General features: G+C 40.0%; 2 long non-coding RNA genes across 2 annotated transcripts; both read left to right on the forward strand.

Moving 5' to 3' along the window:
- The first annotated feature begins 18,646 nt into the window (after nucleotides 1–18,646).
- LOC131239783 (uncharacterized) lies at nucleotides 18,647–82,587 on the forward strand. The gene is made up of 4 exons (XR_009168378.1): nucleotides 18,647–19,358; nucleotides 23,891–24,012; nucleotides 81,132–81,339; nucleotides 81,913–82,587. It is a non-coding gene; the product is annotated as an uncharacterized LOC131239783 (long non-coding RNA).
- A 2,951-nt stretch (nucleotides 82,588–85,538) lies between these two features.
- Nucleotides 85,539–87,096, forward strand: LOC131239784 (uncharacterized). Its single transcript, XR_009168379.1, has 3 exons — nucleotides 85,539–85,840; nucleotides 86,369–86,461; nucleotides 86,694–87,096. It is a non-coding gene; the product is annotated as an uncharacterized LOC131239784 (long non-coding RNA).
- The last annotated feature ends 57,083 nt before the right edge of the window (nucleotides 87,097–144,179 follow it).

The following is a 144,179-nucleotide window of genomic DNA, read 5'->3' on the forward strand; positions in this document are numbered from 1 at the left end:
ATTATTTAGCCTGGTGACATGATCATACTCTGGGGTTCATATCCACTTATACACTTTATATATCTATCACAGTCTTCTGCTTGCTTACTTTAATCGCCTCTAGAGTATGATATGTTGATTTAGTATAATCCCATTCATGTTCAAATGCACTAATCCGGACGACATTTAATCATCATTATCTATGTTGCATAAGTGATGCGATGAATCTCGGGAGTTGGGCCTTTGCTTGACCCTCGAAATTCGGGGCGTTACAATTACAATGGTCCAGATTTTACTTGCATCCGTGGGTAAAGCAATAACTATATTTTGATAACAAAAATTATAAATAATATCCAATTAGCAGGCCCATTTGATAAATGGTCCATAACTTTAACATGTGTACCCATCTTTTTTAAGTAGGATATAGTATACACAATCTCTCCCGGAGATGTAACGTATTCACACCAAAAGTTTTTTTTCACCAATTTAATGCCGAGCTAGTCCAACTAGTTGTGTGTGAGCATTTCTCTCTCTCTCACACACACACATGTGTATATATATATATATATGGGAAATTGTACTATGAGGTCGACCTCATGGGAACTTCCCATGAGGTCGAGCTATGTGGGCCCACCGTGATGTATGTCTGACATCTACCCCATTAGTTAGATGCACCATTCCATGGTGGGCCATTGGCTTAAAAATTAAGTCAATCCATGACTTGGGTGGGCCACACCACATACAACAGTCAATAAGGGTCACCCTCCCATTAAGACATCACAAAGAATGTCCTTTGTGAGTGGGATTAACATTGTCTCTTATGGGTGGAGCCTTCCCACATTAATCAAGAATGAAGACCGACTAATTTATCTGATTTTACTAAATAGTTTGTCATAGCCTCACTAAGCTAGCTACATAGGAGGGAAACATTGACATTACTCATATTCCAAGTTACGAACCTAGTCACACCTAGTATGTGACAAGATTAATTATATTTTTAAATAGGATTGGTAAGCCATATGCACTTAAGGGAGCCCATTTACACACCATGCATGTGGCAAAGAGGTACACATGTTTGTAATCTACCATCTACCAGTTGGTATTGACCATGTAATTGTCCATATTCGACCTTGCAACTGGTAACCATGGTTGGAAGATCGGCGGTTACCTTAGTGGGCACCCACATGCAATCGAATCCAGGTCCAAGCCCTAAAAGAATGAAACTTCAAAGTAAAAGGGTAGAAGTACTCTACGACCCAACCTAATATGCCCATTCATAAGAATGGCGCTTTGTTAAAGTAAAATATGAACCATTGAAATAAGAATTATCAACAATCTTCTAGGACCCGACCTAATACGCCCATTCATAAGAATGACGCTTTGTTAAAGTAAAATATGAGCCACTCAAATAAGAATTACCAATAATCTACTCGGCTTGCGAGTATATCATTGGAGCTTCATATGACTTCGCCAAACTATTTACGAAAATTGAAAATGTTAAGACATTGCAATTTCATATAAGCAGTTTCAATATAAAATTGAAGAGAATTAATATTGAGACCACATTAAATTCAACAATGCTTACTGTATTCAATCTGCATGATGTCCTAAGATGTTGGTTAATACAATATGTTAGTCTACCATAGCTTAAGATTTTGACCAAGCGTAATTTATGCAAGTTTACTATAATCACATTAGCTAACATTTCAACCTCTTCACATGAGAAGGTGTCATAGCCAATTGGAAAACGCAATGAACTCCATGTGCTACATATCATCTTCGTGTGGTACAAAAAAGTCATTTCATTTGCAAAAATCGAAATATGTTGAACTTGATCAGGTTGAATGAAGTCAAGTTATACAATTAGGAGTGCTACTTCTTTGAGGGTTGAAGCTGAAAGCCAATCTATGGTTTAAACATGGCTTTAGGTTTAGTTAATTTAGGAGACCTTAAGGGCTGATTGGTGTTGGAATTTGTGGTTTGTTGGCATTCAAGAGATTTTTTTCTCGTATATAGTGTGGAATTGAATCTCTAGCTCAGCCAGTTTAAGTCCCAACAATTAATTGCATAGCTGCTAATGAAGAGGCATACTTCATGCTCCACAGCAAATGAGTCAAGTTTAGAAAAAATCCCATATCTATAAACAAAGGCGTCAAATAAACACATCAATAGTGAAATTAATATTTTATATTGGAAAGGAAATCGAGAATAGAAAGAAAAAAAAAGGAATTTATGGTAGAAAAAATATAAAACATCACATCTATAGTTGTGTCCATTTGTCTATATACCTCTAATTTGGGAGTAAAGATAGTCTAACACCTTCCAGCCCAGAATGCTTGGCCTCCTGCGCGTTGATCTTTTAGGCTTGGCTTCATCCTGGAAGCAAAGCTTCTACGACAAGCCGCTTCTCCACTCTCTCTGGCAGAGAAAGCTCTTCGAGCTTCCAGGTGAGTTTAGTATCCCTATTTAAGAAACATAGACTCAAGATCCCATGAAAGTTACACATGCTGGATCATCCAATTTTGGATTTTAGTTAAAATTGTTTCCTATATTAAGTTGTGGCCATTTGGTTTATATCTATCCTTTATTAAGGGTTAAGTTATGGAAAATCCTTACACAACATAGATTCCCCATGCTCATGTCTTGAGGATAGATTCCCCATGCTCATGTCGTGGCATGCTAGACATGGGAAACCCTAGATATTTGAAGGATCTGAATATGAAACATCTAGTTTTGAGTACTATGCATAGCCATATTAAAAATAAAGGAAAAAGATTTTGAATTTATGATAAACAACTGCATAAGACGTTGGTTGTGGAGTGGTGTTCAGAACATAGAGTTCAACTTGCATTTTCTCTTAGTATGAAGATTTTTGCCCATCTACACCACAGTGGATGTCACTGGCAGTGCTAGTTGTATGAAGACGTTTGCCATTCGGATGACCATACTTTCAAAAATTCTAACGAGACACTAAATTTGGGATTAAAGCTCCTAAGATTAGGGTGGAACGAAATAAAAATAAAATATGAACACAACGAACAAACCCCAACCCACTGCCCCTGTGCCTCCTGTTTAGCGTAATCCATTTGGTTAATCAAGCTCTACCTAAGGAATCATCTCTTCAACCAACTATTTTCTAACTAAATCCCAAACTTACAACTGCTTCTCACCTAAAAGCACAAGACTGTTGAATGAATCCACCCTATTGCACCTACCATTTACCTAAAGAATGCGGGCCAGACAACCAACATAACATCCCATGACACTTTTCATCATTATAACTTGGGCCTTCTTAGATTTACAAATAGTAGGAAATCAATTATGCTAGAGAAGAACCTTCAAACATTTGAAAATCTTCTGTTAGACAAGTGGAAGAAGGATAGAGAAGATTATAGATTTAAGGCAGGACTAAGGAACTAAGAATGACTAGAAAAGGAAAAGAGGAAAACCTAAAAGACTTCTTGCCATGTTTAAACCAATTTTGTCTGCCAAACATATGTCCCAATTCTTAAGGCTTGCTTTGCTTTTGAGTTCGTATGCTGGCCATAAGAGATTTCTCACAGTTTTCTCCATGGCGTTGATAATTAATGCCGAAATACGGATGACCATGAAATTATAAATGGGAATGCTAGCAAGAACAAGCTTGACAAGAATAAGCCTTTCAACAAAAGAAGTTTACCTTTCCTTTAAACAATTTTAGCTCTAAACAATTCTAAAAGAGATTAAAAAGAATCTTTTACATGGGGCACTAAATAACAGGGGCAAGGGAGAGAATGTGATGTTCTTATTTGAATATGCTAGTTGTGGGGAGAGTAAATCATTTGCTCATCAATCACTTCGTTATTCTCAATAACCTAGGCCGATATTACTGATTTTCTTCGTCATTCTCAGTAACCTAGGCCCATATTACAAAATTTATTTGAATAGTATTCCAACTTTATCATTTTTTATTGTGTCTATTTGATTCTTCTCTCTTTTCTTCTTTATTAGTCTTCTTCTATCAATTTTGTTGATCTTTTTAAAAAAAATAGGAAAATCCAATGAATTCTTTTTGAAAATTGGGCGTTTAACATTTTCTTCTTTGTTTTGACATTTTACAGTGATTATTGGAGTAAGCAATTTTTAGTGAAGGCAATGATGCTTTAAAACTTAAGAAACTTACATGGTATCATCAACCCTTGTGTAAAATTCTGATGTTAATGCTTATGCTACTAGCAAGGTTTGACTAAACATTTAATCCACGATTGATAGATACCTCAATCCTCTTAATCACCTACTCAACGAATTCTAATATTTTATTATTTAATTCCCCTAATCACTTTGAGTATAGAAGTTTAGATTGGAATATAAGGATCAAAGGATTTGATATATTGATTTTATTGATCGTCTTTTAGTAATCTTTTCTTATCAATTTATTTCTTAATTCTTCAAATTTCCCCAGTGATTCTAGAGCGGAATCCTTATGTAGATGATGCACAAATTTTGACTATTTTAAATGATACCCCAAAATTTTCAATGAGAAAAACTTTTTTGGGAGTAGCTTCTTATTCCACATGGTGTCCTTCTATTTGAGTCTAGCATCATCTTCAAGTTAGAGCCTTATCATTCTTATTTGTCTTAATCCTACTTAGGGAGCGACAGTTATAACTTTGATTTTGCGGCTAAATTACCCTTGTATAAAGTAGTGTGTGATTTTGCCTATTAGAAATAGTTTAATAGAAAGGAAGTCATGTGCCCACTCATGGGACCTTATCACATCCCCTTTGTCAATGAGAGAATGAAATTGAGGTTACAATTTCTATATTCTCTAAATGTGAGGATTAAAAAACTTTTCCGGAAACACTTAAGGTCTTTTAAGAGTAGTGCACTTTTATTTTCATTCTTTTCATTTCTTTACTTTTACACCCTTTAAAAAAAAATTCCATCACACTTTGCAATAGAGGAAGATCCAAGAGGCTCACTTCCCACTAAGGCTTAAAACTGCAATGGTAACAACATAGGGAATACCCCTAGCCCAGATTATGGTGAGCAAGCTCCAACTTATATATATATATATATATATATATATATATATTCTCAATGTATTTTTTTCCCTTCTTTCTTATCACCCCGGTCAATAGTTGAAGGTTCGAAAAGGCCCACTCCATACTAAAGACAAAATAGCAATGGTAACGGCATTAGACTATAAGCCTGCCCTAGATTACTCAATCTTCTTGTTCCTTTTTCAAGTCTTTTCTTTTCTCTCTTCTATACTCCTTGCCCTTCTAATTTTGCTACAATATGGCTAATACCTTACTCGTGTTTTTGCGAAGCGAAACCTCACATCTTTCGAATCCTTAGATCTAAGTAAAAGGAGAGGAAAAGACTAGGTAGGCTCATCCTTGCGTATGGATTTGGCTATCCTCTCTATATTGGAGGTGAATGATATTCAACATTTGGTGTAGTTGTGTACTTTGTGCTTAGGGTGTAATTACCTACATGTGTAAACTGTCAAACCTTACTAAGATCAACAGTATCATAAAACAGAAAAGACCCTTAGCATGAAGATTAGTTTGCCTCGAACACAAGCACCATTCGGGTTTTTAACAAAATATTTGGGGCATTATTTAGTTTTCACCTGCTTTGAAATTCTTGCTCAAGAACCATCTTTTGTTTACATTCTTCATTTTTATTTTTATTTTACTTTTCTTCTTCTTCTTCTTTTTCATTTTATTTTTATGTTCTTCTTATTTCTTGTTTTCATTTTGTATTTTTTGCCTAATTAAAACTTAAAACAAATGAAAGAATTTAGTTATATCTCATTTCAATTTGCATTCTTTCTTTCTTTCCTTTTTTTTTTTTTTTGGAGAGAGAGAGAGAGAGAGACAACTGAAATTTTATTAAAAATGGGCAAATGGAGTTAATATGAAAGGTTTTGATCATTGAAAACAAGAAGAAGAAGAAGAAGAAAAAGAAAGGAATGCTAACCCAAGTCATGAAGCCTAGCCTATGTTGCATCATCACATTACTTTGGCCAAGGTTCAGCAGCTGCTCTGTAACCCATGATTGTTCAGACTCTAGATGGACTTTCCCAATTTGATATCAAGTAAAAAAATCAATGCTAATTATCATGAATTATTCTGGTGAAGTTCCATGCATCATAAGTAAAAGAGAAGTTGAGTACCTTTGCATTTTCAACACAGACAATGACCTAATAAAAGGTGTATTAAGATCTCTTTTCTCTTGGATAAAACTTTTGCAGTGGCAATAATTCATTTGCAACCTGAAAATCAATTTCGTCATACAATCAATGTAGTCATATGAAAAAGCTATGCCTCAAAACTGAATAACTAAATTATAGAGAAAAACCACGACAAGATGACATAGAAAAGAAAGACAATACTCGGGAGCATACATTGATCTTCTCAATTTTGAATAAAGCAAAATCTCTAATACATAATGACTTCATGTTAACAGTAATTAAGTGCAAATGAATTATCGAACAAAAACAGCAGGGTACTGCACCTCTCGGTGATCTTTCCTATGCTTGCCAAGAAAACATTGATGATGGGATATTGGAAAAAGCTTCCCCTTGAATAATTAAGTGTATATGCTACAATTCAGAGTAACTTGGACAATTTAAAATAATTACATGCAACAAATTTGATGAAGGTCATCAATTTCCTTTTGAATCCACTTGTCTCGTGCACCTTTGCTGGAAAACTGAGCCGCACACCCTTGTTTTTGGTATAAGATACCAAGCTGCTTTTCACGATCCATTATTCTACATTTCCCTTATGAGCAAATAGATACAGTCAATTCCTAATGAAAACTCACCACTAGTTGTAGCTATAAGGACCCATGGTTATATTTCAGGGATTGCTATCAGAAAAAAGATTTTTGGCAGACTTACTCTTTTGTAATTTCCTCCTGAATCACTTGAGCCTCATGTGCAGTTCTGTTTTCATCCTTTCAATTCTCCACTTCTCCATTGCCTCTTTCTCTTTGTTCAAACCTTGTATATCTTTGGTCAAAGATTTAAACTCCACCAATTGCTTAAGCTTGTCATGGGCATCTAGCACACTATGACACATATTCTTTGACTTCTCAAAAACCTTGGTCCGAGCCTCTTCAAACTACAAAAACATGTTATGATTTAAGGTATTGAACTGATTCAGGACAAAAGGTAAAGAGTAAACAATCAAGAAATTTATAATGATACATTATTTCTAGTAAATTGGGAATCCCACAAACTAATATGAAACTGTGTGTATCTTTAAAAAAGAAAAGGATTTCCAAAATTTTATGTTTAATGGAAGTATGTCTTTTTATTTCAAGTCTCTTTCCAAAGACAATTCTCTTAAGAGTATGTTTGTATGCTCAGCTGGATTGAATTGCAATAATTCAATTAAATATAGAGTACATGATAAAAAGGGAGTAGTAGCATTTTAAAATGAAAGCCCAAATTGCAATTTCCCACATTTCGAGTCCTGAGTCCAACTTGAAATTATTTGAATCACAATTGAGCACCCAATCCCTCATTAGGAATGGAGTTGGCTGGTCCACTAATCAGGTGGATTGCAATCTTAAAAATAGATGGAACAGCTTAAAAAACATCAACTAGGTTTTCTTCAACTGTACACTTGTTCCACAAACTGTGGCTCCCTTAATTTAATGGACAAGTACCTTCCAGAGTACTTCTAATTAAGATCTCACTATAAGAAAACCGGGCAAAACTGGCGCATGTAGTTAACCTTTGCTGGCGCTAGCAAAAACCAGGCACTGGCAAAGGGGCCCTATAAATATGTTTTTAAAAAAAATGAAAACCTAAACATGCACCACTCCCTCTCTCTCTCTCTCTCTACCTCTCCCTCTCCCTCTCTCTCTCCACCTCTCCCTCTCCCTCTCCCTCTTGTTCTCGCTCTCACTCTCCCTCTCCCTCTTCTTCTCCCTCTCTGCATGCTCTCCCTCCCTCCCTCTCTCTCTCTCTCTCTCTCTCTCTCTGTAATGCAGGGACATGGATGACCTAATCCTAGATACATGTATAATCAGGTTAAAGAATGTTCAAATAAATACACGAATCAACTAACCGTTTCCAATCAAAGGGATTAGGTAAATTTCAACACAAAGATGAGGTCATTCTGCTAGGATCATGCCCCTTTAGCATAAAATCGCGAAACCAGTAAAAAGGGATGACCTAGGGATATGAGGATATCCCAGATCTAGTATAAGTCAGTCCACGGTCAAGTTTGGGTCTGATTCTACTGACTAACCATCCCTCTTTTCCGTTCAAACTAGAAAGAGGATATTCAGAGAGGAACGAAAGGGGTGAAGAATGAAGGGTTCGAGATGAAGAAAGTATAAGTCCTTTTGTCATTAAAAGAAAAGAATCTCCTTTTGTCATTAAAAGAAAAGAATGAGGATGATTCTTACCTTTTCCTATACCTCGAAGATCTAGAAAGAAGGAAACCTGAAATCAAAGTGGAATCCTTAACACCCAAGGGCCAATCCTGAAACCCTTATCTCTTGAATAACAAGGAAGAAAAATACGAATTCTATTCATTCAATAATAATGAAAATAGGGTTTCTCACAACGTATATATAAGCTATGGAAAAATTAAAAGTGCACTAAAGCCCCTGAAATCAAGAAAAATTAAAAAAAAATGAAAAATAAAGAAAGTGCAATAAAGTCCCTGAAATAAGAAAAAAAAGAATAAAAAAAATGCCTAAAACTAAAACACTCGTGTGATAGGGTGTGAAATCCGACCCATGGATCTATGGTCATGGTGCGGTCATGCCGCTCATGCACTCGTAGCGCGTTAGAAAATGGGTCTGATGGACCGAGTGTCCATTCACATCAACTCCTCCACTCCAGTACTCTGTCGGTGACGCCTCCTCCTCTAGTACACTCTAAAGGGTGGACCACTAATGTCCGCATCACTCTATCTCCCTCTCTCAAAACCCTAGCCCTCTATCGCGTGCTCTCACTCGCTTCCTCTCTCTCTCAAAACCCTAGTCCTCTCTCTCTCTCCCTATCTCCTCTGCTCTCTACTGCAGTTCGGCCTTCTTCTTCTCGTAAATCTTGGATTCTCAGGTTTGATGTAAGGTTTTTCCCTTCTCACTATTGCTTTCTACAATTTAGAATACCTGATTAGGGATATGCATTGTCGACTCCCTAATTAGTGATGTGTATTGTCAAATCTCTAGTTGGGGATTTGCATTGTCGAATCCCTTTTTAGTGATTTGTATTGTCGAATTCCTCATTAGGGATTTGTCTTGTCTAATCCCTAACAAATTCACTATTGAAGCAATAGACTTACTCTACCATAAATATTGGTTTTGACGCATTTCATCTCATCAGTGTTTTAAAACCTAGACTGGTTGATAAGTTTTACTTGGCAATTCAGTCCAATCAAACCCAATCTTGTTTGGAAATGTATTTAATGTGAAATGATTAAATTATTGAATAATCTGCCTAAAACACACTAGTTAGGGTGTTTACTTGAGAAGCAACGGGTGTGGGTTCCAAAGTTTGCTTGCAATGTAGCATTTTTTTAAGGAAACAATTGACCACCTAGAATTGGTTTCTGGCAACCCGGCCTGCTTTTGTGGTCAGTTATCGCCAAAACCAGTCCAAATGTCCGGTCTATTCTGGGTTTTGGAACACTGCATTTCATTACCCGCTGATACCAAGTTGATTCAACCAAGTCGACTCAGTCTCAAATAGTATTAAAAACCATGGAGCTCATTTGGTACTGGAGGTGTTCTCTAACAAGGACAAAGTTGGAGCAGGCATCTTTTTAAATTGATTTCTTAGTCGAGGCATAGATTCTTCGCGGGTGATTCCTTGCAACATCATGGGCATGATAAGAAGCCTGGGTCCATGCTGATTTAGCATGAACTGTAGATGAAATTTGTGTTTCCAGTGCTTAATTAAAACAAGGTTGGTTAGTTATTAGATGAGGCTAATCCTGTGGCAATATTCTTGTCAAGAAATGCTGATAAATCATCTGTATGTATTGGGAAATCTTTGCCCCTTGCTTAGTCAATTGTTGCCACTTCCTGCTTTGGCAATAACTTAATCACTTAGAAGACAAACTGCATATAGAGCTTTCATATCTATAAATATTATTCAGAAGTCAATTGCAGTGTTGTTTTATACTTTTACATCCATTAATACATCATAACATGTTACTTGAAATTCCATCTCATCTCCCTTTATCTGTACAATGAAACTAATAATCATTAAATGTGGCCATTCTTTTGCAAATGAATCACATGTTTCCTTTAGTCCTTTTGTCAGATATGATTCTAGTTGAATCTTGACTTGTTTTCAATGGAATGTGTAATACCGAACCCTATGACCAGATCATGATGATATGAAAAAAGGATAATATCTTTAGTAGGGATAGGATCTTTCCAAGTATTTGAAGAGGTTCACGTGCCTTGTCCATTGCCACGGTTTCAGAAGAAGAGAAAAACCTTGGTTCTCAAGATCGCTTGATTCATGTCTATCACTTCACAAAAGATGCATCTCAAAATCAGATGGTATGGGTCAGACATTTATTATACATGTTTATTATTTTCAGGTGCAACAGATATTTCTGGACTGGTTAAGGCCATCTTGTTGCCGACTAACCCTGCTTCAACTTTTTCAATCTGTTTGGTTTCAACAGCATGTTCAGAATTTTGGGGAACCATTTTTCTTAATCATCCACGAAGGTGAGACTTTAACCGAGGTTGAAGTCCGTATCTAGAAGAAGTTTCAGTTTCCAGACGAGGAATTCTCCAAGGTATTTGTTATTCTCAACTTGAGAATGTTTCATGAGCCTGCATGCTTCTGCATAATTTCTATATGACAAGGATCAAAGTGCTGGAGATGTGCCAACATTTACATTTATAGTAGGAAAATGCTTGCGTACCTTGCGCAGGTACCCACCAGGGTTACTCTCTCAAGTGGGGTAAACGGCTTAACGTGCATGAAATTGGAACTCCTCCTTGTAGAACCTTTCTTAATTGGAACTCCTCTCTTTCTTGTTTTTTAAAGCGTGTGAAATCTAGCTTTAGTAAATTTGGGACAAATGACTTCTCATGAGTTGTATGTTGTCTCTAAAAGCTTGTTTGGATTGATGGTAAACTAGATGCATATAAGAAAAAGAAGATAAACTTACAACAGTGCTAGAGAAAATAAACCCTTCGTATGCATTTGTTTCTTGAGAAAAAGTAATGGAAAATGTTTTCCTTTGCATTTCGACCATTTGGATTGTAATTCTACGAATTAAGGTAAGCAGGTTCTCTTCCCTTTTATGTAACTTTTTAAAAAGAGTAAAAATGTTCTTTTCCCATTTATGTAAGTTTTTAAAAAGAGTAAAAAATGGGGAAAAAAAAAGGAAGAAGAAGAAGAAGAAAAGAAAAGAAAAGAAAAATGTTGTACTCTCTTACTCATGAGGAAAAGCAAATGCATACACTTTATTGCAACATCCAATGCTTCCAAAACAGGGCACATGTCTTCTTTATGCAAGTTAGTTACATTTTTTAATTTGCATTTATCTGAAAATGCTGTAGAATTTTTGGTGGGCATATAGGGTCTATTGCAACCTACGCACTTCAGTTTTGGTGGTCAAAGTATGGTAGGTCAAAACCACTTGGAGTGCGTGCTGCCCATGTGACCAGCTCTAAGGTACAACTTAGCTTACTAATTAATAAGTTATGAAGTATAAATTCTGCAACATGTGGAACTCGTTATTAATTTAATCAGGATATTAGCTTCTGTCAGATAATTTCATTTAAATTCTACTGTAATGATTTTGAAGAACATCCCAACAGGCTACAAACAACACAGTTTGAATAAATCATCAATTATCCCATGGTTGATACATGTGCCGTAGAAATTGCATGTGCAGAGGGTGTATGTATAGCTAGCAGATTTATTTCCATATTGGCCTTTTCTTGTTTAACAGCAACCTTATACAGTAAGTATATGGACACTGCAAAAACTAATTGTTGTTGGTGGGATAGCAATCCTTTGATGCGATTAGTTGTTTGATGTTTACTGATTTTATAATGGTTTTTATTTAATGCAGGGAACTCTGAGGAAGGCAGAAAAGATATTGGGTGCAAACGACAAAGATCTTTACTTGTCATTTCAGAGGTTGCTTAGCGTCAGCATGCCTTACAACAATTCGAAATCAGGTAACAATCGCCTTCTCTTTTCCTCTTTCTTTGTCACTTTAACATCTTTCATGCTGGTCATCAGATAGGCCACTCTAGCACAATGAAAAGACCTTGACACATTTTAACCAGGCCAATTTGGATGTAAGGACAAGTACTTAATAGACGTTCAGTCCAATGATCAGAAACTATAGCAATGTGTTTCAAGGAAAACAAGGTGGCTTGTCCAACTAGGGTAGCATTAGGCAAGGCCACTACAAGAAATAAGGGACACATTTTTTTTCTTCATGTTCTTAATGAGCAATTTTGTGGTTTTATGTCAGAAATCTATCTTATTTGGCCATATCAGATTTCAACAGGAATTCCCTTCTCATAATGCATTGAATTAGATGGTTTTGTTCAATAATGAGAGGAAATGGCTTTGTGGGTTCATTCCAAATGTACAAAAAAAAAAAAAAAAAAAACCCAGATTAAGGAAAGATTTATTTTTTCTGACCATTTTTTTTTGGTTTAGGTTTCCATTTCTGCTTGTGGATAGGACCTGGGCAGAGATGTTCATATTGCCTTATCAGTCGCAATGGTATGTTCATGCAATTTTGTTGCTTCCACTTCAAGAACTAATTATTTCAATTCACTTCCTTAGTACATACTATGGCAGTTCTTAATCTTATAGCCTGCATTGTTGAGATCTTCGGTTAAATGTTAGTAATGGGAGTTCATTTTTTTATGTTCCATGAATATTACAACAAGAGCATTATTTAACAGCATAATCTATTATTATGCTTGTAATTGTTTCTTCCTCATCATTGCAGGTTCTTTTATACAGAGATTGGACGTCTTCAGAACATTTTCTTCCTTATCATTGCAGGTTCTTTTATATAGAGATTGGACGCCTTCAGAACATTCACAATAGCAAATTGATTGTTCTTTATTTTTCCTTTCAGGGACAAATTTTCCTGGCCAAGGAAAATACAAATGAGACCAAGCTGGAAATTGCATCTATAAACCACACAGATGCCATGTAACTCTTACCTTTTTTTAAAATTATTATCTTCATGGTCCTGTTAAATATATGAAGTTTTTAATTGTTTTCAGCACTCATGTTAGAGATTTTACCACTTGCTTATTTGTTGATACTGTACTATACTTTTTCCCACAATAGGTGGGGTCACATCGACAACTTTACTATTGTCATCATTGAGTGATGAGCCCCAACCAGAAGGAGATTTGCTGTCTACAATCGAAGCCACAGGTTCCATGGTGAGTGTCCAGAAGCGTCCTTAAAGAATGTCGATAACTGGAGTTAGTTTCTAACTATAGTAGTGAATTTCATTAATTAAAGGAAACTCTCATACCCAAGATTGTCACCAAGATGTCATCTTTTCTTTGATTTTACCTGATCCTTGTTTAATTTATGATCAAAGATATTATAGATAATGAAATCATCTTTTGTGGGTTATCCAACTTGACTGCGATTGCTTACATGTGTGTATCTTTCTTAGACATTTCAAGAGTCCATATTCATGGAGCCCTTCTAGATTTTGTCACCGCTACCTACTCCTCTTGGGCATCTTTATTGTCAATATGTTCCTGTTTTCTCCATTGGCGTAGTCCTTCTCTCCTTGTTAGTTCCCCTTGGACAGGCCTAGCCATGCAAGATCCAAACCATCTAGAATCACAAGCCACTTGATGTAGCATGGCTTGAAATTGATCTTAAAATCTAATTTATGGCCACCAATTTAGGCCATTTCTAGCAACTTAAGATAAGTTCATATTATTTTAGTTATGGGTTATCAAAGATTTTAATCATTTCAATCTCTAATACATGATTACTGTTAACAAAATGACATGAGCTCATTTCAAGTGGCAACCAAATAGGGCCTAAGGATTTTGTATTCAAAGTTGTGTTTGCATTGGATTGGCGACCTTCCCATAATAGCGCATTAGTCATGGATTGCCAACTTGTCAAAGTCGGATGCGACCCATCTGAGTTTACTCGTTCTCAGTCAAGAAGCCATGTTATTAGTTCAACAAAACTCTTTTGATCTCTAGTTTCTATTATGAATGTCTCAGGTAATGCGCCAACTCCAGCTTTTTCTGTTTTTTTCTTCTTATAACATCTCGGAAAAATCCATACAAGGACCCGAGTACCACCTCAGGCAAAAATTGCTAAGGATCAAATTATGTGGAAATTAAACGAAAATTCATTAAGTACTAAACTGAATTAATCGGTGAATTAGTTTGAATCGCTTTTTATACGAACTGTGAAACCCAAAACTAGTAGAATTGCAAACTCAACATTACCTGAAAACCTAGGATCAATCTCAAAACCCAGTTGCTCTCGAGAGCATCTTAAAACTCCTTATCGGACCTGGACCGCGCGTCGAAAGTCCGATTACTGCGAAACTATACGGTTATGACCGCCTTACTGGGCTTGACTACCATCGCGGGAATCGAACCCAAATAGTATCCAGAAATGCACAACTTGAGCCTGGAGCAAAGTGTGTGAGAAATGCGAATATCTTTAGAAAATGAACTCAGATTTAAGTGATTTGGGCCATTCACTTGCAGGCCAAATTTAAGGTTTCAGACCGTCAGATTCTGACCCAACTACACCCTTGGATCAGGGAAATTTCCCTACAGATGTCAGTGTACTTGTGGCCCTGATCGAGTAACGATGACCGTTGAACTGAAACAGGTCCACCGCGGTCGATCCGCAAATCTGATCAGACCAAAATCTTAGCCTGACATAGATCCATTGTTAGGGAACTTTCCCCAGACCGTATGTAGGCAATGGACCTCCAGATGAGCTCCGTTGGCCCGAAACAGACGTCTTTTGGCTATATCCTAAGTATACCATGGCCCTGGGGCCATTAACTTCACTTTTGGGCCTATATAAGACCCTAAACCCACCCCTCTCTCATTCCATAAGAATTTTCTAAACCCGAGGAGAGAGAAGAGAGAAAGGAGAATGAGAAAGTGAGGAGAAGAGGGAGAGAGTTGTGGTTTGTCACTGGGATTCATTCCCGCCACTCCACATGCTGAATCACCTCTCCCGTGTCGCTACGCCGTCGAATCCAAATCCGTTTTTGGGTAAGAAATCCTAACCCTAATATGTTTTAGGAATCCAGATAAGTAAAATGGTGAAATAGCTAACCTATTTCATGCTATAGGTTGCCGTTGTGCCATAGACAAAGGCGTAGGATTCAAACTGAGTTCGATATGAGTATACCGACGAAAAGTGCAGACTATAAACATTTAGGTTATGGTTTTCAAGGCTTTCAATGTCAGTTAATGGTTTATGACTGACTTGATTGCTATCACATGTATTTATATGCGATGTTTCTCGTATATTACGCATATATATGAACTATGTTGAATATAATGCATTCCATGTGTTTGTTGAACTGTTTGAGTGAATATGAAATCATGATTTGTGCTTGCCATGATTATTGATTAAGAATACATGATTGCTATATGTGTGGCAACTCCCTTGTGAAAGGATTTGCTATAATATACGTCATAACTAATTTATTACATGTATGTGATATGTGTAGTCTAAGTGTTTGATAAAATGTCTGAATGAGAAAATGCTTGTTGAAATGTATTCAATGAGGGTGTTGAGATAGGATTCTCAATTACCTTATCTATAGTTACAGTTTCCTTCATGTAACCTATCTTACTACTACGTGATTTATGGATGAAATGCCTGTATATGACAACATGTGTACTATTTGTTTGTTAAAATGCTCAAATGAGATTTATATTTGAATTGATTAACACATGTTGTTTTGACTATCATATATGAATGCCTATTGTGTTTGAGTATGATTGGAACTACTACGTAGTCCAGGCAATTGGTAATGGTTTCGATCAGTGGCCGAATTAGTTTCGCCACAACGGACACGTTCGATGAATCCGAGTCGTGCGGTGATTATCGACAGTGGTTAGGCCACAAGGAGTGCGTATGCGCTCCATGTTAATTAAGTTAGTGTGCGCTCATACCAATCGGACTTGTCAAGTAACCCGGTTGGCCTAATGTGTGTTTACCATGTATGGACGCAACTGCTTGAATCTAAGATACCACTTACCAGTGTAAGCCCGTTTAACCTTGGTACCACGATCCGCTAAAACTCATGAGCTGGGCATGGTGGTATGGGACACCGTGGTCGAGATGTCGGCCTACGCTGGAGTGACGAGCCTCCCCGTAGTGACCAGTGAGAAATATGGGACACCATATTCGAGCTGTCGGCTTACGCTAAGGTGATGAGCCTTCCCTCAGTGACCTCGAATATAAAATAGGCCTACGATCGGGTGACGAGCCTCTCGTAGTGACCTCGAGTGTGAATTAAGACTACGCTGAGGTGACGAGCCTCTCGTAGTGACCTATAGTGTGAATTCGCGAACTTGCCTATCGTATGTGATTAACTAGGATTGATGACCCTAGATGGATCATTGTTTGGGTTAATGATATAAAGGGAGGTACCGTAGCTTCCCAAACCTGTTGTATGAATAAGTCTACGTAAGAACTTGGCTAACACGACCATGCACCGTATTGCATGTGCCTTTGGCATAGGTGTTGAGCACAGTGGGAGTTTAGCATGCGCGACCGTGAGATGATGTCGCAGAGGGAGTGCAAGCGAGGGCATGCATCATTAATACATACCATTCTTACATTAACAAGAGTATTTAGGACACGATTGTTATACTGCTTTATCATTACTGCTTGATTGATTTGATAACATGTTAACCTTTGCCTTATAGCTCCACTGAGTTGATCACTCACTTACACTCTGGGACGGTGTTTTAAAATACCAACCAGACCCTGCTTTAGTTTCAGATGATGGCGTGGCTTATGAGTTGGAGCCGGTCTTCTACGACAACGAGGAGTTCTACCTGCAACTCTCTGGTGGGTCTATGTATACTTGGAGTTGTGTCACCGGGGCTACAGGGATATGGATTAGATGACAGTATCCTTTATCATTTTGTATATTTTGAAACTATACATGAAATTATTCAGCCTGGTGACATGATCATACTCTGGGGTTCATATCCACATATACACTTTATATATCTATCACAGTCTTTCGCTTGCTTAATTTAATCGCCTCTGGAGTATGATATGTTGATTTAGTATAATCCCATTCATGTTCAAATGCACTAACCCAGATAACATTTAATCATCATTATCTATGTTGCATAAGTGATGCGTTGGAACTCGGGAGCCGAGCTTCTGCTCGACCCCCGGTTTTCAGGGCGTTACACTTCTCCTCTTAGTGCCTGTTTGAATTGTAAGTTACTTAAGCTAAGCTACTTATTCCACAAGAAGCTTATCTTAGTTTCTACTTATTAAGAAGATAAGTATGTTTGGCAAACAATATATTTACCAACTTCTCCTCTCTTTCGTCTCTCCTAATGTCTCTCTTCAGCAACTTATGAAAAGTAGAAAAGCTAAAAAAATTAACTGAAGTGATCAAGTACTTTTAAGTAAAAAAGTTATTTATATAACTAATAATAAACTAAACTTATTTTTCTGAAATAAGTTACTTATTGTAAGTAGAAAAGTAACTTATTTGGTGGTATCCAAACGGATTAAATGCAAATACTCGCCTTTTGTCGTGGAGTGGGTGAATCTCCTTCTTGTGTATTGCCATTGCATTGTATGTTTAACTGCTGATTTATATTTGTTATGGATTTCATTACAATACTCCTGCTAGGCTGTTGTTGGGATTTCATTGCAGTACTCTTACTGGTGTGATCAGTAAGAGCAGTGGGAATGAGGATAAATGCCTTGAAGATCAACTACGTGATGCCAAGGCTGCTGCTGGAAAAGTTGAGACAACTGAAACAATTGGTAAAAAAAGAAAAGAAAAAGATAAGTCATTTAGTTTTGTTTTGTGTATAGAGATTCTCTTTGTATATAGACAATTGATGTTTCTTTTGCCCCTCTCTCTCTAGCTCTTTATTTTTATTTTTATGTAGGAGACTTCTAGATGATATGAACCAAGGGTAGCGTATTATCGTTCCTCTTGAAGGCAGGCCATTTATCCGTCTGACATTAGAGGCAATATAAGATAAACAATGATTAGATAGTGCATACAACTGAGGTATTTTTCCTACCTCAGGTCCTCCCGGAACCAAAGAATACTCAGCTCCATGACTCAATGGTAGGTGGACAAACTTTGTTTCAACATTGAGATCATTGGATCTAAGTGCCCATGTGGAAGGTGTGTGTGTGAGTTTGTGGTTTGGGAGGAAACGAAAAAAAAAAAAAAAAGATACAGCGGGACTTAGCATTTGAATATGAGCATCTAGGATTCAAACTAAAGATCTCAAATGGATTATTCCAACCCTTTGATAATTGACAATTACCACGACTTTTCCATAATCAAAGGGTTAGATATTTAATCTGAGAGTTTTACAAGAACAAACCAGCCAAGGAGAGCCTTATCGCATAAACAGTTTGGGCCATTGAAAAAAAAAAAAAAAAAAACCTCATTTCAATTTGTCGTGTCATCACGAATTTATTAGCAACATGTAATATTAGAGAGAGTGTGTGTGCGCGTTTATGATGATGATGATTTTGTAGTAGTTCTAGAGTATTTTAGTGAATTATAATATAATCTATGGAGGTCGGATCCACCATGAAGCTTTGAAGGGTAAGCCTATCCTACAAAACTTCAATACCAATGTAATAGTTTAATGCATGATCAAGGTTCTTGAGTTTTTTAACCTGCCAAAATTCTGTTGTTCTTTGATTAAAATTCATGCATAATATTTTATTGCTTGCAAATGCATATTTATTACCCTCTTGCATCTTGACAATTGGACACTATTATTGTTGAGACATGGATGCTAAGAAAAATGACTAAACTGCCCTGAGTACCAATGTATAGCTTACTGCATATCAAAGTAGTTAACAAATATTTCAAACAGTTGGTGTATGTTTCTTCTTAACTGTTGGATTCATGTCTACCTAATATAAATTCAATGACTTTTTAAGTTCACGTTGTGGTTGAAAATGAGCAATTCGTTTGGCTTCTAGGGTGTTCTAAACCTTGTTGGGTTATCTTGAAATTGGCTGAATCAAGTTGGCCAGATCTCGAGCCATTTGTTGCAGTTATTGCTACCATGAATTGCTGGATGTTTACTTGGTCTTTGGATGATGCAGATTTTGGGGAGTGGTCTATCTACACCAAATTTGTGTTACTAAGCCATGGATCCCACTCGTAAGAATTGAAAACCTAGGAATTGGTGTTACTGAGTTGTAATGTTAGTAACATTAGGAAATAAGGGGTGGCTAGTTAGTACACAGCTAAAGAGAATCTCTGTTTTACACCTCATAGCTTTTTCTTGTGTGATGCTCTTCTACATCTCCAAGATCTAGAATTGAACTTGAAAAGACCTGAACCCAGTTAGGCCAAATATGGGTATTATAGGACCTGACCCCTTGTCACTCCCCAAGCTTGGAGACCGGGTTCACGAAATTCCCAATCGCCGATTCTGGCGTTGATAGCCTCCGTAGTACCCCATTCTCGGCTCCCGGCATCTATACACCAGGTTCCGATCCTGGGATCCTACAAGGAGGATTTCAAGCGTGATTTTGATTTAGTATAAGCATAACCCACGAACAACCACAAGAACACCATCACAAAATCCACTATGATCAAAAACTTTGAGTACAATGCATATAAAGGAAAATACAAGATAGTGCAAATAACGGAAACTCCAAAAACTCAACTGCACACTCCAACTGCGACAAGGCTACGGCTGTGTCCTGGCGTCACCTGCACGCATCAATCGTGCATAAGCTTATAGAAAGCTTAGAGGGTGGTGTAAGTGTGTGCATAATATGAGCGTGCTCAGAATACAAGGTCAGAGTAATGCGGAGTCATGCTGATGGGTATATGAATGCAATCAGCCGTACCAAGGCTATGCGGTGCAGAACATGAATGCTATCGGCCATATCAAGGCCATGCGATGCATAATGCAAGTCAAGCATTCCAATCCTCATCATATATCAGTACAGTTCTCATTCTGGATATTCACCGGGGTTCAGTACACTCCAAATGGCACTGCCGCTCTCCTAGCCGCACAGTCCAAGTGAGCGTAAGAAACCTCACTATCCGCCTGGCCAATAGTCTGTCAATACCTATCCGGCACGTCGATAGTGGACCCATTCACGAGCTGGTCAAACTCAGCCTAGTATTGCCCCCTACTCTTGGGCGAGTAAGGCCACACCTCTTTCCAACCGACCACGACACAGTGGGAGACGCGGCCTCCTGGTATTCGACCCTCGTGCGCTCATATATCCACTCAGTCTCGATGTTGGAGTCATCCTCTGGTACCAGCGAGTTTAGGGATTTTCACCCAGAGACATCTATGGCGCCCCGATGCTTAGTAACAATATTTTCGGTATCCAATCCAGCCACCCACGATGTGTCTGTGAAGCTATGACCCTGATGTCGCTAGGGCATACAATAATCACAATCACACAAATGCAAGTACATGAATCATACTATCAGACATGCAACAATCCTGCGCGTACCGAGCGCTCATGTGGGGCAACTCCGCCTATCAAGGAGCCCATAAACAATCTGCCCGGAGGCATATGCTATAATCAGTCACTCCTCATATCAAGCATACATATGATGCGTATGATCATGAATCATGGATCTATACTAAACAAGTTATGTAGTGATGGGCTCTGTCATAATGAAGATGGGCCTAGATGGCCTACGTGCTACAAGTATGGGCCTATCAATGGGCCCTAGGGAGAGTCATAATGCGGACATTTAACCAACATTATCCTGACAATGTGGACATCAAACCATCATTGCTCCCAAGGCATAGCCCATTATAAGGGTCAACACATACACCATGGTGGAATCATACTACAATGGGCCTTACGTACGTCCTATTGGGCCTTGACCCATGGGCCTCCAGTACATCAAATGGCCTCATACATGGGTCTCGTATATATATCAAGGTGGGTCTCAATCGACGGCCACAAATACATCATATCGGTTCTAATCGAGTGGGTCCCTATTAAATGGACCATACCAATGGACCGTACCAACAACATACTTCCACCATTATTAGGGATTATTTTGGAGCATTAAAAAAAATATCGTATCCAGAGATCATATGGACCATACCACGAATGACAATGACGACAATGATTTCCACCCTTAAATTTTCTAGTGGGCCCACCATAGAATTTATTTTCCATCCATACTATTCATAAGGTCACAAGAACCATTTTCCACTATCAAATTCCAGTGAGCCCACCATAACATTTAATTTCCGTCTAGTCTGTTCATAAGGTCACAAAGACCTGACCTTGGAGGAAAACAAATATCATATTGGTCTAAAACTTGTGTAACCCAAAATGGGGTTTCAATGGTAGGCATTCATCACTACTATTTTCTACGGTGTGGTCCACCTGATATTGGATCTGTCTTATTTTTAGTTTCAAGCCTTAAAATGGGCTTCCAAAATGGTTGGAGGGCTTGGATGCAACACATGCATCATGGTAGGTTCCACCATCCAGGTGTGGACGGTGGGGATAAAATACATAAACCATGGTGGGTCCACCATCCACGGCTGTGGACGGTGTGAGTAAAACACATACATCACTATGGGTCCCACGTGGGGCCCACCATAATGCCTATTTGAAATCCAACCCGTTGGTAAGGTCACACGGACCTGAATGAATAGGAAAAACAAATTTCATGATAATCCAAAACTTCCGTGACACCCAGAAGGGTTTCAATGGCAGATGTTCAATCCACTGTTTCCTATGATGTGGGCCACCTGAGGGTGGTATACGGGTGATTTTTGGAGGGCCCACTGTCCCAAAGGGGACTCAACAAATGCACGGTGTTGATGTGCAGCGCACATCATGGTGGGGCCCACAATCTGGAACCGTGTCCCTGCCTACCAGCGTCCATGGACGTTGTGGCGTCCTTACGTCGGCGGCAGCAGCAGGCGCTGCTGCCTTGTTTGATGTTTTTTTTTTTTGAAAAATCTGTGGTTTTTCATAGATAGGGCCCACATCTGAAAAATTCAACCCGGCCATTGGATTCTACGGCCCATGATCGACCAAATGAGACCAATATGCAACGTGTTCTTGGCGAATAGAAGATTCATGGTGGGTTTTAACGGTATTAGCACTATTTCCTATGGTATGGCCCGCCCGAGAATCGGATTGGTCCCAAATTTTGGTTCAACGCCTAAAATGATTTGGGAAATAGGATGGACGGCTTGGATTATAGACATTCATCAAGGTGGGGCCTGCATGAGGGGTCTACACTTCACCGTCAGCCACCCACTCACGTTAGCTCACACCCATGGCAGTACACGCACTCCATGTTAGCCCCCGCATGTCCAGCGTCCAGGGACGCTGGATGGCATAAACACAGGCATCACGGTGGGTTCCACATGGACGTGGCCCACCTGCACTTATATACATATATAATATATATATATATATCTTATATTATATTTATGTATATATAATATTATATTATATATATCATACATATATTATATAATATATAATATATAACAAGAAGGGCATTGGATCCATTTCAACAGTGGATGGTGTGGATCATCACCTACAATGGGGTGGGCCACACTGTCTGATGTTGATGGACGGGGTAGATATAACACATATTGGTGGGATCCACACCATCACAATGGAGAGAGAGAGAGAGAGAGACAAGAGAGACGGTGATGGAGGGGAGGGACCCCGCCACTATGGGCCCTCCATGGATATGTTACATACATCAAAATGGGTCCCACCAAGAAGTGAGCCCTAGAATATGAATTTAACGGTGGATCACCCACCTCTAGGCCTTCTCCTTGCTCCCTTAGGCTTGTATGCACCTATGCTTAACGTCTAACGGTGGATGATGAAGCCTAGATGGTGGAGATGAGAGATGAGAGGGTGGGCCACACTTGTTGATCTTGGGAGAGTTGGGAAGGCTTGGGACATATAAAAATTTTAGGTTGCTTGGGAGATCTTTGAGAAATGAGGGAAAAGAATAATAAAAGGGATGGATGGAGTGGTGGGTGTAAGGAAAAGGGATGGGAAGTAAGGTGTTGTTTGATTTTTTGTAAAAAGAGGAGTGGTGAGGGAGAGAGAGGGTTGACTTATGGGCAAAGAGAGAGAGAGGCCACTTGTACTTGTTGTTGGGTAAGGTGGCATGGAGGTAAGGTGGTATACTTGACTTGATTTGATGTAACATGTCGTAGAGATTCCCTCGAAATTCGCAACGTGTGGCATTTCTTCGGAATGAACACAGGCCCACATCTCCTGGCCTGGGTATTGGATCGGTGCGCGAGTCACGGCGTTAGAACCGCGGCGACGGCGCGGTCGCTAAGGTACAAGTTTCGGTTCGAGCCGACTTCGACATGCAGGACTCGACTTAGGATCGCGCACAAATGTCGGATACAGGTCGATGATTGTCGGAATTCGACCGGAAGGACCGCGGAAGCCAACAGAACGGTACGGACTAGGATACGGGCCTTACACCCCTACCCGTTGATAGCCCTGGACTACGTTTTAGGTAGTTCCCCATCTTGAATTTTTTTTTTTGAAGTTCAAAAGAGCTTTGAAGGTGGTTTTTCATTCTATATTTTCAGTAGCAGGAAAAATCAACAATTGACTATTTTTATTATAAAGAGCATTGCTCTTGTTAGAAATGCTATTATGGATCCTCATTCAGAATTTCTGTTGGTTTGCTACTCTACATAGATGGGCTTGATATTGGAGAAGTGGACTCATTGTAATTTGATTTGGGTACAATTAGAGCTGCCACTAATAACTTCTCAGATGTAAATAAGCTTGGACAAGGTGGATTTGGTGCTGTTTATAAGGTAATAATAATATGTAATTAGATCATGTTTGGCTAACATATCATCTACCATGTATAGGCCATCAAAACCTTCACCAGACACGTGATCCAGATCAGTCAGCACAAAGGTCTAAATGGCCCTTCACTATCATGATACGTGCGTTTGACCATCAATGTGCATGGTGTTGTTAGACAGGAAACATGTCTCTTCCATGTATAAATAATTGATTCTGATTTTATCTTTTTCCTTGTATAGTTGATTCTGATTTTATATTTTTCAATGTATAGATGTTGTATATCTCTATATATTCAACCTTTTAGGGTTGTCTGAAATTCAGAAAACCAAAGGAGAATCATTTTCTCTTTGCTCTCATGGTATCAGAGCTATACTGATCTTGATCCGGCACCTCCTTCATCACCAACACCACCTGCTGATAGATTCGGCCTCTCCTACGTTGGAAAACCCTGTTTCGGCACCTCCTTTTGCTCTCTTACCGTGTCCAACTATCCCCAACCTCCGTCCGACCATCCCCAACCCTCGTCCGACCATCCCCAGGCTTGTCTGATCACACCCCTGATGTCCAATCATGCTCCTGTTGTCCGATCAAGTCCCTGCGCGCATCCTGTCACGTCCTGCTGCACGCCTTACTGCGCATGTCCCTGCCTCATCCAATCATGCCCCTGCCTCTGTATTACGCACAGTCCCTGCCTCTGGTGCTATTGCTGTTCTATTTCTGTCACTACAACCGGCTCTCCTGCTGCAAGGTACCTTCTTCCTTAGTGTGGTTTATCTCACTTCCTAACTTTGGACAGACTCCTGTACAGAGGCCCCACGATGTAGTTTCGATGGTACCAACTACAATCTATGGGCCATCCACTTTCAGATTTTTCTCAAGGGTCGTGGTTTGTGGGGATTAATTGATGGATCTGATACTGTCCCCACTTCCACAAATGCCGATAAAGTGGCTGAGTGGGAAATGAAAAATGGCCGAATTATTACTTGGATTCTCGATTCGGTCGATCGAACAATTGTTGTTGGTCTCATGCCACATTGCACTGCTAAGGCAATGTGGGAGCATCTCCAGACTATTTATCAATAGAGTACTGCGGCTCGGTTATACCGCCTGTAATAGGATCTGGTTCACCTTACTTAGGGTGAAAAAAGTATTCAAACATTCTACTCTACAATGGTTACAATTTGGACAGAGATGGCTATGATGGATCCAGAATTCCCTAATGACTTTAAGATATTCCAAACAATGCGCGATAGTGCGCGAGTTAGACAGTTTCTTATGAAGCTGCGTCCGGAATTTGAGCATTGTAGGGCTGCTCTCCTGAACCGTAGCCCAACTCCTTCAATGAATTCAGTTATTAATGATTTATTAGTTGAGGAACATTAACTACAATTTCTCTCTCAGGGACCATCTGATTTAGTACTTGCTGTATCCACCTCTACACCAAACCGTGGTTCCACTCCATTAACTTGTCGTGGCTATAACAAAGTGGGACATGTCGTCGCTCAGTGCAAAAATTGGTGCGCTTATTGTCGACGGACTGGTCATGGTATTCAGGACTACCATTCACATGCCTATGCATCCTCATTCAGTCGTGGTCGTGGTGGTCGAGGTCGTGGTCATTTTCATGCTCTTTATTCTACTTTTGCGACTAGTCTTCCAAGCTTTTTGTTAGTGATACTGCATCTACTATTTTTATTGAAGGTCTTTCCTCACTTTCGACTCCCACAATGCTTCAGCAGATCGTGCAGGCCCTTTTTGCTGCCGGTATGTCAGGTAGATCCTCATCTTCTACATGGTTCTTCGATTCGGGTGCTTCCAATCATATGACTGGTGACGTATCACATCTTCGCAACATTAGTCCCTAAAATAGAAATCAGGCTATTTCTACTGTGGATGGCATTAGACTACCCATTCAGTCCGTTAGTTCATTGACTTTCTCTCCTTCTGCCCATCGCCAGTTTACCCTTCGTGATGTATTTCATGTCCCTAAACTCTCCTCAAATTTAATTTTTGTTGGTCAACTTACATCCAATAACTGTTTAGTCATATTTCTTCCAAATTATTGTTTTGTGTAGGATCTGGCAACGAGGATGGTACTTGGGAAGGGTAGGCGGCATGGATGTCTGTACGTGCTGGACTTTGACCCATCCATCACTCCAGCTCGTTGTTTCTTTTCTCCATCTTCCTTGTATATTTCTTCGGTAAATAAAATGTGGAAACTATGACACTTTTGTCTAGGTCATCCACATTCCGATTGGTTGATTCAACTATTTTCTTCTGGCATGTTAGGGAATATTTCTCTTAATAAAAGTAATTTGGATTATTCTTGTTCTTCCTGTTGTTGTTCAAAAAGTGTATTCATTTTCTTTTAAGTACTACGAAATCATTATCTATGTCAGAGCTAGTGCATACGGATGTCTGGGGTCCTTCACTAATTATGTCACTATCTGGACTACGATATTATGTTATATTCATTGATGATTTCACACGTTACACCTGGATTTACTTTCTGCACTTTAAGCCACAGGTTTTTGAAAAATTCAAGATATTTCACTCTATGGTAGACACTCAATTTCGGATAAAAATTCAAACTCTCCTCTCTGACTCAGGGGGAGAGTATTTCTCCACAAATTTTTATACATATATTCAGGATCATGGGATTATTCATCAGACCACCTGTTCTAATACTCCCCAATAGAATGGGGTAGCTGAACGAAAAAAATCGCCATATTATTGAAACTGCCAATACCCTAATGACCACTATGAGTGTCCTCGTTCCTTCTGGGCGGAAGCTATGACGCATTCAGTCTACTTGATTAACCGAATGCCAACCATAGTTCTGAAAAGTAAATCTCCTTACTTTGTTCTCACCGGTTTACTTCCTACATATTCTATATTTCGCATTTTTGGTTGTGTATGTCATCTGACATCAGGTGAACGTAACAAACTTTCCCCAAAATTAGTCAAATGTATGTACCTGGGATTTGGAGAAACTCAGAAGGATTTTCGTTTCTATGATCCGGTCTCTCGTCGTGTTTGGGTATCATGACATGTTGTTTTGTAACGTCTTCGAAAAATCCGTACAAAGACCCAAGTAACCACCTTAGGCAGAAATCACTAAGGACCAAATTCTTTAGGAATTAAACGAAAATTAATTAAGTACTAAACTGAATTAATAAGCAGATTAGCTTGGACTGCTTTCTATATGAACTACAAGACCCAAAACTAGTAGAATTGCTAACGCTACCTTACCTAAAAACGTAGGACTAATCTCAAAACCCAATTGCTCTTGGGAGCACACTGAAACTCTATATCGGACCTGGACCGCGCGTCGAAAGTTCGATGACCGCGAAACTATACGCTTATGACCGCCTTGTTGGGCTTGACAACCATCTCGAAAATCAAGTCCTAATAGTATCCAAAAACGCACAACTTGAGCCCGGAGCGAAGTGTGTGAGAAACGCGAATATCTTTAGAAAATGAACTCAGAACTTAAGTGAATTGGGCCGTTTGCTTGCAGGCAAATTTTAAGGATTCAGACTGTCGGATTCTGACCTAACTACACCCTGGGATCAGGGAAAATTTTCAACACATGTCAGTACACTTGTGACCTTGATCGAGTACCGGTGACTGTTGAACTGAAATAGGTCCTCCACGGTCGATCTACTGATCCGATCGGACCAAAGTCTTAACCTGACCTAGATCCAACGTCAGGGGACTTTCCCCAGACCGTATGTAGGAAACGGGCCTCCAGATGAGCTCTGTTGGATCGAAACAACCACTCTTTGGCTATAACCTAAGTATACCATGGCCTTGGGGCCATTTTCATCAGTCCTGGGCCTATATAAGGACCTAAACCCACCATTCTCTCATTCCATACGAATTTTAAACCCTAGGAGAGAGAAGAGAGGAAAAAGAGAAGGAGAAAGTGAGGAGAAGTGAGAGAGAGTCGTAGATAGTTACTAGGATTCTTCCCTGCCGCTCCACGTACCGAATCATCCTTCTCGTATCGCTATTCCGGCGATTCTGATTCCGTTGTTGGGTAAAAATCCTAACCCTAATCTGTTCTAGGTATCCAAGTAGGTGAATTAACGGAATAGTTAACCTATTTTGTGATTTAGGTAGTCGTTGTACCATAGACAAAGGTGTATTGTTCAAACTGAGTTCCATATGAGTCTACCGGCGAAAGGTGCGGACTATAAATGTTTAGGTTATGATTTTTAAGGCTTTCAATGTCAGCAATGATTTATGTCTGACTTGATTGCTATCACATATGCTTAGATACGATGTTTTCCATATATTACACATATATGTAAACTATGCTGATTTTAAATGCATTCCATGTATTTGTTGAAATGTCTGAATGAGTATGGAATTATGATTTGTGCTTGTTATGATTTTTGATTAGGAATACATGATTGTTGTACGTGTGGCAACTCCTATGTGGAAGGATTTGCTATACTATGTGTTTTGACTAATATACATTGCATGTACGTTGATATGCATAGTCTAAGTGTGTGATAAAATGCCTGAATGAGAAAATGCTTATTGTAATGTATTTGATGAGGGCATTGAGATAGGATTCTTAATTTCCTTATCTATAGTTACAGTTTCCTTTATGTAACCTATCTTACTATTACGTAATTTATGGATGAAATGCCTATGTATGCTAACATGTACACTATGTGTTTGTTAAAATGCTTAAATGAGATTTATATTTAAATTGGTTGTCACATGATGTCTTTGACTATCGCATGTGAATACTATTGTTTTGGAGTGTGATTGGGGTTACGATATAGTCCAGGCAATCGGTAACGGTTTACGATCGGTGGTCGAACTGTTTTAGCCACGACGAATATTTTCGATGAATCCGATTCGTACAGTGATTATTGACAGTGGTTAGGCCACGAGGAGTGCTTACGCGCTCTATGTCAGTTAATTTAGCGTACGCTCGTACCAGTCGAGCTTGTCAAGTAACCCGATTGGCCTAATGTATGTACACCATGTATGGACGCTACTGCTTGAATCTAAGGTACCAACTTACCAATGTAAAGCCTGTTTAACCTTGGTACCTCGATCCGCTAAGACTCATGAGCTGGGTATGGTGGTATGGGACACTGTGGTTAAGCTGTCGGCCTACGCTGGGGCGACGAGCCTCCCCGTAGTGTCCAGTGAGCAAACCAAACTTGTGAGTCAAATACGATGGTATGGGATACTGTATTCGAGCTGTCAGCCTGCGATTAGGTGACGAGCCTCTCGTAGTGACCTCGAGTATACACTAGGACTACGCTAAGGCGACGAACCTTTCCATAGTTGCTTCGAGTATAAACTAGGCCCGCGCTAATGGTGACGAGCCTCCCCGTAGCGACCTAGAACTACTATCGTATGAGATTAACTAGGATTGATGACCCTAGATGGATCATTGTTTGGGTTAATGATATAATGGGAGGTGCCTTAGATTTCCAAACCTGCTGTATGAATAAGTCTAATTAAGAAATGGGCTAACACGATTATACATGCATTGCATGTGCTTTGGCAAGGAAGTGCACGTGTCCGGAGTGGTGCATGCCGTGATCATGAGATGATGCCGCTGAGGGAGTGTAGACGAGGGCATACATCATTATCGCATACCATTCCTACATTAATAAGAGTACTTAGGATATGATTGTTGTACTGCTTTATCATTACTGCTTGATTGAATTGATAACATGTTAACCTTTGCCTTAAAGCTCCACTGAGTTGATCACTCACTCCCACTCTGGGATGGTGTTTTAAAACACCAACCAGACCCTGTTGTAGTTTCAGATGATGACGAGGCTTACATGACGGAGCCTGACTTCGCTGATGATGAGGAGGAGTTCTCCTTTATGCAGTTATCAGGCGGGTCTATGTAGGCCATGTTCTGATCGACGGGGTTCCAGGGATGCTGACTAGATCCATTACAATTTGCCATTTTGCATTTTTGGGGACACACATGTATATTCATTTTGGATATTTTGATAATTGTACATGCATATGTTTAACTTGGTAACATGATCACACTCTTGAGACCTAGAACAGTTTATATGTTTTATATATCTATCACAGTCTTCCGCTTGCTTAAATTTAATCGTCTCTGGAGTATGATATGCTGATTTGGCTTAATCCCATTCATGTTTAAATGTACTAACACGGACAACATTAAACCATCATTTTCTATGTTGCATAAGTGATGTGTTGGAACTCGGGTGTTGAACTCCTGCTCGACCCCCGGTTTTCATGGCGTTACATGTTTTTCTTTAGCATATTGCCTTTCATTCATCTGTTCCTCCTTCGCCTGCACCAAACTCTCCTGGTCTTACTTATTTTTCTGATATTCCTGTTGCCTCGAGTACACTTCCCTGTCCTTTGTAGGTTTACTCACGATGACCATGTATAGATCCACCACCTACTACTCTACCTATTGTACTTTTTACCGATCGAGATCCTACCTTGGTACCTCATTCCACTCGTGTACATCGACAACCTGATCGCTTGATAGACTCTATGTCTACCATGAATGCTACTCTGAATACTGTATCTATTCCTACTTCATACTATCAGGCAGTCACTCATGATTGTTGGAAGAAGGCTATGGCAGAAGAACTGAAAGTATTGGATGATAACCATACGTGGGACATTGTCACTCGACCCACTGACCAACAATTAATTGGGAGTAAATGGATTTATTCTATAAAGCTCAAGTCTGACGGATCATTGGATCGATACAAAGCTCGGCTTGTCACTCAGGGATATAAACAAGAACATGAAATTGATTATGATGAGACATTCACTTCTGTAGCCAAGATGAAAACTGTTCGCACTCTTCTGTCAATATCATTTGTTTGTTCTTGGCCACTCACTCAGATGGATGTGAAAAATACTTTTTTTCATGACGACCTCCAAGAAACAGTATATTTGAAACCTCCTCCTGAGTCTTTAATCCCTGTTAATAAGGTCTATCACTTAAAGAAAGCTCTATACGGTCTCAAATAGGCCCCTCAGGCATGGTTCTAATGCTTTCATGATATTGTTAAAGGTGTTAGATTTACTCAAAGTGGTCATGATCCATCCTTATTCTTGCACACCAGTACTGATCGTGGAATTGTTATTGTTCTCGTATATGTTGATGACCTACTTCTGACTGGTAGCGATGTTACTGACATCCCGGCATTAAAGGAAGTTCTGAAATCATCCTTCAAGATGAAGGACCTTGGACATCTGAGATACTTTCTTGGACTTGAATTCTCATATTCTAAATGTGGGATCCTGGTCAACCAGCGTAAATATACCAAGGATCTTCTCGCCTTAACCTCATTGATGGATTAGAAGATAGTTCAGACTCTCTTAGAACTTAACGTTCAATATGGCCATGACGATGGTGATCTCCTTGCGGAGCCCACATTATATCATCATTTGGTTAGGAGTCTGGTTTACTTAACAATGACTCGCCCTGATATTGCCTACGCTGTCCATGTTATCAGCCATTTTGTTTCTACTCCTCGGACTCTTCATACGACTGCGGTGTTGCGCATCCTACGGTACCTACGTGGTACTCTGGATCGATCACCGTTCTTCTCCTCCACAGCTACTCTGGACCTTCGTGCTTATATGGATGTTGACTGGGCCGGTTGTACTCTCACATGCAGATCTACCACTAGCTACTGTGTTTTTCTTGACACTTCTCTCATCTCTTGGATGTCTAAGAAGCAGGCCACTGTTTCCAAATCAAGCACGGAAGCAGAGTATCGAGCGATGTCAGCTTCATGTAGTGAGCTTATCTGATTACGTGGACTTCTTTCCGACTTGGGCGTTCATGTACAGAATCCTACTCCAGTCCATGTAGATAATTTGAGTGCCATTTAGATTGCCTCTAACCCTGTTTTCCATGAACGGACAAAGCATATTGAAGTTGACTGTCACTTCATTCGAGAGAAGTTTCAGTCTCGGCTCCTTTCTCTTCCTTATGTCGCATCCCATGATCAGATTGCAGACATTCTCATGAAGTCTCTTACTTCTGCATGTCACTCATATCTCGTTGGCAAACTATTACTTATCGACAACTAGCATCAGTTTGAGGGGAGATGTTAGACATGAAACCTGTCTTGTTTCCATGTATAGATAATTGATTCTAATTTTATCTTTTTCCTTGTACAATTGATTCTAATTTTATCTTTTTCCTTATATAGATGTTATAAAATACAGAAAACCAAAGGAGAATCGTTTTCTCTTTGCTTTTAGGTGTATGCTGAGAGTTCGGTGCACATAAATCTCACACAGTTCAGAGATGGTGGGAATCCAGCAAACATTTCAAAACGCGAATTTTCAAAACTCCAATCTGAATAGCCCATTACGACTCCCTCCCACCACTGTTGAACAGCAAGAGATGTGCACGCAAAATGAACATCCAAAATTAAGAGGCTGAGGTTTTCAGTCATTTTAGACAAGATTAAAGGTCCCATAATCTCTTCTTTAAATTTCAGGGTAGGTTGGACGACCAAGAAATAGTAGTGAAAAGGCTGTTTAGGAGTACTAAAGAAGGATTAGAAGAGTTTAAGAATGAAGTAGTATTAGTAGCTAAGCTTCAACACATGAATCTTGTTAGGCTCTTGGACTATTGCTTGGATGGAGACGAACAGATTCTCATTTTTTAATACATGCCCAACAAAAGCCTCGATAAGTTTCTATATGGTAAGTTCTATTGTGTTTTCTATGATTCTATATTTATAGTGCTTGGTGGAACTTTTGTTTGGCCTAACAAATTATACATGTGGGGCCCACCTTCCTGGTTTCCCGGATTGTTTGTAAGGTGGGTTTCATGGTAGGATGTGAGATAACAGTCAAGATAGCTTTCTCAGATGATAAGGATTGCCTGGTAGTTGTAGTTTGCCCATTCTCATTGGATGGCTTCTTAGAGGAGAGATTTTTCTCTAAGGGTGGGTTTGGATTCCACATATTACTCAATCCAGAATTGGAAAAATCAATGCATTTCAAACTAATTTATTGCGCCAATCCAATTTCAAATGCACCATTGCTTAACCAATACAAGGAACCAAATGGAAGTTAAGTGCCGTTAGGATTTTTGTGTTGTCCAATTATAGAATAGCTTATCCAGGCATTCACTTCGAGTTCATTGTTTGGGCGATTCATGAACTAGAATCGATGAGTCCACCTACTACACTCTAATATCTAAAATAGGAATTAACATAGCTTCCTTAATAAAAGATGTCATTGTACAATTTAGGATTACTTTGATGAACTGCTTCATAAACCCATTTTTGTGCTAATTTTATCTTTCGTAATTGGGTTGTCTCATAGATCCAACTAAGCGGCATGTTTGGATTGGGAAAGGTGCTACAAACTTATAGGAGGGATTGCACGTAGGCTGCTTTATCTTCACAAAGATTCTCGGCTTAAGATTATTCATCGAGATCTCAAGGCAAGTAATATCTTGCTAGATGGGGAGATGAATGCAAAAATTTAGTGTTGTTTATGCCACCGTCTATTGGAACTATAATCACCAATCTTTGACCTTTTTTCAGTTGAATGTGGATCATTGCTGCATTTCTCTTATCAGCCGTTTATTTCCAAGCAACAGCTTGATGTTAGACAGGCTCACTTACCTTGTATAGTTAGTTTCCATATGTAGAGGATTCCGATTTCCAATTTCATTATTTTCCTTGTATAGATGATTGTAATCTCTATATATTCAACCCCTTTGGGTTGTCTCAAATACAGAAAAGCTTCAGCTCCTCTCGGTTGTCATGGTATCAGAGCTACACTGATCCGAAACCGCCTCTGCATCGTCCGGCCCCCATCCCTGCTGCGTCTGAACGTCCCTACGTTGTCCGACCGCCCCTGCTATGTCATCAGGCCATCCCTGCTGCGTCCGGCAATTGTACCTGGTCGTCTGACCGCCCCTACATCGTCCAGTCACCCCTACTGCGCTGTCTGACGACCCCTCTGCTCGTTCGACCCCTCTGCCCTCTGAATCGTCCCGTCCCTTTGCTCGATCCCATTGCATCTGTGCATCTGGTTCTGTTCATCTGCATCGCTCGGTGTCTCTGCTCGACCCATCTGTGCATCTGCATCATCCCGATCCAGATCCAGATCCGATCCGCTCCAGCGCCCCTCTGATCATCTCGCTCCAGATCCAAATTCGATCCGCTCCAGTGACCCTCTGAGCATCTCACTCCAGATCCAGAACCATATTCAAATCCAGATCCAGATCAGATCCAGATACAGAACCTGTTGCTGTTGTTGTTGTTGTGTGGTACATCTAAAACTTTATTCTATTGCAACTCCTTAGGTGCTTTATAATACTTCAGCTCAATGGACAAGAACTTATCACGTCAAGAGGCCCCACGTTGTAGTTTTGATGGCACCAACTATTCTCTATGGGTCATCCATTTTCAGAACTTCCTTAAGGGTCGTGGTTTATTAGGACTAATTGATGGATCTGTTACTATCCCCACTTCCATCGATGCCGACAAATCAGCTGATTAGGAAATGAACATGGACGGATTATTACCTGGATCCTTGATTCAGTCGATCGTTCCAATGCTGTTGGCCTCACACCTCATCGCACTGCTAAGGCAATGTGGGAACATCTCTAAATAATTTATCAACAGAGTAATGCGGCCCGGTTATACCGCCTGGAATAGGATCTCGTTAACCTTACTCAGGGTGATGACAGTATTCAATCATTTTACTCCAAAATTATCACTATTTGGACGGAGATGGCTATGATGGATCCAACATTTCCTCATGACTTTAAAATATTCTAATCTATGCGCGAGAGTGTGCAAGTAAGACAATTTTTTATGAAGCTGCGTCTGAAATTTGAGCATTGTCGGGTTGCTCTCTTGAACCATAGTCCTCCTCCTTCCTTGAATTCGGTTATTAATGATTTATTGGCTAAGGAACAACGACTGAAAGTTCTTTCTCTTCCTTCCTCAACTCCGGGATCATCTGATATGGTGCTTGCTGTATCCACTACTACACGTGGTTCCAGTCCTCTGACTTGTCGCGGCTGCAACAAGGTGGGACATGTTGTTGCTCAATGCAAAGAATGATGCGCTTATTATCAACGGACTGGTCATGGTATTCAGGACTGCCGTATACGTGCCTATGCATCTTCTTTTGGCTGTGGACGTGGTGGTAGCCGTGGTCGTGCTCTTTCTACTACTGTTACCACTATTTCTTCCGAGCCGTCTGTTAGTGATTTTGCATATATTGTTTCTGCTGAAGGTCTTTCATCACCTTTGACTCCTGCGATGATCCAACAAATCGTTCAGGCTCTTTCTGCGGCCGGAATGTTAGGTATATCCCCATCTTCTACATGGTTCTTCGATTCGGGTGCTTCAAATCATATGACTGGTGTTGTATCCCATCTTCGTGATATTCGTCCATACACCGAAAATCAGGCTATTTCTACTACGGATGGCACTAGATTACCTATTTAGTCCATTGGATCATTGACTCTCTCCATCTGCTCATCGCCAGTTCGCCCTTCATGATGTGTTTCAGGTTCCTAACCTCTCCTCCAATTTAATTTCAGTTGGTCAACTCACAGCCAATAACTACTTAGTCATATTGTCTGTTGTCAAATTTGTGGTGCCAAAATCACTATTATATATTACTTGCATAAGTGAAGCTCTCTCAAGGATCAACATTCATAAACAAGCTAAGCTCACAACAAGCAAAGCTCACAAGTACAAGGATCAATCTTGAATGCAAGAATCACAAGTACAAGGAAAAATCTTGAATGCTTCAAGAAGTGTACAAGGCAGTTTGTAAAGAACTCAAGACTTCAAGACTCATACTTCAAGGTCACTAGTTCCTAATGTTTCAATGTCCTTTCTTCATGGTTGAGGTTTGACTGACCTTAGGTTGACCTTAGAAGTAGGTCACTTTGGATACATAAATCAAATGTTTATTTTACATAAGTTTGGTCTGTTCTTCGACTAGTCCTAGGCCTTCTTCGACTAGTCCTAGAGTTGCTTCGACTAGTCTAAGAAATTCCTCGATCTCGTGACTTTGTTACAAATTTTGGATAAAATCTAGGCTTCGACTAGTCCAGAGTCTGTCTCGAAGGAACAGTGTCGATCGCATCTTCGACTCGAAAAACTTCGACTCAAAATCCAGCGATGTTTTTCGGGTTCTTCGACCAGTCGAAGGAAGATTTACAGGACTTACGACCAATCGAAGGAGACCTTCGACCGGTTGTAGAACTGCCAAATCTTATCGTGCCCGATTTTTCAAATATCTATTATTGCTTCGACTAGTCGAAGAGCTCCTAGACCAGTCGAAGCGCGATCCGCTCACCTATAAATAGTGCACGAATCTCAAGAAATCATCGAATTAATTAATCCATTCAAGCCAATCTTCGTCGAACTTTTGAGAGATAATTCGTGCTCCATCTAAGTTAAGTGTGCTTATTTAATATTCTCTTTCCTTAGCTTTATTTAATTGATTTTGTTTCTGCTATTCCAATCTAATTTGATAAGAGGAATTGTTATTCCCTTTCTTTGGAATCAAAATCAATTAAGGCAAGCCCTATTTGGTTTAATTTAAAATCTATTAGAATTAGAACCATTGTAATTGAGTATTGGACATTGAACTTGGACATTCAATCATCTACTCTGATTTGGTTCTACCGGGCTGCTACAACGAAGGAGATAATCAGGTATTTTACATTTAATTGTAAATTCCTTTCTGTTTTGGTTTCTTTCAAGATTTGTCAGAAAAATCTTGTTGTATTGGTTATCTGAGGAGAGCCAGGAAAACTCAGAAGTGGGGTTTTTTAATTGTGTAAGCCCACAGACAAAGACACAATTGTAAAGGTTTTAGGTGAACCTAGGAAAACCTATTTTGTTAGTGAACGCTAATATCCCCTGTGTGAGGATATTAGGAGTGGAGTAGCATTTAGTGTGGCTGTTGTTTAACAGTTGGTGAACACACAGGCGAACCACTATAATCCCTTGTGTTGTGGTTGAATGATTTATACTTCTGATCTTTAATTATTCTTTTGTGGGATGTATGTATGGTGGTGAATGTTGTAATCATTTAATTCAAGCATTGTGAGAATTTTGTAATAGTTTAGAATTTATTTTCTGCTATTCCTTTATCAGCTTGATATTCAATTTCCTTTAAAAGTTATTCCAGCAAGGTTGCCCTGCCATTTTTATGGTGTATGGCTGTCCCTAGAACAATACATTTGTGATTACAATTTATTTTAATTCAGTTTGTATTTATTTCTGTATTCCTCTTCGGTTTGAAATTTGATACAAAGATCTTTCTAGAAATAAGGTTGTCCTACCATAAACTCGGTTTTGGTGTAAGGTTGTCCTTAGAACAACATTTGTATCAACCTCTCAAGATCTGAATTTTGAAGTTATTTTACTTTCTTGCATTGTGATTTATTTTGGCTATCATATTCTTTTTAATTCCGCTGTTATAAGTTTTATTTGGCATTGTCCTATTCACCCCCCCTCTAGGACATATAGCTAGGCCTTTTCACAACTCATACCAATAACTGCTTAGTCATATTTCTTCCTAACTGTTGTTTTGTGCAGGATCTGGCAACGGGGAAGGTACTTGGGATGGGTAGGCGGCATGGTCGTCTGTACATGCTGGACTTTGATCGATCTGTCACTCTGGCTCGTTGTTTCTTTTCTCCATCTTCGTCAGATATTTGTTCGGCAAATAAATTGTGGAAACTGTGGCATTTTCGCCTGGGTCATCCACATTCCGATCGGTTAATTCAGTTATTTTCTTCTGGCATGTTAGGGAATGTTTCTCTAAATAAAAATGATTTGGATTATTCTTGCTCATCTTGTTGTCTTTCAAAAAGTAAGTGTATTCCTTTTCCTTTAAGTATTACAAAATCATCTTTTATGTTTAAACTAGTGCATACAGATGTCTGGGGTCCTTCGCGTATTATGTCTCTCTCTGGGTTACTTACTATGTTATATTCATTGATGATTTCACACGTTACACCTGGATTTACTTTCTGCACTCAAAGTCACAGGTTTTTTAAAAATTCAAGATATTTCACTCTATGGTGAAGACTCAATTTCGGGTTCCAGTACAAACTCTTCGCTCTGACTCAGGGGGGGAATATCTCTCAACTGATTTTCGTACATTTCTTCAGAGTCATGGGATTATTCATTAGCCACAACAGAACGGGGTGGTTGAACGAAAAAATTGTCATATTGTTGAAACCGCCAACACCCTGATGACAGCTACGAGTGTTCCTCATTCTTTCTGGGCGAAAGCAATGTTACATTCAGTCTACTTGATTAACCGGATGCCAACCAATGTTCTGAACAGTAAATCTCCATACTTTGTTCTCAATGGTTCACCTCCTACATATTCCACATTTCGTGTTTTTGGTTGTGTCTGTTATGTTCACTTGGCTTCACGTGAGCGTAATAAACTATCTCCAAAATCGATCAAATGTATGTACTTGGGATTTGGAGAAACTCAGAAGGGTTTTCGATGTTATGATCCGGTCGCACGTCGTGTTCGGGTTTCACGACATGTTGTTTTTCTTGAACATATTGCCTTTCATTCAGATCTTCCTCCTGCGCACGCCCCAAAATCTCCTGGTCTAACCACCTTTCCTGATATTCCTTTTGCCTCGAGTACTCTCCCTCGTCCATTGCAGGTTTACTCACGTCGACCACGTACAGATCCGCCACCTATTACTCAACCCGAACCCACTGTACCTGTTGCAGATCCTGAACCTACCTCGATACGTCGTTCCGATCGTGTACATCGAGCGCCTGATCGCTTGATATGCTCTATGTCTGCCATGAATGCTACTCTGGATACTGTTTCTATTCCTACTTCATACTCTCAGGCAGCCACTCATGATTGTTGGAAGAAAGCTATGGCAGAAGAACTTGCGGCATTGGATGATAATCATACATGGGACATTGTTACTCGACCTGCTGACCAACAGCTAATTGGTAGCAAATGGATTTATTCTGTCAAACTCAAGTCTGATGGATCTTTGGATAGATACAAGGCTCGACTTGTCGCTCAGGGATACAAACAGGAATACAGAATTGATTACGATGAGACATTCGCTCTCGTGGCCAAGATGAAAACTGTTCGTACTCTTATGGCAATATCGTCCGTCCGCTCTTGGCCACTTTCTCAGATGGATGTGAAAAATGCTTTTCTTCATGGAGACCTCCAAGAAACAGTATATTTGAAACCTCCTCCTGGTTCCTCAATCCCTGACAATAAGGTATGTCGCCTAAAGAAAGCCCTGTATGGCCTCAAACAGGCACCTCGGGCATGGTTCCAATGCTTTCACAATGTTGTTACAGGTGCCGGCTTTACTCAAAGTGGTCATGACCCATCCTTATTTTTGTGCACCACTGCTCGCAGAATTGTCATTGTCCTCGTCTATGTTGATGACCTACTTCTGACTGGTAGTGATGCTACTGGCATCTCGGCTTTAAAGGAAGTTCTGCAATCCTCCTTCAAGATGAAGGATCTCGGCCATCTCACATACTTTCTTGGGCTTGAAATTTCACGTTCTAAATGTGGGATCCTGGTCAGCCAGCGTAAATATACCAAGGATCTTCTTGCCCTGGCATCATTGACGGATCAGAAGACAGTTCAGACTCCCTTAGAACTTAACATTCAATATGGCCGTGATGATGGTGATCTGCTCACACAGCCCGACTTATACCGCCGTTTGGTTGGGAGTCTGGTTTACTTAACTATGACTTACCCCGATATTGCCTATGTTGTCCAAGTCGTCAGTTAGTTTGTTTCTGCTCATTGGACTCTTCATATGACTGCGGTGTTGCGCATCCTACGGTACTTATGTGGAACCCTAGATCGATCTCTATTCTTCTCATCCACGGCGACTCTGGATCTTCGTACTTATTCGAATGTTGATTGGGCTGGTTGCGCTCTCACACGACGATCTACCACTAACTACTGTGTTTTTCTCGGCACTTCTCTCATCTCTTGGAAATGTAAGAAGTCGAGTATCGAGCGATATCAGCTCCTTGCAGCGAGCTTATCTGGTTACGTGGACTTCTTTCTAACTTGGGCGTTCATTTACAGAATCCTACTCCACTACATGTAGATAATTTAAGTACTATTTAGGTTGCTTCTAACCCTGTTTTTCATGAACGGACAAAGCATATTGAAGTTGACTGTTACTTCATCCGAGAGAAGTTTCAGTCTAGGGTCATTTTTCTTCCACATGTTGCATCCCATGATCAGATTGCAGATATTCTCATGGAGTTCCTCACTTCTGCATGTCACTCATTTCTAGTTAACAAATTATTACTTGTTGATGACCAGCATTAGTTTGAGGGGGGATGTTGAAAGTATTTTGTATGTCCTAGAGGAGGGGTGAATAGGACAATGCCAAATAAAACTTATAACAGCGGAATTAAAAAGAATATGATAGCCAAAATAAATCATAAAGCAAGAAAGAAAAATAACCTCAAAATTCAGATCTTGAGGGGTTGATACAAATGTTGTTCTAAGGACAACCTTACACCAAAAACCAAAGTTTATGGTAGGACAACCTTATTTCTAGAAAGATCTTTGTATCAAATCTCAAACCGAAGAGGAATACAGAAATAAATACAAACTGAATTGAAATAAATTGTAATCACAAATGTATTGCTCTAGGGACAGCCATACACCATAAAAATGGCAGGGCAACCTTGCTGGAACAACTTTTACAGGAAATTGAATATCAAGCTGATAAAGGAATAGCAGAAAATAAATTCTAAACTATTACAAAATTCTCACAATGCTTGAATTAAATGATTACAACATTCACCACCATACATACATCCCACAAAAGAATAATTAAAGATCAAAAGTATAAATTATTCAACCACAACACAAGGGATTATAGTGGTTCGCCTGTGTGTTCACCAACTATTAAACAACAACCACACAGAATGCTACTCCACTCCTGATATCCTCACATAGGGGATATTAGCGTTCACTAACAAAATAGGTTTTTCCAGGTTCACCCAAAACCTTTACAATTGTGTCTTTGTCTGTGGGCTTACACAATTAAAAAACCCCACTTCTGAGTTTTCCTGGCTCTCCTCAGATAACCAATACAACAAGATTTTTCTGGCAAATCTTGAAAGAAACCAAAACAGAAAGGAATTTACAATTAAATATAAAATACGATTATCTCCTTCATTATAGCAGCCCTAAGTCGAGTAGATGATTGAATGTCCAAGACTCAATTACAATGGTTCTAATTCTAATAGATTTTAAATTAAACCAAATAGGGCTTGCCTTAATTGATTTTGATTCCAAAGAAAGGGAATAACAATTCCTCTTATCAAATTAGATTGGAATAGCGAAACAAAATCAATTAAATAAAGCTAAGGAAAGAGAATATTAAATAAGCACACTTAGCTTAGATGGAGCACGAATTATCTCTCGGAAGTTCGACGAAGATTGGCTTGAATGGATTAATTAATTCGATCATTTCTTCGAGATTCGTGCACTATTTATAGGTGAGCAAATCGCGTCTTCGATCGTCTAGGGAGCTCTTCGACTAGTCAAGCAATAACAGATATTTGAAAAATCCTGGGATATGCTTTGACCGTTGTACGTCGTCGAAGGTCTCCTTCGATCGTAGGTCACCTACGATCGTCGTAGGTCTCCTTCGAGTCGAAGAACACAAACATATCGCTGGATTTCGAGTCGAAGTTTTTCGATCGTCGAAGATGCGATCGACGCCTGGTCGAACAAATTCCTGGACTAGTCGAAACCTAACAGATTGTATCCCAAATTTGTAACAAACTCACGATCGATCGAGGAATTTCTTAGACTAGTCGAAGCAACTCTAAGACTAGTCGAAGAAGGCCTAGGACTAGTCGAAGAACAGACCAATCACATGTAAAATAAACATTCGATTTATATATCCAAAATGACTTACTTAAGGTCAACCTAAGGTCAGCCAAACCTCAACCATGAAGTAAGGACATTGAAACATTAGGAACTAGTGACCTTGAAGTATGAGCCTTGAAGTCTTGATGTAGTTGAAATCTTAATGTAGCTCAATCTTGAAAGTGTCTCTTTACAAACTGCCTTGTCTTCTTGAAGTCTTGCATTCAAGATTGATCCTTGTACTTGTGAGCTTTGCTTGTTGTGAGCTTAGCTTGTTTATGAATGTTGATCCTTGAGAGTGCTTCACTTATGCAAGTTATATATAACATAACAGTGATTTTGGCACCACAAATTTGACAATAGACAGGGATATAAACATTAGTTTGAGGGGGGATGTTAGACAGGCTCACTTACCTTGTATAGTTAGTTTCCATATGTAGAGGATTCCGATTTCTAATTTCATTATTTTCCTTATATAGATGATTGTAATCTCTATATATTCAACCTCTTTGGGCTGTCTCAAGTACAGAAAAGCTTCGGCTCCTCTCGGTTGTCACTTGAAAACAAAGGATTTTTCTGTGTCGATCATATTCAGGGAGTGGTCCATCCATGGCGGCATGCAAGGACCAATAGCCTGACTGCTGAACCATGGTGCCACTTGTCCGAATTAAAACCCTGCGTATAGTGTGCTTATCTTAACCTGAGTAGTTAAGTATGTTGGCACTACTGTATGTCATGTCTAATCCGCCTCAAGTCATATTCCAATTGTGAAAAAACAAGTCAGCTTGGTTTGTGGTTGATGGCACATATAATTTCTTAAACAAATGAGTGCATTTTGTAAGTGAAAATCGTCCTTCCATGGGTTTGTGGTTTTATATACCATGTTGGGTTTGATCATCAATCCAAATAAGATAAGTTAGTGAAATTAGAGACATTTCCCTTTGTTTTAGTGGATTTTTCTTTTTTCCTTCACATACAATTGCAACATCTTTTGGATTATACCTTTGCTAACTCATATTCTCTTTCTTGGAGAAGTTGTACTTTGTTCAGGTGGAATGTATGATGTTTTGTCCTGACCAGAACTGTAAGATCCATATACACCATATCTATCAAACATGCAATACCAACGGGTATGTGATCATTGTCTTGACCTCTTAAATTCATTTTTGCTAAATTAGTTACAGTGGATACGGTGAAATGTCATAAACATGGAAAATCAGTTTTGGTCATGTGATCAAGAGTTGTCTTGTAAGATCTGTCAAGGGAAGGAAAAATGCTGAACTGGATATGGAAATGAGATGTTGAGCTGTGAGCAAATGGGTTCATGGAAGGATGATCAGGACCATCCAGATTGTGGGACCTGCAATAGATGGGCAGTGGTACAAAATATCACATTGGTTGGCCTCCAAATATAAGGTTAAAAATGGAAATGGTGGATGGTCATATGTTTAATAGGGAAATCTAGTGTCTAGGATTATCAACATTGCCCATCTGCAGTAGCAGGACCCACTATGTGAGCCATGCAGGCATGTGGTCCCATCATGGTTGAGCCAAGGGTGATGGGTCCTAAACTCAACGAAGGCAAGACCTCTCTCATCTATGAGTAGACATGGGTGGTTTTCATCTATTTCTTTCAAGGCAGCATGTCCTCATCATCTTCATTTCTTTTACTTAAGAGGGTATTATCTTGTTCACCCATTTTGTCTCTCCCACTACCTCACACATGGTATTGTTTCAACCTTGCAATTAATGCACTTATTTTTTAGTTCATTTATTCTATCTTCGTGTAATGCTACTTTTTGACCTTTTCTCCTTATGTATGCAGGATTCGATCAATTGCGCCTAAATTTAGGCCCACAAGCACAAAAGTCTTTGACAGTAGCTAGGAGTGGACCACATGGAGGATTTTTTTAAATGTATTTAAGACCATTTTAACTAATTGTTGTGTGTGTGTGTGTGTGTGTGTGTGTGTGTGTCTAAAATTGTGAAGTAATATATTTTTTGTTCAATATTCAGTTTTAATTTTATTGCAACATTTTTTAGGTTTGAAATATTTTTAAAAAATAAAGGTTCAATTGAATTAAATTTTTTTTTTTTACTGGCCTACACTGTGGATTGCACGACTTTGAACCTGTGCTTGTCAAATCTTTGTAGCCCCTTCGAAGACTTTTTCCAGCACTTGCATAGATTTTAATCGGTGTTTTTCCATAATTAAATGTCACTAAAAACCATGTTTTTAAATACCTTTACCGGCGCTTGGACAGACTTTTGCAGACACTTTTCCAGTTATTACCGGCGACCAACAGAATGCGCCGGTAAAAAGCAGGATTGGCGCTGGTAAAAAGCTAATGAATTACGGTGACCGAAAAGTGCAAGGAAAGGGTGATTAGCACTAGTAAAGCATTTGCCGACGCACCCCTTTGTCAGCGCTTGCTGAGCGCCAACAAAGGTATTACCGGTGCTTCTTTTTTTTTTGCCTTTGTTGGCACTTTTGACGATGGCAGAGGCCTTTTTTGTTGTAGTGTCTTCATCGCCTACCCTTTAATGTAAGCACGTGTATGATAATATTGAGCATCCTAGTGGACTTGTTTCTTGCAAATGATATACTTGGTGGTTCTGTAAGGGGTCCACCTGCACAAGAATAAAAGGAGAAAAAAAGGATATTGGAATGAAGGATGGAAGAGTATAGTGACCCAAAGCTTACAAAAGAGATTCAAATCCGAGAGCTCACTCATTCAAGCAATAATGAAACTAGGGCATCTAAAATATCCTAGAAAAGGTCCTAACGCATTCTCTATTGAATGTTAATAATTGCTTAACTTTCTCCATAATCATCTGCCAATAGACAATTGATTTAAGGGTTAAATTTTCTTATCTTGAAAATTTGAGATGCCTTAATCCAAAGTATGGTCCATTGAATCAAAGGTTTGTTTCACCAAACCATGGTCCCAAATGTATGGAATTATGCATGTCAACAAGCCATGTGTTTCCTAATGAGGACCTTATTATTCCTCTTGGATGGTAGATATGGTGATGAGGACCTTAGTAGTCGTTGCATATCTCTGTTTGAAAACTGAAGGAAAAAAAAAAAAAAAAAACTAGACTTAAAAAAAACTCAAATTGGTCTAAAGAAGAAAAAAAAAACTCGAATTGGTCGAGCCTTAGTTGAGTTAACAAAACTCAAAAAAAAGAAGAAGAAGAAGAAGAAGAAGAAGAAGAAGAAGAAAAGAACTCACAAAAACTCGATAAAACTCGGAAAAAAATTAAGAAGGTTTCCAAAACTCAATTTGACTGTCCAATATATACACTACTTGTCATTTTTAAATATTAAATATTACCAAGAGCATTAGAATGCAAAACACAAAAAACCTCAAGTTACTCCACTCAACAAACTTTCTTATAAGGTCAAGTTGTCAAGTTTAAAGACTGTGCACAATGCTAGGTGCAAATTAATGGGCTTTTCATTTAGGCTAGTGTTGCAAACAGGCGAGCCCCACCTTTCAGATCCAAACCATTTATGTTATGAGCCCTATTCATCTCATAATCCGTACTTTGGATGGAGATGGTAGTGAAACTCACTTGTAGACCATAACCAGCACAGGTAGCCCTGACTCATCCATTTCAGTCCTGCATTGTCAATTTCAATCTTGTACTAGTTAGGTGACTTATTTCATTGCAGGCCAAAATAAATACAACTTGGACAATATTGAGTTTTATCAAACAATAATTAAAACCACGCTGAGATCCCCTCCAAAAATGCGGCCATCCAATCACTGATGGACCTTTGGCTACACATTGCCTTCAATCATTAAGCATCCATTTGTAGAAGAGCAATCTGGTGGCTACGATCATCCGACGAGTTATTTGTGTAGCATCATCCATCCAAGGCAAAGAACACACTCATGACAAATTCCTTTCAGCATACAAAAAGAACAATCTCCCATTACTCCAAAGCTTCAGGGCATATGGTTTCTGTCATTTAACACACTCATGAGGAGCACCTTTCCTCAAGAGAAGAAATCCCAATTGTCCAAAACTCCAACTTGTTATGGAATCTAAACATCCTTATCAGCTTGAAATTTGAGAGGCTAAAATGCGTAGCCCATCATTTTTATCACGATTATGCTTCCCATCTTTATAATCATAGGGAAAAATGTCATTCGACCAAAAAAAAAGAAGAAGAAATCTTTACATTTAATTCAGTTTCAATCATTACTTCGGTGGTAGACTCTCAAGAGTTTCAACACCTGGTTGAGGGTTCGAGTACCCATAGGTGGTGAAATTCCACTACGGCGTGAGTATGTGGTGTGTGTGTGCGTGTGTTAAAAAAAAAGTTTCAATCATTAAAGAGACAGTCAAAACTTTGGTCAAAGAAGTGGAAATACCAAAAAATAGGAGAAAAAAAGTTCAGGTTTAATATGGTTTCGACTAAAATAAGAAAGAAAAGCTAAAGATGCACATAATGTGTGAAGATATTGTATTTAATTAAGATTGAAATACAAAACTACAAATAAAATGGCGAGATTCCTATCTTCATGATTCATAATGTTGATAGGTAGGAAAACACTATATTAATATCGTTCTTTGCCTCCCAAAATCCTTCATTTTTCTAGTAATCCTTGTATAAACGATCTATCTCCACTAAAATTACACTTTCTACTCGATTCAATCAATGGATGTCAACCACCATTACCAATCTCTATTTTTAAATTGACCTCAAAAGTGATTTTTTTTAATAACACATTAAAAAAAATACATATTTAATTCGGTTTGCTAAAAAAGTGAGTTTTTTCTTTTTTCCTTTCCTTGCCTATCTTCTGAAATGTATGGAGTTTTGAAAGTTGAACCAATCATATGAGTTTTTTTTTTTTGAAAAATATGATGTTTAAAAAATAGTTTTGCTAGTTATTCTCTAGATATGGGAGTCCCACTCGAATATGTGCAGTGTAACCGACATGTGATAACCAACTAACATGGTTCCTATCTTTCCATTATTATGAGGACCATCACGCCTCTAATGTCGGTGCACTTGAATTGCTCTTGATCGTTCCACCTTCATTTTGGATCCTCTTGGATCGATTTATGTGTTAATAATAGAATAATAATTGAAGGAAGAGACCCTTGAGGATTTTTATCAGTATTAGCCGTTTAACCATTTCTCCAACTAAGATTCGAGTGGTTCCGCCAACTAGAATTATATGTGTTTGAAATTGGAGCACTGAAAGGCCTGTTGGGGGCCTTGCACAAAACCTTAGGATCTAGCCTCCCGAAACAAACTAGAATTATGGAATAATAACGCAATGAAATAAATCAAAGCATAAACCACACTACACAAGAAATTTTTACATGGAAAACCCTCAAAGAGGTAAAAACCACGGGATCTCATCCAGATCAACAATCCATTATAAAGTAGAAAATTACAACCTTCTTCACTCACACAGGAGTGGATAAACAATGAAAGAACAAAAGGAAAAAAACATAGAGATCTCACCGATTACGTGGACGTAGAAGCACTGAGATATAAATTGTACAGTAGATAACCTCCACGAGCATAACCTCCCTTCTACAAGCTTCTTCTCTCTTCTCTCTTTCTCTCACACCTTTGATAGCCCTCTTGTATTTTTCATATATATAGAAAAACCCTAGGAACCCCTATTTATAGTTTTAGGAATCTCCTTTCCGCATCCCAGTTGCGAAAGGACTCAGATTTCCGTAATTCACAAAATTGCAGAACGAATCTACGTAACCACGATCGGTTGAGACGAGGCCACGACCGGTCAAGCGCCACCCATGACCGGTCGAGCACCACCTTCGACCAGTCGAGCACCTGGGAGAAAAATAGCCCAAAGTCGTTGGACTTTGAGTCGAGTCAGGGCTCAATCTCACGACTGGTCATGCATTAGCCCTCGACCAGTCGTGTGAGGCTCACGACCGATCGAGCACGGGTCAAAAAACCCATCAAATCTCCCCCTTTTTGACCCACGAGGGATTCACTTTCTTCAAGCTAGCCAGGTTTCTACAAACCTCAAACTTGCCCTTGAGGAAAGCCTTGATCCTGATGTCTGACCTATTATCGTCTGTGTGAACCTTCTCAAGCTGTAACACCTTTTGTCCCAAAGTATCCCTGATCCAGTGATACCGAATCTCTATGTGCTTTGACTTGAAATGCTAACTTGGATTCTTGCTCAAGTGTATAGCACTCTGACTATCGCAATAGACCACGTGCTCCTCCTGCTTCAGGTTAAGTTCCTGTAAGAACTTCTTCATCCAAAGCATCTCTTTACATGCCTCTGTGACTGTAATGTACTTGGCCTCTATCGTCGATAATGCTAAGACCTTCTATAGCTTGCTCCACCAAAAAACTGCTCCCCTTGTAAACGTGAACATGAACCCCGAGGTAGACTTCCTAGAGTCTATGTCGCCTGCCATATCTGCATCTGTGTAGCCCTCTAACATAGGTTTTCTGTCACCATAGCATAGGCTTAACCTAGATTAGCCTTTTAAATACTGCAGTATCCACTTCACTGCTGCCTGATGTTCTTTGTCAAGATTGGCAAGATACCGGCTGACAACACCAACCGCATATGCTATGTCTGGGCGTGTACACACCATAACATACATCAAACTTCCTACAGCTGATGCGTAAGGTATCTTCTGCATCTCTTCCACCTCTACCTTCATCTTAGGACACTGCCTGTCGCTTAATCTGAAGTACTTACCAGCTTCACTGTATTCATATTGAACCGCTTTAGGACTTTCTCAATATATCGCTCTTGTGACAGCCAGAGCTTCCTGCTGCTTCCGTCACGGGTTATCTCCATTCCTAGGATCTATCTAGCTGGGCCCAAATCTTTCATCGCAAAAGATTTGCCTAACTCCTATTTCAGCCTGTCGATCTTCTTGATGTCTTTTCCCATAATGAGTGTGTCATCAACGTATAACAACAGAACTAAGAAATCACCATCTGAGAACTTGCACGTGAACACACAGTGGTCCAACTCCGTTCTGTCATACCCATGTTGTAACATGAACGAGTCAAACTTCTTGTACCATTGCCATGGAGCTTGTTTCAGCCCATACAAGCTCTTCCTCAGCTTACACACCATATGCTCTTTGCCCTTGACTTCAAACCCCTCTGGTTGGTGCATGTAGATCTCTTCTTCCAGGTCACCATGGAGGAAGGCAGTTTTAATATCTAATTGCTCTATCTCCAGATACATGTTAGCCGCCAACCCAAGCAACACTCGTATGGATGTCATCTTCACCACTGGTGAGAATATCTCTTCGAAGTCTATGCCTTTCTTCTGACCAAACCCTTTCACCACAAGTCTGGCCTTGAACCTTGTCTGATCAACCTTCTTTCTGAACACCCACTTATTACTCAAAGCTTTCTTGCCCTTGGGCAATTTCACCATGTCATAGGTATGGTTTTTATGCAAGGATTTTATCTCCTCTTGCATAGCTTTCAACCACTCCCCCTTATGCTTGTTGGTTAGGGTCTTAAAATAATCTTCTGTCTCTCCCCCATCAGTCAACATAATGTACTCATGCGGCGAGTACCTCTTGGATGGTTGTCTATCCCTAGATGACCTCCTAACCTATGACTCAATAGGTGGATCAAGTGGGGGCTGCTCCCCTGGTCCATCTTCTGAAGGAACTCCCTTGTCCTCTGTACCTTACTGTACTCCCCCATCATCAGGCACCATGGGAGGAATAATCGGATCCATGTCCTCTAGCTCACCTGAACTAGGTTGGTTCTTCTCTGGCTTACCAATGTCTTCTATATACTGATCTTCAAAGAAAACCACATCTCTGCTCCTGACGGGCTTCTTCTCGGTCGAATCCCACAATCTGTAACTGAACTTTTCATCATCGTACCCTAAGAACACACACTGCATGATCTTTATATCGAGCTTGGACCTTTCGTCCTTTGGTACATGAACGGATGCCTTGCATCCAAACACCCTGAGACGACTGTACAATGGATCCTGTCCAGTCCACACCTTCTCAGGTACTTCTCCATTCAACGGGGCTGATGGAGACCTGTTTATCAGATACACTGCTGTGTGCATTGCTTCTCCCCAGAACGTCTTGGGCAACTTTGCATGGGATAACATGTATCTGATTCTCTTAACAATGGTGTGATTCATTCCTCAGCTACACTATTATGCTGGGGGGTCTTGGGAACCATCTGTTCATGACATATACCCAGGGACTTACAATACTTATGAAAGTCACCAATGTATTCGCCACCATTGTCAGTGCAGATGCACTTCAATGATCTACCTGTCTCTCTCTCAACCATAGCATGAAACAATTTAAACACACCAAAGACCTCGTCCTTAGATTTCAAAGCATAAACCTAAGCCCTCCTAGATGCATCATCTATAAAAGTAACAAAATACAATGCCCCACCCAAGGTTTTTATCCTCATAGGACCACAAACATCAGAATAAACCAAATTTAATGCATGCACTTTATTAACATGAGAAACAGATTTAATAAATGAAACTCTATACTGTTTCCCTGATAAACAATCAAGATAGGTTTTGAGAGGCATACCTGTCACGTCTGGAAGGAGCCACTTCCTCGCTAGTAGCTGAAGCCCTTTTTCACTCATGTGGCATAGACGCCTGTGCCACATGTCAATAGCTGAATCTTCCGCTACGTTCAACCCACCTTTACACACACTGACACTTACCTTGTAAAGGGTGCAACACTTCTTTCCTCTGGCCGTGATCAACAAACCCTTGATGAGCTTCCAGTGCCCACCAGCAAACCGACTTTTATAGCCATCATTATCCAACCTTTCTGTCGACATTAAATTGAGGCGAAGGTCTAGGATATGCCTCACATCCCTGAGAACCAATGTGCAGTCCACATCGATCTTCACATAAATATCACCGATCCCTACGATCTTCGATACGCCAGAATTTTCCATCTTCACGGTCCCATAGTCACCAGACTTATAGCTTGTGAAGAAGTCCCTGCGTGGAGTCGCATGAAAAGAAGCTCCTAAGTCAATCACCCAGTCGGTGTCCTAGCTCGTAGCCGTGAGACAAACATCATGATCTGCTGAAAGAATCACTACAATGTTACCATTTGAAGTGACCGCAGTAGAATCTGATTCATCTTCCTTCTCCTTTCATTTTCCTTTCTTGTCGTTCTTAACCTTACAACATTGATGCTTATAGTGGCCATTCTTGCCATAATTCCAACATTCAACATCTTTTCTGTTACTCGACTTGCCTCTTGATTTATCTCGGGCTTTCTTGCCCTTCCTGTTCTTTCCTCTCCCCCGTTCTTGTGTCACAAGGGCCTCTTACTGAGTAGACCCCTGAGACTCCCTCCTTGTCTCCTCATTGAAGAGACAACTGGTTACCTGTTCCATGAAAATCTTTCCGTCTGGCGGGGAGTTACTTAGAGACACCACCAATGTCTTCCAACTGTCAGGCAATGAACTAAGTAATAGTAAAGCCTGCAATTCATCATCCAGGACCATCTTCATAGCAGAGAGCTGGTTCACTATATTGCTGACCTCATTCATGTGCTCGGCCACAGAACCACCATCCTTGAACTTGAGATTCACAAGTCGCCTTATCAGAAAATTTTATTACCGGCTGTCTTCCTCTTATACAGCCATTCCAATTTCAGCCATAGGCTAGCGGCTGAGGTCTCCGTAGACACATGGTGGAATATGGAATCGTCCAACCATTGTCTAATAAACCCCACCGCCTTCCGGTCCATCTTCTTCCAATCATCATCAGACATATTCTTGGATTTTGCTGATATGCCTAAAATTGGAGAATATAAGTTCTTGTAATAAAGTAGGTCCTCCATCTTAGCCTTCCATATGGTCCAGTTAGAACCATTGAGGCTGATCATCCTTGATGAGCCACCTTCCATAATTCAAAATCGATCCTACCCGTTCAATGAACCTGGCTCTGATACCACTTTGTTGGGGGCCTTACACAAAACCTTAGGATCTAGCCTCCCGAAACAAACCAGAATTATAGAATAATAACGCAATGAAATAAATCAAAGCATAAACCACACCACATAAGAAATTTTTACATGGAAAACCCTCAAAGAGGTAAAAACCACGGGACCTCGTCCAGATCTATAATCCACTATGAAGTAGAAAATTACAACCTTTTTCACTCACGCAGGAGTGGATAAACAATGAGAGAATAAAAGGAAAAAAAATAAAGAGATCTCACCGATTACGAGGACGTAGAAGCGCTGAGATATAAATTGCACAATAGATAACCACACGAGCATAACTTCCATTCTACAAGCTTCCTCTCTCTCTTTCTCTCTTTCTCTCACACCTTTGATAGCCCTATTGTGTTTTTCATATATATAAAAAAACCCTAGGAACCCCTATTTATAGTTTTAGGAAACTCCTTTCCGCATCCCAGTTGCGAAAGGACTCAGATTTTCGCAATCCGAAAAATCACGGAACGAATCTACGTAACCACGACCGGTCGAGACGAGGCCACGACCGGTCGAGCGCCACCCATGACCGTTCAAGCACCACTTTCGACCGGTCGAGCACCTCGGAGAAAAATAGCCAAAGTCACTAGACTTTGAGTCGAGTCAGGGCTCGACCTCACAACCGGTCGTGCACTAGCCCTCGACCGGTCATGTGAGGCTCACGACCGGTCAAGCATGGGTCAAAAAATCCATCAAGGCCTTTGATAATTGTTTATTGCATTGGATTGCTCATGTAACAATTCTTGAAATGCAAGAATTGTAAGACACTCTCATGTTAAGTATATGCTACTTGCACAAAATACTACAAATACTGCAAACAATTTCAAGGGTCTCAGTTTGACCGTTTCCACCTTCTTCAATTCCACGTCCTTGACTTTTCTTGTGATGCTGGCTACTCTGGCATTGACACATTAAGGCATAAATTTTGCCCTTTTTCCGAGGACTAAGTCGACTTGGGATGGATCGAATTGGCTAAAGTATCCTAGGATTGTGCATTTTCAACTAACATGCCAAAGTAGTCCCACACGTCATCGGAATCCTTGTTCATGAGTTCTCCATTGCACATCATCTCTACAAATTGACGCATGGGTGTCATTCGACATATTGTTTAAGTGTAAGGTGGCTACAATCTCATAAAACTCCTTGAGATGTGGATATGGATTGTCAGAATCTAGTCCATGGAATTTTGAAAGCAGTTGGATCACTCTTGGTTTTAAGTTCACGTTTCTTGCATTATCTGAAAAAATCATGCAGGAAGGGGTGCTCATCCTAACTGCTTGTAGATAATCACGTAGGTTCTAGTTGGAGGACCATTGTGCACATCATTCTCATCTTGTTATTCTTCAGCACACTGATGGGGTTGATTCTCAGCCATGCTCATGGCCAATTTAAAGGATCTTAGGTATTATCTAACACGACGATGGATATGCAATCTTTCAACTAGTCTCCTTCATTTAAGAGATGAAGAGTATTATCATGAACCCACTTGGGCATGAACAACTCAAAACCTAATTCTAAACATAAACCTACTTCTAAATAAAAAGACTTCTACAACGAAATAATAAATTTTAAATAAACTAAAGCAAGAGGGTTGGAAGGATGTTACTTGATTGACGATTCTAGGTTATATTTTGCAAAACCAACAAACAATGTTAGTATATGAAATTTAAAGAAAACCCTAATCTAGAAATGCGAGGAAAACTAATCCCAATCCTACACAAATTATAACCCTAAGGTATTTCAGAAAAATGCAACCAAAGTCCCCGTTAACGACGTAAAAAACTTGATTGATCCAAAAGGACGACAACCCCAAGTGTAGGGCTGCGATGTAATTTTAACTCATTGAGATCGAGATCGAATCCACAAGGACTAATATTTGTGCATTCTCTAAAACACTTTAAAACTAGAACTATAATTAAAACTAATTATGGAATTGGATTGGATGAAATAATGATTGAAAATTAAATAATGTAAAGAGAAAATCAACAAAAGAAAACACTATAGCTCCAATGATCCACTTCTAGCCATTCTCAATGCCTAATTCACTTAATTCAATTAGATAACTCAACTGGAATTAAAGTCCTATCCTATCCAACCGGATAATAGAGCAGTTAATTCATCATTTATAAACCAAAATATATTTTGAACTTCAATTGATTCAGTTCCCACATGAAGTACCAAAGTATTGACCGTAGTTAATTCAAAGCATTTATCATGCCCTTAGTCTACGATAGATCAATGGATTTTACAGATCAATCCCTTGTAAAAGAGATAAGCCATCAATCTTAGTATTCCTAAGCATCCAAAATGCCTAGAGTTGATAATGGATGAAAATAAACTAAAACTCAAAGCTTTATTCAAACTAATATCAATGAAATTTTCAACATTCAAACCAATAACTTGAATCAAAGTAAAGTAGAATATTAAAAACTGCTACAAGCTTCACCTCTTAACCCTTGCTAAGAGATTTAGCCAATCATAGTCTATGATTGGACTAAACTCTAAAAAAACATGAAAAAGAACTTAGAACGAAAAAATTGGTGAAGAAGAACGGTTCCCTAGATGCTCCGTAACTCCTTGCTCTCTCTCCCAAACCCTAAATTATACTTAAAAAAACTTGTGTCAACTTTGCACTGACTTCATATTTTTGCACTTTTATCACACTTCGGTCGCATCGACTGTAGCCTTTAGTCGCACCGAATATCACTTTGGTCACACTGAATTTGTCTCTTAATTGCAACTAAATTTCCTGCAAATCCTTCTGAAGTCTCCCTCAAGTTGGACCAAACCCTCCTTCGGTCACACTGAAAAGTCAAACCAAATTAAGTTTGGTTGCAGCCGAATTAGGACCGAAAATCACAATTCTTTACCGAACTATTCTATGCACTTTCGGTTAGACCGAACCAACCATAGGTGGGACCGAACCAACTATTATTTTCTGTTAATGGACTGTGTGATTTTTTAATATTTTCTCTCTCCTTTGCACTTAGTTTTCTTAGATCTTTGGCACTTGAATTCTTCAATATTGACCTTTATAGATCCAATCCTTCACTTAGCCATTCTTTGAGCATTAAATCATTTCTTTAATCATCACTTTCATCTTGGCTCTCCAAATCACCTTGCATAACAAAACACATGTAATTAGATCAATTAAGCACACCTATGCATATAAAACCAATGCACAAGAAAAGAAAAATATGAAATATTTCACACTCAATACAATGTAATATTTCACACTTAACATTTAGACTCCTGACAAAGCCATCTATACATTATTAAATCCTTGAGGGCGTCTCCCTCATCTATGCTTAATCTAATGTTTGTCTCCATCAAGGTTGATATTGGCTTGCAGTCAACCATTCCAAACTTTTGTAGAAGGTCCCTTGTATATTTCTATTGACACAAGAAAAGACCTTCTTTGACTGGATCAATTTCAAGTCCTAAAAAATGCAGGAATTCCCCGAGCTCCTTTATTTGAAACTGTACTAGTAGATTTTCTTTTACTCATATGATTCCTGTGATGACTATATCATCAATGTAGGTGAGAATGATAGGTAACTTGCCATATCTAGCTTTTGTAAATAAGCTAGAGTATGTAGATGCAGCTGAATATCCATTATGCAGTAAGATTCAACGATCGTGTCATACCATGCTTTTGGTTCTTCTTTTAGTCCATAGAGTGCCTTCTGTAGTTTGAAGACGTAATCTGGTTTATTCTTGTTCTCGTTCCCTTTTGACTACTTCATATAGATATTCTTATAAAAATATCCATAAAGGAAGGCATTCTTTACATCCATTTTCCATAGCCTCTATGACTTATTTATGATTAAGGTTAACAATACACATACTATTGTTATTTTTGCTATGTGATTGAATGTTTCATTATAGTCGATCTCGTATTGTTGTATGAATCCTCGAGCAACCAATCTAGCTTTGTACCTCTTGATTGATCCATTAATACAAGTCTTTAATTTATATATCCACTTACATGAAATGGATTTTACTTCTATTGGCTTGGGAACCAGATCCTTCAAAAGAACTGACTACTCTTGAGGGTTATGTATTAGTTCTCGTGCACAAACAATGCAATGGTGTGTGTAGTGTTGTGTCAAATGCAACGCCTATGACAGGCTTTGGTTCAAGCCAGACAAATCTGGCCTAATTCCTTCACTTGCCAAAGCAAATAACCAGTCAATACAATTTTTTTATGGCAGGATCTGACTACATCCGCTAGCCACAGAGCATACATTTATATTGACCAAGTGTAAGATGTAATGCAATATAAAAATGACGAACTTGATGATTAAGGGGGTTGAGAAGAGAGTAAGTGTTGCACAATGCTAATGCTAAAATTAGATGAAGATGATTGAAGATAAAAGGATTGGGTGAGCGGTAGTGTCACAAGGATCGAATTTAAGGGCTTAGATTGAGACTTGTGTTGCTTAGGAAGCTTTTAATTGGGCTGGACTAGGCTTGACCTAGGACAGACTCTCCTTCCTATGGCTCTTTCCTCTCCTTGATGGAGGGATGGTGTGGCGAGGCTAAAAGGGGTTTGAGGGATAATTTAAGGATTTATGAATGAGTGAGGACATGTGAAATGAGAGGAGAAGGGGGCTATTTATAGCCTCCCAGTCCGATTTTCCAACAATTCTTACCAAGCTTGAGGTTGGAAAGGGTTTGGATGACTGAGATTTGAGATTGTCAGGTGGCAAGATCTCATAGGTTGGATTTGATGGCATAAGTTCTAATTTTGGGTGAAGGGAGGGGCATCGAAATCAATCTATATTGCCACACATTCGGGGATTGCAAAAGGATATAGAGCACATGGATGGAGCTCTATGACTAAACAAGAGAGATGCCATGTGGCTAGCGGCCCCATGGGGGCTACTCATCGCACACAAGCTCTCCTGCTTTGGAAGGTGAGCTCTCTTTCACATGTAAGGTCTTTGCTCAAAGGGTGGTATATTGTTGCTCATGCTTTTCTCCGGTTATGCATTAGATTTAGGCTTGGTTTAGGCTCGGTTTAGGTTTGGGCTTAACTAGGTGAGCTGACAGGGTATGCTAACTTGGTGATCATCTCAACGAGTTGATTGGGCGAGTCGACTCAGTGAGTTGACTTGGTGAGTTGATCGGGTTCGACTAGGTTTTTTCTAAGGTTATGTTTTAGGGTTAGGGTTTAGTTGGGTCTAATTGACTAAGTTGATTGGATTTTGGCCTGAGGTTTGGATTACGTTTAGGGTTTGAATTGGGTTTAAAGTTTTGATTAGGGCTTCCATCCAACTTGATCGGTTTGTTAGTCTTGGGTGCGGTGTCTAAGGCATATATTAAAAATAAATAAATCATATTGACATGTGAATAAGATGGGCCACATCAAAAGAAAAGGTTTGGGAGAAAGCCCTCCATTGTTATTATTATTATTATTTTTTTACTAGCTTACTATGATGATTATGTAAAATCACTTAAATAGTTAGATGTCATACAAAATTTAGTTATGGGCCCAAAAATCAGAACAATTTGGGGATTCGGTGGGTTATACAAAGAAAAACAGTTCGGACATTGGTTATCCCCTACGCACCTTTTCTAATTCTTTGGTCCACCTGAATCACATCACATATGAGATGGTTTTTGAGCCTACACTTAAAATTAAATCACAACCCCACTGGTGGTCCATGTGGATTTTGGAAACACATAACGGTGGGGCGCGCATGGTTTCATAGCCAACATGCAAATCGTTTTCGGTTTTATATGGATTTTCTACCAAGGGTAAGTTAGACTTTTCATCTCTTAACCATGCCTGATAGGAATGTTGGGTAAATATGTAACATCACACATTTCTCGTGATACAATGTAATTATCTGATAAAAATCCCATAAAAACGAAGCGGATTGCCTACTAACTCAGAAAGTCTAAGCATACTGAGTAAAACCTGTGGGGCTTACTATGATTTATATATTTTATCCACTCTGGCCATACATTTTAAAAGATAATTTCACCGCATGAGATAAAAAATGAATCATAAGAAGCTGAAGTAGACCACACAGTAGAAAACAATATAAATTTAACATCTACCATTGAAAAATTCAAAATTCTTAGAGGGCATAAAAGTTTTAGATGAAGTTGGTATTTTTTTTTGTTTTCACTTCATCCAAGTCTTTGTGATCTTATGAACAAGTTGGATGACAAATAAACATCACTGGGGCATAGGAAATGGTGGAAATCATTATTCCCACTGTTTCCTGTGGTATGGTCCACTTGAGATTTGTATATGCTTCAATATTGGGCTCAACGACTAACATGATCCGGAAAAACTGATGAAGGGCGTGGATACACTAAATACATTCACGGTGGACTCAACTGAGTTTACTCAGTACGATAAGCAATCCGATTTCAAAAACAACGGACCCGGATCGGGTCCTACTCCTACCCCCCCGCCGTCTCTGCTGGGAACGGGCAGGAGCTTTGAGTGGCCACCGTGATGTATGGGTCTTATCCGCACCGCTCCACACAATCTGCGTCCCATAAAAACGCGCCTCTTAACGGTTCATTTTTGAATTTTCCTTTCTTCAAAATCGTACAAAACTTCTCCCTCTCTCCGTTCTCTCCCAATCTCTCGTGATTACAAATCACGGCACCTCCTCCATATCTCTTCTTCTCATCTTCTTCCTCTCCTCTCCCCTCTCATCGAGATCGTTTCTAGGGTTTTTATCTCCTCTTACCTCCATGTGAAGACAAAGATGTCGTCCTCCTCCTCTTCCTCCAAGATCTGTTTTATTCCCTACTGCAAAGAAGCGAGATCAGAGCCTTCTACAAAGGGATGGGAACAACACCTGGGGTTGGCGTGGTTTTTGATTCCGACTACAGAGTGAGGCAGTGATGCAGAGTGCGAGTGTGTGATGGAGATTGTCCTCAGCTCTGATACCAGTGAAGTTCGGAGGGCGTTAGACAACTGTTTGGCGGAGAATCTCTAGCAGGAGGGTTTTTTCATTCAGATGGGTAATCTCTTAATCCCTTTCTCTCTTGTATTTTTGTTGTGAGTAAGAATCCTTTCATGGCAGTCCTTTTCATTGAGTTTGGGATTATTACCATTTTGGGATCATCCATCACTGCAGGAGAAAATGTTTCAGGTGTTTTTCTTTATAGTCTATCCATTATAAGAGATACTCATATGGTTAATGCATTATGAAATGATTGTTCTACCATATATTATGAAATGATTTACTGCACATCCAGCTCATGTTCCATTAATGGATACAACAACATGCAACACAAGCTGACAATGAACTCTCCTTTTCCGGTTATTTATTTTTTAGAGCATGAACTTGAAGCAAATAGATGGCTCTTGTCCATGCTGGCTCTGATGATGACTTGCCTGGATGAGAGTTTCTGAATCCTAAGTTTTGGGTCTCCACTACGACGAGAAAATATGTTTGGAGATCTCTGTCAGGGACTCCTAGTCCTCGTTAAGTGTTTGCCTCAAGAAACCGATTAGAGCATCTCGCATGATTTTTCTTGTTCCTTAGCAGCTGCTTCACTCACCACCAGTGTCTTCTTAGCAACATCTCTCATTTCTCTTCCTCAGTCCATAGAAGCCAAGGCCTCAGCTCAGGGCATTTACGAAGTTCATACCATGTGTTTCTGGATTGTTAGCCTGCTGGAGTCTTATTGCTCCTGATTCAGTCCCATCTATTACTCTTGCTTGATGATGATTGCTGCCCATCAATTGGGGATGATTCTGAGAGCGCTCTGCACCGCGCAACTCCTTTGCAAATTCAACATGAATGATTCTGCCCCTAAACCCATCTCGTTGAGATGATTGATAGCTCTCTGGGCTTCCCACTCCCATTTGAATCTAACAAAATAAAACCACGTTGTCTGCCAGATATTTTGTCCCTTGGTAAGAAGGTATCAATCACCTCCCCAAATGGTTTGAAGCATCCGGTCAATTCTTCTTCTTCTTTTTTTTTGTTGTTGTTGAAAGGAAGCTTGATAGGAGAGGGTGACCAGATCCTTCTTTGGATGCCTTTCGAGTTCAAGAGCTCTCCTGCCGTCCACCTTCGTGGAATTGTTCTTCTTCTGATAGCACAATGCTCGATTTGTCCAGTAGTTGACACATCTGGGCAAAAGAGTAATGGCCTCAGTGTAAGCATCGATGGCAGCTCCAAATTGATCTTTCTTGAAGGTGTCGCTGTCTTGATTCAGAAGTTCTGCTTGCTTGGCTGTGATTTGCACCACCGGTGCCATCTCCCTCCCTCCTTCCCTCTGGGATCTCAGAAAAGAAGAAGAAAATCAGAGGGATTTTATTTATATTTATATTTTCCAGTCATCGTAGAAGTCTATTGATTTTCCGAAAGTCAAATCTGACACCTTCCATCTATGTCGGCGCCAATAAATTCGTCATTCTCTTAGCAAAATGAAGCACTCACAATGTGTGTGTGTGTGTTTTTTTTTTTTGGCTTTTGATTGGTTTGCATTCAAGATTTATCTGTGTAGTGTTGTCCTTTTATTCGATAAGCTCCTATCACAAGCAATGACAATTATGGAATCTGCTAGCTGCAGGAAATTCCAGAAATTGAAATGTTAGATTGTACAAAAGCCTAACTGATTGTGTAAAATGACAAACAAACTGCCGCAGGAGTACAGGGGTCTATTGACTGTAGATTCTTTTCCAATAGGCAATAGCCAACTGTAATCTCTCCGCAAATACCAATTTTTATGAAAAATTCCCAAAAATATCCTAAATAGCTGCTGCAGCTTCTAAACATAATATCTGGACAGACCATCCTGTTGCAAATAGGCTGTGATTATTATTGATGACTATTCGGATATACATAAATAGGAAGTTACTTTGCAGAAAGCTTCAACAAAGGTGCAAGAACAAAAGTATGGTTAGATCTGTAGCTCTCATGGATCAATTAAACTATTGGACATGCAATTTGATTAGACCTCTAAGTCCCTCAGACCACTAATTTTTTCCAGGTCTTTCTTTAGACCGTGGATCTGATCCAGATTTTCAATCCTGCTAATATAGATCCTTGATGTGTTCCTGATATCCAATCTGGATGGTTGGGTGATCTTGATCTAATGTATGGACTATGGACCTGACTGGGCTTGATTTAAGTCAGATATTCAATATGAGGATATCTGATCCTCAATTAGTCAACTTGTAGAGCCCATCTAGGACCCATCTAATGGTTGTGTGGCCTATATGCATCTTGATAGGAGGAATCCTTGATTAGAAAGCTGGATTGTATTTATGTTTATAGGACTCCGCTTGGTAAGGACCGAAGCATCCTTGGTTTCAACCCTCCGTCAGCTTACCCATTTCTTCTTATATAGCCATGTGTCTTCCCTAATGCCTCTAGTGTCTTGTCAGTGGAAGGTTATGTTTTGCACTAGCATAGAAGTATTGATGTCTTCTTGCTTATTGAAAAAAGAAAAAAAGGCTCTATAAAGGATTATAGGTTTTGCATGGCTTGTGGGACGGGATCATATATCTGGATGATTAACTGCCTTTGTCGTAGAAATATGCTAATTGTTGGTGGTTGCTGCTTATGCTTTCTGATGTTGAATGTGTTAGGCATCTCCTCATCAATTGCTCCTATGTTTTCAGTAGTATGAGGATGGTATTCGGGTTAGTTTAATGTGGCTTGGTTGATGCTGATATTCAACAACTTTTTGAGGCGTGGAGACTGACAGCCCATTTGGTTGAAAAGGAAAAGTTTTATGGAACCTTTGCTTTGTTGCGATCCTTTGGGCTATTTGGAAGGAAAGAAACAAACACACTTTCAACAATATTAGTGAATTGTCTTCCTCTGTCATTTTTAGAGTTGAAAGTATTGTTAACTCCTTCTGGGCAGAGGCTTTGGATTGCTTTTCTTCCGTTAGCTCTTGAGTCGGTCCCTTATATAGTTTTATTGGTCAGTTCTTCTTTGTAATCCCTTCGGGCAGTTCTTTTAATAATGCATTACTTATATTAAAAAAAGGAAGAAAGAAAAGCAAAAAGAAGTATTGCGTCTTCTTGTTAGTTGTTCCAAGTAATAGCTAATAGCTAATAACTTGTATGATCATCTGAGATCATCTTGAAAAAATAATATATAAAATTTTGTGACGATTATTATTATTATTTTTTACAGTGATGCAAGCTGTTGAGATGATTCGACCTATTTCATGTGATCCAAACCTTTGAAATGCTTGGGCCATTTAAGTGGATCAAAACCTTTTACATACTTGGTTCATTGGTCCACACACCATTGACCTAGCTGGTGTGTTGACGTCACCAAGTTCAATGGGCCCCATCATGAGGTATGAGTTATATCCAAACTGTCCGTCCACTTGGTGAGCTCGTCGCAAGGCTTGAAACGAAAAATAATACGGAATAAAAAATCAAGTAGAACACACTCTAAAAAGTAGTGGGGATTGAATGTCTACCATAGAAACCCTTTTGGGGTCACAAAAATTTTGGATCAATATGATATTTGTTTTTCCTCTTCATCTAGATTTGTGTGACCTTGTGAACATATTAGATGTAAAATAAATGTTATGGTGAGCCTTGTGAATGTTTTAACGGTGAGAATCATTGTCCTCACTTGTATTTGTGGTGTGGTCCAATTGAGCTTTGGATATGACTCATTTTTGGGATCAAGATCTAAAATGATCTCGCCAAATGGATGAATGGTGTGGATACGATAAATACATCATTGTGGGGCCCATGTAACTTTGATCGCCTTTGAACCATTCATGCAACTCGAGGCTCGAGAAGCATCAGCGCTCGTCTTCGCACGACACGTACCCACACTAGCTAGGTTGGTGGTGTGTGGTACACTAGCCAATCCGCTTCCCCGATAAGAATGTTTGGGTAAATATGTAACCTCAAACATCTTCTTGTGATATAATGTATTAGGGAAATTATTGGATAAAAATTGTATAAAAACACACTTCTAACGGTTCATTTTTTGAATTTCCTTTTCGTCAAAATTTTACAAAACCTCTCCCTCTCTCCGTTTTCTCTCCCCCTCTCTTGTGATTACAAATCACGGCACCTCCTCCGTCTCGGACGCAGATTTCCTACGAAAGCCTTTACCAGGAAGTTCCTGCGTTGGGATGCCAGGTGGGGCCCACAGTGATGTTTGTTAGAAATCCACCCCATCCATTTGATTTGAGAGGTCATTTTAGGCTATATACGACCAATGTTTAAATTGTCGGCGATATTATCGAAATATCGCCGATAATATCGGTGTCGCTGCACTGGCGACACCGAAACCCCAAAGTTTCATTTCTCTACGGAATATCGACGAAGTATCAATGAAATTTTCGTTATTGTTGATAATTTGGATTCTCGCCGAAAATATCGACTGTATTCTTGCGTAAATATGTAAAAATCAGAAAAAAGTTAACAAAAAAATCAGAACAGCCCCAGAAAATCAAAATATATATATATATAAAACAAGGAAAACTTTCAAGAGTGCATTCGGTACCTGTAGAAGAGGGCCAATCGATCGAAGCGGTGTGCCGTTCGTAGGTAAGTGCAAAAAAATCTTCGATTCCCTTCAATTTCGGAGTGTATTTGAGAGAGATTTTCGGATTTAGCGTTTTGAGAAGGAAGAACCGAAACCCTCTCTGGTTTCCAAAAAAAGGGCTTCGGTTGCCATTTTCACGGACGCGGATTAGGGAAGAGGACTGCTGTATTGATGTCAGCAAGTGTTGTGGGTCTAATCATGAGGTGTGTGTTATATCCAAACCGTCCATCCATTTGGCGAGCTCGTCTTAAGGCTTGAGAGGAAAAATAAGACAGATCTAACTATCAAGTGGACCACACTGTAAAAAGCAATGGGGGATTGAACGTGTACCATTGAAACCCTTTTTGGGGTCACAGAAGTTTTAGATAAATATGAAATTTGTTTTTCCTCTTCATTCAAGTCTTTGTGACCTAATGAACAGATTGGATGGAAAATAAACGTTATGGTGGGCCCTACGAATTTTTTAACGGTGAAAATCATTATCTCCACTGCTATTTGCGGTGTGGTCCAGATGATCTTTGGATATGATTCATTTTTTGCATAATGCTCTAAAATAATGTATAAAAATAGATGAACGTTGTAGATATAATAAATACATCACTGTGGGGCCCATGTAACTTGGATCTCCTTGGAGCTCGAGGAGCGTCAGTGCTCGTCTTCTCATGACACGTACCTACAGCAGCTATATAGCTGGTGTGTGGTACACCAGCCAATCCGCTTCCGCGGATTAGTACCTAGGACGCGAATTTCCTGGGAAAGGTTCATGCGCTGTGATGCAAGGTGGGGCCTATAGTGATGTTGGTGATAAATCGAAACTGTCCATCCCTTGTGGGAGTTCATTTTAGTACATGCGACCAAAAATGAGTTGGATCCAAGACTCAAGTGGGTCGGACGAGAGGGAAAACCAGGAAAAGAGTTTCCTACCGTTGAAAACTTCCTAGCATCTTCCTTTATATTTATATGCCATCCAAACCGTTTATAAGTCATTCCCACTCGGATGAATTGAAAACACCAAAAATATCGCCTGATATGAACCTTTGTGGCCATACGAATGGTTCAAATGGTGGTTATTAAATCTAAATTGTTTCCTCTCGTACGGACCACTTGAGTTTTGGATACATCTCATTTTTTGTATCATGCCCTAAAATGACCTCCCAAAATGGATTAACGGTGTGGATTTATAGCAAACATCATGGTAGGCGCCACCTAGCATCCTAGTGCTGGAACATCCGACAAAGGCTTTCGCAGGAAATCTGCGTCCAACCACTGAGCAGCGAGACTCCCTAGTCCCTACCGAAGTTACGTCACCAAGTGGGCCCCACCATGATGTATGTGTTGTATCCACACCGTCCATACATTTGAAGAGATCATTTTAAAGCATGATACAAAGAATGATTCAGATCCAAAGTTCTAATGGACCCCACCACAGAAAACAGTGGGGAGAGTGCCGCCCACCATTAAAGACTTCTAATGGCTACAAAAGTTTTAGATCAAGCTGATATTTGTTTTTTCCCTTATTTCGTGCCTATGTTAACTTATGAAAGGGTTGGATCTCAAATAAACATCATGGTGGACCTTAGGAAGGTTTCAACGGTGGCATCACTCTCCCTACTGTTTTCTATGGTGGGTCCACTACTGCTCTGTATCTGCCTCATTCTTTGTCTTGTACCATAAAATGATCTCTCCAAATGAATGGACGGTGTGGATACAACACATACATCATGGTGGGGGCCACAGAACTTGGTGACATCAACACACCAAAGAAATCGGTGGGGTGGCACACATGCGAGCTGCCCCGATTTTGGAGGGAGACTTGGGTGAGACCCGGAACCAACAATGTGGGTGGGACCCTCATCGTAGGGCTCACATCTATGCATTCATTGTATATCCATGCCGTCCATATGTTTTTTCAAATTAAATTAGGGCATGGTCTAAAAAATGAAGCAGATATAATTTTCATGTAGACCACCCCATAGGAAACAATGATTTGGCTATTAAAAACATTATGTGGGCCACAAAAGTTTTAGATCAAATAGATATTTTCTTTTCTTTCATCTAAGTTTGTTTGGCCTTATCAATAGGTTGGGTAATCAACAAACTGTTTGTTGTGGTATGGTCCACCTAAAATTACTTGTTTATTTATTAGACCACACTCTAAGTTAGGCTGGAAAAACAGATGAACGGCATGGATATACAATGCATGCATTAAGGTGGGCCCTACAGTCAGCATCCCACTCACATTGATGTTCTAGAGTCGCACCCAAGCCGATGCAGCTTTAATGGGTATGTATCCATTGAGGTGGGTGGAATCCCTAACCGTGGGGCCCACTGTGATGCATGTGCCTTATATCCACTCCGTCTATTTGTTTTGAAAACTCATTTTAGGGCATGCTCCAAAAAAACAAGCAGATCTTAATAGTAGGTGGACCATAATATGGGAAACAGTGGTAATCGACCAATAAAATTTATCATGGGCCATGAAAATTTTGGATTATGCTGATATTTGTGTGGTCTCTTCATCCATGTCTTTATGACCATATCAATAGATTGGATGGCAAATAAACATTCCGGTGGACCCCATGAAGTTTCTAGTGGTGGTGATTTAATCACAATGGTTTGTTTCACGTGGTATGGTCCACTTAAGATTTGGATCTTGTTCATTTTTTCTGATCATGCCTTAAAAGGAGCTGTCAGATTTGATGGGCGGTGTGGATATAAGGCACATACATCACAGTGGGCCCTACAGTTATGTAATGCAAATTTTTTGTATATATATTTTTTTTAATTTCTAAATATGCAAATGTGTATTTAGGCTTGTCATGAAGTTTCACTAAAAAATTCCACCGTTTTCCTCATGTTATTCCCCTTTTTCCCGAATTTCTAGTTATCGGCGATATTATCGGCGATAACGATATTATATCTTTATCTTTGGCCAGCGAAACTTGTAGCGACACTGACAACTCGAACACTGTATACGACCGAAAGTAAGGTGGATAAGTGGGCCATACGAGAGTGACAACTAGGGAAAGAGTTATTCTTCCATTGAAACCTTCCTGGGCACCACCTTGATGTTTGTATGCCATCCAAACCATTTATGAGGTCATTCCCACTGGGATGAAGTTAAAACACGAAAAATTCATCCTGATACGTAACTTTTATGGCCATAAAAATATTTCAGCGGTAGTCACTGAATCCCCACTGTTTCCTCTCGTGCAGCCCACTTGAGTTTTGGATCTAGCTTAGTTTTGATCGCATGTTCTAAAATGATCTTGCAAAACGGATGGACTGAGTGGATTTCTCACAAACATCACAGTGGCCCCACCTAACATCCTTGTGAAAGAACTTCCTGCGAAAGGCTTTCGAAGGAAATCTGCGTCCCTCCGTCTCTCGTCGTATTTCTTCTCTCTTCTTCTCATCTTCTTCCTCTCCTCTCCCATCGAGAACGTTTCTAGGGTTTTTCTCTCATTCTCTTATCTGCATGTGATAGGAAAGATGTCTTCCTCCTCCTCTTCTTCTAAGATCTGCTTCAATCCCTACTACAAGGAGGCGAAATCAAATCCTTCTACAAAGGGATGGCGTCTCTATGCCAGAATTTCCCGTGAGCTCTGTGATCAATGCGGGTAGCCTCTCTTTATCTCTCATGATTCTTTGATTTTCTTTTGGAAGGGCGTTTTATTACTTCTTTGAAGGAAATCGAAGAGAGAGATATTCGAAAAGAGGGTTTTCCAGCCGGTCTTAATCACGATGAAGATTTCGGCCATAATTGAGATGATGGGAGGTGTCGAGGGTTTTAGCTCCCGATTTGATCGCGAGAGTGGATGGAGATTATGGTCTTGATTGAGATGATGAGAGGCGTCAAGGTTTTTGGCTCGTAAGAGTGGAATGAGATCACGACCTTGATTGAGATGATGAGAGGCGTCGAGGGTTTCAGCTCCCAATTCGATCGCAAGAGTGGATGAAGATTACGGCCCTGATTGAGAAGATGAGAGGCGTTGAGGGTTTTGATTCCCGATTCGATCACGTGAGTGGATGAAGATTGCAACCCTGATTCGATTGTGAGGGTTACGCTCCTTTGATTTGGGCATGATTTGTGCGTGGGTTATGACCCTGATCTGAGAGGTGGCAGTGACAGCAGAACCCATAGTAGAGAATGGTTTGATGATTATAATGTGAAGAAAAGAGGATAAGATTGAGAGAGGAGGGGAGTTTGGGAAAGATGTTGTGTTAGACTTCCTTTCCCTAGCACACTATTTTATTATAATAGAGCATATATTACACCGCAGGAGAAGAGGAAAGTGTGCAAATGCACTTACACTAAAAGGGCTAAGGGTCACTACTATACACTAACATTCTCTATACTCCCCCTCAAGTTGGAGCATAGATGTTGATCATGCCCAACTTGTCACGAACACGATGAAGAGCATCTTGACTCAAAGACTTTGTAAGAACATCAGCAAGTTGATCCCCAAATCGAACAAAAGGGGTGACGATTTCCTTAAAAGCTACTTTCTCTCGAATAAAGTGACAGTCGACCTCAATATGCTTGGTTCGATCATGGAAAATCGGGTTACCAGCAATATGGATGGCAGCTTGGTTGTCACAGTGAAGAGGTACAAGATCCGAAGGAGGATAGCCAAGTTCTTCAAGAAGGTTACGAAGCCACACGTCGCATGAGCCATAACACGATATTCTGCTTCAGCTGAGGACTGAGCAACAACCGGTTGCTTTTTGCTCTTCCATGTTATAAGATTGCCACCTATGAAGGTACAAAAGCCGTATGTAAAGCGGCGATCATAAGTATTACCTGCACAATCAACATCAGAATTGCCAGAAAGATGAAGATGACCATGCAACTGAAAGCGGAGGCTAAGACCTGGGGCTGATTTTAGATACCGAAGTATGCGGTAGACAGCCGTGAGATGGGAAGTACGGGGAGCTTGCATGAATTGGTTAACAACGCCCACCGCAAATGAGAGATCTGGGCGAGTAATAGTCAGGTAAATAAGCCGGCCTACAAGTCGTCGTTACATCCTGGGATCAGTAAGAAGAGCACCATCATTTGGTCGAAGCTTCTGCAAAGTATCCATGGGAGTGGTAGTGGGCTTGCACCTTAATATGCCGGTCTCCATGAGAAGATCGAGTGCATATTTTCATTGTGACAAGACCAATCCAGATGATGAGCGACCAACTTCAATTCGGAGGAAGTAGCGAACAGGACCAAGATCCTTGATCTCAAACTTGGTCGTAAAAAATACTTTGACCTCCCTCATTCTAATGGAATCGCTACTGGACAGAACAATATCATCCACATAGACAATGAGAAGCATGATGCCCATCGATCGACGACATATAAAGAGAGAATGATCGGCATGACTACGAATAAAGCTGAACTCCAAGAGAGCCTGACTGAATTTTTTGAACCATGCATGTGAGGATTGTTTGAGTCCATAAAGAGCCTTCTTCAATCGACAAACAAGCGTAGGGTTATGAGAAGCAACAAAGCCAGGAGGTTGATGCATGTAGACTTCCTTTGCAAGGTCCCCATGGAGAAATGCATTTTAACATCAAGTTGAAACAAGGGCCATGATAAATTAATGGCCAAGCAGGTCACAACGTGAATCGAATTAAGCTTAGCCATCGGAGAGAATGTCTCAAAGTAATCCACACCATGAGTCTGTGTGTAACCCTTATCAACAAGACGGGCTTTATAGCGATCAATGGAGCCGTCTGGAAGAAACTTGGTCGTATAAACCCATCAACATCCAATAGGTTTACGCCCTAAAAGAAGTGGCACAAGGTCCCAAGTATGATTCTTCTCAAGAGCAGACATTTCTTCTGTCATCGCCTTCGTCTAGTCAGGACTTTGAAGAGCATGTGAGAGAGATTGAGGAATAGTCTGTGATGAAAAGGAAGCTGCAAACGACTGAAAAGACGGTGAAAAATGATCATATAAATTGAAATTACTAATGGGGTGTTGAGTACAAGATCGTGACCCATTGCGCAAGGCAATGGGGAGATCTAAACTCGAGGTAAGAGAGTCACCTGAGCCAACATCCAAAGTGAGCGGAAGGGTGGATCGCTGACCGTGTGAAGATTTATCTCGACGATGATACACCCACAGAGGCTTAGGGTCACCCAAATCACGAACAGGATGTTGAACGGAGGGGAGGAGTTTCCCCATGATCATTAGTGGAAAGAGGAAGAGGATATGAGTCATACTCCCCCTGACTCGCAAGAGGATCACAGAGGGATTGATCTGGAGCTAAGAAAAAAGAAATATCCTCAAAGAAGGTTACATCGGCAGAGACATATTTCTTGTGAGTCAAAGGGTCAAAACATTTATACCCTTTCTGACTCCGAGTATACCCCAGAAAGACACATTTAATTGCCCTGGGGCTAAGTTTATCATTATTTCTATCCAAAATTTGAACAAATCATGTGCAACAAAAAACTTTAGGTGGTATAGGAAATAGATTATCATGAGGATACAATATAGTAAATGAAGATTTGTAAGATAGGATATGGGAGGGTATATGATTAATAAGAAAAGTAGCAGTTAGAAAAGCATCACCTTAAAAATGTTTAGGTAGGTGCATACCAAGCAGAAGGGTGTGAGCAACTTCAAAAAGATGACGATTCTTTCGTTCTGCAATACTATTTTGTTGAGGTGTGCGAGCGCACAAAGTCCTAGACAAAATACCATGTTCCTACAAGAAGGATAGAAAGGCAATAAACATGTATTCCCCCCCCCCCCCATTATCAGAATGGAGGGTTTTGATGGAACATTGAAATTGAGTGCACACTTCATGATAAAACACTTTAAATGCATCAAACACTTCACTTTTAGATTTCAAAAGATAAATCCAAGTCATGTGTGAATAATCATCAATAAAGGTAACAAAATATCTAAATCCAAAAGTGGAGGTAACCGAAGCTGGTCCCCAGACATCCAAGTGAACCAGAACAAAAAGTTGAGATTTCCTCCCAGAAGAGCTAGGAGGAAATGTAGCACGATGATGTTTAGACAATTCACAAATATCACATCATAACATTCTAGTGACAGATAAGGAGGGAAACAAAATTCTCAATCTAGTTATTGATGGGTGGCCTAAGCGGCAATGCAACCGAGTCATGGACTCTCGATCCAGAGAAAGGGTACTAGAAGCGGCAAAGGGTGTATCATCGAGAAGATAAACGCTTCCCTGCTCATGCCCCCACCAATCACTCTCTTCGTCTGTAGGTCCTGAAACAAATAATAAGAAGGGAAGAAGGTAATGAAACAATTTAATAATTTAGTAAGAGAGCTAACAGACAATAAGTTTAATAGAAAACGAGGCACATGCAAGACTGAGGACAGAGACAAGGAAGAAGAAAGGGGGATGAAACTAATCCCAAAGATGGGAGTTTGGGTTCCATCCGCAATTATGACATATTGAGTGTGAAGAAAGGAGAATAAGAGGAAAAGAATTGACTTACTAGTCACATGGGAGGAAGCTCCAGAGTCTATGACCCAGGAGGTAGGAGAGGATGACACAAGAAGAGTAGTACCTAATTGGGCCGAAGCTGCGTAAGATGGCTCAAGAATATCACGAACGTGAAGCCGCATAAGGACATTATATGCAGCCTGAGAAATGATGAGAGACACCCTTGAAGTAGACTGCTTAGCTGTTGGGGTGGAAGATTGTGTCTCAGGAGCAACTGTGGATGCAACAGAAGTAGCGGCATACGTAGGACGACCATGGAGCTGCTAGTAATAGTCAACGGTATGATTAGTTCCACCACAATGTGAACAAATGCGGAAACCATCACGTCCTTGTCCACGTCCACCACGATCAGGAAGACTATGACCGCCACGACTTTGATCGCCTTCACGGCTTCTACCACGACCACCAAAACCAGAAATGTGCCCTGAACTCAAGGTTGGTACCTGAAGGCCAAGAGTGGACTGATCGCCAACAAGATGTGCTGAACGCTCAGTGGCACAAATGAATGAGAAGGAAGAGTAGAGACAGTAGCGCACTGACACATGGTATAGACTGTTGTCAATAGAGGAAGATGATCCTGCATAACAAACTGATCTCGAACATGAAAATAATCAGAATTCAACCCAGCTAGGAACTACATAATACGAGTCATCCAGTTTCTTATGGGCATGTTCATGATCTTTACATTTGGAAGGAAGAGGCTGATATAGGTCCAACTCATCCCACATACCCCGAAGCGTCGAATAGTAATCTTTTAATGATCTTGAGTTTTGTTGGAACCGACCAATTTCTTGAATAAGCTGGAATACCCGTGAAAAATTATGAGATTCCGAGAACATATCATGAAGCGTATCCCAAATACCTTTAGCCGAGGATAAAAATATCACCGAGTGGCTAATCGAGGAATCCATACTATTCAACAACCATGCAATAATTTGATAATTCTCCTTTTTCCAAGACTTGTAGGTAACATCTGTAGAGCTTGGGGGATCATTCAAAATATACGACAACTTCTCACGGGCTCCTAAGAATACTTTTACAGATTATGCCCATTGAAGATAGTTATTGCCATTTAACTTTGTGGAGGTAATCTGCAAGGGGTTGGATTCAAGAGACCCTTTGCCAAGAGATGAGGGCCCTTTTTCAGCTATAGGAGAGTCCAAGAGAGATAAACCTATACCAACAGAGACCCTATGCCAAGAGGGATTGATTCAAACAACTCTAACTTACTCAATCCTTCAACGTAATAAGAGATAAACCTCAAACAAATAGCAATCATCCAAAATAACACGAAACTCAGTAAAAAATGACCCAAGTGAAAAACGGCCCAGCTGCACGTCCATTTGAGGTTAAAACCCTCTCAAACATGGATCTTAGGTAAAAAATCCTCCATGGGTAGCTTGAGTGGAAGATTGCGGTCCATCTTGAGTAAAGAAATTAAAGAAAAGCTTACCGATTTGAGGTAGATCGAAGAAAAACGTAAGATGGGCCTGATTTTTGAATTTTTCTATTTCACCCAAAATACCATGAAAGGAGGTCCAAAAAATTCTGGCAAAATCATGACAAATCTCCCTGTGTCTTCAAAAAAAAATAAAAAATCATGACAAATCTTCTAAAATCAAGATCTATCAAACCCCTAAACTTTTAGCTCAAACGGAGTTCATGCATTCGTACAACGTTGACGTCAGCCGTATGGCTGTTGACGTCAGTAAGGTGATGTGTTGCCTCTCAATCTGTTGGATGCAGAATGCCTCGATCTATGCTCTGATACCAAGTAGAGAATGGTTTGATGATTATAATGTGAAGAAAAGAGGAGAAGATTGAGAGAGGACGAGGAGGAGAGTTTGGGAAAGATGTTATGTTAGATTTGCTTGTCCTAACACAATATTTTACTATAATAGAGCATATAGTACATCGCAGGAGAAGAGGAAAGTGTGCAAATTCACTTACACTAAAAGGGCCAAGGGCCACTACTATACATTAACATTCTCTATACCCATCATCTGATTCGATCGCAGTGGGTGGCGTAGACGATGAAGGGTTTTGGTTCTTTGATGGCGAAACACCCGAGGTTGGTGTGGGTTTTAAATTCTAACTACGGAGTGGGGCAGTGATGTAGAGTGCAAGTGTGTGATGGAGATCGTCCTCAACTCTGATACCGGTGAAGTTCGGAGGGCATTAGACAACTGTTTGGCGAAGAATCTCTGGCAGGAGGATTTTTCATTCAGATGGGTAATCCCTTAATCCCTCTCTCTTGTATTTTTGTTGTGCATAAGAATCCTTTCATGGCAGCCCTTTTCATTGAGTTTGAGATTATTACCATTTTAGGATCATCCATCACTGTAGGAGAAAATGTTTCAGGCGTTTTTCTTTATGGTCCTTCCATTATAAGAGATACTCAGATGGTTAATGCGTTACAGGAAGATACCATATGGCCATATGTTCCAACAGATGTTTGTGTTTTACTCTTTGTTCTGTAGTTCTTTTGCTTTTGATTGGTTTCCATTCAAGGTTTATCTGTGTAGTGCTGTCCTTTTATTCGATGAGCTTCCTATCACAAGCAATGACAATTGCTATTGCTAATTGGAAACCTCTTAATGGAAACTAATTGTAGAGAACCAAAAACTACAAATATAACTACACATCTTCTTTGCATAAACCACCTTCACAACTATGCAACCACATAGTTAATTATGGAATCTGCCAGCTGCAGGAAATTCCAGAAATAGAAATATTAGATTGCATAAAAGCCTAACTGATTGTATAAAATGACAAACTGCCGCAGGAGTACAGGGGTCTATTGACTGCAGATTCTTTTCCAATAGGCAATAGCCAACTGTAATCTCTCCGCAAATACCAATTGACTACTGTTAGGGGGATGCGTCACTGTGAAAAATTCCCAAAAATATCCTAAGTAGCTGCTGCTGCTTTTAAAAATAATATCTGGACAGACCATCCCGTTGCAAATAGGCTGCGGTTATTATTAATGACTATTCCAATATGCATAAATAGGAAGTTACCTTGCCGAAAGCTTCAACAAAGGTGCAAGAAAAAATAATATGGCTAGATCTGTAGCTCTCATGGATTAATTAAACTGTTGGACATGCGATTTGATTGGACCTCTGAGTCCCTCAGACCACTAATTTTTTCTAGGCCTGTCTTTAGACCGTGTATCTGATCTAGATTCTACCCATTTGGATCCCTGATGTGCTCCTGATATCCAATCTGGATGGTTGGATGATCTTGATCTGATGTATGGACTATGGACCCGGCTGGGCTTGATTTGAGTCAGATATTCAATCTGAGGATATCTGATCCTCAATTAGTCAGCTTGTGGAGCCCGTCTTGGACCCATCTGATGGTTGTGTGGCCTATATGCATCTTGATAGGAGGAATCCCTTATTAGAAAGTTGGATTGTATTTATGTTTATAGGACTCCCCTTGGTTTCAACCCTCCGTCAGTTTACCCTATTTCTTCTTCTTATATATCCATGTGTCTTCCCTAATGCCTCTAGTGTCTTGTCAGTGGAAGGTTATGTTTTGCACTAGCATAGAAGTATTGATGTCTTCTTGCTTATTGAAAAAAGAAAGAAAGTCTCTATAAAGGATTATAGGTTTTGCATGGCTTGTGGGACGGGATCATATCTGGATGATTAACTGCCTTTGTCGTAGAAATATGCTGATTGTTGGTGGTTGTTGCTTATGCTTTTTGATGTTGAATGTGTTAGGCATCTCCTCATCAATTGCTCCTATGTTTTCAGTAGTATGAGGATGGTATTCGGGTTAGTTTAATGTGGCTTGGTTGATGCTGATATTCAACAACTTTTTGAGGCATGGAGACTGAGAGCCCATTTGGTTGAGAAGGAAAAGTTTTATAAAACCTTTTCTTTGTTACGATCCTTTGGGCTATTTGGAAGGAAAGAAACAAACATACTTTCCACAAGATTAGTGAATTGTCTTCCTCTGTCATTTTTTGAGTTGAAAGTCTTGTTAGCTCCTTATGGGCAGGGATTCAGATTGCTTTTCTTTCGTTAGCACTTGAGTTGGTCCCTTGTGTAGTTTTATTGGTTGGTTCTTCTTTCTAATCCCTTCGGGCAGTTCTTTTAATAATGCATTACTTAAATTAAAAAAAGGAAGAAAGAAAAACAAAAAGAAGTATTGTGTCTTCTTGTTAGTTGTTCCAAGTAATAGCTAATAGCTAATAACTTGTACGATCATCTGAGATCATCTTGAGACAATAATATATAAAATTTTGAGATGATTTTTATTATTGTTTTTTTATAGTGATGCAAACTATTGAGATGATTCGACCCGTTTCATGTGATCCAAACCTTTGACATGCTTGGGCCATTTAAGTGGATCAAATCCTTTTACATACTTGATTCATTGGTCATCTACAGTTGGCTCGTTTTCGATGATCGAAACCTTTCATATTACTCGATTTGCACACTTTTAATAAAATTTCAGCTCCCTCTCTCTCTCTCTCTCCAAAAAAAAAAAAAAAACAGAAAGAAATAAAGAATACAAATTGAAATGAGCCATAACCAAATTCTTTCGTTTGTTTTAAGTTTTAATTAGGCAAAAAATACAAAATGAAAACAAGAAATAAGAAGAACATAAAAATAAAATGAAAAAGAAGAAAAGTAAAATAAAAATAAAAATGAAAATGAAGAATGTAAACAAAAGATGGTTCTTGAGAAAAGAATTCCAAAGTAGGTAAGTAAATAAATAATGCCCCAAATGTTTTGTTAGAATGACCTTTTATAAATCAATGAAACTCCCAATGGTGCTTGTGTTCGAGGCAAACTAATCTTCAAGCTAAGGGTCTTTTCTGTTTTATGATACTTTTGATCTTAGTAAGGTTTGACAGTTTGCACATGTAGCTAACTACACCCTAAGCACACAGTACACAACTAAACCAAATGATGAATATCATTCACCTCCAATATAGAGAGGATAGTCAAATCCATACGCAAGGATGTGCCTACCTAGTCTTTTCTTCTCATTTTACTCAAATTTAAGGATTTGAAAGATGTGAGGTTTCACTTCCCAAAAACACGAGTAAGATATTAGCCATTTTGTAGAGAATTTAGAAGGGCAAGGAGTATAGAAGAGAGAAAAAACGACTTGAAAAAGGAACAAGAAGATTGAGCAATCTAGGGCAGGCTTATAGTCCAATGCCATTACCATTGCTATTTTGTCTTTAGTATGAAGTGAGCCTTTTTGAACCTTGGGCTATTGACCAGGGTGATAAGGAAGAAAAAAAAAAAAAAAGAGAAAAAAAAAGAAATTGAGAAAAAAAAGAGAAAAAGTTGGAGCTTGCTCGCTGTAATCTGGGGCAGGGGTATTCCTTATGTCGTTACCATTGCAGTTTGATGCCTTAGTGGGAAGTGAGCCTTTTGGATCTTCCTCTATTGCAAAGTGTGATGGAATTAAAAAAAGGAGTGTAAAAATAAAGAAATAAAAAGGATGAAAATAAAAGTGCACCAGTATTAAAAGACCTAAAGTGTTTCTGGGAAAGTTTTTTAATCCTCACATCTAGAGAATACAAAAATCGTAACCTCAATTTCATTCTCATTAACGAAGGGGATGGGGTAAGGTCCCATTAGTGTGCACACAACTTCCTTTCTATTGGACTATTTCTAATAGGCAAAATCACACACTACTTTACACAAGCGTAATTTAGCCGCGGAATCAAAGTTATAATTGTCTCTCCCTAATTAGGATTAAGACAAATAAGAATGGTAAGGCTCTAACTTGAAAATGAAGCTAGACTCGAATAGAATGACACCATGTGGATTAAGAAGTTACTAAAAAGAAGTTTTTCTCATTGAAAAATTTGGGGCATCAATTAAAATAGTCAAATTTTATGCATCATCTACAAAAGGATTCCGCACTAGAATCACTTGGGAATTTTGAAGAATTAAGAAATAAATTGATAAGAAAAGATTACTAAAGGATGATTAATAAAATCAATATATCAAAGCCTTTGATCCTTATATTCCAATCTAAACTTCTATAATCAATATAACCATGTAAGTTTCTTAAGTTTTAAAGCATCATTGCCTTCTATAAAAATTACGTACTCCAATAATCATCGTAGAATGTCAAAACAAAGAAGAAAATGCTGAATGCCCAAATTTCAAAAAGAATTCATTGGATTTTCCTATATAAAAAAGAAGAAGAAAAAACACAAATTTTAAATGCAAAAAGAATTTAAAAAGAGATGAAAAAAATGATGAAGGGATTGGTATTCATAGAAAATTTATAATATGGGCCTAAGTCATTGAGAATGAAGAAGAAAATCAGTAATATAGGCCTAGGTTATTGAGAATAATGAAGTGATTGATGAGCAAATGATTTACTCTCCCCACAAGCCAGCATATTCAAATAAGAGCATCACATTCTCTCCTTTGCCCCTCTTATTTAGTGCCCCATGTAAAAGATTCTTTTTAATCTCTTTTAGATCTGTTTAGAGCTAAAATTGTTGAAAGGAAAGGTAAACTTCTTTTGCTGGAAGGCTTATTCTTGTCAAGCTTGTTCTTGCTAGCATTCTCATTTATAATTTCATTGTCATCCGTATTTTGACATTAATTATCAACACCATGGAGAAAACTGTGAGAAATCTCTTATGGCCAGCATACGAACTCAAAAGCAAAGAAAGCCTTGTGAATTGGGATATATGGTTGGCTGCCAAAATTGGTCTAAACATGGCAAGTAGTCTTTTAGGTTTTCCTCTTTTCCTTTACTAGTCATTCTTAGTTCCTTAGTCTAGCATTAAATCTATAATCTTCTCTATCCTTTTCCCCCTTGTCTAACAGAGGATGTTCAAATGTTTGAAAGTTTCTCTAACATAATTGATTTCCTACTATTTGTAAAGCTAAAAGGCCCAAGTTATAATGATGAAAAGTGTCATCAGAGATTATGTTGGTTGTCTATCTGGCATGCGTTCTTTAGATAAATGGTAGGTGCAATAGATAAATGGCAGGTGCAATACGGTGGATTCATTTAGCAGTCATGTCAGCAAATTCCTTAGCTTTTAGGTAAGCCTTATGCAGCATTTGAAGAAGTATTGTCTGTTCCGCATTCTTTAGGTAAATGGTAGGTGCAATAAGGTGGATTCATTCATCAGTCTAATGAGGTGGCATTGGTGGCCGTGGTCCTTGGCAAGGATAACTGGGTGGCTGATATCCATTCCGGGGTGAGGACCATGATCATATTTATAGATACCTTCTTCCTTGGCTTGAGAGCTGACCTGAGGGAGATACTAGCCTTCTTCAGATCTCCTTTAAAACCTGGCCATTCTCTTGTACCTCCATTGATCCGCATATTGGGGGTTGTCCCCTTTACCACCATCCTTCATCACGGTTGCCTGTCCATCCAGCTGATCCATTCAGCCCAGCGTGAAATCTATGTTTTCCATGAATTGTTGCAGTGTCCTCATTACATCACTTCAACTATCACTTGCCACCTTAAGACTAAAAGAAGCTGAGCTTCTAGTGGGCTTGAATTGGTAAAATATGGATTTAAGAGGGACTGTGCAAGGACAGTGTAGGGACACAAATAAAGGGCTGCTTTATGGTTTGATTTAGGACAGTTTAAGGCTGGATTTTGGGACAAATTGTGTAGCACTGGGTGGCTGTTCATGGACTTGTTTGGGGTGGATTACAGGGTCTCGGTAGACAGGTTTGCAGGCATAATCCGTTGGACAGATTGTGGTTTGCTATGGGATAGCCGTTGGACTGAAGTTTTAGGCTAAGGATTTGGGCTGTTAATGGTTTGTTTGGGCAGCAATTGGGTTGTGATTTGGGCTGGATTCTGGAATTATGCTTCTACTTTGATTTCCTCTCTATGGTTACATCACTCCATTATTAAGATAATGGTCTATTTCATTACACTTGATGAAATGAATTGAAACCTCAAATCCACTAGCTAAGCATGATATCTTGTCCATGATGTTCATTAACATCCATTGACCTAATCTTTTCTTCTTCAACAATAATTCAGTAACCAGTGAATCACCCAAGGATGCTCCATTAACTCACCACAAAAATAGTTAGTCCTTTCAAGACTGGTTGAATCTATGCTTGATTCCTAAATACTTATGGGGTTGTAAGTTGTTATTGTAAACAGAGGGATGGATTCACCCAGTGTTAATACTTTTAGAATACTTTTTTTGCACTTACTTTTAGATGCTCAAAGATGCTATGGTCCAGTTATTTTATACTGCCTTGTTTCTAATCACTTTCAATCAAGGCCTGCTGGTACCAATTTTCTGTTGACCTGAATTACTGAGCTCTCAAGGCGTGAAAGGTGCGCAATGCTCTTTTTTTAATTACCTTTTAGGCGTCTGTTTAATTGATGAGTTCTGCTTTGGACACATTGGATCTGTCAATAGGCCTAATATAAATACACGGGCATGCAAAATTGGAAATTTACTTTTGTATTGCCTTAATATTATGAATGACATGAGCAAGGCTGTGTTGTGGTACCTATACGTGTAAAATTTTAAACAAATATATGCTTTGTTATAGCCTGACAGTTACTATATTTTATTTCAACTTGTGCGATTTCATCCCCACTATCTGCTCCAAATTCCCGCTATAGAACTGCAGCTCCCAAGCTCGTCCTCCTTGCTTTTTATGATGAAGAACACGTTTTTACTTTCTAGCAGGATACTGCCCTTTTGTCCATTCTCCTTTTTCATCTCCCTCATTATTCCCTTGTTCCAATTCCTGTTGCTAAGGAGGTTGCTGTTCCTCTTTGCTGCTTATGATGAAGATCGTGATGAATTTTGGTGAGTGGGGCTTGGGCTCAAATCTTTATGACTTGGGCCTTCTAAATTTTCACAGGCTGGGCATGAACTGATCATCCGAATGGGAGACCATGAGTGCTTTCATTACTGTTCAATTGAAGTTCAGGCCATCAGATTGTAAATCTGGCTCAAGTCAGGCACAACTAACAGTTCCAACTACAGACAATGATGCTGGATAGGATGTTGATATTGTTGTTTATTGTTTGATGTCCATTTTCTATCAACGCTATTTCTTTCTCTTTTTCTTTTTTTTTTTTTAAAATTTTTTATTTGTGAATATGACTACTTCATAGGCATTGAAGCGGTGAACAGTAGCCTGGAGATCAAGATGCATCATTGCTGGATCTGGGAAATATGTAGTGTGTTAGGAATTAATTTTATGCATATTATATGTGGTGCCAATGAGGTTGAGTTCACTCTGACTGAAAAGCAGAATATGTAGGTATTTTCTTTGTTCCAGGCACAGTGCAGTTCTATTTGCTATTTTACAAAATTTACATTTTAACATAAGAAAAAGGATGCTATCTGCACAATTAGGTAGAGAAAAGGCATGCAATAGAAGGATGTCATTGTTAGCCCTTACATACAAGGCTTGTGGTTTTCCTGCTTCATAGTCGACTTTCAGTTGCAAGATCCTTCTAACCAGGTGACGCTCCTGCTTCGAAGCACTCTCTGGACTCGTGCTTCTGCTTTTAGCTTTCTAGCTGTTTTTTAACTTGCTAAAATCTTGAAAGAGACGCTTCCTACTCTTGCACCCGAATTTGTGTTACTGAGTTGTAATGTTAGTTAACTTTAGGAAATAAGGGGTGGCTAGTTAGTACACAGAGCTAAAGAGAATCTCTGTTTTACACTTCATAGCCTTTTCTTGTGTGATGCTCTTCTACATCTCCAAGAACTAGAATTGGACTTGAAAAGACCCAAATCCAGTTAGGCCGGATATGGGTACTATAGGACCTGACCCCAACCCATTGATAGCCTTTGGTGTCGTTTACAAGGTAATACTAATATGAAATTAGATAATGTTTGGCTACACATATCATCTACCATGTACAGGCCATCAAAACCTTCACCAGACATGTGATCCAGATCAGTCAGCACAAAGGTCTAAATGGCCCTTCACCATCATGATACGTGCGTCTGATCATCAATGCGCATGGTGTATGCTGAGAGTTCGGTGCACACAAATCTTACACAGTTCAGAGACGGTGGGAATCAAACATTTGAAAACGCAAATTTTCAAAAATCCAATCTGAATAGCCCATTACGACTCCCTCCCACCATTGTTGAACAGAAGGAGATGTGCATGCAAAATGAACATCCAAAATTAAGAGGCTGAGGTTTTCAGTCATTTTAGACAAGATTAAAGGTCCCATAATCTCTTCTTTAAATTTCAGGGTAGGTTGGACGACCAAGAAATAGCAGTGAAAAGGCTGTTTAGGAGTACTAAAGAAGGGTTAGAAGAGTTCAAGAATGAAATAGTATTAGTAGCTAAGCTTCAACACATGAATCTTGTTAGGCTCTTGGGCTGTTGCTTGGATGGAGACGAACAGATTCTCATTTTTGAATATGTGCCCAACAAAAGCCTCGATAAGTTTCTGTATGGTAAGTTCTATTGTGTTTTCATTGATTTCATCTATGATTCTATATCTATAGTGCTTGGTGGAACTTTTGTTTGGCCCAACAAATTGTACATGTGGGGCCCACCTTCCCGGTTTCCCGGATTGATTGTCTGGTAGTTGTAGTTTGTCCATTTTCATTGGATGGCTTCTTAGAGGGGAGATTTTTCTCTAAGGGTGCGTTTGGATTCCACATATTACTCAATCCAGAATTGGAAAAATCAATGCATTTCAAACTAATTTTTTGTGCCAATCCAATTTCAAATGCACCATTGCTTGACCAATACAAGGAGCCAAACGGAAGCTAAGCGCCGTTAGGATTTTTGCGTTGTCCAATTATAGAATAGCTTATCCAGGCATTCGCTTTGAGTTCATTGTTTGGGGCATTCATTAACTAGAATTGATGAGTCCACCTACTACACTCCAATATCTGAAATAGGAATTAACATAGCTCCCTTAATAAAACATGTCATTGTACAATTTAGGATTAGTTTGATGAACTGCTTCATATACCCATTTTCATGCTAATTTTATCTTTCATAATTGGGTTGTCTCATAGATCCAACTAAGCGTGCATGTTTGGATTGGGAAAGGCGCTACAAAATCATAGGAGGGATTGCACGTGGGCTGCTTTATCTTCACGAAGATTCTCGGCTTAAGATTATTCATAGAGATCTCAAGGCAAGTAATATCTTGCTAGATGGGGAGGTGAATCCAAAAATTTGGTGTTGTTTATGCCACCGTCTATTGGAACTATAATAACCAATCTTCGACCCTTGTTCAGTTGAATGTGGATCATTGCTGCATTTCTCTTATCAGCCGTTTATTTCCAAGCAACAGCTTGAAAACTAAGGATTTTTCTGTGTTAGTCATATTCAGGGAGTGGTCCATCCATGGCGGCACGCAAGGACCAATGGCCTGGACCGCTGAACCATGTTGCTGCTTGTCCGAATTGAAAACCTGCATATAGTGTGCATATCCTAACCTGAGTAGCTAAGTATTCTGGCATTGTTGTATGTCATGTCTAATCCACCTCAAGTCATATTCCAATTGTGAAAAAACAAGTCAGCTTGATTTATGGTTGATGGCACATATAATTTCTTATACAAATGAGTGCATTTTGTAAGTGAAAATCGTCCTTCCGTGGGTTTGTGATTTTATATACCATGGAGGGTTTGATCATTGGTCCAAATAAAATAAGTTAGTGAAATCAGATACATTTTCCTTTGTTTCAGTGGCTTTTTCTTTTTTCCTTCACATACAACTGCTGCCTCTTTTAGATTATACCTTTGCCAATGCATCAATATCACCAATGTATCGCCAATAGTTTTTACTATGTAAATTCTAAGTAATGCTTGTATCATAAGTGTATCGACAATACTTAAATAATATTGCCAATGTATTGATATCATTAAAATTTTGTTTATTAGAAAAAAAATTATTTCAATTTTTTTCATGGGCACATGGTTTTATGTAGTGTTCAATTTGTCATTGATAATATTGATAATATCTTGATATTATCAATATCGCAACATGTGTGATATTTCGACCACAATCTTTCGTTTTCTTTCCAATTGTTATGATTTCTTGGTGAAATATAATGCATTGTTGATATTTTGCAATATTGATGGATGTTTGATGAAAGGTTGGATGGTTAAATAGGTTGGATGGGATGGTTGGACTGATTTATGCTTTTAAGGCCCCATTAAATGGAAACTTGTTATATATGCCTTCTTTTTTTGTAAATTTTTTATTTCTAAATATGCAAATATGTTCATTTTAACATCTCCTGAAGTTTCGCTAAAAATTCCACCCTTTTTCCCATGTTTCCCCGCATTTCTGGTTTTCAGCGATATTATCGGCGATATCGATATTGTTTTCGTATCCCTGGCCAGCGAAACTTGTAGCGATACAGATACTTCGAACACTGGGTGCAATAAGGTGGATTCATTCATTAGTCTGATGAGGTGGCATTGGTGGCCGTGGTCCTTGGCAAGGATAACTGAGTGTCTGATATCCAGGTTGAGGACCATGATCATATTTATAGATGCCTTCTTCCTTGGCTTGAGTGCTGACCTGAGGGAGACGCTAGCCTTCTTAAAATCTCCTTCAACACCTGGCCACTCTTGTACCTCCGTTGATCTGCATATTGGGGGTTGTCCCTTTTACCACCATCCTTCATCACAGTTGCCTGTCCATTCTCTTGTACCTCCGTTGATCTGCATATTGGGGGTTGTCCCTTTTACCACCATCCTTCATCACAGTTGCCTGTCCATCCAGCTGATCCATGCAGCCCAGCGTGAAATCTATGTTTTCCATGAATTTTTGCAGCGTCCTCATTACATCACTTCAACTATCACTTGCCACCTTAAGACTAAAAGAAGCTGAGCTTCTAGTGGGCTTGAATTGGTAAAATATGGATTTAAGAGGGACTGTGCAAGGACAGTGTAGGGACACAAATAAAGGGCTGCTTTATGGTTTGATTTAGGACAGTTTAAGGCTGGATTTTGGGACAAATTGTGTAGCATTGGGTGGCTGTTCATGGACTTGTTTGGGGTGGATTACAGGGTCTCGGTAGACAGGTTTGCAGGCATAATCTGTTGGACAGATTGTGGTTTGCTATAGGATAGCCGTTGGATTGAAGTTTTAGGCTAAGGATTTGGGTTGTTAATGGTTTGTTTGGGCAGCAATTGGGTTGTGATTTGGGCTGGATTCTGGAATTATGCTTCTAGTTGGATTTCCTCTCTATGGTTACATCACTCCATTATTAAGATAATGGTCTATTTCATTACACTTGATGAAATGAATTGAAACCTCAGATCCACTAGCTAAGCATGATATCTTGTCCATGATGTTCATTAACATCCATTGACCTAATCTTTTTCTTCTTCAACAATAATTCAGTAACCGGTGAATCACCCAAGGATGCTTCATTAACTCACCACAAAAATAGTTAGTCCTTTCAGGACTGGTTGAATCTATGCTTGATTCCTAAATACTAATGGGGTTGCAAGTTATTATTGTAAACATAGGGATGGATTCACCCAGTGTTAATACTTTTAGAATAATTTTTTTGCACTTACTTTTAGATGCTCAAAGATGCTATGGTCCAGTTATTTTATACTGCCTTGTTTGAGAATACCAGTTCCAACTACATACAATGATTGTATGACAGTCCCAGGTTGCATACCTTGACCATCTATATGTCTAGAGTGCATATCTGGCTACATCATGGGCAACTACATATAGTGGTTATCCAATTGTCCCAAAGGGAATTTTCAGACCATCCTGCCGTAGGCAGTGCATTTATGTAACAGTCCATAATCACTGGATTGATTCTTGTCAGGTTTGGGTCTAGTTTTGTAGACGATACAAGTCTTATATATGCATGGGCTTAGCAAAGCTCTTGGAGTAAGTTGTTTATGAGGATGTCAACAGGTTAGATTCGAGTTGATTCGACCCATACATGAACTTAACTAACTGGATTCTTGTAGAAATCAGATCTAGTTTCGAAGACCTAGGCCCAGATCCAATCAATTTTACGTACCCGTTAGGCCTTTGCATCCAGGGAACATGAGGGTGGATCAGTAAAACTATTGTTTATGAGTGCACTAGGAGCTGTCAGTGAGGGAAACTCCATTTTTGTGTTATTGGCTGGCTCAGGTCCATCCCTTCAAGAAGCTGAATATTTATCAGTTGCAACCTTTAGGTGTTTGTTGCTAATACAGATGTATTGAAGCACCCTCTTGCTAAACCATGGAAGTCAGTTTGGTTCCCATGGTTCAACAGAGTGGCTGCTATTCGCATATTGTTGCTGCATGTACTTCATTTGGAAAGAACATACAGCCACGAGATGCAGCTCTTCTAGATGTTTCCCCAGTTACTAATGTCATCAGAATTTCGAGACCTCAGTTGTTTGTCAAGTTCTCTTGGATGCATCTTTCTCCTTGAACGGATTATTTTTATTTATTTATTTATTTATTTTTATTTTTAATACTTATGGATAGTACTGACATGTAAATGCTGGATAGGATGTTGATATTGTTGTTTATTGTTTGATGTCCATTTTCTATCAACGCTATCTCTCTTTAAAAAAAAAAAAAAAAAATTATTTGTGAATATGACTACTCAATAGGCATTGAAGCAGTGAAACAGTAGCCCGGAGATCAGGATGCATTGATTGGATCTGTGAAATATGTAGTGTGTTAGGAATTAATTTTATGCATATTATATGTGGTGCCAATGAGGTTGAGTTCACTCTGACTGAAAAGCAGAATATGTAGGTATTTTCTTTGTTCCAGGCACAATGCAGTTCTATTTGCTATTTTACAAAATTTACCTTTTAACGTAAGAAAAAGGATGCTATCTGCACAATTAGGTAGAGAAAAGGCATGCAATGGAAGGATGTCATTGTTAGCCCTTACATACAAGGCTTGTGGTTTTCCTTCTTCATAGTCCACTTTCAGTTGCAAGATCCTTCTAACCAGGTGACGCTCCTGCTTCGAAGCACTCTCTGGACTCGTGCTTCTGCTTTTAGCTTTCTAGCTGTTTTTTAACTTGCTAAAATCTTGCTCTTGCACCCGAACTTACCTACCTATAACAAAAAAGTCAATATTTATGAAATACTTCTACACATGGATTCATTGATGCACATTGCTGCAAATTAGGCCTTGTTTTATTTTCTTGTAGCATTTATTCATCTAGGAAAGAGGTTTATAGTAAGCTCAGGTTTTCAAGTATGGTTAAGTTTTCACTTTGTACAAGTGGGATCCCTAGGTTTAGTGATCCAAACGTATGCCTGGATCCACTTTGCTATGGCCCATGCAGCAAAAACCCCCCCATATGGGAAAATCCTAACCCTTCAATATGTGTCCAGCATGTGCTGTTGAGAAAGTAAGTGTAGCATGTGCCGTCGAGAAAATAAGTGCAGCACGTGCTTAACTTATTTCTTGGTAATGATTTCTTTTTTTAAAAAAAATAAAATAAAAAATTATATATATGCGTGCTTATTTCAGGATGCCTTCGCTTTTGAGAGATGAAAAGAGAAAATGCTCAACTTCTCTATTGCATATGAGAAAACTCCTGTTGGGCTGGCCCGTGATTGGAAGGTATACACACTGTTATAAATTCTTGTAATGGGAGTAGATGAACATCTGATTGCCTGTGGCTTGATTTATATATATATATATATATATATATATATATATATATATATATATATAACCTGAAAATGAATGCTGGTTTGATGCAGCATAGCTACTTTCAGGTCATCAACTGTTTGTCAAAGCAATTAGTTACAATTCCTGTGGTTTTTGTTTTTTTTTTCTTTTTATTTTCCAGTGGCGCTACCAAAGAGCATGAAGGCAACGGGGTATGAAATAATTAATGAAGGTAAGGAAACCACTTCACTTTTGAACTTGGGCCTAATATAGACCCATTGACAGGCCTAGCTCTAATTTGCCTGTGTTAACAGACCTAATCTACTTTTGAGGTGGGTTCCAGCCAAACTAATTGGGTAGTGGGTTGGGTTGGAGCTAGAAAATTGTCCATTTAAATAATGGGTTAGGCTGGGGTTGAACCTACCTAATGGATCGAGCCAGATGACCCTACATAGGTTACTAATGGGTTGAACCAGATGACCTATCTTGACTCCCTAAAACCCAAAACAAAATAAAGATCAAAAGCATGGATAAATTTATTGTCTGGACCCAAGCTCAACATGATTTCTTTGGTCCAATTGATTGAACCTGATTGAAATTGGGACAGGTCCATAGGGTACCCGCGGCTTCGGATACCCATTGGCAGGTCGGATTTGGATAAGAGGCCAGTATCAACCCATTAAATTAGTGGGTCGGCTAATTTTGATTTCGACCTAACCTAAACCGGCCCGAATTTTAATGAGCTAGGTTTAGAAATTTGTCCGTTTAAATAATGGGTTAGGCTTGGGTTGAGCCCTACCTACCCACAAGGTTATTAATGGGTTGAGTTAGATGAGCCAGCTTGACTTAACCCAAAACCCAAAACAAAATAAAGAAGAAAAGTATGGATAAATTTATTGTTTGGACCCAACTCAAGTTGATTTCTTGGGTCCAATTAATTGAACTTGAGCTTATTAAAATTGGGTAGGGTGCATGGGTCGGGCGTGGTTACCCATTGGCATCCCTATCGACTTCAATGCGACCCGTGTGATAAACAAGTCGAATTTGGATAGGAGGCCAGTATTGACCCATTAAATTAGTGGGGTCAACTCCTTTTGATTTCAACCTAAACCTAAACTGGCCCAAATTTGGATAGGAGGCCAGTATCAACCCATTAAATTGAGAGTTTTTGTAGTTTTGCATCCACCACTCATAGCGGGGTCCACGCTACTACCACTTTAGATTTGTGAACAATGGGCCCCACTTTGTACAAACCAAAATCCTAAGCACTATTGTACAATCTGTTGGCCCATCCATATGAGTGTACCTTTCTTGGATTTTACAAGGCATGTACCTGCCTTCGATTAGGGTTGTCAATCGGCCTGCCTTTGATTAGGGTTGTCAATGGGTTGGGCTCAGGCCAGACACATTTAAATTTTTGAATAAGCCCAACCATTGGGCACAGTTGAAAATCTGGCTGAAGCCAATCCAGGCCCAGCCCATTGACAATGTTATGTTCGATCATCGATGTACTAGTGGACCCCACATGAGAAAAGCCAATCTTAAATTTTCTGCTGATATATCTTTTAAATTTTTTATTTTTTATTTTAAAGACTTTATTTACCTTACCGTGATTTTTCACATAACCTACCTTGAGGTTCCGTTAAATCCCACATTAGGCCCAGGGACAAAAAATCAGTTTGACATGTGATACAAGTAGGCCACACCAAAGAAAACCATTGAGAGAGACATCCACCCTTGATTTTTAGAGGACCAAAAGTCAAACGTATACTAAATTCAAATGGGCCACAACAAGGGAAACGAGTTGGAGGGTGAGCGTAGTAGCCCTAGCCACACCAAGGGAAACGAGGAAATGATTTGGAGGGTGGGTGTAGCCCTGAGACATTTGGACATTGTTTTCAATCTATGTAGTCTACCTGAATCATAGATGGGGCTGATTTTTGGGCCCTGGGCCTGAGGTGGTTAGGATGGATTTCAATATCATCACGGTGGGGCCCACCCTACCTTCCAATGATAATTACTTAAATTAATTAATGGGATAGCTTATTAAAAACCTTTTAAAATAATAATAATAATAATTGTATTATTTTGTAAAATTCCCTTCTAAAGCTCATGTGGTATATAATATGGGCCTGGCTCGGCTCGAGGGTTGGGCTCGGGCTTAAAATGCAAGCCCAATTTTCAGTCTGGTGGGCTTGGACCGTGTATGGCCCAGCTAGAATGTGGCTGACCGGCCTATGACTGTTAGAAGGGCAATTTTGTAATACAACAACTTAGGCCCTGCTTCCAAAGTGGCCAACGATGGAAAATGTGTTGGTGCCAGGTGGCCCGCACCATGGTGTTTTTGTTAAATCCACCATAACCACCATACATGTCATCCTATTTTTGATCCAGGAACCAAAATTAGCTCCATCCATTATTCAGGTAGACTATACTATACAATGAGAAACTGTTTCTCTTTGTATGGCCCACCTAAATTACATATGAGCATGAATATTGGGCCCACATTCTAAGTTTTGGTGTGGCATCTAATGGTTAGAGTGGATTATATAATCATCATGGTGAGCCCTGTAAAAATCAAAGGTGGACCTTCTCTCCCAAGTCTTTCTTTCCATTGGTGTGCCCCCTTCATTAGAAGTCAGCCCAGTGTTTTGGCTCTATGTTTAACATGAGATTACACATCTAATGGTGGGAGTGGATCTTACATATACATCATGGTGGGCCCTATCAAAAATTATGGTTCCACCTCGGTAAAATTTTTCTTTTTGATGGTATGAGTTTAAACAGTTGGATCGCAGGTTATGGCCCACCTAATGGGTAACTTCTAATTTATTAAGCCAATGAGACCTCCAAGCTGTAAGCAACATTTGAAAATCATCCACATCCACTCATCAAGTGGCCACACTTTTATTTTGTTATTTATCAATGGCTATAAACTGTTTTTTATAATATGCTGGGTCCAACCGGAAAACGATGGATGCCCTCACCCTTGATTTCTTAAGGTCCCACCATGATGTGTATGTGGTATCTGCTTTAAAAAAAAAAAAAAACCAATGTACCTTGATTTTTTTTTACGGGAACCTACCTTGAAGTCCATCCTAGATCCACTCCATTTAAATAAACGCATAAGCCCAAAAAAATAATAATATCAGTTTGACATGTGATTTAGGTAGGCCACCACGAAGAAAATCGTTGGGAGACATTCACCCTTGATTTTTAGATGATGCACTGTGATGATTATATGATGTCCACTCCAATCATTAGACTCTACACCAAAATTTAGGCCTAGGGCCCAAAAGTCAAATCTATATATGATTCAAATGGGCAACACAAATGGAAACGATTTGGAGGGTGGGCATTGTTCTTGACATTTTTTCCAATCATGTAGTCCACTTGAATCATAGATGGGGTTGATTTTTGGGCCCTGGCTGTGGGGTTATGCACTTGGTGGTGGTTGGGTTGGATTTCACATAAACATCACGGTGGGGCCTAGCCTAACCTTATATGATAATATTATACTTAAATTAATGAATGGGTAGCGTATTAAAAACCTTTTAAAAAAGGTAACTGTTAATGAGTCATTTTGTAAAATTCCCTTTCCTTTTCTAATTGAAGTTTGTTCGGTATATAACCTCGACATCATGGGAGCTTCCCATGAGGTCGAGCTGCGTGGGCCCCACCGTGATGTGTGTCGAACATCAACACCATGCATTTGATGAGTTTCCTTTAAATTATGGGATATCCCAAAAATTATCCGTATAAGGACCTCAGGTGGGCCATACCATCTAAAATCATGTGAAGACATCCCTAAAACATATAAAAGCACTTGGTGGGGCCCACCTGAAATTTGGATGCGTGTGAAACTTAGTCTGACCCCTCATCCAAGTGGGACACACATAGGATGGGCTGGACTTGTGAACCACATCTCGGTGGGCCCAACAAATTATTATGAATGTTTTAATGGGAGGGTAACCACTTTCAACTTTTGTATGTGGTGTGGCCCACACAAGTCATGGATTGACTTGATTTTTAAGCCCGAGGCCCACCATGGAATGATGCATCTGACTGATGGGGTAGATGTTGGACACACACCATGGGCCCAAGCAGCTCCACCTCATGGGAAGTTCCCAAGAGGTCGACCACATACAACCATTTCCCACACACACACACAGATATATATATATATATATATATATATATAGAGAGAGAGAGAGAGAGAGAGAGAGAGAGAGAGAGACTTATTACAGGATGCATTTGCTTTTGAGAGATGACAAGCGAAAATGATCTACTTCTCTATTGCACATGGGAAAACTCCTCTTGAGCTAGCCCGTGATTGGAAGGGATGCATACTGTTGTAAATTATTTTATATAGGTTTTATTTATTTATTTATTTTTACGTGAAAATGAATGCTAGTTTGATGCAGCATAGCCACTTTCAGGTCATCAACTTTTTGTCAAAGCAATTAGTTACAGTTCATGTTGTTTTTTTTACTTTTCTTTTTATTTTCTAGAGGCGCTGCCAAAGAGCATGAATGCCATGGGGGGTATGAAATAATTAACGAAGGTAAGGAAATCACTTCACTTTTGAACTTTGGCTATGGGTTTGAGTCCCAACCTCAATGGGTTGGACTTAGGCCTAATATAGAACCATTTACGGGCCTGGCTCTAATTTAAAATGGGTTAGCCTTAGGCCTAGGTCAGGTTGGCCTGCATGTTAACAGACCCAACCTGCTTTTGAGGTGGGTTCAAGCCAAACTAATTGGCTAGTGAGTTGGGTTTGAGTTAGAAATTTGTCCATTTAAATAATGGGATAGGCTGGGGTTGAACCCTACCCACATAGGTTATTAATGGGTTGAGTTAGATGAGCCAACTTGACTCGACCCAAAACCCAAAACAAATAAAGAAGAAATGGATAAATTTATTTTCTGGACCCAACTAAACCTGATTTCTCGGGTCCAATTAATTGAAATTGAGCTCGTTAAAATTGGGTTGGATTCATGGGTCGGGGGTTCATCGGGTACCCACGGTCAAATTCGGTTAGGAGGCCAATATCGAGCCATTATATTAGTTGGTCGACTGACTCCTTTTGATTTCAACCTAACCTAAACAGCCCGGATTTTAATGGGTCAGGGCTAGGTCCAAAATTCCAAGCGGATTCTTAAGTGGGTCTGGTATGAGGACCAAACCCCAACCCATCCCATTTGCAACCCTACCTGTTGGGCTTTTGGGCCGGGCTTAGGCTTAAAATTCAAGCCCGTTTTCAATCAGGCCTAATTTGGATAATGTTACCCCGAGCCTACTAATTATATATATATATATATATATATATATATATATATATATATATATATATATATATATATGTAGAGAGAGAGAGAGAGAGAGAGAGAGAGAGAGAGAGTTTATGGAGCTTTGCATCCACCATTAACAACGGGTCCACATTACTACCACTTTAGATTTGTGAACAATGGGCCTCACTTTGTAGAAGCAAAAATCCTAAGCACTATTGTACAATCTCTTAGCCCATTCATATGATTGTACCATACTTGGATTTTACAAGGCATGTGCCTGCCTTCGATTAGGGTTGTCAATGGGCTGGGCTCAGGCCAGGCACATTTAAAATTTTGAATAAGCCCAACCATTGGGCACAATTGAAAATCTGGCAGAATCCAATTCAGGCCCAACCCGTTGACAATGCTACATTCGATCATCAATGTACTAGTGGACCCCACATGAGAAAAGCCCAAAGAAGGCCTTACGAGGATTCGGTGGCGTTGCCTAGCCACCCCAACAATGATGGTGTGGTGATGTGTTCTTCATTTTTGGGACCATGCCCTAAAATGAGTTGGAAAAACTGATGGACGGCATGGATATACAACACATGCATCAAAATGGGCCCCATAATGAACCACACATCACCACACCATTGTTGGGGTGGCATGGGCCGTTTGATTTGCGTCCAAAAAAGGCATACAGTTTCCTTTTGAAAATTTTACAAAATACTACCTCATTTACATCCTTGTTTTTCAGAAATGCTTTCAATAAACCGAAGTTGGGGCTACTTGTGCAAGGTGTAGGTGGGCTTCACTATGGTGTTTCTGTGAAATCCATCCCAACCATTAGGTCTATCATCCCATGTTACGTCTAGGGCCCAAAACTTAGCCCCATCCATGATTCAGGTGTACCACATGATTGGAAACAGGGGTAGTACATGGCAATGCTCATCCTCCAAACTATTTCCTTGGTCGGAGCCATTTGAATTACGTATAGGATTGTTTTTTTTTTTTTTTCCTTTTTCTTTTTAAAGGTTGTAGGCCTAAAGATTGGTGTGGATTCTAATGGTTGGATTGAATTTCATATAATCATCACACTGGGCCTATAGGTGTATGTATCTTTTGCTGTTTTTTGGGAAGAGTTGTCAGAGCCAGAATTCAAGTTCTTATGACCCCAAAAACAGTTAAGATTCAAGCCTCAAATGAACCACACATTGGGCATTAAATTCCTACCGTTGACAAATATGGAGACCACTACATGAGTTTTGTATCATATGAAATTTTTTTTTTTTTTTTTTTTTTTTTTTTCAATTCACCCAGGTTCATATGACCATATCAACAGGTTGGATGGCAAATAAAAAACACGGTACACCCTACGAAGGTTTCAATGGTGTGCATCCTTAGCACCACTGATTCCTGTGGTGTGGTCCACTTTGAGCCTTGGATCTGCCTCATCTGTCCTAAGCATCGAACAGGCGAGGGTAGTACATAATCTGCGTCTGTTAATGTGAAATCCACCTCAACAATCAGGTGTGTAACCTCATATTTTTATTTTTATTTTTTTATTTTTATTTATTATTATTATTTTTTTACCGAGGACAAATATTCAATCCCATCCCTGGTTCAAGTGGAACATAAGATTGAAAACCTTGTACATAGAAAGCACACCTTCCAAACTATTTTCCATGGTGTGGCCCACATCAATCACGTATGGGCCTACGTTCTGGGCCTCAGGCCTAACTTTTGGTGTGCAATTTAATGGTTGATATGATTTCAAATGAAGGTCAGGTCTAGGTCCAAAACTCGAAGTGGATTCTTAAAATGGGTTGTGTACGAGGTGCTTCTAAACCAAACCCAGCCCAACCCTAACCTTTGGGCTTTTGAGCTCCTAAAACTCAAGCCCCATTTTTAATCGGGCTTGAGTTAGACTAGGTACAATATCCTATAAGCTTGGCCCGGTTGATTAGTGTTTGAAGGGGCAATACACACACACACACACACACACACACACACACACACACACACAAGCACATGCGTGATCTCATGGAAATTAGAGGATTCTACTTCTCATTCTTAAACTAAAGATATTGAAAGTTTTAGGAGTTTTTCATGCACCACTCACAATAAGGTCCACATTATCCCAAGCACTTACTGCACAGTCTCTTGGCCCATCTACCATGTGCCTACTTTTGGTTAAGGTTATCAATGAGTCAAGCTTAGGCCATTAAAATTTTTGAATAAGCTCGACTGTCAAGCCCCAACCCAACTAGTTGAAAATCTGGCTAAGGCTAACCTAGGCCCAGCTTGCGATCATCAAACTTCTTGTGGACCCCACATGAGAAAACCCCAAAGAAGGCCTAATTAGGTGGTGTTTCCCACCTGCCCCAGCAATGGAGCAGTGATGCGTTGGGTGTTGGGGGGGCCCACTGTGGTATCCACGGCATCCATACATTTTGTCGACTCAGTTTTAGGGCATTAATAATTTAAAAAAAAAAATGAAGGAAAACCGAAGATCAAATGGACCACACCATAGGAAAAGTTGGATAGTGACACCCACCATTGAAAGCTTACTAGGGCCCATTGTAATAGTATTTGCCATCCAACTTGTCGATGAGGTCACATAGACCTAGAGATGAAGGGAAAGCACAAATATCACCTTGATCCAAAACTATCCTGTGTTGTATATCCATGTCGTCCATCAGTTTTTCTAACATAGTATAGGGATTGAATACCCAATGTTATGTGTCTTATATCCACGTTGTCCATACGTTTTGAAAGCTCATTTTAAGGCATGATCCCAAAACTTGAAGCAGATCCAAATCTTAGGTGGATTATAATATAGGAAATAGTGGTAATGGATCATTGAAAACTTGTGTGATCTCTTCTGGTCTTTGTGACGGATCAACAGGTTGGATGGCAAATAAACATTCTGATGGCCCGCATGAAGTTTTAATGGTGGGAATTCAATCACTACTGTTTCTGTGGTGTATGTCCACCTAAGATTTGAATGCGCTTCACTTTTTAGTTCACGCCTTAAATTGAGCTTTCAAAATGGATTGAAGGTATGGATGCAAGGAACATACATCACATTGGGCCCCACAATTAGAGATCCACCGACATTGAATTCACCCAAACTGTGTTTACATGTTTCTTTTTTAGAAAGGATTTTAATACTGGTTATTAGATTTGGCTAGGGAAGTTAGGGTTGGTCATGCAAGGGGTGGGTGGGTCATGAAATCCAACTCGACCATCAGGTCTCTAATCCCATGTTAGATAGATTCAGGGCTTGAAAGTCAAAACTCGGCCATATCCATGATTCAAGCACATCACATGATTGAAAGCATGGAACAATACTCCCCCTTGAAACTATTTCCTTTGATGTGAGCATTTGAATCACATATAGGTTTGATTTTTGGGCTGTAAACGCATCTAATAGAGTCGATTTTATATACTCATCATAATGGGTCCTATAGAAATCAAGGGTAAATATATCTTTTAACTGTTTTCTTTAGTGTGGCCCACCTGAATGATAGATCAGTCCGAGTGCCTAACGTGGGAGTAGATTTCACATGTATATCGTGGTGATCAGTGGGCTCCTTAAAAATCAATAGTGGGCAACATGAACTATTCTTAAATTTTTGGTGATATATTACAAAAAAAAAAAAAAAAAAAAAAACAGAAAAAAAAAAAAACAACTCTGGACACAAGAAGGAATCAGTTTGCTGTCGTAAAACTGAAACAACAATGGAGCCGTCGCTAAATTACGACGGATTCAATTCATCGCTGATTAACGACGCAAAATGGAATTAACGACGGTCTTGGTCCGTCTCAGTTTGCTGTGGCAAAGTGAAACGACGAGCCGTCGCTAAATTACGACGAATTCAATCCGTCGCTAATTAGCGGTAGGTACGGTCCGTCGGAACTCGCAGGAGAAGATTCGCGACGGTCTTGGTTCGTCGCAGTTCGCTGTCGCAAAAATGGAACGACGGAATGAATCCGTCGCAATTTAGCGACGGTGTTCTAAATTTTACGACGGATATGAGCCGTCGCAAGTCACAGTAGAAGATTAGCGACGGTTCTTTCCCGTCACAGTTCGCTTTCGCAAAAATGAAAATATGGATCGGATGCAAATCGTCGCTAATTAACGACTGCTCTAAAATTAAGCGGCAGGTATAGCCCGTCTTGGAGATGATTAGCGACGGTCTTGGTCCGTCGCATTTGTATCACAAAAATCAATAAACAGATCGTATCCGTAGACGACGGTATTCTAAAATTTAGCGATAGGTATGGTCTGTCGCTGGTGAAAATTTCCAAATTTCTGCAAAAAAAAAAAAAAAAGAGTTGTTTTTGATTCCATTACACCCTTTTTTTTTTGTTAGCTTATTTGTAGACCCATTGTCAGTTCACACTTCACTGTTAGCCACCCCCACTGGGGAATTCATACGAATACCTCAGTGTTGAAACGAGGTATCATTCACTCAGTTTACCACCTAATAATCATTCTTTATATCAAATGTATTACTAATTCATTCCTATGCTAGAGCAGTTGACACCATGAAGAGTATGGTTAAGGTTTTGAGTAACACAACCATGTACTCTATACACCTATGCTACCAATAGCTATGGTTATAATCCATAGCCATATGTCTACAAAATGGATGGTGCAACCTGCTAAATGCAAGGGTATTTTCATCTAAAAATAGTGTGTTCGTACAGAATGGTTTAGTTTGGGATCATTTGGAAAAGACGGTGGGTAAAAGGTGGGGTTTATAGTAAAAAATTTCTCTACCAAAAATGAGAGGGATATAAAGCTTAGGTGGAACACACCACAGGAAAATAATAGTGATTGGATATCCACCATTAAAATCCTCTTAAGGCCCACTATACTGTTTGTTTGACATCCAATCTGTTGATTAGGTCATCCATACCCAAATGAAGGGAAAAAAACAAAGATCAGCTTGATCCAAAACTTTTATGGCCCCCCAAAAAAGTTTTTAATGGTCGATGTTCATTCAACACTGTTTCTTGTAATGTGGTCCACTTGAGATTGGGATATATCTCATTTTTGGTCTCATACGATAAAATGATCTAGAAAAATAGATGGACGACATGGATGAAATGCATACATCATGGTGGGGCTCATAGAGCACCGATCACCAGCCATTGGTTGGTGGCAGGGGGAGTAGCTAATCCGTTTCCTTCTAGAAGGGTCTTACTTGGGGCCACTGTCTGAGTGCACGACATTCAACCTATCTAGAACGGTCACCGCACTTTGAAAGTTGGACACCCAAATGATAAACCTACCTCACCATCACGTGGGCCACCACATGAAGTTGGAGGTTTTCAATTGATGAGTGTGGTCCCCATGATGATTGGATAAGCCTGATTTTTTAAGCATCCCATCATCAGGTGGGGCCCATTAATGGGCATAGTGAGTGGAATTCAATATGCCCACAACACTGTGGGCCCCACACAGGGATTAAGCAGGTGGACAGGCAAGTGTGAATAGTATTGTCAATGGGCCGGGTTTAGGCAAGGTTAGGTTTAGAGCATAACAAAAGGATGATTAAGTTACAACACTATTCTGGTCCAAGCGTCCGACAATTTATAGTGCCAATGGATATGAGTCAGTTTCAAATTTATAATTATGGTAAATGGAAAGGGGAGAAGATTTTATTCGTCTGCTTTCTGTGTCATTTTGAGTAGGTGGTATGTATGGATGAAATTGAAAGTGACCATTTCATACTCCCAATAGTGAATGAGCAATGGTCCAAAAATCACAATATTTAGAAGATTATATCACAATATCAAAACTCCAAGATAAAACATCCAACAATGGCTCCTATTGAGGAAAAGGATCCTTTATTAGAAGGTGGGAATGTTGTCCGCGTGAGTAGACGGGCCCTCTTCTAATTCTTTTTGCTTCTTTTTATTGACTCAAATGCAGAGCCACTAGCAATAAAATTTTGAATCTACGTCGGTTAGAAATTATAAAATCGCTCAAGGGTTAGGGACTCGAGTGATTCTTACATCTAGTATAAAATCAAAGATTTTAAGGGTCTCAATGACGAAAAGAGAGTTAGACATCCTTTTACACCCGACTATACTAAATAGAATTTTAGACTTTTTTTTTCAAGGATTTGACTAGGTTTTAGAAAATATTTAAATCGAGTTTATGGCTACGGAGATAATGCGCTCAACATCAGGCCAAGTCTTAAAGAATAATAAATAAAAGGAAATGACAAAAATGAAACCAACGCGTTCATGACCATAGAAACGGGGCACTTAACATCGGTCATAACTCATGGTGTAACTAATGTAAAAAATTAAAAAGGCAAATAGTTTATTGATTTCTATTGCTTCAGGTTCTAATTTATCATTATGACAGAGCATACATTGGAAAGACCAATAAAGGTAAAGAAAATATGAGCAGGGAGATGTATGAGAAAGGAGAAATTGCAATTTAAAATAAGTAGGATGCCATAGTAAAATCACACCTGGTGACCATGCACTATGTCCAGTAGAAATCAAACCTAATAGATGTTATCTTTGGAATGTTAAGATCTTCATATTGGTGAGATCGTGTGTGGGCCCCCTTGGCCATTTTATGATGAACAGTGGCAACCAATTTGCATGATCTTTTGTTAATCAGCTTGAACTTTAGACAAGCCTTTAGCATGATGAGATCTTCATCAGTGCTCACTTTTGGGAGCAGATTCATAAGTGAGCCCCATTGGCTAACTTTTGATGATCTAGCAGATCGACTCCAAATTTCACCTAGCTCCTTGTTACATCAGGATCTTTGATCAAGTGAAAACTTCATAGCAGATCTTGAAGGTACCCTTTGCTCCTCATCCTTTCTAATCAGATGTGATACTTGTCCTGGTGTTGAGCTTCTTATCAATCATGTTTCACGCAATCTTATTTAGGTCTTTTAGGAATTGGTTTAAGCTTTTTATCAACTTGTTCCATATAATCTCACTCGGGAGCTTCATAGCAACCGTTTTTCACATTAACTCAAATGGAGTTTTCATGAACTGCCTAACAAAATATTTTTTTTCTCAACACCTGTGTAAGGTTGATCTTTTAACGTGCATGTAAAATTCTCTCTCCATCTAAAATGAAGGGATTCATTAGTTGTTTTTTTTTTCTCTCTATTATCTATTAGTGTTCATTTTGCTACTACCGCTGCTGCTGTGTCTCATTTATCTTCCCCAGCCAACAGCAGAAACTAAAGACACTGCACAAAGTCCAGAAGCTGTAGGACTTTAGATGAACCATCTCCACCACCAATATCTTGCCTACGTGCTACAAGATATCCTCCCAATAAGACCAGTATAATTCTCATATTTCAAGGGTTGTCCCTGCTCATCATCTCCAGCACCAACAGCACGCCAGGGGTGAACCTTTTGGCGACAAAAGCTGAAATAAAGGCAGAAACCTTTCTCATATGCGTTGCAAGTTGAAACAAAGGCAGGAATCTTTTTAACATGCATTGGTAAGTCGCAAGCAGTGGCAGGATTCCTTTTCATATGCACTGGTAAGTCACAAACAGAGGCAGGATTCTTTTTCATATGCATTGGTAAGTCGCAAACAGAGAGAGACCTTGTAGAGAACCTGAAAGCAAGGAAATGAGGGACTTGCCTGCTGATGTATTCTATCATCATCACCATCACCATCACCATCTAAGCCATATACCATATAACCGGGGTCAGCTAAACGAATATCATACCACTATTTCACTCTATCAAGGATCATATCCTTAGTTAAACCATGTGTTCTTGAATTTTGTCTTACTACCTCTCCTACTACGCCTTGCCCTTGGCCTTTTTGAGTCATGAGCATGAACCAACTCATTCTTAATCAGTGCCGTTCTTGATCTCCATTACACATGGTCAAACCATTTAAGTCTACTTCATCATCATACTACCTATTGGTGCTACACCTAACTTCCCTTAAATCCAATAATTTCTACTTGTCACTTGTCAATCTCACATACCAAGTATTTCCATGAATTGAAAAAAAAAAGTATTTCATCTCAGTTGAACCTTTGAATCAAATGGGTCATCTTCTATAGCAGCGGCTTTCTAAGGAGATAATCATGTGGATGGCGCATAGGAACTGAAATGGAAATGGTGGGCTCTTCAATATCATTATCATAGATTGGCTCATCAATACTTTATAAATTAGCCAGCATGGTGAGAGATCATCACTTAGAGTAACAAAAACAAATACCTCTTAAATTCCTCTTGACAAAGTTAGACAACATAACCGGCACAACTTAGTATTGGCGCCAGGGATGTTAATGGGCCAGGCTGGGCCCAACAAAAATCAAAATTTTAAATAGGCCCAGCCAAAAATAGTTCAAAATCCGGGCCGAAGTCAACCGTCGGCCTGGCCCATTGGCAGCCTTGATTGGCGCATGAGCAAGGAGTCGATAAGCGTCCATCATTGGCGAAGATCTTTGTGCATCAATGTGGTGACCATATCATGGATATACTTTCTAGAATGGACCACCATAATCTACCTTAATAATTACAGCAATAAAAGCTAGAGACATGAAAGGATACATCCACATGTGATTTTTTTTTTTTTTTTTTGAAAGATGACAATTTATCAGAGAAGTAATAGAAGCGGAAAGAATACAACGATAAAGAAGAAACAAATGCAAAAAAGCACCCCCAACAGCCCACTAGCAGCCAGCGGCAACAAAAAAAAAGGGGTTGCTTCTCACTAGGAAACAACGTAAGCTTTAGCTCTCAAGGATTAGCAGTACTATTCTGGTAACATCTATTGTTTCTTTCCTTCTCAATGACCCACAGCCTTGCAAGAAGAGCCACCTCCACACCTTCCTACCCAAATGACTATGAGCACCACCATACCACTGCCTAAAAAGGTAGGTCTTCAATAGAGCAGGGAAGTAACCAAGCAACACCAAAAACTCAAAGAAGACTACCTAGATCTCCCTAGAGAAGTGCAATGAATGAACAAATGGCTTCCTGATTCCTTGTCTTGCCAGCATAACAGACTTGAGTATTGACTAGCACCATGCCCCTTTTGAGCAAATTGTGGATGTCAATATCATATTCCAATTTGCAAGCCAAGCAAAAGCAATAACCCTGGAAGAAACGCCATAAGACCATAGAAGGAATGCACTTTAATGCTGCCACTGGGCCTACGATCATGAACTCTCCCCAAAACTTCCCAGATTTGTCCATGCCATCACATCGAGTTTGCCCCCTTCGACAAAGAAACCCCTGACAAGAGATGCAAAAGGCCCAATAACTCTTCAAGCTTATCTTCAAGGAGAGCCCTCCTTCATAAAGGAGTCTAAACCCCAATCGCCTCATGGCGGGAAAAGTAGTGAGAAACATAAATGTCTAGGTCAAGCAAACCTAGGAAAAAGATCTTGTAAACTCCACCTTCTTATCCACACATCTTTCCAAAATCTCACCCTTGAACCATTGCCCACCCATAGCTCACCTTACTTGTAACTATGTCTTTAAAGCTTCAAGATATAGCTTTCTAGATCCCCAAGGCTCTTTACGAAGAACAACTACTGTGCCTCCCCCCTCCCTATCCACATCGTAATTCCTACGAATGACTTCCTTCCACAAGCCCCCCTCCACCCCAAATCTTTAAACCCATTTTCCCCAACAACGCTTCATTCACAATACCTATATTGCGGATCCCCACTCCCCATCTTCTTTGGGCCTAAAACATATTGACCCATTTCATGAGATGAAATTTTTTCTTGGCCTCCCCACCTTGGCAAACAAAAAAAAAAAAAAAAACTCTTCTAAACTTCTCAAGCCTATTGAGCACCCCTTTTGACAACGAAAAAGCGACATGAAATTTAATGGGCGATTTAACAAGGCTACTTTGATAAGAACAATTCTATTGGCCAAAGTGGGTGTGTGTGTGTGTGTGTGTGTGTGTGTAGGGAAAAGGATCTATGCGGTCGAGCTCATGGGAACTTCTCATGAGGTCAAGTTGTGTGGGCCCCAACATGATGTGTGTTGAACATCTACCCTATCAGTCAGATGCACCATTCCATGGTGGGCCTAGGGCTTAAAAATCAAGTCAATCCGTGACTTGTGTGGGCCACACCACATACAAAAGTTGAGAGGGGTCACCCTCCATTAAAACATTCATAATCATTTGTTGGGCCCATCGAGATGTGGTTCACAAATCCAGCCCATCCATTATGTGTCCCGCTTAGATGAGGGGTCAACCAAGTTTCTATAACGCTCTGAAAATCGAGGGTCGAGTAGAAGCTCGGCTCCCGAGTTCCAACGCATCACTTATGCAACATAGATAATAATGATTAAATGTTGTCCATATTAGTGCATTAAACATGAGTGGGATTATACCAAATCAGCATATCATACTCCAGAGACGATTTGATTACGCAAGCAGAAGACTATATTAAATATATAAAGCATATAAGTGGTTGTAAGTCCCTAGAGTATGAATATGATACTAGGTTAAATAATTACATGTATAGTCCCAAAATATATAAAATGACAAGTGTGATGTTCAACTAATTCGTATCCCTGTAGCCCTGTCAACGCAACTCCACGTCTACATAGACCTGCCAGAGAGTTACATGTAGGAAAACTCCTCGTCGTCGTAGAAGGCCGGCTTCAACTCGTAAGCAGCAACATTATCTGCAACTACAACAGAGTCAGGTTGGTGCTTTAAAGCACCGTCCTAGAGTGGGAGTGAGTGATCAACTCAGTGGAGTTATATGGCAAAGGTTAACATGTTATCAATTTAGTCAAGCAGTAATGATAAAGCAGTACAACAATCATGTCCTAAGTACTTTTGTTAATGCAATGATGATATGTATTAATGATGTATGCCCTCGCCTGCACTTTCTCTGTGACATCATCTCACGGTTGCACATGCTAAACTCCCACTGTGCTCAACTCCCACGCCAAAGGCACATGTAATGCAGTGCATGGTCGTGTTAGCCAAGTTTTTAATTAGACCTATTCATACAGCAGATTCGGGAAGCTAAGGTACCTCCCTTTATATTAATTGTCCAAACGATTATCCATATAGGGTCCTCAATCCTAGTTAATCACATACGATAGGCAAGTTATAGGGTAACGTCACCCCTGATTTAAAAACAGTGGACGGGCAAGTTCAGGTCGCTACGAGAGGCTCGTCACCTCGGCGTAGACCTAGTTTATACTCGAGGTCACTACAAGAAAGGCTCGTCACCTTAGCGTAGGCCGACAGCTCGAATACAGTGTCCCATACCACTGTATTCAGCTCACGAGTTTGGTTTGCTCACTGGACACTATGGGGAGGCTCATCATCCCAGCGTAGGCCGACAGCTTGAACACGGTGTTCCATACCACCATGCCTGGCTCATGAGTCTTAGCAGATCGTGGTACCAAGGTTAAACGGTCTTTTCAATGGTAAGTGGTACCTTAGATTTAAGCAATAACGTCTATACATGGTGAACATAAATTAGGCCAACCAGGTTACTTGACAAGTCCGATTGGTATAAGCGCATGCTAAATTGATCGACATGGAGCGCATAAACACTCCTTGTGGCCTAACCATTATCGATAATCATCGTATGACTCGGATTCATCAAACGTGTCCATGGTAGCGAAACTGATTCAGCCACTCGATCGAAAGTCGTTACCGATTACCTGAACTACATCGTAGCCCCATTCACACTCCAAAACAATAGCATTCACATATGGTAGTCATAACAGTATTGGACAAATAATCCAAGCTTTGCAACCATTTGAGCATTTTATATAACACAGTGAACATGACATCATACATATGCATTTCATACATAAAGCACGTAATTGGATTTAGGTTACAAGAAGGAATCTATACTTGTAGCTAAGGTAGTTGAGAATCTTATCTCAACACCCTTATAAAATACATTTCAATCAACATTTTCTCATTCTGGCATTTTATCAAACACTTAGACTACATATATCAACATACATGTAATAAATTTGTCATAACATATATTGTAGAAAATTCGTTCACATAGGAGTTGCCACACATACAACAATCGTGTATTCCCAATCAATAATCATGACAAACACAAATCATGATTCCATATTCATTCAAACATTTCAACAAACACATGAAATGCATTATATTCAACATAGTTCATCTATATGTATAATACACGGAAAACATCGTTTCTAAGTACATGTGACAGCAATCAAGTCAGTCATAAATCATTGACTGACATTGAAAGCCGTGGAAACCATAACCTAAACATTTATAGTCCACACCTTTTGTCGGTATGCCGATTACGAACTCGGTTCATACACTACGCCTTTGCTTATGGCACAATGCCAATGGCTACCTATAACATGAAATAGGTTAGCTATTTCATCGATCTACCTATTTTGGATACCTAAAACATATTAGGGTTAAGATTCCTTACCCAAAAATGGAGTCGAAATCACCAGTATAACGACACGGAAGAAGGGATTCAGTACGTGGAGTGGCGGGAATGAATCCCAGCAACAAACTACAACTCTTCTCACTTCTCCTCACCTTCTCCTTCTCTTTTCTTCTTCTCTCTCCTAGGGTTTAGGAAATTCGTATGGAATGAGAAAGGGGTGGGTTAAGGCCCTTATATAGGCCTAGAACTGATGTCAATGGTCCCAGGGCCATGGTATACTTAGGTTATAGCTAAAGAGTAGCTGTTTCGGTCCAACGAATCTCATCTAGAGGTCCATTTCCTGCATATGGTTTGGAGAAAGTTCCCTGACAATAGATCTATGCCGGGTTAAGATTTCGGTCCGATTGAATTTGTAAATCGACCACGGAGGACCAATTTCAGTTCAACGGCCATCGTCACTCAATCAGGACCACAAATGCACTGACATGTGTAGGTAAATTTCCTTGATCCAAGGATATAGTTGGGTCAAAATCTGACGGTATGAAACCTTAAATTTGACTTGCAAGCGAATGACCCAAATTACTTAAGTTTGAGTTTATTTTCTAAAGATATTCGCGTTTCTCACATACTTCGCTCCAGGCTCAAGTTGTGTGTTTCAGGACACTATTTGAACTTGATTCCCGAGATGGTTGTCAAGCCCAGTAAGGCAATCATAACTGTATAGTTTCACGGTAATCGGACTTTCGACGCACGGTCCAGGTCCGGTATGGAGTTTCAAGATGCTTACGAGAGCAACTGGGTTTTAAGATTGATCTTAGGTTTTTAGGTAATCTAGAGCTAGCGATTTTATTGGTTTTGGGTCTTGCAGTTCGTATAGAAAGTGATTCGAACTAACTCGCCGATTAATTCAGTTTAGTACTTAATTAATTTTTGTCTAATTTCTAAAGGATTCGGTCCTTAGTGATTTCTACTTGAAGTGGTACTCGGGTCTTTGTACAAATTTTTCCGAGACGTTACAGTTCTTACTGGCGTTGGGTTAGCTACAGATACGAACCGTAGCTGATAATCTGACAACCATAGTTGTTATTAAATTCCGCACATTGCTACGGATAGAGCACTACTTTTAGCTATAAATATTATCCATAGTTGTAAGTACTTTTCGCTACAGATTATATCTGGAACTATTTTAATCTATGGCTATATATTAAATCCATAGCTATAGGTTTTAGACCTATGGCTAAGACACCTACGACTACGGTCGTGCTATAGACTAAAACCGTAGCCATATGTCTATAGCTATGCGGTGCTCTACATGGGTGCCCATACAGTGCTTCGTAGGGGGCCATTCCAATACTCACCTGAAAGCTGTTGTTATAAGCGAACTCAACACAGGGAAGACAGTCATCCCAACTATCTTTAAAATCAAGCACACATGCCCGCAACATGTCTTCCAACACCTGATTTACCCGTTCTGTCTGACTGTCAATTTGTGGGTGGAACGCAGCATTGGACTTCAATTTCACACCCATTGCTTCTTGGATACAAGTCCAGAAGATAGATGTGAATCACATGTCTCAGTCCGACATTATCTCCATCGACACCCCATGTAGATGTACTATCTCCTTGATGTACAACCTGGCCAAATCGTCTGCTGAGTTAAAGACTCTAATCGGGAGAAAATGAGCCAATTTCGTCAATCGGTCCACAATCACCCAAATGGAGTCATGTCCATTCCTCGTCTTCGGTAACCCTAAGATGAAATCCATAGAGATGAAATCCCATTTCCATTCAGCTATGGGCATGGGCTGAAGTAAACCAGGAGGTCGACGATGTTCGGCCTTGACCTACTAGCACGTGAGGCAACGGGATACATAGTCTGCTATGTGGGCCTTCATGTTGTCCCACCAGTACGAGCACTTCATATCTAAATACATGTCTGTACTACCAGGATGCACCGCCATCTTCGAATTGTGAGCAGATTTGAGAACTTTCCTTCTCAAGTCATGAAGATTTAGGACGCATAGGCGGCCACAATAACGTAAACCCCCATCCGTACCAACTCTTCATTCAGAGTCTGCATTGTCACTAGCTCATTTCCTCAACTCTACTAACCATTCATCTTCCCCCTGAGCCACTATGATTCAGTCATTGATAAGTGGTTGCACATGAATATGTGCGACGCTCTCAAACGGTTCATCTACCGTAAGTTTCTGCTCAAAGTCTCGCACAAACTCTACCATGTTCCATTCATCGATCATTAGCAGAGCCACAAATGCTATCGTCTTCTTGCAGCTCAATGCATCTACCACAAGGTTAGCCTTGCCAGGATGGTAGGAGACCTCGAACTTGAAGTCCTTCAAGATTTTCATCCATCGTCGCTACCTCATATTCAGGTCTCTCTGCGTGAATATGTATCTAAGGCTCTTGTGGTTGCAAAAGAGCTCGAACTCCTCTCCGTAGAGGTAATGTCTCCAGAGCTTTAATGCAAAGATGACGACCGCTAACTCTAGGTCATGCGTAGGGTAGTTTTCCTCGTACTTCCTCAACTGTCGCGATGTATAGGCAATAACCCTGTCCTTCTGCATCAGAACACAACCCAAACCAACACGAGAAGCGTCGGTGTATATCGTATATTTGACCCATTGCTTTGGCAATACTAGCATGGGTGCGGATGTCAACTTGTCCTTCGGTTCCTAAAAGGTTGCTTCTGCCTTCTCATTCCAGGCAAACTTAAGGTCTTTCCAAGTGAGCTGAGACAACGGTCTGACTATCTTGGAAAAGTTCCTGATGAATCGACGATAGTAACCTGCCAGGCCAAGAAAACTCCTTACTTCAGTAATCGAACTGGGCTGCTTCCAGTCCTGAACTGCGACTACCTTAACAAGGTCCACAACTATGCCTTCCTTGGACACCACATGTCCCAGGAACTTGACTTCTTCCTTCCAGAAGTCACATTTCTTGTACTGGGCAAACAACTGGTTCTTCCTGAGCGTATCAAAGATTGCTCGTAGGTGCTCCTCGTGATCTTACTGACTCTTAGAGTATATCAGTATGTCATTTATAAATACGATGACGAATTGGTGTAGATACGGCCAAAATAACTGGTTTATCAGGTCCATGAACACGACGGGTGCGTTCGTGAGTCCAAATGACATCACAAGGAACTCGTAGTGCCCAAAGCTGGTTCTGAATGCTGTCTTCTACACGTCTTCATCCCTGATGCGCAACTGATGATACCCTGACTGTAAGTCTATCTTTGAAAAATACTGTGCCCCTTTCAACTGATCGAACAAGTCATCTATCCTCGGCAAAGGATACTTGTTCTTCATCGTCACTTGGTTCAATCTATGATAGTCAATACACAATCGCAGCGATCCATCTTTCTTATTCACAAATAGCACGGGTGCTCCCCAATGAGATACGTTAGGCCGTATGAAACCTGAATCCAACAGGTCATCAATCTGTCTCCTCAATTCCTCCATTTCACATAGAGGCATGTGATACGTGGGCACAGAAATGGGCATCGTACCAGGCACAAGGTCGATAGTAAAGTCAATCTCGCGTTGAGAAGGTAATCCAGCTATCGTCTTAAACACTTCCCAGAAGTCCTGGACCACAGGCGTATTTCCAAGTGTCGGACCATTACAATATTTCAATAAGGTAGAATAGCAAAGAACCCGGAAGAGGCAACTCACCTGAACGGGGAATGTGAAGGTCACGTTTTCGGGTCCATGTGCTGTCACCAGTCGGGTCTCGCAGTCGATCTCGACCCTCATTTCAGTAAGCCAATCCATGTCGAGGATGACGTTGTAATGGTATATCGTGGTGACAATCAGGTCAATGCATATCTGTCACGCCCCAAATTCATGGACGGACAACTTCTGTGATACATCGAATTCGGCACTCGACTTCCATACACCAAGTCCCGAGTTCGGCGCATCACAAGGAAGATTTTTCACTAAATTTTTTTATGCATATAATAATACCTGGGCATGAAGATCCATGATCAAAATGCCAAGCAACACTCTCCATTATAATTTCTGATACTTACAAGTACAATGCTTTCCAAAAGGTACACAACGTCAACATTCCCAAATCCACTTAGGCAAGTATGTCTTCCAAGCTACTCCAGCCCTAAGAAAAAATGGGAAATAGGAAGCTTAGGCAAAAAGCCTAGTGAGTACACTCATGTGTACAGTGTGTCCTACATACAAGAAAGATAAATATGCCACAAAAAAATCATGTATGGTGAAAGGCGTGTAGTATGTAAAGTATGATGTCAATGCCAATGCAATGCATATGCAACATAGGAACACTCCGAGTCAATGCTACCAGCATCACTAAGTCATATTTTCATTTCTCCTATACCACAACCATAACCGTATTACACGCATCTGTAATTACATCATCATCATATTGTCATGCTATAATCATACAATATCGGAAATACTGGCAAGATCATGAATCATATGATATCAGAGTAAGCGGAAATACTGACAAGTCCATGAGTCATACAATATCAGAGTACGCAATACAGATCAACTATGCAAATGAGGAGTCATAAAGAGTCAAATATCAGATGCCGAGGATGCAATGCAATATACAATTCCTTATGAGTTCACGAATGCCGTCATTTGTATCTAGACTATATAAATGCAGAAACACAGTAACTCAAAATGCCATATGCCGTGAATGTAACGCAATATGCAGTGTGAATGGAATGACCATGCTGGAGTGTGAAGTCGGGATGATAGTACATAGTATCGCAGGCTATGGGGTCCATCACATGAGACTTCTATCCAAACCAGTCCCATACCTAAATTTGGATAGTCAGACTTAATGTGATAAACTCCTGATCTCAGGTTAGTCGCGCGCCCCAACCAAAACCCTAGCCATTGCGAAGGTACACGTAACAAATAGTTGCAGACCACCAGCCCGAGTGGATAGTGAATCAATGAATGAATGAGTATGCAACTCCTGCTCAATAAGTCCACATATCAGTACTGTTCATCTCTGAGATCATCACCGGAGTCTAGTACACTCTATACCAGCTTGCCGCCCCATCAAGCGTACAACTGGGTAAGTGGAAGAGACCTCACTATCCACCTGGCCAGTAGTCAGCCAATATCTACCCGGCACGTCGATAGCGGACCTATTCATGAGCTGGTTAAACTCAGCCTAGCTATACCTACTCCCTTAGGTGGGTAAGGCCACACCCCCTCCCAACCAGCCATGACACAGTGGGAGATGCGACCTACTGGTATACGGCCCTCATGCGCTCATATACATCCACTCGGTCTCGATGTTGAGGCTTCCTCTAGTACCAAGAGGGTTTAGGAATTTTCACCCAGGGCTATCTATGGCAGCCTGATGCTAGTAACAGATTTTCGGTGCCCATCTGGCCATCCACGATATGCTTGTGGAGGCTACGGCCCTGATGTCACTAGGGCGTACAACACACAATGCATGAGTCATACAATCCAGTTATACATCAATCCTGTGCATACCGTGCGCTCATGTGAGACAATCTCCGCCTATTAGGGAGTCTCATAACAATTTGCCTAATGACATATGCAATGGTCAACCACATCTCATAATAAACATGCAGATGATGCGTATGGGCATGTACATGATGCTATGTTGTCACATACTCATAATCGGTATCGACAATCGGCATCGATAATCGGCCTAACAAAGGGCCTAAGGGAAGGTCACAACGTGGACATTAACCATCATTGCCCATCAATGTGGACATTTAACCAACATCGCTCCCAAGGAGTAGCCCACATAAAGCCAAACGTATAGTGGGCCAATAGCCTCACACAATGGCCTAATGTACATCACGTTGGGCCTCACTCAAGGGCCTAATACACATTACAACGGACCAAATACACGGGCCTAATATACATCACCATGGGCCACGACCCATGGTCCTCAATATACATCATAATGGGCTACGACCCATGAGCCTCAATATACATCATAATGGGCCACATCCCATTGGCCACATAATCATCACATTGGGCCTCGTCAAATGGGCCGCAAATACATCATATGGGCCTCGTATAAATCAAGTGGGCTACATCAATGGACCGCACTAATGGGCCTCATATACATCAAGTGGATTGCATCAATGAGCCTCACTAATGAGGCAACTGTTTTACTTAAACTTTCACATAGTCAAGCAGCCAGTACCACAATTTCACATAGTTTAGCAATCACCTAAGCACCACATAATCATATGGTTGGGCCACACATTCCCCACATACCCACATGATTTACGGCTATCCACGTCACGCATGATCACAAGATTTATGAGCTACATATTCAACACTATTTTGCCAAATCTAGCTGTCATTCATCTCGTCAGTGATCAAATATGGTTAAGGGCCACATCATTCATAAATCCACTTAGCCAAGTAGTCACACAATTGCCCTAATGTCATACAGTTAGGTGGGCTATAAAAATCACGCACTCACATGGTGTGGTGGCCCACACAACTTCTATTAGTTCACACGACTAGTTGGGCCACCCAAAATCCCAAATTCCTATAGTGTAGTGATCCACATGATTCCTACCAACTGACGGTCTAAATGAGGAATAACCATTACAATGGGTACCATGAAAATGACTTAGATTCCAGTAAATATATAGGCAGCTCCACACTCTAAAATGATCTAAACAAAATAGATGAATGGCTGGTGAAACATGTATATTAGGTGGCCCATGATCGGTTAAAAAAGAATAGATGGATAGATTTCTCACAAACATTACTGCAGCTCTAGAAAATATTTAACGGTGGACAAGTGATCAATATTGCTCCTGTGGTATGGGATTTGGATCTGACTAGTCTATGAGACCATACCCTAAAATGATAAGGATAAATCGATGACTGGCATGGATCTACATCATATTACAAGGTGGAGTCCATGGTTAAGGAAGCATCCTGGCATATAGGAGGCACACTAGAGCCTAAAAATTTCTAATGGTTATTACTACTGTTTCTACTTGCAGCATGACCCACCTAAAATTGAGTTCTACTTCATCTTGTGTCCACGGGCAGGAGGTGGGCCCACTTCCCAAGTGACTGGAAAATATAGGTAGTGTGGGTATACAAGACATGCACCTAGGTGGGCTCCACATGCATCACGTTATGTCCAGGGAAGTTTTCAATGGTAAGCATGCAACTCCCTTTCCTTATTATTATTATTATATTTTGTATAATTATGGGTCCCATTGACATGGTGGGGTCCAACCCATGAACAATTTGTATAACAAACAACATCATAGTTGATATCATCCATTAAATGAACGACATGGCTATAAGACACATACATTGGGTGGGGCCCTCAACACATGTATGGTCTAAATGATGGATGACCTGGATATAAAATACATGTAACGATTTGGCTTTGTTGTCCAATGACTGGCCTAACTTTGGTGGCAGTTACACATCACGGTGGAACTTAAGGGATTTAATAGTAGGGATTTTTATTCCCACTGTTTCTTATAGTGTGGTCCACCTAAGGCGTGGATCTACCTCATTCTTTTACTCATGACTTAAAATGGTCTGAAGGAGTGGATGAATGGCCCAGATATACCTTTCATTAACAAGGTGGCCCCTAGAAAAATCTTAGCATTTTTTTTTGTACAATTTCCACTGTCTAAGTGGCATGGCCTGCATGAGCTTCTAATCGGCCTGATTTTTGATACTGTGCAATGGATGGGGCTTGTAAGATGGATGAATGGTGTGGATTTAGCACATACATCATGGAGTGGCCATGATTAGCCCCACAAACTTTACCCCAAAGGTGGGCCCGCCTTCTCTAGACGTCAAGGGAGAACGTCACCTCCTCCATGCCCTTTCTTTTTAAATTTTTTTTTATATATATATTTCACATCAAAGTGAGTCACTTGAGAGATCCAGTCCATCCATTGTGTGTGTCCCACTTGGTGGAGGGGTCAGTCCAAGTTTCAGATGCATCAAAATTTCAGGTGGGTCCCAGCAAGTACTTTTATATGTTTCAGCATGTCTTCACATGATATTTGATGGTGTGGGCCACTTGAGTTTCGTGAACGGCTGATTTTTAGGGGATCCCACCATTTAAAGGAGACCCATCAAATGCACGGTGCTGATGTTCGACATACATCATGGTGGGGCCTATGGCTGGGACCCACGGTCCCTGCCAGTTCTAAGCTGTAATTGTTGTAGTGTCCTTGGACGCTAGACGTCAGCAGCAAGGGGCTGACGGCCCTTGCCTATCTTTTTTTTTTTTTTTCACTGTAGTTTTTCATAGGTGGGGCGCACATCAAGATAATCAAGTCCATCTGTTGCATTCTCTGGCTCGTGACACATCCAACAAGTCCAATATGCAACATGTTTTGATGCACAGAAATCTCACAGTGGGCCCTAACAGTTTAACACTATTAAAATAGTATTTTTTGATGGTGTGACCTACCAAAGATCTAGATTGGCTTCATTTTTCGGTTCAATGCCTAAAATGATCTAAAAAATAGGATAAATGGTGTCGATCAGATACTTACATCATGGTGGGGCCTGTCGTGGGCCCCACCTTTGCCAGCAACAACAGGGACGCTGGCTGCTACAATGTCCACAACATTTTTTTTGTTATTTGTTTAATTTTTTTTGTTGTGCACATGTGTGCACGAGTGTGTGTGTGTGTGTGTGTGTGTGTGTGTGGCCAGCCTAATGGGCCACACTTTGGGTGGTTTGGATGGCCTACAAAATTCTAGTGGGGCCCACAATCAATGGGTCCCACATAAAGTCTATAGAAAAATTATTTTTACTATTATTCTTTTTATATGTATTCTCCCATGAATCCACACCATTAAACACATCATTATCATCATATCATCACTATTATTGATTATCTTTTTATATGTACTCTCCTATGTATCCACACCATTGATCACATCATTATCATCCAATCGTCACCACTAATAATCATACAAATAATAAAAAAGAAAACAAACCAAGAGTGGAGTAGGTGTACTCACCTTGATGGACTAGATGGATGGAAGGGATGGGATAGATGGAGTTGATAGCCCACCAAGATCACTTCTCTCTCTCTCTTGTGTAGAAAAATGGTGAAATGCTAAGGGATGAAGGACTATTTATATAGAAATTGTTAAAATGTGGTTAGATTCAATTAATGTGATCTTGGTTAGCTTAGACTAAGATTATGACAATTAATTCATGATTTGTAATTAATGATGGATTAAAGGAGTATGGGATGGCATGGTATGATGATGTCATACATAGGGTATGGAATGGAGAGAAGTTGACTTTGGGGAGCACATGAGAGAGGGGAGGTATGGGTGTGTGACATCACACACGTGGGTAGAGATTCTCTCACCCATGTGTGGCATGTGCATATGTGCATGGTATGAGTTTTGCACGTGTAGAATGGAGTACATGGCGCCTTGCGCACATGATTCATTAATGATTCTTCACGACGTATCTCACTAACGGAGTATCGTATAAACGCATGGGTAGTACCTACGTGATCGCAGCGATGGGGCGGTCGATATGAAATTGGTTTCGAAGCCTTGGGGTTCCGGTCAGTCGGGTGTGCACTATGCACGGATAGTCCAGGTCTGGCCAAAGGCATCGATCATCGTGCACATAGGCATAGAAAGTGGTATGGAATGGATGGGGTCTTACAATATCGTTCTGCTCCCCTAAGTACCCATCAAGCATCCCTCACACAACTTGGTGGTATCTGTTAAAGTTCCTACTGCTGCGATAACTCTCACCCCAACCATAGGGGTCGTATTCAGCCCTAAGCGCTTGACCGTAGATCATGATATCATTGAAATAGTGGACCAAGTGTCCACTAAAAGAAATACGGGTGTACCTTGGATGTGAGCAGTGACCTCGAAGGTTAAAGGCACTGTAGCTACTGACTCAGATGCTTCAGCTGCAAGCGCATGTACTCGCGCTTATTGAGAACAGTTCGGCTACGGTGCCATAGGCCGTTGAGGTGGCCTAAATCGAGGTGTAGGTGGCCTGTAAGAAGGCTGTGCAGGTGGTGCTGATCGTAAAGGTGAAGCCGAGATAGCTTGTGGCATCTGACAATTAATCTTCTGAGGGGGCATGAAGCCGTTGTCCCTCATCCTGGTGAAGCGGTAAGTGTTAGAATGGCCCGACCTCTTGCAGTAGGTGCACTATACATCAGGTCGCCTCGGCTGTGTCGATGGAACCATAAGCCGAGGAGGAGAATCAACACGTGGCCTCTTACTGAAGAACAGTCTGCTTAAAAAATCTGGTCGAGGCCTAGGAACCATGGGCATGCGTGTACGGGATAATCTGTCCCCATCCTGCTTAGCTCGCAGAGACATGTTCACTAGCTCAGCATAGTTGGGTATGCTAGTGCAACACATCTTTGAGCGTATCTCGGGTCGCAGGCCCTCAGAAAACCGTCGCATTCACATCGGTTCGTCTGCTAATATCAAGGGAGCATATCTGGCCAGCTCCGTGAACCTATTCTCATATTCCGCCACAGTCATCCCTCCCTGTCGGAGGCGAAGGAACTCTCCCTACTCATTACGGTAGGTGAGAGGGAAATACTTCCTGTGGAAGCGTGTCTCAAAAGCCTCTTATGTCCATACGTAACCAAGAGCAACGGTCTGAAGAATGCTGTCCCATCAGAGATTGACCTCCTTCTCGAACATGTAGGTGACCAACTCAACCTACTCTGCTCAGTGCAGTGCAGCGGCTTCAACATCTTAAAGATGCAATCAAGCCAATACTCGGCCTCCTCGGGTTTGTGAGTACCTGCAAACATGGGAGGTCGGAAGGTCTGAAATCGTTCAAATAGGCCGCTGGCACTCATATTCTCAGCAAGGTGCACAGGTGGTGCAGGCGGAACCACATTCATGTTCTGGGTAAGGGCCCCAACAACGATGTCCAAATCTACTACTGCTGCTGCATAAGGAGCATCATCTGCTCCATCCAATCAGGAGCGAGGTAGACGTGCAGTTCTACTTTGGAACTAATGTTGGGAAAGTGTTGGCCCATTTGTGGGGCAAGTGGCCGGCTGAGGATCCAGCATAGTGTCACTGTCAGGGCCCAAACTGGAGTCCGTGTGGCTATCGCTTAAGGGAGGTGCCCCGTCAAACGATCCGCTAAGTGCAAGACGTGCTGTAGTTCGAGTGACTTTCAGAGGCATTCCCTATACACAACATAGGGTACAACAAGTGTAAGATTTTTGCATAAAAACACTCAATTTCTCAAGCATTCTACACATTTCACAGCAAAAGGAGCTGCGTGCATTTCATTTAACAAAATTTTTCACAATACATGAGATATAGTTTTACATGAATCATGACTGAAGATGCATGTGAGCTAATCTAATCAAAGCTTTAAACACCAAACGCAACATCAAATCTACCATACTAGTAAGCCTATCAAGGCTATAACATAGGGAACAAGAAAGCAAAGAAAACCTAAACATGACTACAACATAGGACTAGTCGTCAGAATCTGGTGATGGTGAAGGAGCACCCTTGTCCTGCATGCAGCATAGGAGAGCCTTCAAGGTGCGAGACACCTTTTTGAATTTCTGTTCCATAAAGGTCCTATTCTCTTCAAGTTTGGCTCGGGTCTCTCTGACTTCCTGTCGTAGTGTGACCTGACCCTCCTCAATCTGAGCCAAGCGGGCTTCTAAAGTGGTCCGATCACGGTGGGGCTCATATGTAGCAGGGGGAGAGCCCCCATCAGAGTCTTGGGCCTCCTCTTCTTCCTCTTCCTCGCTTCCTTCCTCTATTTCATTTTCATCCTCTTCTTCATCACTTTCTTCCTCTTCACTTCCTGTCTCATCCTCACTCTCATCAAGTCGGGCTTGACGTTGTCGTGGCCCAATACCCATGTTGTTGAGAGTAGTGTCGTTGATGAAATGGATCGGCGCAAGCTTTTCTGAGCCAAGTCTGTAGCCGAATTCATGAGCAAGCTTGCGTATAAGTCGGCTGAATGGGAGTGAAATGTCTGTCCTATGAGAGCGTGCGGTCTGAACTATTTGTAGTAGTACATACTTAGGCAGGCATAGCTTGTCTCCTTGCCTAGCTTGGTATAGGAAGTCGACCATCAAACACGTGCATTCACTGCGATTGCTCCACCTGGGATACACATTGTATGTGAAGATGTCGTGGTGCAGGCAGAAATCAGGAGTCATCTTGGATGCCAGGAGGCAATTGCCTTGATTCCAGTGGACCAGTCGGCCATAAAGAAATCACGTGCGGTGATCTCTTTCACGCACGCTCCTGAGATTTCTCTCGCTAGCATGTACCTCTCCACGCGGCATCCCCATGATTCGAGCTATCAAATCTACGTTGACAATGGCTTCCCACCTTCTCATAGGGATAGAGAACTACAGAGGCTCCAGCAGGGGATCTCATATGTGGGCGTAAAAGGCTCGGACAATGCTCTCATTCGCAGGTGACTTGCCCTCAAATATGGGACCCCACCCGACGTCCAACAAGAGATCCATCACCGGATAAAGCCCAAATAGTTTCTCGTCCACGTGTGCTTCAAAAAGAATCCTACGGCCTTGAAACCTTCCATGTGATATATCCACCAGTAGGGCCCTTTCTAGCGGAATTTGGGGATCGAGATCCCCCTTCATCTTCAGCTCTCGTATGACATTTGTACTTGCTTCGGTGCCCGATTTCTTACTTGGATGAGTTGGGCAGCTAGCCCTGGCCTCATCAGTGGAAGCCCTCTTCTTTTCCATGAGAGAAAGAAGTGTGGAAAGTGAAAATATGGCTGCCACTAGCTCAAAAAGAGCCATGAGAGTGAAACAAAATGGAGGGATAGGATGGGTTGTTGGAACTTGAGATTTTTGAGACACAAGAGAGGGTTTGTGTGCTCAAATGGGGGAAAATGAGGGAGATAGGAGATGAATTTGAAAGGAATGGTGAGAGGTGAGTGTGTAGTGTTGAAGAAGAAGATGATATGAGAATGGAGGGGTGGATTTGAGGTGAAAAATCAGATTTTTGAGAGCTTGGAGGGTTTTGGAAACTTGAAAATAGAAGGATGAAGAAAAATGGAACATAAGAGGGGTCCCACATGTGTTTCGTAGGCCCCACATACATGTACATCGATCGGCCTGCCCGGCCTGCTACGGCCTGACAGGCCCGCTGAAGGTGGACGGCGAGGTCTCGCAGTAGAGGTGACACCATCGCGGTCCACTGGACCTCTTGGCGATGGCTCACCCTAGGGGTGATGGCATCCCCCTCCCGGGGTGCCGAAAATGCATGAGGTTCATTTTGGTTCCCCCGATATGCACCGTTTAGGCCCTCGAGTCCGTTTGAGACATTTTTGGAGTCCATCTCGCATATATTCACGCATTCCGATCATTTGAGTGTGGAATTGGCTGAATCCTCATCTAAGCCCATCGATTGATGGTTTAGAAAAGAACCAGGATCATCTCACAGGATCACAGATGCCTATGGGTCCGATTTCAATGGTCAGTTATGCCCATCGGTGAAACTTAGAATCCTACAACTGTTTCTACGTTTCATCACCCCCTCCTAAGTTAAAGTACGTCAGTGTACGTCGTTTTACCATAAACCAGGTCTAGTTTAATCCAAATCATGCTTTGATACCAACTTGTAACGCCATAAAAATTGGAGGTCGAGCAGAAGCTCAACTCCTGAGTTCCAACGCATCACTTATGCAACATAGATAATGATGATTAAATGTTGTCCATATTAGTGCATTAAACATGAGTGGGATTATACTAAATCAGCATATCATACTCCAGAGATGATTTGATTACGTAAGCGGAAGACTGTGTTAAATATATAAAGCATATAAGTGGTTGTAAGTCCCCAGAGTATGAACATGATACCAGGTTAAATAATTACATGTATAGTCCCAAAATATATAAAATGACAAGTGTGATGTTCAACTAATTCGTATCCCTGTAGCCCTGTCGACGCAACTCTAGGTCTATATAGACCCGCAAGAGAATTGGATGTAGGAGAACTCCTCGTTATCGCAGAAGGCCGGCTCCAACTCGTAAGCAGCAACATCATCTGCAACTACAACAGAGTCTGGTTGGTGTTTTAAAATACCGTCCCAGAGTGGGAGTGAGTGATCAACTCAGTGGAGTTATAAGGTAAAGGTTAACATGTTATCAATTCAGTCAAGCAGTAATGATAAAGCAGTACAACAATCATGTCCTAAGTACTATTGTTAATGCAAGGATGATATATATATTAATGATGCATGCCCTCACCTATACTCCCTTTGTGACATCATCTCATGGTCGCGCATGCTAAACTCCCACTGTGATCAACTCCCACGCCAAAGGCACATGCAATGCGGTGCATGGTCGTGTTAGCCAAGTTCTTAATTAGACCTACTTATACAGCAGATTCGGGAAGCTAAGGTACCTCCCTTTATATCAATTTCCCAAATGATGATCCGTATAGGGTCGTCAATCCTAGTTAATTATATACGATAGGCAAGTTATAGGGCAACATCACCCCTGATTTAAAAACAGTGGACAGGCAAGTTCAGGTCGCTACGGGAGGCTCATCACCTCAACGTAGGCCTAGTTTATACTTAAGGTCACTACGGGAAAGGCTCGTCACCTTAGCATAGGCCAACGGCTCGAATAAAGTGTCTCATACCACCGCATTCGGCTCACGAGTTTGGTTTGCTCACTAGATACTACGGGGAGGCTCATCAACCCAGCGTAGGCCGATAGCTCGAACACGGTATCCCATACCACAATGCCCAGCTCATGAGTCTTAGCGGATCGTGGTACCAGGGTTAAACAGGATTTTTAATGGTAAGTGGTACCTTAGATTCAAGTAATAATGTCCATGCATGGTGAACATACATTAGGCCAACCGGGTTACTTGACAAGTCCGATTGGTATGAGCGCATGCTAAATTGATTGACATAGAGTGCATATGCACTCTTTGTGGCCTAACCACTATCGATAATCACCGTACGACTCAGATTCATCGAACGTGTCCGTGGTGGCGAAACTGATTCAGCCACTCGATTGGAAATCGTTATCGATTACCTGGACTATATCGTAGCCCCAATCACACTCCAAAACAATAGCATTCAATTATGGTAGTCATAACAGTATTGGACAAACAATCTAAGCATTGCAACCATTTGAGCATTTTATATAACACATAGTGAACATGACATCATACATATGCATTTTATACATAAAGCACATAATTGGATTTAGGTTACAAGAAGGAATCTATACCTATAACTAAGGTAGTTGAGAATCTTATCTTAACACCCTTATAAAATACATTTCAATCAACATTTTCTCATTCTGGCATTTTATCAAACACTTAGACTACATATATCAACATACATGTAATAAATTTGTCATAACATATATTGTAGAAAATCCGTTCACATAGGAGTTGCCACACATACAACAATCGTGTATTCCCAATCAATAATCATGACAAACACAAATCATGATTCCATATTCATTCAAACATTTCAACAAACACATGAAATGCATTATATTCAACATAGTTCATCTATATGTATAATACACGGAAAACATCGCATCTAAGTACATGTGACAGCAATCAAGTCAGTCATAAATCATTAAATGACATTGAAAGCCTTGAAAACCATAACCTAAACGTTTATAGTCCTCACCTTTCATTGGTATGCCGATTACGAACTTGGTTCGTACACTACGCCTTTGCTTACGGCACAATGGCTACCTATAGCATGAAATAGGTAAGCTATTTCACCGATCTACCCATTTGGATACCTAAAATAGATTAGGGTTAGGATTCCTTACCTAAAAATGGAGTCGAAATTGCTAGTATAGCGACACGAAAGAGGGGATTCAGCACATGGAGTGGCGGGAATGAATTCTAGCAACAAACCACAACTCTCTCTCACTTCTCCTCACCTTCTCCTTCTCTTTTCTCTCTTCTCTCTCCTAGGGTTTAGAAAATTCGAATGGAATGAGAGAGGGGTGGGTTAAGGCCCTTATATAGGCCCAGAAATGATGTTAATGGCCCCAGGGCCATGGTATACTTAGGTTATAGCCAAAGAGTGGCTGTTTCGGTCCAACGGAGCTCATCTGGAGGTCCATTTCCTACATACAGTCCGAAGAAAGTTCCCTGGCAATGGATCTATGCTAGGTTAAGATTTCAGTCTGATCGAATTTGTATATCGAACGTGGAGGACCAGTTTCAGTTTAACGGCCATCGTCACTCGATCAGGGCCACAAGTGCACTGACATGTGTAGGAAAATTTCCCTGATCCAAGGGTGTAGTTGGTCAAAATCTAACGGTCTGAAACCTTAAATTTGGCTTGCAAGAGAACGGCCCAAATTACTTAATTTTGAGTTTATTTTCTAAAGATATTTGCGTTTCTTACACACTTTGCTCCAGGCTCAAGTTGTGCGTTTCAGGACACTATTTGAACTTGATTCCTGAGACGGTTGTCAATCCCAGTAAGGCGGTCATAATTGTATAGTTTCGCGGTAATCAGACTTTCGACGCGCGGTCCAGGTCAGATACGGAGTTTCAAGATGCTCTCGAGAGCAACTGGATTTTGAGATTGATCCTAGGTTTTTATGTAATGTAGATCTAGCGATTCTACTGGTTTTGGATCTTGCAGTTCGTATAGAAAGTGATTCGAACTAACTCGCCAATTAATTCAGTTTAGTACTTAATTAATTTTCGTCTAATTTCTAAAGGATTCGGTCCTTAGTGATTCTGCCTGAGGTGGTACTCGGGGAACCCGGCCGCCCCGAAACATGATAGGAATCCCACCACAACTTGAATAAATCCTTAAATCCCTCCATCTCGAGCCAAGCTGGTTCAAATCTAAAAATGAAATAGGAAAATGTAGAGATAAAACAATGCAGACCACAACAAGATTAGACGTAACTCCAAACAACTGTTGGACATCACACAACTACAAAGCCCATCTTATCTCAATGTCATACGCCCCATCTGCTACAGTTTTTTAAATTTGGGGAATGATCCATAGTGGTGTATAACAAACTAATCCGATCTAACAGAGTCTTGCTCAGTTACAAAATACTATCTCAAATTGTAAATTTGAAAAAAGAAAAAGAGAGAGAGAGAGAGAGAGAGAGAGAGAGTAAAGAAGTGCACAAAACCTAGAATAGAACCCATGCTGTGAGAATGGATTAACAAATCTATAGATATTCCACAACTAAGGATCAATAAATTAATGGATATTCTAGAAAAGAGAATGATATCAATTCCTTCCAAGCCATTTAAATACTATTAGAAACTTCAACACTTCATAACCACCATAATTACAAATGCACCAACATCAATCAAGCTACACATGTACAGACAACAATAGGGAGAAAAGAGCAAATAATCCTGCGAGCAAAGATGCTTAAAGAAATTTGCAATCGAAATCGACTCAGATATCATCACCAAAGAGAAAATACTGCTCCCAAAGTGTTAAGTTTTGTTACGCATTTTGTTTTCCACACTCTTTCTTTCATAAATAAATTCGATCACAAAAGAAATAAGGAAACCACAGGCACAAAAATTTCATCCTAGTAGAACAGAACCTGCCATTTGGATATATATATATAAAAAAAAATCTACGATTTCGTCCGACAAAAGATAATTAGGGTATTAGATTCCTATTTGAGGTTTGCTAAATCAAAGCATCATTTACATATTTACTCTTCTTGTGGCTCAGGCTCTACTGAGCTTATCATGTAACATTAAATTAGTGGTTTCAAGATCATCAACAAGTGTTGCGTGACCACAAATCCAAGGAAACGCTGACAAACATGGAAATGTATTTTCAAAAGGCAGAATAAGCCATAAACCAAGAAGGAAGAAAGACCAATTCCAAAATGGCCATATCAGCATCAGAAAACGAAAGCAAATTTGAAATAAAATTATGCACGTGCTACTGAAAAGAAAAAAAAAAGAATAAGAAGAAAAGACAAACTGCCACCAGGCTAAACCACCTTCCCTGAGTTGCAATACGAAGACGAACAAGAGACTGATGAAGAAACATTCACACAGAATTGTGAAGTTTAATCAGATGCATTCCTTGACTTCTTTAGGTTGATTTGGTGTTGAAACGGATGGCAACTGCCAAACCCAAGATCAGTAGGGGAATGAGGAACTGGAGAAGGTTGATGATGAACTTGGAGGTTTTGTCCTGGTTGTAGTGAGGCTGCTTGGGAGGAGTATATTTAGGCTTGTTGGGGATGGTTGTGCATCTATCTCCCCAACGTAGAATTCATCCATCATTGCTCTTGCACTGGTACTGTGCCTAACATCCTCAAAGTCATCGGTTGCATCTTTCCCTGTTGACCCATGAATCATTTGGCCCATACATTAGATAACCTTATTATAAGAAATAAAAGGGGCTAAAAGAAGCACACCCTTGGGTTTGCACAAGTAGAGAAGGCATGGAATTCAATGGAGATCCTTATCAATTGCCGACAACAAAACCTCATCTCCCCCAGGATGGTTGTAACGTCTCAGAAAAATCCATACAAAGGCCTGAGTATCACCTCAAGCAGAAATCACCAAGGACTGAATCCTTAAGAAATTAGACGAAAGTTAATTAATTACTAAACTAAATTGATTAGTAGATTAGCTTGAACTGCTTTCTATACGAACTGTAAGGCCCAAAACCAGTAGAATCGCTAACTCTACATTACCTAAAAACTTAGGATCGATCTTAAAACCCAGTTGCTCATGGGAGCACATTAAAACTCCATATCGGACTATTGGACTTAGACCATGCGTCATAAGTCCGATAACCATGAAACTATACGGTTATGACTACCTTACCGGGCTTGACAAGCATCTCGAGAATCGAGTCCAAATAGTATCCAGAAATGCACAACTTGAGCCTGGAGCAAAGTGTGTGAGAAACGCGAATATCTTTAGAAAATGAACTCAAACCTAAGTGAATTGAGCAGTTCACTTACAGGCTAAATTTAAGGTTTCAAACCGTCAAATCCTGACCCAACTATACCCTTAGATCAGGAAAATTTCCTGCACTCATTGGCATACTTGTGGCCCTAATCGAATAACGATGACCGTTGAACGGAAACAGGTCTTCCAAGATCGATTCACTAATCCGATCGGACCGAAATCTTAACCTGGCATAGATTCATTGTCAGGGAACTTTCTCTGGACCGTATGCAGGTAATGGACATCCAGATGAGCTCCGTTGGCCCGAAACAAATGCCCTTTGGCTATAACCTAAATATACCATGGCCTTGGGGCCATTTACACCACTTCTGGGCCTATAAAAGGGCCTTAACCCACCCCTCTCTCATTCCATACGAATTTCCTCCAAACCCTAGAAGAGAGGAGAGAAAAGAAGAGAAAAGTGTGAGGAGAAGAGTGAAGGTTAGGGAGATCGAGGCGGTGGTTCTCTTGTACAACTACACGCCCTAGATCGCCTCTTTGCTACACTACTTAACTCGTTTTGACTATGATTTGGGTAAGGAATCCTAACCCTAATCTCGTTTTAGGAATCCAAATAGAAGAATCTATGAAATGGCTAACCTATCTCAATGTATAGGCACCCGTTATTCTGTATTCGGGAACATAGGATTTAACTGAGTTCGATACGAGTATACCGACGAAAGGTGCAGACTATAAATGTTTAGGTTATAGTTTTCAAGGCTTTCAATGTTAGCTAATGATTTATAACTGACTTGATTACTATCATATGTACTTAGATGCGATGTTTTTCGTGTATTACACATATATATGAACTATGTTAAATATAATATATTCCATATGTTTGTTGAAATGTTTGAATGAATATGGAATTATGATTTGTGCTTGCCATGATTATTAATTGAGAATACATGATTGTTGTATGGGTGGAAACTCCTTGTGAAAGGATTTGCTATAACATATGTTATAACAAATTTATTACATGTATGTTGATATGTGTAGTCTAAGTGTTTGATAAAATGCCTGAATGAGAAAATGTTTGTTGAAATGTATTTAATGAGGGTGTTCAGATAGGATTCTCAATTACCGTATCTATAACTACAATTTTCTTCATGTAACCTATCTCACTACAACGTGCTTTATGGATAAAATTCCTATGTATGATAACATGTGCACTATGTGTTTGTTAAAACGCTCAAATGAGATTTATATTTGAATTGGTTGTCACATGATGTTTTGACTATGAGTGTTGTACTGCTTTATTATTATAGCATATCATTCCTGCATTAATAAGAGTACTTAGGATATAAGTGTTGTACTGCTTTATCATTACTGCTTGATTGAATTGATAACATATTAACTTTTGCCTTATAGTACCACTGAGTTGATCACTCACTCCCACTCTAGGACGATGTCTTAAAATACCAACCAGACTCTATTGTAGCTATAGGTGATGGCGTGGCTTACGAGATGGAGCCCAACTTCTATGATGACGAGGAGGAGTTCTCCTACATGCAGCTCTCTGGCGGGTCTATGTAGACCTGGAGTTGCGTCGCCGGGATTACATGGATACGAATTAGTTGGACGTCACACTTGTCATTTTGTATATTTTGAAACAGACATATATATATTCAGCCTGGTGGCCTGGTCATACTCTGGGGGTTTATAACCACTCATATACTTTATATATCTACCACAGTCTTCCGCTTGATTAATTCAATCATCTCTGGAGTATGATGTGCTGATTTAGTGTAATCTCACTCATGTTTAATGCACCAATATGGACAACATTTAAACAACATTATCTATGTTGCATAAGTGATGCGTTGAAACTCGGGAGTTGAGCTTCTGGTCGACCCTCGATTTTCGGGGCGTTACAATGATCCTCCAAGAACTTGGTTACATCATATACCTGTTCCCGAAATAAAAATATGCGAAATTCATGGATACATACGAATCGAAGAAAATATATTGAAATTTCAAACACAACTTCAAATAGGCAGAGCATCATACATAGATGGCCTCCTCATCCACTATGAACTCAAGGTACATGTTTCAGAGGAAGATCAGCTGCAACTCCCCATCAAGCAGTTCAGATTGAAATTTGTTTCTAAGCTTTTAATTAAGTCATAAGCAATCTTCAAGTAGATTTATCAAGCCCTTCCTCACGCCGGTCCTATTTGTTCTTACGTAATGTGTTTCTTTTGCCAAGTGCATAGCTTATTACAAGTCATATCATGAGACGGTTGTAGGAGTTTCGGATCGGTATTTCCTTTGAGAGTTCAACATTCTTACTGTGCACAAAATGTTTATCGTAACCACATTGGAATTAAATTTCTTCAGCCAGCATATAACACTTCAATTTTAACTTTGATTGTGGTTAGATATGTCATTAAGGCTCCTTTCTTATTGGAGATAACAGTTTCTATTAGATTTCATGTAGTTTGAAATGAAAGCAGGCAACATCTGTACGTTGAAAGCAATTTGTAGTAAGCACAAGAAGCAGCACAATCCAATCAATCATTTTTCCTTACATTATATCGGCTGGTTATATAAAGCAGAACTCCATTCAAAAGCACTTTTTTTTTCTTTATTTACTTTTTCTGAGAAAACAATCAACATACCAATCACAACAATATATTGTTCTGATCATGGTTTTGAATATCAGTATCAACGGGCATATCATCCAGTTTAAAAACCAATACAATAGGTGTACCGTATCGGAATAGGCCCCGTGTCGAACTGTTTCGGACAAATTTCTTCTTTTTATTGGCCAAAAAAATAAAATTGTGTGTGTGCGTGCGGGGTGGGGTAGGTGGATGGGTAATGAGATATCATTTGTTTTTTTTTTAATTTAACATGTATTTTGATTCCTTCGTAATAATACTATCTGTTAGGTTGACCTGCTGTAAGTTGTGATGTTGCGCCTTTTGGTTATAAATTGTGGATGCTTCATTTCCACAAACTAATTTTTGAAACAAATAAAAATATTTGAAATTTGTCAAAAAAAGAACTGAAATACATTTATTTATTTTTAACATCACATAAGATGGTAGATCCATGTTCAAAAAACATAAATATAAGTTCAAACAACATAAATTTATCGTTTTCTTAAACTGATTTAAAATTTTAAAAATTTTAAAAATGACAAAAAATATGTTAAAAATAAAATTGCACCATATAAAATGTAGATCTGCAGGATTGTGATGATGGTCTGCAACCATTGCATGTTCCCTTTATTGTTATCTTCACTATGATGTGGAATGTGAATATTTTAATTGATTTATTTAGTTTATTTTGCTGGATCATTTTTGTGCTCACACATGCATTCTAGTTTAGACCGTCTTGCATCACTTTTGCTCCTGTTGGTAAGATGAATTCTGTACAATGTGTGATTTTTGTACAACGAGTCCATCTTATCATCCATAGTCGCCTTCCACTTTTCTGCATCAGGCTCATCAAGAGCTTCCTGAATAGTTGACGAGTCCCCCTCATCTGTAATGAGGGCATATGCGATATTAGAATCGTCCCTGTATCTTGCTAGTAACCTACGATCACGCGGTGGGTTCCTTCTCATAGGTGGCTGCTCCACCTGCTCTTGTACCATATCTATTTCTGCCAGAGTATCATTTGTGTCAATCTGGACGTCTACGATCAACCTTTCTAGTTCCTCTTCCTCCTCTTAATCATTCTTGCGGAATATGGAGCTTTCATCGAATCTGACGTCATGGCTAGTGATGACCTTGCGTGTAACCTTGTTGAATAACGTGTAACCTTTCACACCAACACCATAACCAACAAAAATATACTTTTTGGCTCTATAGTCTAGCTTATCTCTCTCAACTAATGGTACATGAGAGTAAGCCTCACAACCAAATATGTGCAAATGTGAGTAGTCCATGTCATACCCCAAACTCGGAAACCGGGCTCACAAAATTCTCGATCGCCGAATCTGGTGCCGACAGCCTCCATAGTACCCCATTCTCGGCTCCCAACGCTCATAGGCCAGATTTCGATCCTGGGATCCTACAAGGAGGATTTTCAACATAAATTTATTTCATAAGAAGTATAACTACAAGTAACCCAAATCATAAGAACAACATCATCACCACATATCCACTAATATAATCATTTGAGTACAATACTGAAAAAGAAATACATGCATATAATAAAATCTCCAGAAGCTCTGTTGCACGTTCCTGCCCCAGCTCGATTGCGTCCTATCGTTACCTGCTCGCATCTATCATGAATAAGCTTATAGAAAGCTTAGAGGGTGGTGTAAGTGTGTGGACAAGGTAAGTGTCAAGTATTCAATATAATGCCATAAATCATACGATATCGGAATAAGCAGAAAATATACTGGTAACTCCATGAGTGCCATCAGTCATACCAAGGCTATGCGATGCAAGACATGAATGCTAACAACCATATAAATGCAGAAACATGACAATCCAAAATGCTAAATGCTATGGATGCAATGCAATATGCGGTGCAAACGAAATGACCAAGCTGGAGTGAAGTCGGGATGATAGTACGTAGTATCGCAGGTTATGGGGTCCACTACAAGGGACTTCTATCCAAACCAGTCCCATACCTAAATTTGGATAGTCAGACTCAATGTGGTAAAATCCTAATCTCAGGTTAGTCGCGCGCCCCAACCGAAATCTTGGCCATTGCGAATGTACATGTAACAAATAGTTGCACACTACCAGCCCGAGTGGATAGTGAACGAATGAGTATGCAACTCCTGCTCAATAAGTCAGTACTGTTAATCTCTGGGATCATTACCGGGGTTTAGTACATTCCAAATGGCACTGCCTCTCTCCCAGCCGCACAGTCCAAGTGAGTGTAAGAAACCTTGCTATCTGCCTGGCCAATAGTATGCCAATACTTATCCGGCACATTGATAGCGGACCCATTCACGAGCTGGTCAAACTCACCTTAGCTATGCCCTCTACCCTCAGGCGGGTAAGGCCACACCCCCTCCCAACCGACCACAACACAGTGGGAGACGCGACCTCCTGGTATTCGGCACTCGGGCGCTCATGTATCCGCTTGGTCTCGACGTTGGGGCGTCCTCTGGTACCAAGAGGGTTTAGAAATTTTCACCCAGGGCCATTTATGACAGCCCGATGCTAGTAACAGATTTTTGGTGTCCCATCTGGCCATCCATGATATGCCTGTGGAGGCTACGGCCCTGATGTCGCTAGGACGTACAGTAATCACAGCACACAATGCAAGATGTATGAGTCATACAATCCAGTCATGCATCAATCCTACGCATATCGTGCGCTCATATGAGATAATCTCCGCCTATCAGGGAATCTTATAACAACCGACACTATGGCATATGCAATGGTCAATCACATCTCATAACAGACATGCAGATGATACGTATGGCATGTATCATGATGCTATGCTGTCACATACTCATAATCGGTATTAACAACCGTTATTGACAATCAACCTCAACAATGTGGACATTTAACTAACATTGCCCCCAAGGAATGACCAAATAGAGCCTAACATACAGTGGACCCATGGCCTCACATAAGGACCAAATATACAACACCATGGGCCTCACTCAAGAGCTTAATACACATCATGATGGGCCTAATATACAACACCATGGGCTCCATTGCCTGGCCCTCAAATGCACCACCATGAGCCTCATCACGTAAGCCTCATATACATCACATTGGGCCTTAAACATGGGCTGAATACACATCACAATGGGCCTCAAATACGGGCTGCATATACATCACATTGGGCCTCAAACACAAGCCGAATGTACATCACAATGGGCCTCAAATATGGACCGCATATACATCACATTAGGCCTCGACAATCAGCCTCGATAATTGGAATCGGCAATCGGCCACAACAATCAGAATCGATCAATCATCAACCTCGATGATCAGAATCCGTAATTGGCCACAACAATCAGAATTGATAGATAATTGGCCTCGATAATCGAAATCGATCGATAATCATAATAGGCAAATTGGTCACAATAATCGGCCTCAATTGCTAATTGGCAATCAGCCACAATAATCAAAATCTATCGATAATCATAATCTGCAAATCGGTCACGACAATCAGAATCGGTAATCAGTCACGAGGAATCAATTGATAATCAGAATCGGCAAATCAGTCACATCAATCGAAATCGGCAATCGGTCATGACAATCAGAATCGATCGAGAATGAGAATCGGCAAATCGGTCACGTCAATCGGAATCGACAATCGGTCATGATAATCGGTCTAAGGGAAGGTCACAATGAGGACATCCAACCATCATTGCCCATCAATGTGGACATTCAACCAACATTGCTCCTAAATAGTGGCCCACATAGAGCCAAACGTATCATGGGCCCATAGCCTCACACAAAGGCCTAATATACATCGCAATGGGCCTCATACAAGGGCTACATACACATCACTATGGGCCACATCGCATGGTCCTAATACACGTCACAGTGGACCTCAAATACAACAGGTGGGCCGCATTAATGGGCCGCACCAATGGACCTCATATACACAACAGGTGGACCTTGATCATGGGCCTTAAATACATAACATGTGGGCCCTACACATGCAACAAGTGGGCCTACTCATCACATTTGGGCTTACCAGTAATTCAGCCAAAGAACAACCTAGATAACATATACATCACGGTGGGTCGCATCATTAAGCCGCACCAATGGGACTCATATACAACAAGTGGGCCGCATCAATGGGCCGCACTAATGGGCCTCATAGATGGGCTATAAACATATCAAGGTGGGCCTCACCGATAAGCCACAAGTATATTAGGGTGGGCCTCTTGAATGGGCCACAAAATACATTAAAGTGGGCCTCACAGATGAGAGCTTGGATTACATCTAAAATCATTTTGATAGTTGCAGGTGCATCATGTGTATCACTGTACACATCATTCCATGAGGCACATGGCCCACTAAAGATGATCAACACTGTCTAAACATCGTCCAGGTGAATCAGCACCATCCAAACATTTTCCATGCAAATCAGCATCATCCAGGTGTTATCCAGTACCATCTAAACATTGTGGATGGTGTGGATAAGGAACATACATCGAGGTGGGGTCCATAACACCATCCAAAACATGGTCCAGCACTGTCCAAATATTTTGGACGGTATGGATATAATGCAAACATCAAGGTGGGCCTCACACAAGTGGCCCACCAGGAATTTGGATCTACTTCATTGCTGTGTCAAGCCTCAGGAAGAGCATACTCAATGAATGGATGGTTGGATGCAATACGTACATCATCAGGCCCACGAAACTCACTGACAGTAGTGCAGCAGCTGAGCTGCACGTGGGGGGTTACTGGGCCACATCCAGATGATGGATGGTAGGATGCAACGCATGCATCATGGCGGGGTCCATAGAGATGGACGGTCTGGATCAAGACATACATTATGGCAGTCCACAGCACTGTCCAAATCTCTCGAGCACCATCCAGAGGTCTGGACGGTGTGGATGGAAGAACATACATCTGTAAGTGCTATAGTTTATAGCCCTTTTTGTTGTCAAATTTGTGGTGCCAAAGACATTGTTATGAAGCTTACATCTGTGAAGAACAATGCTCTACTCAAGATCAACTTTGTTTGGCAAGCACTATTCACAAGTCAAGAATCTCAAGAAGCTTTCAAGTTCAACCTCAAGATCTTAAGAAGCTTTCAAGTTTGAGCTCCATCAAGACTTCAAGCCTTGCTACTTTCAAAGGTCTCTTGTCTCTGAGTTTCAATGTCCTTACTTCACTATTGAGGTATGACTGACCTTAGGTTGACCTTTAGAGTAGGTCATTCTGGATATATAATTCATATGTTTTATATATGTGAGTTTAAGCTGTTCTAAGACTAGTCCTAGACCTTGTTCGACTAGTCCTAGTACTGCTTCGACTTGTCTAAGCATTTCCTAGATCAGTCGTAAGGTTGTTGCAAAATTCGGATATTTTATGTTTGGCTTCGACTAGTCTTAGGGACTGTTCGACTAGTCGTATGAATAATGTCGACTGTTTCTTCGACCAATCATAGTCCTATGACTTAATGTACAGTGTTGAAATTCGGCTAGCTTCGACTAGTCGTGTGCAACCTACGACTAGTCAAAAGGGACCTACGACCAGTAGTAGACCACGTACGACCAGTCGTGAAACTGCCAGATCTTATTGCGCCTGAATTTTCAAATATTTGTTGGCTCTACGACTGGTTGTAGAGTTCTTTAGACCAGTCGAAGACGAGATTTGATCACCTATAAATAAAGCACGAATCTCAAAATAAAATATGAATTTCAAGCTAATTTAATTCGGCCTTCTGAGAGATAAGTCTGTGCTCCATTTAAGCTAAGTGTACATATTTAATATTCTCTTTCTTTAGCTTTTCTTATTTGATTTTGTTCTTGTATTTCAATCTTATTTGAAAAGTGGAATTGCAGTATTCCTTCTTCTTGGAATCAAAATCAAATAGAGCTACGCCCAATTAGTTTAATTTAAAATCTGTTAGAACTTAGAACTATTACAAAGAGAGTATTGGATATTGAACTTTGACATTCAAGTCTTTACTCCGACTTGGTTCTTCTGGGCTTCTACAACGAAGGAGAAATTCAAGTATTTTACGTTTGTGTAATTTACTTTCATTTGGTTTTCTTTTGGGATTTGCCAGAAGAATCTCATTGTATTGGTTATCTGAGGAGAGTCAGGAAAACTCAGAAGAGGGTTTTTTTAAAAAAATTGTGTAAGCCCACAGAGAAAAACACATGTAAAGGTTTTGGGTGAATCTGGAAAATCTATCTTTGATAGTGAACGCTGATATCCCCTGTATGAGGATATTAGGAGTGGAGTAGCGCTGTGTGGCTGTTGTTGAACAATTGGTGTACACACAGGCGAACCACTATAACTCTTTGTCTTGTGGTTTGAATGCTTGCTTAAGTTTTATATCTCTTTTCATTCAGATTTGTGGAATGTATGTGTGGATGTGAATGTTGTAAAATTTACATTTCAAGCACAGTGGGAATGTTGTAATAATTTAGTTTTAAATTCATGTAATTTATTTCAATTCCTTGCTATTTATATATTCCTCTCCGGTTTGAGTTTTTTATACAAAGGATGTTCTAGAAATAAGGTTGTCCTGCCATAAACCCTTGGTTTTTATGATGTATGGTTGTCCTTAGAACTGAATTTGTATCAACCTCTCAATTCTTGTTTAGAAAGGTTACTTTTATTTCAGCATTGTGATTTGATTTAATTTATTTGGCTATCTATCTTTCTTTATTCCGCTGTTAAAGTTTTATTTTGGCATCGTCCTATTCACCCCCCCTCTAGGACATATAGCTAGGCCATTTCAAGTGGTATCAGAGCCTAATAGCTCGCTCTTATTGCTTTTTATTTGGATTTAATTCCTAAGCTAACGATCTAAGCTATATATAAGATGTCAAATTTTGATAGCCTATCAGTCACTAGGCCTCCACCCTCTGATGGCTCCAATTATGCCTATTGGAAAGCCAGGATGAGGATCTTCCTCAAATCAATAGATGAGAGTGTGTGGCAAGCCATAGTGACTGAATGGAACCCACCTACCACTGAAGTGACTGGTATTGATGGTTCAAAATCAATGAGAGTAACACCATGTTTCTCATGGACCACCCTTCAGAAAAATGAGAGCAATGCTAATGCAAAAGTACTAAATGCAATCACTTGCGCACTATCACCAGATGAGTTCAAAAGAATTATATCCTATGATACTACAAAGCAAGCCTGGGATATATTAGAAATGACATACGAGGGTACTACAATTGTCAAAAAATCTAAAGTCCAACTCCTCACAACCAAATTTGAAGAAATTCATACGGAGGAAAATGAAATGTTTATGGACTTTTACACAAGATTAAATGACATTGTAAACTCAATGTGGGGTCTTGGCGATAAAATCCCAGAAAGTAAAGTGTGTGCAAAGATACTACGCTCACTTCCTAAACGGTTCAACGCTAAGGTAACCGCGATCCAGGAATTTCGTGATACGGATAATATGAGGGTAGAAGAACTAGTTGGTTCTTTACAAACCTATGAGTTAAATTTTAAAGCTCCTAAAAGTAAATCTATCACTCTTAAATCTTCTAAAGACAACTCTGATTCTGAAGATGATATGACTCTTTTAGCGAAAAAGTTTTACAAGATTTTTAAGAGTAAAAAGAGGGTTGATTTTTAAAAATCAAATGATAAGAAAAGATCAAAACCCAAATCTAAAATTTGGAAGTCTTTGAAAGATAGTCAATGTTACAACTGCCAAAAATATGGGCATTTAGCAAATAAGTGTCCTAAAAAGGACAAACCTAAAAAGAAGGGTATGTTAGCTACTTGGGATGAATCGTCTGATTCTGAAGCTTCTTCTGAATCAGAAGATTCTGAAACCGAGTCGAGCTGTGAGTTAAAGCCCTTATGACTCTAACCAAATTCACCTTTTCAGATCATGATGATTCAACTAGCGAAGAAAATCTGAATAGTGATTATGAAAATGAAGATGATCTTCAAGACGCTTACAATGCCCTATACAAGGAAAGTTGTAAAATTGGTGTCAAACTTAAACTTCAAAAAGAAAAGTTTTTAAACTCAAAGAAATTTATGAATCTCTTATTTTAGAAAAATCCCAAATTTCAGATTGTTTTGAAAAATCAAAATACGATTTCGAATTCAAAACCTCCCTAATTGAAAATCTGAAATCTGAAAATGAGAAACTTAAAAATGAAGTATCTTCTCTTCTGAGTTTAAAGGATGCATGGAGGTATGCCCAAGGAGATCTAAAGTTAGAAAAACTTTTATCCGGAGAATACTCCTCCTATGTTTGTGAAAGAAGAGTCCTCTAACTCAAAAAGAAAAAATACTAGTCAAGGTTTTTTTAAAAATACAAAAGCTTTTCAAAAACCTAGAGGCAGCTATGTCAACTTCAAAAATCAGAACAGAAACCCACTAGTTGAAAAGATAGTGGATTTACTTAAGGAGCTCTTAAAATCTAACTCAGTAGGTCATTCTTATAACAACAATTAGAAGAAGACCAACTATACTCCTAAACCCAAAATAGTTCTGAAATGGATTCCTAAAGTTGCCTGCTTGGTTGCCCACACCGCTTTCAAAGCAACAAGTCATTCAAAGTGGTACCTAGATAGTGGATGCTCCAGGCATATGACAGGCGACAAGGCCTTAGTCACCGATCTTAAAGATATGACTGATGGGTCAGTTACTTTTGGTGATGGAAGCAATTGCAAGATTATATGCCAAGGTACGATTCAACTCTATAACCTTCCTTTATTTAAATATATTTTGTATGTTGAAGGTCTGAAACATAATCTTCTAAGCATATCACAAATTTGTGATAATAACCATAGTGTTGGGTTTTCTAAATAATGTTGCAAGATTCTAAACAACAAGGGTTCAGTAATACTAACTGGACGTAGAACGTCTAAAAACTACTATATTATTAGTGAATCCAGCTCATCTAATCAATCGTGTTACATGGTCCATATAGACGAGACTGATTTGTGGCACAAACGTCTTGGACATGTACACTACTGAAATCTATATAGATTAAGCAAATGAGAACTTATAAGAGGTCTACCCAAAGTACAAAAGTTAGATAAAATATGTGGTGAATGCTAGATTGAGAAACAAACAAGGAACTCACACAAAAAGGTGAATTTTAATACCACATCAAGACCACTCGAGCTTCTCCATATGGATCTTGTAGGACCTATCAGGACGGAAAGTCGAGGCGGCAAAAGATATATCTTAGTAATAGTAGATGACTTTACCAGATATACATGGGTTGTCTTCTTAAGGGACAAATCAGAAACCTTTGAAGAAGTGAAAAAGGTTCTCAAGTCAGTAAGATTCGTAGTGATCATGGATCTGAATTTGAGAATAGCGGTTTTGAGAAATTCTGTAGTGATCAGGGAATATTACATGAATTCTCAGCACCCAAAACTCCACAACAAAATGGAATAGTTGAAAGAAAAAATAGAGTGCTTTAAGAAATGGCTAATGTCATGTTGAACGGTATGAAGCTCTCTAAGAATCTTTGGGCTGAAGCAGTCAATACAGCTTACTATATCATTAACCGGGTTTACACTAGTAAAGTAATAATAAAATGGCTTACGAATTGTGGTTCGATAAAAAGCCTATTGTCAAATACTTTCGAGTTTTTGGCAGCAAGTGCTATATTTTACGAGATTGTGAATATCTGGGAAAGTTTGATACAAAGAGTGATGAAGGGATCTTTTTAGGTTACTCTTTAAACAGTCGAGCTTATAGGGTTCTGAACAAAAGGACTGGTGTGATTCAAGAGTCTATCAATGTAGTCATTGATGATCACTTAAACACACTACTCTCAAGTTCAAATAATGATGAAGTTCTAGTAATTGATAAATCCGATACTTCATCTAATCAGACTGACTCTGAATAGAGGACTGTTAAAGATCATCTAACTACATAGATTCTTGAAAACCCTCTCACTGGTGTTCATACTTGTAAACAACTTGAGCATATATGTAATTACATATGTTTTACATCCCAGATAAAACCATCTAACGTAAAAGAAGCTTTTGCTGATAAAAATTGGATTGTTGCGATGCAAGAAGAACTTAACCAATTTGTGAGAAATGATGTTTGATATCTCGTACCTAGACCTAAAGATAAACACATCATTGGAACCAAATGGATTTTTAAAAATAAGTCTGACGAGCTTGGCAATATAATTCGAAACAAGGCTAGGCTAGTGGTACAAGGTTACACTCAAATTAAAGGCATTGATTTTGATGAAACCTTCGCACCAGTAGCACGTCTTGAATCAATTAGACTTTTTATATCCCTTGCATGTTTTAGAAAGTTTAAGATTTATCAAATGGATGTGAAAAGTGTATTTTTAAATGGCGATCTGCATGAGGAAGTCTATGTTGAACAACTGATGGGTTTTGAAGACCCCAAAAATGCTGATCATGTGTATCGCCTTAAAAAGAGACTTTACGGTTTAAAACAAGCTCCTAGGGCATGGTATGAGAAACGAACAAAGTTTCTATTAAACCATAATTTTTAAATGGGATGTGTTGATAAGAATCTGTTTATTAAAAAACATGATGATCATATTTTAATAGTACAGATTTATGTTGATGATATCATTTATGGATCTACCTGTACTGACATATCTATTGAGTTTGCAGATTTAATGAAATCTCAGTTTGAAATGAGCATGGTTGGGGAATTGAATTATTTCCTTGGGTTGCAAGTAAAACAAAAACCTGATGGAATGTTCATTTCTCAATCCAAATATGCTATGAATTTGATTAAGAAATTTGGATTTGAGAATGGTAAGAATTTTGATACTCCTATGAGTACAACTTTGAAACTCTTAAAAGATTCTACAGGTAAAAATGTGGATCCGAACTTATATCGAAGTATGATTGGTAGTCTATTGTATTTAACTACTAGTAGACCAGATATTGCTCTAAGTGTTGGTATTTGCACTAGATATCAATCTGAACTTAAAGAGTCGCACTTGACTGCTGTCAAGCGGATTATACGATATGTCACAAGTACTGTTAATCTCGGTCTCTGGTATCCTCATGAGACTAGTGTTCAATTAGCTGGGTACTCGGATGCTGACTGGGCTGGTAATCTTGATGATAGAAAATCAACCAGTGGTGGTTGTTTTTATATCAGAAACTGTTTAGTTTCTTGGTTTAGCAAGAAACAAAGTTCTATATCACTTTCAATAGCTGAAGCTGAATATATCGCAGCTGGTAATGCATGTACACAACTAGTTTGGATGAAACGTATGTTAAGTGATTACGAAATTAAACAGGATTCTATGTTATTATATTGTGATAATTCCAGTGCCATAAATATTTCAAAAAATCTAATTTAGCATTCTCGTACTAAGCATATTGACATTAGATTTCATTATATTCGAGAATTAGTAGAAGAAAAGGTTATATCTTTAGAATATATCCCTACCGAGAATCAACGTTCTAACATTTTCACTAAACCGCTCGACAAAAGCAAGTTTAATAAAATGAAATTTGATCTTGGCATGTGCATTTTAAAGTGATTATTTATGCCTATTTATATCATAGTGTATATAATTGCTTGATTTATTTTCAAATTTTTGAATATAATGCTGGAAATCAGTTTTTCTGGCTGGTACTCGACCAGTCGTGAATCTACACAACCAGTCGTGCTACCGGTCGTGTACATCCACGACTAGTCGTGAATCACGTGAATCACTTAAAATTTGGGAAAAATGCTTCTTCTTCTTCGTTTCTTCTTCACTCTCTAACGGGCCGATGCATGACCAGTCGAACCCATTCTTCAAAATATTCAAGGTTAGTACTTCTTTTGCATTTTTCTTGTAGATTTGAGTCTAGATTTCTTCTTTTTTTTTCTCTTGAAGTTATATATTTCAAATTTCTTTGAGATTTGGAGTTTTTCTTGAGTAAAATCTGATTTGAGAAAACCCACTTCTCAATCCTTTGCAACTGTCTATTTCCTTGAAATCCTTGTTGCAAATGGCATCTAGAGGTAGAAAAACAACATCCCGTGGTCCTTCTTCTTCCTCTAGATCAGCCCTTATTACTAAGAGTCATCTTCGGTCTCCCAAGGACGATCCATCCTATGTTCGGGACATTAGATTACGTAATGTTATTGTTGAACATCCTATTGACATTAATCATGTTGCTCCATTTGAGATCCTTCCTATGCTCCAAGCTGTAAGTTGGGATAACTTATTACATTGGGGTGGGCCAGCATACCGGTCCATTTCCTAGTCCATGTTTGCATGCATATGTGATTTTTCATTGGAAAATTTATCTTTCAAGATAGCCACAAGAGAATGACCATTTAACATTGATCATCATTTGATTTCAGCTCTTATGGAAATTCTTGTAAATGATGAGGGCATTCCTATCCATAACTTATCTGAAAAATCCTCAGTATCTAAAAAACGTATGCTCACAAAAGATTTATGCAATTTGGATGTTCAATGGACACATAAAGGGAATGCATTTCCCTCAAAGTATCTGTTACCCAAATACAGAGTTCTTTACAAAATTTTTGTGTCTAACTTGTATCCTCGATCGGGTAATAAATCTAAATTGACTTCCTTCATGGTCCGTGTTCTTCATGCTGTTGCTAGCGGTGCTCATGTTTGTCTACCATCCTTGATTTTTCACTCCATTATTCAGTTTCGACTCAATCCTGGTCACAATGACATTCCTTTTAGTTATTTGATGACTGTGTTGGCTATGCATATGCTAGTCGATATACCGGTTAAAGAGGCCCTTATCCATCATCTGATATTTAACAATTCTAATATCAATAAGATGAAGCTTAATTTCCTTCCTGGTCAAGGTGTTGGTGGTGGCAATGCTGAACCTGAACATGAGGAAGAAGCTAGTGATCTTCCTCCTGATGATATCAACATGGATGATATATTTGAAGAACTTGAATCTGATTCTAGAAATGATCCAAATTATGAGCCTTCTGAGTTTGATGCACGTCTGCATGCATTGGAAGATAAAGTTGAGAATATGAATGTTAAGATGAAAAACATGTCTGTTGCCCATGATTTACAATTGAAGTATATGCGCAAATATCTTAAGCGCTTGAACAAGGGCTTGTATCAACTTGATCCTTCCATCCCTGCTCCTTCATCTGGTTCAGATTAGTTATTTTAAGTTAGCTGGTTTGTTATAACTTTATTACTCTTGTGTTAGCTTAACTGGTTTTGAGACTATAGCTATTTTTGACTTAGAACTGTTTACAAATTATGTGGGCTGTTTATGCTGGTTAATCATATCATGTCTTGTTTCCACTCATATATCTCTTTCCTTATTTCTCCTCAGCCATCTGTTCTATGCTTCCTTTGTCTTATTATGACAAAAAGGGGGAGAATGGATATGGATGTAATGTCTAATGATTATGTTATGAGGAGGGAGTAGCATTGTATGTTACTCGGGGGGAGTAGTATGTGCAGTAGTGGACTGTATCTTATGTTGAATATTGATTTACAAGTTTGCAAGATCATGTATGTCGGTTGATAACAATTGGTACATGATATAACAACTGGTGCATGATTCTTTAATCAGATATTCTGTATTATGTAACATATCTTGGAAGTGTGTTTTATCACTAATTTGACAAAGGGGGAGATTGTAAGTGTTATAGTTTATAGCCTTTTTTGTTGTTAAATTTGTGGTGCCAAAGACACTGTTATGAAGCTTGCATCTGTGAAGAACAATGCTCTACTCAAGATCAACTTTGTTTGACAAGCATTGTTTACAAGTCAAGAATCTAAAAGAAGCTTTCAAGTTCAACCTCAAGATCTCAAGAAGCTTTCAAGTTTGAGCTCCATCAAGACTTCAAGCCTTGCTACTTTCAAAGGTCTCTTGTCTTTGAGTTTCAATGTCCTTACTTCACTATTGAGGTATGACTGACCTTAGGTTAACCTTTAGAGTAGGTCATTCTGGATACATAATTCATATGTTTTATATATATGAGTTTAGGCTGTTCTAAGACTAGTCCTAGACGTTGTTTGACTAGTCCTAGTACTTCTTCGACCTGTTTAAGAATTTCCTAAATCAGTTGTAAGGTTGTTGTAAAATTCGGATATTTTCTTTTTGGTTTCGACTAGTCTTAGGGACTGTTCAACTAGTCGTATAACAATGTCGACTGTTTCTTCGACCAGTCGTAGTCCTACGACTCAATGTACAGCGTTGAAATTCAGCTAGCTTCAACTAGTCGTGTGCAACCTACGACTAGTCGAAGGGGACGTATGACCAGTCGTAGACCACCTACGACCAGTCGTGAAACTGCCAGATCTTATCGCGCCCGAATTTTCAAATATATGTTGGTTCTACGACCAGTCGTAGAGTTCTTTAGACCAGTCGAAGACGTGATTTGCTCACGTATAAATAGAGCACGAATCTCAGAATAAAATATGAATTTCAAGCTAATTTAATTCGGCCTTCTAAGAGATAAGTCTGTGCTCCATTTAAGCTAAGTGTGCATATTTAATATTCTCTTTCTTTAGCTTTTCTTATTTGATTTTGTTCCTGTATTCCAATCTTATTTGAAAAGTGGAATTGCTGTATTCCGTCTTCTTGGAATCAAAATCAAATAGAGCTACGCCCAATTGGTTTAATTTAAAATCTGTTAGAACTTAGAACCATTACAAAGAGAGTATTGGACATTGAACTTTGACATTCAAATCTCTACTCCGACTTGGTTCTTCTGGGCTGCTACAACGAAGGAGAAAGTCAGGTATTTTATGTTTGTGTAATTTACTTTCATTTGGTTTTCTTTTGGGATTTGCCAGAAAAATCTCATTGTATTGGTTATCTGAGGAGAGCCAGGAAAACTCAGAAGAGGGGTTTTTTTAATTGTGTAAGCCCACAGAGAAAAACACAATTGTGAAGGTTTTGGGTGAACCTGGAAAACCTATCTTTGATAGTGAACGCTGATATCCCCTGTGTGAGGATATTAGGAGTGGAGTAGCGTTGTGTGGCTGTTGTTGAACAGTTGGTGTACACACAGGCGAACCACTATAATTCTTTGTCTTGTGGTTTGAATGCTTGCTTAAGTTTTATATCTCTTTTCATTCAGATTTGTGGAATGTATGTGTGGATGTGAATGTTGTAAAATTTACATTTCAAGCACAGTGGGAATGTTGTAATAATTTAGTTTTAAATTCCTGCAATTTATTTCAATTCCTTGCTATTTATATATTCCTCTTCGGCTTGAGTTTTTTATACAAAGGACGTTCTAGAAATAAGGTTGTCCTGCCATAAACCCTTGGTTTTTATGGTGTAAGGTTGTCCTTAGAACTGAATTCGTATCAACCTCTCAATTCTTGTTTAGAGAGGTTGCTTTTATTTCAGCATTGTGATTTGATTTAGTTTATTTGGCTATCTATCTTTCTTTATTCCGCTGTTAAAGTTTTATTTTGGCATCATCCTATTTACCCCCCCCCCCCCCTCTAGGACATATAGCTAGGCCATTTCAACCTTAAGGTCAGGCCCCACAGAATTGCTGACGTGTAGTACAACAGTTATGGCTGCTGGGCCCACTTGAGATTTAAATCTATCTCATCCACTCTGCAATGCCATCAGATGGACGGTGTGGAGTTTACACATCATCATGGCTCGCCCATGATCTAGACGGGCAGGATGGGGTGGACCTATATGTATAATACATCACGGTGGACCCCACGCCAGGGATTGTACGATGTGGGCTCAAAGCACATACCTCATGTTAGGTACCACAGCAGCACCGTCCAAATGACGGTGTGGATATCAAATAAATACATCAAGGTGGGTTCCCATCCAACACACACTACACGTGTGGGATGGCCCCACATGAGATGAAAATAGATGGACGGCGGTGGGGTCCACCGTCCTGTATAAGGACGGAGTGGATATAAACAAATACATCATGGTGTGGCCACCATCCAAATCTGCTGGACGGTGCAAATCTAATAAATACATCAAATGTGGGCCCCACCCACATGTGATCACGTGGGGCCCACACAACTGCCAGATGGATGGTTGGTTGGGATATAACACACGATGGGACCTACACAAGTTGCTGACATCATAAACATACTGACGTGCAGTACAGCAGTTATGGCTGCATGGTACACCAGCCATTCAGTGGGTGGATGCAACACATCTACATCCACCGTCCAGCAGATCTAGATGGGATGGATACAACACACATACAAGGTGGGCCCCACACGTTGCCATGGTGGGGTCCACGTACAAATGGATGGACGGTTACGATATAATAGATACATCAAATGGTGGGTACCCATAGTCTACACGGTGCAAGTAAGGCCCATACATCATGGTTGGCCCCACAAAGCTTGCTGTCATCAAGGGGCAACAGCATAGTTGGTGGAGGAACTCCAGCCAATCCATCTTCCAACGTCCATTTGGATGGTGCGGATCAACAGACATCAAGGTGGGTCATCAATAGAAAGAGAGAAAGAGAGAAAGAGAGAGAGACGTGCGATGAGGGACACTGCCACTATGGGTCCCTCTGTTTTACAACACATATATCAACATGGGTCCCATAACAAGTGGGCCCTCAAATAATCAAAATCAAATCATAAATCACCCACAAACAATGAAGATTCACCCACCTATCCTTCTTCTTCCTCCTTAGCCTTCCGATGCTCCAAAAGTGCTTCTTCAATGGTAGAGATGATGATCCAAAGGTGGAGATGTTAGATAGGGAGGTAAGGAGTGGGCCATGGCTCTTCTCATGGAGAGCTTGGACATTTCCTCCCTTGGAAGTTGCTTTGGAGAGTGAGAAAATGAGAGAGGGAGGAGTGGTGATGAGATGAAAAGGGATGGGTTCTCTTGACTTTGGTGAGAAAAGAATGGGCTAAGCATGGGTTGCTTTGACTTTGGGTGAGAGAGGAATAAGTGTGGGATGGATGTGTACTTGACTAGTACATTGATTGATTGATGTAAAATGTTATAGAGATTCTCTTAGAATTCGTAATGCGCGGCATTTTCCTCAAACTGCACGCGGGCCCATATCTCCTGGCCCGGGTATCGCCTCGGCGCGCGAGACACGGCGTCGGAACCACGGTGATGGTGCGGTCGTAAGGGCACAAGTTTTGAGTTGAGTCGACTCTGATATACGGGACACGACTCAGGATTGCGCGTAGATGCTGATAACAAGTCGTAGGTCACCAGAATTCGACCGGGAGGACCACGGAAGCCTATGGAACAGTACGGGCTAGGATACGGGTCTTACAGTCTAGTTTATGACCACTCTATACTTCCTCTGGGATTTTACATTCAATTATCGTAGACGGTGACCGGTTCACCAAATAGCAAGTCATGTTAACGGCCTCTGTCCATAGGTCTTTGCCCAATGTAGCATTACCTAACATGCATCTGATCCACTCCAAGAGAGTCAGATTCATCCCCTCAGCCACACCATTTTATCCAGGCGTGTGCCGCACTGTGTTGTGCCTGATGATCCCTTAATCCTTACAATATTCATTAAACTCAGTGAAAGTATATTATCCACCATTGTCAGTCCTTAAAACCTTTATTTTTCACCCAAACTGTTTTTCCACCATTGCCTCCCATTGTTTGAATATAGTGAAACTTCGGATTTACGTTTCATGAAGTAAACCTAAACTGTCACGCCCTAAACTCGGAAACCATGACGACCCCCCAATGGAAACCTCTGGTGATGGCCCCCATACGTCAAAGTGCACATAATCAAGCACTCCCTTACATACATGTTTTTCATATTTAAAAGATAATCTAGATTGTTTACCATATATACAATGCTCACATATATCTAAATCAGAATTTTTAAAAGCTAGAATCAAACAACGATCAGATAGTACCTTCATGCCTCGCTCGCTCATGTGGCCCAGACGAGCATGCCACATACGTACAGACATGGAATCTACAACAGCCGCTGCCGCTCCACCTATTGAAGTGTTCCCGATCAACCTATAAAGGTTTCCATGCCTTTGCGCTCTCATAACCACGAGTGCCCCTTTCGAAACTTTGAGGACACCATCAATATCAGTGAACTTTCACTCTATAGCCTCGAGTGCATCGAGAGAAGTCAGACTTTTCTTTATATCAGGAACGTACCTGACATCAGTCAAGATACGCTTCATCCCATCAAACATCTTGATACTCACAGTACCAATAGCCACAACATTACCGGCATTGTCATTGCCTATAAAGACCTGTCCGCTATCGTATTCCTTATAACTAGCAAACCAACTTCGATGAGGAGTCATGTGATGTGATGCTCATGTGTCAAGGATCCACTCATCTCTAAGATTGTCTTGCAAGTGTCTGACCATAGACATTGATAGAACATCACCACCACTTGTCTCTTCATTAGATGTGACAACATTGACCTCCTTAGAAGAAGCCTCTAAGTTTTCTTTATTCACTTTAGGATTGGTCTAATCCTTTTTCATGTGTCCAATCATCAC

Source organism: Magnolia sinica, chromosome 3 (genome assembly GCF_029962835.1).
Source record: "Magnolia sinica isolate HGM2019 chromosome 3, MsV1, whole genome shotgun sequence".
In the NCBI taxonomy this organism is placed as follows: Eukaryota; Viridiplantae; Streptophyta; class Magnoliopsida; order Magnoliales; family Magnoliaceae; genus Magnolia; species Magnolia sinica.